This window comes from Colossoma macropomum, unplaced genomic scaffold, assembly GCF_904425465.1.
Source record: "Colossoma macropomum unplaced genomic scaffold, Colossoma_macropomum, whole genome shotgun sequence".
Lineage (NCBI taxonomy): Eukaryota > Metazoa > Chordata > Actinopteri > Characiformes > Serrasalmidae > Colossoma > Colossoma macropomum.
Genome location: NW_023494789.1, coordinates 24,144,585 through 24,288,763, shown reverse-complemented (window position 1 = coordinate 24,288,763; position 144,179 = coordinate 24,144,585). Strand labels below are relative to the sequence as shown.

Below are 144,179 nucleotides of genomic sequence, written 5' to 3'. Positions count from 1 at the left end.
GATAAAATGGTTAATATGCTTAGTGTTTTAGCTCCCCCCTGTGGTAGTTGAAGGGCTTTTTGCTTCCTTGCCTTTGTGCCTTATATTCTTATTGTTTCTTTTGCTAGGCATTATCTGAGAAGCTATTGACGCCAATTTATCATTCTGCTTTGTTCTAAATGATTTGTACACAGAAATACACACAGACTGAAGCTGATATCCGGTGTCCTGAGTTTTATTAGAATCCCATACACAACGCAGATGACGGGGGAGTAGCAGAAGGGGAACTCTGTACATGTGTAAAGGTGACTGCAAGGCTAGGGGCTTGAGTTTATACACCTGTAGCAATTGGGCTGAATTAAACATATAAATTAAATGATTAAGAGGTGTGTCCCAATACTTTTGTCCATATAGTGTAAATCCTGCAGGGTTATTTAGCAACAAATGGGACTGTGCAAACCATACATACAGTATATTAGGAAACTATGAAAGTAATTACAGAATTTATACGACTTTAAAGTGACGCAAAAATAGATTTTAGAATTTAGAGTTAGACATCTCTTTAACCGACACTGTGAGTTTACAGAAGTGTTGATATGTAGGTGAATATTTACATGTAATAAAACTTGTTATTGACCTTGATGTAAATCAGAATTAACTTGTGTGTATATACACTGATCAGCCATAGCATTCCAAGTCCACCTCCTTGTTTCTACACTCACTGTCCATTTTATCAGCTCCACTGACCATATAGGAGCATTTTGTAGTTCTGCAGTTACAGACTGTAGTCCATTTGTTTCTCTGCATACTTTGTTACTCTGTTCTTCAATGGTCAGGACCCCCACAGAGCAGGTATTATTTGGATGGTGGGTCATTCTTGGCACTGCAGTGACACTGAGCGTCCTGTGACCACTGATGAAGGACTAGAGGATGACCAACACAAACTGTGCAGCAGCAGATGAGCTATTGTCTCTGACTTTACATCTACAAGGTGGTCTGACAAGGTAGGAGTGATTAATAGAGTGGATAGCATGTATATAAATGGGTGGGATTAAAATAAGTGACAACAAAAGTGATGGACTTTTACGTCTGATTGTAACAGTTGTGTAAAGCACTCATCGCTCTGACTGTAGTGATATTACACCATACATCTCAAACTGCTGTTGTGCTGGACAGAGTGACCGTCTGTGGCTGCTGACCAGAACTCAGCGAGAGGCCTGTTTATGAGTCGTTATCACACTAACACAAACAAGCTTTATACTGAGCCTCTTCTCCCAAACTCCCCTCACTAAAGGGCCAATGTCCTACATTTTCCTTGCGTTTTATTTCCCTGTGAAGTCATTTAGTAATGTTTGTGTGTTTATGTAAAAAAACAGTTATTATTAATATCTACATCATTTTTCAAAGTCTCTTTATCCCTTACAATTAAACTGGCTGTTTTTGTTACTGATGTATGTAAATGAGCTCTGTTCTGATTGGCTGTACTATATTGTGCCCCCATTCGAAAAGCAGTGGGTGGGGCTAAACTGTTGTAGGCTGAACGGGCGGGGCTAAAGTGCTGTAGGCTGAATGGGTGGGGCTAAAATCCTGTAGGTTGAATGGGTGAGCTTAAATTAGATTTTGATAATAGTTCTTATTTTGATATTGATTGTGATTCTGATCTTGATTCAGATTCTAATTCTGAATCTGATTCTGTTTTCAATTCTGATCTTGAATCTGATTCTGGTGCTGGTTCTGATTTTGATTCAAATTATAATTCTGATTCTAACTTTTATTCTAATTGTAATTTTGATTGTAATTCTAAATCTGATCTTGATTCTGTTCCTAATTCTGATCTTGATTATGATTGCGATCGTGATTCTGATTATTAGGATGAGTATGAACAAGAGCAGAGATTCAGATTCCTCCACTTTAGATTAAACAGCAGAGACTCAGTTGAGCACATTGAGAGAGAGAGAGTGAGAGATAAGGACAGAATTAGAGAGTGACTGCATGAGGTAGAGAATGAGAAGGACAGGATGAGTTAGAGTGAATGAATAAATGAAAGAATGAGAGTAGTGGTGATGTGTTAGTGCTGGAGTGAACTACAGACAGGAGTGAAGATACTCACACTAACGCTGTTGTGTCTGTTGGAGTGGAGTGTGTGTGTGTGTGTGACCTACATTCCTGCAGTGTGTTATGTAACTCATGTTACACTGCTGCGAGGTCACATGTCACTGCTGCAGCATCTGCAGACCTAAAACTACAGCACTGCAACTTACACAGTGTGCATTTTAACCTGAACAGATTAAAGTTTAAATCACATTGTGTGTGTTTCCCTCATAATCTCCAGCACTGTTGCATGTTCAAAACGTTCAGCATGTTAGTTTTTCGAGTGTTAGTTCTACAGCATATTCACTGTGTTATTCTACAAGGACTCTTATTTTGAAAGCAGGGCTAATGTGTTTTCATACCTGAAAGTCTGAACTGAGGATCATGTTTTTGTTACACTGTACATTTGATTCGGTTAGTTCTGGTTCCTTGTTGCAGTTTATCGAGCAAACTAAAGAACTCTGCATGACAACTGCATCGTGTTGTCCTCACCTGCATGGGCTGTGTCTCCCGGTAGTGGTTTGTAGAGGAGCGTCTAACGTCAGTGTATGGTCAGTTCAGGGGGCAGCCTTTGCATCCCCCCCATCCCCTCAGAGAATCAGGGACGTTACGGCATTTTTATGCTTTTTTTAGGTTGACTTTTGGCTTTGTTGGACCAAATTAAATATCCAAGTTAAATATCTTGTCTCCTCCCCATGAGGTATCCTTCTTCTGATGTTTAATAGGTGACAAAATCCTGCCTCAACTTCCTGTAATCGGTTTGAAAGTCTGAACTATCTGAAGGCAATTTTGATCCTTCGTACCGAGGCACATTTCACACCTGCTGTTTTGGTTTAGACCAAACTGAAAAGCCTGACGGTCCAGACCAAACAAGGCAGGTGTGAAAGCACCCTGAGAGTACTGGTACTGGTCAGTCTAAGGGCAGAAACAGACTCAAGTACGCAAATTCAAATGACCGCGCTCGGGCAACGCGCTGCAAATGCTCTGTCCTTATGTACAAACTCACGGTGTGCTTGTGCGTTACTGTGGCTGTTAAAACACTCAGTACTTAAGGGGGCGTTAGAGGACAAACCAGAGAGGATCTACTGTTATTACAACAGCCACAACAACTAAACGTGTACAGTAGAAGGGGGTGGGCTGCTCTGCTGGAATGGAAATACCATAACGGATCATGTTCATGTAAGCCGTCTTTGCGTGAGACTCAACTGCTTGTCTGCTATGGCAGTTGAGAAACACGCTGGCGGTACGAGACCCTATGGCCTGCCGTTATAGCGCCCCCTATTGTAACGCTCAGAATGCAGCTCACGCTTGTGTTGCATTATGAAATGTGTCGTGACACATTTTTGATTGTAACTACACACAAAACCCAGTCTGCATGAAATATGTTTTGGGCCTAACACTGATAGCAGAGGAAGCACGACGTAGCAAGTCTTCTTCTTCAGGAGCTTTATTATAGAAACTTCCTCTCTTTTAGTCGTAAGTTAAGATCAAGATAGATTTGTTACAAATTCATATTACAGAAGCAAATCTGGTCTTAATTTAGGAATTTTATATGATCTTACAACATCTTATCTTCAGTTAGGAAATCTTAACCTACTTGATCAAAGTCGAGAATCAGCTGTCTGTTTCCTAGCAACTGACCATACATACACAGCTGAAATGTGAACACGTAATAAAAATAATCAAGTTGTGTAATCAGACAGTTACTGTTACTGATGTATAAAAGGTCAAAAAAATTTTAAATATTAGCAAATGAACCTTTAACCTGACAGAAGTGAGTGTTGTAAGTATTGATACTCTGTGAAAATGCAGTTATGATTTGATATCTTGTTTATCTGAAATACATTATGTGTGAGTGTCTTACTGCATATGTACATGGTTAATGTGAAGTACAATGCAGATCAGAGAAGTCAGTACCGTTTAGCTACATCTGTAACCTTTATTACAACTACACACAACTGTAAACACATAATAACTAACACAAATAAATGCATTTTAAATATATGGCCATTTGGCTATTTTCATACATTGCAAAAATATATTAGATAAATACATTTAGACAATATTTTTTCCATATGGGCCAGTCTCTTTAGTTCTGAGGTCATGTAATCACTCTGTTCTTCTCTCTGCTGACAGTCCCCCCCATCCCGAATTCCGAATTCCCCTCTTTCTTCATCCCTCTCTCCTCTCCTCCCTCTGACCTACTTTTCTCCTGACCCGCTTTCCTCGGGTTCCGCAGGCTCTGAGCGGATATAAAAAAGGGAAAAGATCTGAAGTGGACGAGGGTGAGCAGCGCAGCACTGCGGCTGTGGGCAAATGTCACCTTGCTTTTGTTCTCCTGCTGCCGTGGCAACCGTTCCCGCTCCTCGTCCGGGGAGAGTGTGTGACGGCATTAGAGGCGTGTGTGATATTTGCTTTTCTGTTTGACATTCAGACCTGCAGGAACCTGAGGAACTTCAGAAAAGAGAGGAAGAACAGAACAAAGCGTATATTTAAAGGGGAACTCCACCAGTCTGTCAAAATATCTGCATAATTAAGTGGTTAATACGTAAACGGAGTTGTTCAGAGTGGTGTGGTGTGAAATGCTCTGTTCTAGAGAAACTTACCGAGTCAGAATTGTTAACAGTGGTGGCGATAGGAACCAGACGTCCATCTCTAAAAGCTCCCTCACAGAAAATTATTACGTGAAATGGTTATGAATACACTGCCTGATGTCTGAGACAGTGAGTGTGTTTACATGCACTGAATAATCTGCAGGAAATCAATAATTTGTTCAGTGTGTTTAAATCAGATCAGAAAATCAGATTGTGTCAGTAATTGGTATACTGGTTCAGATAATGGGAAACCCTGGGTCTACGTGAGTCAGGCAGTAATCGGATTTCTGCTTTACAACCAGCCAATAAAATCACAGAATAAGACATGACATAAATGTAACGTAAAACTCAAGCATCTTTTTTTTTTCAACATTGTCACTTTATCTGAAAATATGAACATCCATCATCTAGAAGATGAAGAATATTTAAATCCTTAATTTCGCCAAGCATGTGTTTGGTTTCACTGTTGCTCTGCGAAGAGCAGTGTTAAAGAAAAAGTTAAAAAAATAGTTTTTCCCATCTGCCTTGCCAAGATGCATTCTAAATGTATTCTGAATATGTTACTTTGTTATGTATTGTTGTGGAATACGTTGCTGTAGCGTCCTGCTACCGGCTTGTTCAGCCATGGACACGCAAGAGTATGGAGCTCCCTGGGAGAGCGCTGGACACAAAGTAAGAGAGGCATAAAACATGTTAATAGTTGTAGTTGTGACATAAAAGATATATGTGTGTGTTTGGGCTGTTCTGTGCTGGGTTATGGGGTCATTTGCGGTGTTAGTGCCTACCGTCCTGTTAAGGTGTGTGTTTATTAATGACCTGCCTGCTGGTGAAGTTCCTTAAAGGCGCTTTGGTTCCCACATCTCCATCTTTGCCAGGTCGTCATAATTTATTTAGGACAGTGTATTCAGTAATAATCTTAATAATAATAATAATAATAATTTGTATTATTATGGCTGAATGTATTCAGCATTCAGCCACTACTTTTTCAAAGTATTTTGTCCAACACTGCTGATTTGTCATCGCTTAAAGCATGAGTGCACTGTGTGTGTTTGGCCTCTCCCTGAGATATGTGTGTGTGTGTGTAGTTTTGAGGAGTGTTCTGTAACTAGGCCACAGTTACATCACAGCGGAAGATTCCGGAGCACTGAACACACTCAGCTCACATTACACACTCAGAGAGGGATTGTGAAAGAGTGTTCTATTCTAACTCACTACAACTGAAAGGGGAACTCTACTGATTGTTCAAAATTTCCTACTTAATTTAGTGTTTGAAATGTAAACAAGTGCCATCTGAGTTTAATATGGAATGTTGATGATGGTAAAATTGTGTTTTTTATAAATCAGTTTTCTTTGGGGACTATTTTGCCTTATAACACCCTGCATATTATGTATCCCTCCACCATGAATGGAGTTTAAGGCCAAAATCTTCTTAAAATTGTCATAAAACAGTGTTTCAGACATCAGGCAGTGTATTCATAACCATTTAAGGCAATAACTTGTGAGGGAGCTTTTAGAGGTGAACATTAGTTCCTATCACCACCACTGTGAACAATTCTGACTCTCTAAGTTTCTCTAGAACAGAGCGTTTCACACCAAACCACTCTGAGTGACTCTGTTCACATGTCAACCACATTATTATGCAGAAAACTAATGGAATTCGTCTTTAATAAAAGAAGCTCCGTCATCTTTAATGGGTTGCTTATGACATTTGAATGTGTTGTAATTTATTTTTGATCAATTTAACAGTCTGTTTTTGTTGCTGTGCCTTTAAGACTGACAAATGCAAATGTGTTCATGGTTCTGATGTCACAACTAAATCGAATTCAAAATGGGCAGCTTAGTGGTCCATATAGAAAGTTTTGTGACTTTAACAGTGTTTACAAAGTCCAAATCTTTTATTTCTAAAAAAAAGTGAGGACAAATTCACTTTTTTCCCTGGATATGAGCCCTTTAATAATAATATAGTATTAGTATTATTAATATTTATTAGCATTAAACAGTATTAATAGTTGAACGTCAATCATCAGTATATTGAAGAGACTTTGTGCAACGACAATAGTAACAACAACAGAAGAGGTTCAACATACTTTTATTTTATTTTTTTTGTCACTCGTCTGAACATGACCATCACTGCGAGTGCTGTAACGGCACTCCCACCGCAACACACACAATCTTCTTTTTCTTTTTGATTCTTAAAACTTGAGCAAACACCACATGGTACGTCTGGGGTACATCAGTGGGATATGAGACAGACGTCTACGACTACACAGTCACATTCAGGTAAACGGACAACAGAGACAGATATATAATAGGATGAAAATATAAAATAAAATACAATAATAATAATAGTTATTGTTATAGAATGCCAAAATAAACTCGATAAAAACTTTACATTACTCAAAAGAGAACTTTGTAAATTTTTTTACATTTATACACAATGTCCAGTGGCAGGCACCTGTTTTGCGAAACACTCAACACAGATACAAAAATCTGACGTTTCAGTGCAGGAGCAACATTGAGCTACTCGACGTGATAAAAACACGCAGGTTAACGGGGCAATGGGGGTCAATGCTGGTTTTTTTCCTTCCTGCTCTCGTCTGAGCCGACGAGCATGTTCGGTTTGTAGTGTAATGCAGCATTTTGTAGTGTTTTATTTACACAGCGACTGCTGGGTGAAGCTACAATGCATAATCTGAATAGAATTAGACGTTAACGCTCATAACACTATAACCAGTTTGTTTTAAATGAGGTAGTGCATGGAACATCTATGAAACCACGGGGAAAAAGAACGGTCTTAGTATGCCGATGAAATATCGTACAAATTTTACAATTCGCTAGTAGTAAAGCTAGATCAGCTGTAAAGGTGACGACACTGGCTTATCCGGCAGGCGAAGGTGCTTTACAGATTGATTGGTCACAGTGACCCTCACGGCAGGTCAGTCAGTCTTCTTTTCCTGTGTGGTTTTATCTTACAACATGAAGAGATGGAGACTTGTTCACATTAGCCTATTAGCGGCTGTAACACGACCATGGGAACATTCAGCTTTTCTTTTCTTTGATGCAACACACTCAAACCAAAAAACAAGATGTTTACCTCAACATTTAGATACGATACAATGATAAGAGGAATTCCAGGACTAAGAAATAGTGCTTTTTCCTCCGACCTTACTTTGTTTTTACGATTTTCACTGTTTTTTTCATAAAATATATTTAAATATGATATGTTAATTATATCACAGTATTTTACAATCCAAAAGTTTGAGTAACGCCATGTATGAAGGGACCACATTGGACAGTGAGAGTGGTAGATCAGGGTGCCCAATCTTATCCGCATAGGGCTGGTGTAACTGGTTATCCTGCCAAGCCAAGAGCATACCTGGCTCAAGTGATCTCAGTCTTCGAACAACTGGTCAGGCGTGCTCCAGCCTGGTTAGAATGAAAACCTGCAGGTACACCGGACCTTTGAGGAGAAGGCCAGAAATAACCTCAATGGAAGTAGGCAAGTGCAAATAACATCCCACCCTTGCATTGCAAATGCACAGCCATTCTGTACTAACTCACTGTGCATTCTTTCATTACTCTGGCGGTTAAAACACAAGGGGGCGACGGAGGACACATATAAGAGGAATCTACTTTTGATTCAACAGGCTTAACAGCTAAACATGGACAGTATTATATATGTTTATATAATCAAACCTCTTCTACATGAGACTCAACTGCACGTCTGCTATGTCAGTTGAGAAAGCACGCTGGTGGAAAGACAGCTTGGATTTTGTTTCAGTGTGCCTTGCTGAAACACTCAGAATGCAGCTTACATTTGCACTGAGTTAAACTGCATCGTGACATTTTTAAACACAACTTTGCACAAAAACGTCTGCATATCTTAAAGCGTCAGAGTTTGTGTTCTTGCATGTTTCTGGCCTAACACTGGGCACCCTTGTAGTAGATGTGTGGAGACAGTGGAATTCCTTTTCTTGTTCTTGCGTCTTTGGTTCCTGAACTAAACATGGAGCAGTTGGTAAACTTCGGGCAGGCGGACGCAATGCGACATTGAGAAGGTTTTGTTCTTTCGGGGCTTAAATTTAACTCAAAATTAGAAAAAGAACTCCACTAACCCCCTTTTCATTTACACTCCTTTTAAGTGCTTAATAAGTGCTTGAGTAGAGAAAAGGAGAGAACCTTTCATAAAGACAGACTCAAAACACCAAGTCCACCTTCTGGTTAGTGTTGGAACAACAATGTATGTTCATGCATTAGAGTCCTCATAGTGTTTTCGTTATATAACGGACAGTTAAAGGTATCTGTTATCGAAGGCCAAGTCAGTTCCCCTTAGTCACGTTTCTTATTTCTGCTGCCTCGTCCTCCTGACCCTTTCTTTCCACTTTCCTTCCTGGCACCCAGGCCTGCTCTGGATGGTGACTGCTGTGGGCTCAGTTCATCTGCTCCCTCGACCTCATCCTCTTTGCCCTGGTACTGGTTGACCTGTGTGACGGCTAGGTAGGGGTGTTGAGGCAGTGTTGAATTGGGAGAAGCAGCAGTGGTGGTTGCAACGCAGTTGGGTGCATCCTGGGTACCACTGTTGGACAGTGCTTTGTATTTCAGTCTCAGCTTGTGGGGCAGCGCCATAGTTTTCATTTCTGCTTGGCTGTCCCCGTTTTGGCAAGCACCACTGATGCCCATGGTTGGTGAGCAAGCAAACTGATGGCTTGCATGGTAGCCACCGGTTTCTGAGGAAGAGGATGATGGGGATTCGTCATCGGTGGAGGCCTCTTTGTCAGAGCTTCGAGGGTCTCCATCACTCGAGGAGGTGTCCTTGCTTGAAGAGGAGTGCTCTTGATAGAATCCGTCAGCTCTGGGATCGCCTTCGTAAGTCAGCACAGGTGGCTCTTCATCCATGGGGCTGAGGTAGGGGTTCTGGTGCTGGTACAAGTGAGCCTTGCCAGCCTCATTGAGCAAGTCTGGGGCAAAAGAGTTTGGACCAGACTCTTTAGGAGGGTCTTGTGCCTGAGTGTGGTGCTCTTGCTGGGGGGGAAATCGCTGCATTTCTCCTGCATCCAGCTTGCATTTGGGGTACTCGTAAGTTGGGGAATCCAAAGACCGCCTTGCAAGCTGTTGAGCAACCTCTGAGAGAGTCTCTAAACCATCTGCTCTTACTGGCATATTTTCTCCTGCTTGGGCCACATGAGCCACATGTCCATTTTGCTGTGATAGTAATCCCAGCTGCTGATCCACACCGTCAGCCCTGGGGTTCTCGACAGGATATGAATTGCTGCCGGAGCGGTAGAGGATGACACTCCTTTGGGCCGTGGCTGGTTGATTAGCAGAGTTGGTAACAGTTTCTTGGTGCTCAGTTTCTTGCAGATGGTGGGTCTGTATCTGGGCAAGTCCATGATGACCATTAAACATGCCATTGAGAACACTCGTCTCAAGTCTGGAAATGTCCATCCCTGAACTTTCTCTCTTGATATCATATGCCATTGGTTCAGGGCTGTCCCGAGAGGATCCGTCGGACATGTCAGACAGTGATCCACGAGGGGAATACTTGGGTAACGGTGTGTGACGTCCCCCCCGAGTTGACGTCTCGGCCTCTGAGGAGTCAGAGTTCATCATGACCTGAGAGGCACTGGAGTAACCGCTGCTCGAGAAATAGGGGTTTCCAGATGGTGTTCCTCCAGTGGCACCATTGCTTCCTGCAGCCTCATTCCCACTGCTGATCTGTTGGGTCTTCTCCATGTACGAGGCTGTGCTGATGAGCCCGAATCTTAGCTTCAGCTGCAGGAGCTCAGTCTTCAGGCGAATGTTCTCCTCATTCAGCGCTATCACCCTATTCTCCAGCACCATGTCGTTGAGTCTACGTTTCTCCCTAGACCTCTTGGCTGCTTCATTGTTCTTGCGCCGTTTTTCCCAATAGCATGCATCTTTCTTTTCTTCTGCAATGAATTCCCGCTTTCGACGGCAGTTGGCATTGGGCTTTGGTTTTATTAGCCTGCCTTGCCGAGAAGAATTGTTGATTTGAGGTGTTGGCAAACTCTCGCTGAAACTCGAAAATGTTTCTAATGACTCCAAGTTGCTGTCAGTGTTTTGGACAGGAAGATTCTGACTTTCCATTGTGCTCCTGAAGAGGCCAGTCTGTAGGACTGGCACTCGGTTGACATTGAAAATGGAGCTTCTGAAGCTATGAGGTAAGAGTTGATGTCAATGTGCTTGATGTTCCTGTATTCCTCCAAGGAGGAACCTTGTAGAATTCTCGTTTTCTTTTTCCCTCTTGTTCGTACTGCTTGGCGGAAATTTCAAGTGCCCAGATTGGCTAGGAAGATAAGGAAGAGGTGGAATTTGATGAAAAACTCCCTCATTGGACAGGTCTTGGTAAATGTTTGAAATTGGTCTACCAATAAGATAATGGGTGAAACAGTTCCTTCTTGAAGATTTAGGCTGGTTGGTTGATGTGTCTGTCCACGCTCCACCGGAACTCAGTCTCTGCTGAGGAGATCTGTATGAACAATGAAACGCAAACATTTATTTACTGCAAATTTCAACATCAAGACCGCTGCTGCATACAACTGTAATAACTAGCATGAAATGAGGCCTATTAATTTATTGCAGATATCAGAATTCATCTTTAGAGGGTCCTCTGAAGATTTTTAGAGGTTCATTTTCACATAAGTGACTTTATGAATCTACTTCTTATAAAGTCATATCCCATAGCTTAGCTTTGCAGTCAGTCAATTCTTCTAAAATATTACCAAACTGACAGTGAACTTCTTGTTCTTTGGATGGAGTTCTTTCCATATTTAAAATAATAATGACAACAGTCAGAAATATTGGCCTTCTACTTTTTAGACTTACCAAGACAGCTGAATAACTGGAATGCATCAGCAAGATGTTCCACAAATGAACAACTTTTAACAAGAAACACATTGTACTTAGTATGATATAATGACTGTTGTTCTAACTCCACACTTTGTACATTTCTACAAGAAAAAAATACATTTACAAAAACATTTGTTTTGGAGATGAATTCACAAATAGGCATTAGGACTAGGGGTGTAATGGTTCTGAAACCAAGACCGAAACTGCGATACAAACATCCACATTCTCCTCTTGTGGGTCCAGAAGATGCAGCCTGTTGAGCTCTCATTATGTTACCAATGTAAACTAATTTTTCATTTCACAATTAACACTGTAACACATGTAAATCACTATGTTATTATCTGTCTTTTCTAATTTCAAGTTAGGGTGAGCTGTATACCATATTCTTTAGTGTTTTTATCTTTAGTGTTCCAAATTGTTGGCGATTTATTAAATTCCAGAAAATGTTCCTATTTTTCATATTCACACACTCCTTCCCTCAAAAAAAAAATCAAAAACAAAACAAACAAAAAAACAAGGTAAAAACTGAACTGTGGCTCAAAAATGGTCTGAACCAAACTGTGAATTTGGAGACTCGTTACCCCTAATAGGCATCAATTTGTCTATTAATAGTTGCCTCAGAAATAACACTGCAACTTTTAAGCATGAGACTCTTAATGAATGTGTTTTCAAGAAAATTTCAAAACACAGTCAGGTGATTCCTCTGAATTTTTCGCTTCCTCTGAATTTTTAGTGTCGTACTAAACACTAAAAGCATCTAATCTACATTTTTGCGACTGCAGTTGACGTAATCAACTTTTTTAGACTCTTGTCTAAGTTTGGCGACGCCTTGCAGCCTTTGTGTTTTATCTGAGGAGCTTTCGAGAAATGTGGGTCAGGAGAGTGACTGAGTGTGGCGCGTAACAGCTCTGCAGCAAAGCTGCTTATTGTGTAAGACACTGCACTGTCACATAACCACACAGTGCTGCCAGCCAGGACTGCAGAGAGCTGCAGACACACTGCTGGAACACAGACCTGCTCAAATAGGACTGGCAGAGAACAGCAGCTATGAAATATGTTTCTTTCTCATAGATCCTTTGTTCTTTTGTTTCTAAGCCTGAAGACTGTTCCTGCATAACCACTTTACTCTGGAATGGTTCTCTGTAATTGCAATTTTTGGCAACAAACATGTACCCTATAAAGGCTGGTAATGCTGTATAATCAGTATGTATTAGAAAATGTAAACATATGATTGTGAACTTTTTTTTTTAATAGTTCTTCAAGGTTCTTTAATAAAGATGGTTCTACATAGAACCATGAACACTCAATATTGCATGATTAATGGGTTCTTAAGATTGATGGAGAATGTGTTTGAAAAGGGTTCTACATAGCACCAAAAAGGGTTCTTCTATTGTAACAAGCTTGATATCATAACAATAGCCGAACACTTTTTGTAGAACAACGTACATCTGTTCCATCTGTAGAAACTTTTCGCAATGCAAAGGGTTGATTGAGTGTTCATGGTTCTTTAAAGAACCACTGTATTGACTTAAGAACACTTGAAGAACCATATTTGAAGATGTTTAGCTATAGTTGAAACGTTTTGAATGCTGCGTTTGCATTTATATAAAAAATTGCACTTAAGTCCATTTAACAACTGTTCTTCAAGATTACTTGACAGTCATCTGATGCAACCAAATAATGTTAATAACAATTATATATAATTTTGATTTGATCATTAGTAATATAAGATATATATGTAGATATCTTGTTGTGTTTCTGGGTTTAAGCACTAATAGAACTCTTATCACATATAAATTTAGGAATACTATTGCAAACACTGTGTAATATGCAAATGAGCTATCAAACCAATCAATGATTTTGTTCTAATTTTGTGATATGATGCAATATACAGCAGCACAATCGCAAGACTAAACTCTTACACAATAATGCCAGAAAAGGAACTATTTTTGTAAATTAAATGTATGAGTGTGCAGAACCTTTTATGAAGAGCCTTTAAATTGGTAAATAACCATTTACATTATGTGAAGGTTCTTTACCTATGAATCTCTTCCAAAAGAACCAAAAGTGATTCTTCTATGCCATCGCTTTAAGAACTCTTTGTGGCACCTGTTTTTTGTTAGGACACTTTGTGGCATCATGTATGCAGTAAAGATTTGAGAGTATAAAGAACCTAAAGAAATCTTCACATAATGTAAAGTTTCTATAACAATTCAAGGCTTATTCCTAGAACCTTCACATTATGTAACGGTTCTTTGAAATTTAAAAAGGTTCTTTACTCCCACACATCTAATTTACAAAAATGGTTCTCCGAAGAACCATCCATTGAACAGTTTTATAGGGAACCAAAAGTGGTTCTCCCATGGCATCGCTCAAAGAACTCTTTGTGGCACCTTTTTTTTTTTAAACAGTGTAGAACTACTTTTTGGTACCCTAAGTACACCATGTCTGCAGTACAGTGCGTGAAGAACCTTAAAGAACCTTCACATAAAGTAAAATTTTAAGGTTCTTCCTAGAACCTTTACATTACGTGGAGGTTCTACAATCACCTGATTTACAAAAAGTTCTCTGACTTCTCTAAGAACCATGTCTGAAATATATATTTGTGATCTGTACCAATTTAAGGGTTCTAACAAGAACCTTCACATTATGTAAGGTTCTTCTTATTTGCATCTGATTTACAAAAGTGGTTCTCCCATCAATGTATTGTTTTTTGGCATCAGGTACAGAACTTTTTTGGGCACTTTTTGCGCTGCCCTAATGTGGAGGTTCTTTAATCAGACAAGTCTACTCAGCTGTAACTGATTAAAGATGATGTGTTTTTGCCTGTTCTGGCTCTGCAGAACATCGCCGGGGTCTAAGTGTGTGTTACGTAACCACAGCTAGTCTGCTGCAGCTCGATCCGGAACTCCGCTCGGCACACTCAGGGAAAACAGCTCCGACTCCCGAGCTTCGCTTTACCGATCCGTAACGGCAGCCTGTTCCACACAGAGCGCTCAGCCCAGTTCGGGAACATGAGGTTTTGGTCGGTGCGTGACGAATTCCATTAGACTTGAGATCAGGAGCACGAGGCACAGTGAGTGTCCCAGTGACCCAGAAACGGTCAGCTCCGTAAACACTGCGCGGGACTGACGCTGTGCCGGAAAATAGGTCAGTGGGACGGAAAGGGAGGGAGAGGGAGGGGCGAGTGAGCTGGGAGGAATTATAGTGTGGACTAAAAATAGCAGCGGAGTGCGAGGGAGCGGCGCAGGATTCCGATTGGCAGACGAGAGCGGAATTTAGCAGCACTGCGGCGCGGAAAAAAAAAAACAGCTAACGTCAGCACAGACCAGATCAGACTACACTCACACACACTGCGCATCACGCTAAAGCATCCCCTCACCCACAAAAGGTTCCTAAAGTCAGGGTTCTTCATGTGATGCCATAGAAGAACCACTTTTGGGCTCTTAAAGAACCTTTAATTGAACCATTTTTGTAGATGACACCTGTGAGTGTGCAGAAGCTCCTCCCTTTTAACCAGTATAGAACCTTTACATTATTACAAAGATTTAAAGAACCGTGCACTGAATGGTTCTTCAGGGAATCAGAAGTGGTTCTTCCATGGCATTGCTCAGAAAATCTGTTGTTAGTTCCACCTGTCACTTTTTTTTTTACATATAAGAACAGAAGCTTTACAGTATGTGAAGGTTCTTTAACCAAGTTCTTCATACTCATGATAAAAAATGACTGAACTAAATGAATAAAAAAAGTTATTGAAGCTCAAAGGTTCTTTAGTGGTTCTTCTATGGCATCAGCCCAAAAATCTTGGTTGGTTCCACCTGGCACCTGCACTATATATATATATATATATAGTGACATGCAAATGAGACCTCTAACCAAACACAAGGATTTTATTATATTATTGCAATCACTATGTACCCTCTTAAAAATAAAGGTGCCAAAAAGGGTTCTCTCATGCAATGCCACAGAAGAACCTCATGGTTCCCTGAAAAAAACTTTCAATACATGGTTCCTTCTTTGTAAACGAGATCTTTTTGGAGTGTATAGGGCCTCATATTGTAACAGTTACAGGACAAAAGGTTCTTTATGTTCACAAATCACTTTTTCAAACTTTAGGGAACCAAAAGAGGTTCTTCTGAGAGTGCAGCACTAGTAGTTGATCCGTATAATGCAGCCCTAATATGGAGGTTCTTCTATTTAAAGTTTTGTGTATTCTAGGTACAATAATAGTCTTTAAAAGAATTCATTCATGCAGGTTATTTAGGAAGCCAATTCTATGGTTCTATTTAAAACCTTTATTTTTGTTTTATTTTGAATTGGATTCATTACAAACAGCCTGAAATGAACAGAGCCCTCAGTTTTCTCTGTGCCCACGTCATCCGGTCCTCTAATATCAGAGTGTGTGTGAATGAGTTCAGAACAGTGGCCTTTTTTACGGCGCCGCTGACCTAGAACCAGGGCAGTTCACAGGCAGGCTCACCTGAACAGGGTTTATTATTATCAGCTTATTAGCATTTTATTACCTTATCCAAATGAAAGTGAAGCAGCGCTGGCCTCACAGAAACTCAACATTTTAATAGCAATGCATCTCAATATTTAATTTCATTAAATATAAGGTTTGTGGACAAAAAGCACCAACAAAACAGCCGAGACATTTTAAAAAGAATTTATCTTAATATCGATAATGATACAGCATGTCACAACACCCAGCCCTACCTTTTAGAGAACGAGTTATTAGCTCTTTTTAGTCTCTTAGACACTTGTGACTTCGTCTCACTCACGTCAACGAAATAATTATTATTCTTTTTTAATTATTCTTCTCTTTGTCAACAGTTGCCCATGCACTTTATATTTCTATGGCATTTTTCTATTTTTTTTAAAGCGGCCTGTTTGCAGGTAAACTGCGGGATGGTTCGAGTCGGCCAGGTCACTTATCATTGAGAAATTTTCTCTGCTATAATCACACGAGTTAACAGCAGTGGGCAGGGTCTGGTTACTGTTCTGAGGCTGTTTGGTGAGTCATTCAGAGCGTGTCTGAGAAAAGCTGCTGTATCCAGGTGTTCATGAATGAAGGAGAGTGGAAACGTAAGGCCTACAATGCATGTAGGTACATGGGCCTTCAAAGTGCACTCTTAAAAAGACGGTTCTTCAAGGGTTCTTTAGAAAAGACAGTGGTTCTACCATGAACACAAGTTTAAATGGTTCTCTGCATGTTGAAATTGTTCTTCAGATTGACGGAGAACATGTTGCTTCTACATAGCACCAAATGGGTTCTGCTATAGTTACAATGTCAAGCTTGTAACAACAGAAGAACCCATTCTGGTGCTATATAGAACCAACACATTCTTTTAAAAAAGATGGTTCTTCAAAGGTTTTGAGCAAAGAAATGATGCTATATAGAACGATGAACACTCAAAGAACCCTTGCATTGTGAAACGATTCTTCAGAGTGATGAAGAATGTGTTGTATATGGTTCTATATAGCACCAAAAATGGTTCTATTGTTACAAATGTGCATTGCATCTTTTTTTAGCACCTTTTTGGTGCTACACAGAACCATTTTTTTAACAAAATCTACATAGAACCATCTACAACACATTCTCCATCAATCTGGAGAACCATTGAAGCATGCAAAGAACCATTTAAGCATGCAAATAGTTCTTTGAGTGTTTACGGTTCTACATAGATCCACTGTCTTTATTAAAGAACCCTTGAAGAACCATATTTTTAAAGAGTGGAGTAGATGTTCCAATGGGTACATAACAGTTAAATCTCTACAAGCACAGGATTAACTTTATTTCACAAAGTACAAAACAAACTGATTGCAGCACTGCACGCAGCCCACGTGTGAGAACGTGAGTATTTGCACGCTGAGTTCTGCAGAACTGATGTGCTGTACACCTCTTTAAAAAGATGGTTCTTCAGTAAAGAGAATGGTTCTATATAGACCCATGATCACTCAAAGAACCATTTACATTCTAACAGAGTTCACTGCATGGTGAAATCGTTCTTCAGATTGATTGAGAATGTGTTGTATACGGTTCTACAGAGCACCAGAAAGGGTTCTGCTATTGTAAGAAAAAAAAAACCTTTTTGGTGCTACATAAGAACCATTTTCAAAAAGGGTCTATGTAGAACCATATAAAACACATTATCTCCATCAGTCTGAAGAACCATTTACGCATGCAATTTTTTTTATAGAACTAGAAACATTCCTTTTTACTAAAGAATACTTGAAGAACCATCTGTACTAAGCGTGTCCAGCTTGAGAGGCTCTAGTTATGAAATCCACGCTAGCTGGAACGGCATTGTCTGACAAACACGTGGACAGGAAAGAACAGCTCTTTTTATTTTAATTTAAGCCACTTTTCAACGTTTGTGCGCATTCTTTTTGCATTGTGGTCGCTTACTGACGTACATGTTTCTCCTTCGTGCTGCCAAAAATGCCCCTAAATTCAAAATAAAGGGGTACAAAACCGCCTCAAATCCGTGACATTGAGCACGAACAATGCAGCTGAGCGTTGTTCGTTTTCCACCCGTATTCCGGAAACGTCCCGCCCCACACGCAAGCTGATTGGCCGAGTAGGGAAAACCAACCAATCCTAGCGAATGACGCGCACGCTCACAGCCAATCGCATCGCAGGCGAGGCGGAACGCGTCTTAAAACAGGCGGGTAAAAAACAACCGATATTTACGAACAGCTTAGCATGTGTATTTCGTCATTTTATTATTTTATTTTAGATTTATCCACTTTAAACGCTTTGGACACGCTCTGAATCGTTTTGGTGATGATAATAATAATCATAAAAGAACCCAAAACGAGCAACTCGAACCCGTTAATGTACACGTTAACAAGGGTAAAAAATACGAAAATAATGAAATGTAGCATTGTTCCAGAAGCGTACTCACCAAAATGAAGGCTCGTGTGGTTCAGTGAGGAAGAAGAGTCCCATTATTTGGTGCAAATGCAACGCTTTTATTGTTCTCTCATCAGAAAGTGGTGCGTTCAATCGCTCCGTCTGTTCCTGTTTCTGTTCAGCCTCCAGATTTCAGTCCTGTCGCTAAATGTCCCTCGTGTTCGTCTCTAACTTCACCCGGAGTGCTTCCTCTGTGGACTGTGTGCTGCTGTCCGCTGTGAATCCCTCCCCGCTCGTGTCCTCATGTCGGATGCTTTGCTCCAGTTTCTCACACACTCACAGTCTCGCAATGTGTGTTAGTAGGTCAGCGGTTGCGTAACAGGAGCTCTGAGCGCCTGGTCACGTTTTCTGCCCTTTTTCTGCCCAAAACAGATCAATTAACACACGATTGGGAGTGATTTTATTATCCCAACCTGCATCTAATCCACTATTTGCGCCTTATCTGACCACAAAAGGAGGAGAAGAGAGGTGGTTACACAATACGTGCAGAATTACATCATCACCCTTTATCACAGAGGCACTGGGTCCTGGAAAGGGCAGGATGTTTCGTAAAAATAATAAATTGAGCCTGATTGGAGAGTTGGCTCTTTGTAGGCCTGCTTTGCTTTTTATAGTGTAGGCCAATTTTAGCCTCCAGAATGTAACTGTTGTACCATTTAAGGTTGAACAGCAAATTTGAGTACACTCTTAAAAAAAGGTTCTTCAAGGGTTCTTTAGTTAAGGCAATGGTTCTATACACAAGAAACATTTTCATGCTTAAATGGTTCTTTTTTACATGGTAAAATGGTTCTTCAGATTGATGGACAATGTGCATATGGTTCTATATAGCACCAGAAAGGGTTCTGCTATTGAGATGATGTCAATTTTGTAACAATAGCAGAACCCTTTTTGATGCTATATAGAACCATATGCACATTGTCCATCAATCTGAGGAACTTTCACCATGCAAAGAACCACTGAAGCATGAAATGGTTGTGTTCATGGTTCTGTACAAAGCCTCTGTCTTTGCTAAAGAACCCTTGAAGAAGCATCTTTGCAGAACAAGAATGTGGTGGAACAGCGAATTCGAATAGGCCAAATTCAGTTCGTGGTTTATTATTATCATTATTATTATTACTTTTGAAGTCTGATGTAGAGACTGTAGATTCTTTGATTTACTCATATATGAGATCAGAAGGACTAAAGCCACTCAGCCGTAAGGTTATACCACCTGCTTCAGGTCACATAGACAGATGGAGAGATGCTGTTTGTTGTTGTTGTCTGTCTGCCCATCTGTTTGTTTCTGAAGGTTCTTGCGTTCTGCTCACCTGCAGATATTCATTTCCTCTTTGCTGTTCTACTCTGTTTATTTACTTATTACTATATTCAATTGGAGCTGCAGCCACAACGAAGTTCATTATCAGTGAAATCTCACTGAATAGTTTTGATTTGGATTCTGATTTTAATGACTAATTTCACACCTGTTTGACAATCACTCATAAAAGGACAGCCCGATTTTACGTCACAGACACAAATGGACAGACAGAAAGACAGACGGATAGAGGAACAGACAGGTGGACCAAGAAACTGAAAAATATACAGTGAGAAAGGCAGACAGATAAACAGAGACAGGCAGATGGACAGAGAGACAAAAAGGCAGACCGATGGACAGAAAGACAGACAGATGAGTGGATGGACAGAGGCAAACAGAGGGAGACAGACAGGCAGATTAATGCACAGAGAGACAGACAAACTTAAGAATGGAGAAATACAGACAGAAAGACAGACAGATGAGTGGACTGACAGAAGGAGAAAGAGAGGGACAGACAGAGACAGACAGCTGGATAGACAGATAAGTTGACAGGCAGACAGATGAGTGGACAGACAGGGAAGTAGACTGATGGGTGGACAGAGACAGACGAATGGACACAGATAGAGACAGACAGAAAAGGGGCAGACAGGCAAATTAACAGAAAGACAGATGAGTAAACAGACAGACAGATGGACAGACAGAAAGGCAGACAGGCCGGTGGACAGACAGACAGGTTTGTCTTGTATGGTGATGTCAGGTCTCTGTAGTGTCTGACTGTCTGTTGAACTCTGTTACCTCACGGCCCCACTGTGTGATCGGTTTGGGGGAGGGGTGGTGGTGGTGGGGGAGGGTCGCTTTGTTCCAGTTAGATCCTAAACACCCCCCCCCAACAACCACTCTGTCTGAGTCTACAGCTGACTGGTTTTGAACTTGACCCCCTCCCCTCCCCCTCCTCGTCTCCTCCCCCCCTCTGTTCACCCCCATTTGCTCCCTCTGTGTCTGTTAGGGTTTCCTAGGCAACCGTTATGCTGCCTGCCTAGCAACCCTCCCACCCCCACCCCTGTCTCCGTACCGACTCAGTGGATTATGAAGCAGGAAGCAGTGGAGGCATGCAAACACCCTGTAGAGCCGCTATTGTCTGACCCCCATCCGCCCCCCTACCTACAGACTCACCCCCCCGACATACACACACACAGACTGCTGAAATCCCTCCATGTCTTCATTCACCTGTTTTATACATTTAAATATTTTTCAATGTAATTTATTTTTATGTTTTTAATTCTGTACAATGATTGTATAACACTTATTAGCTAAAATATATAATTATGTAATGTAACAATTATGCAGATAATTTATTTCAGTGGTAACATTTTTATGACTTTTTCTTTCATTTTTATTTCTGCTATATTTTTATTCTTTTTTGTTTGATTTGATTTAATACATTTTATGTATAATACATATTAATAAATTAAAAGTAACCATCAGGGCTTCAGTGAAGGCTTAATCATTTCTGGGACATAAAAAAGCATGTCTGCATTCTTTAGTTCATTTTTATTTAATGTAATCGTCTTTATTGTTGCATTTAAACTCTGTCAGTATTTTATTGTTTAATGTTGGTTGGCAACAAAAGGGTTACATTTTTAAAAAAAATCCAACAGGAAATGATCCGATCAGGAATGGTCTCTTGATTGGTATCTAGGTAGACACAGCTGAGCAAGCTTTCTCATTGGTTAGGACTTCAGGAGCTCGACTGTTAGGCTAGATTAACTACCAACATAATTAGGAAAAAATCACTCTTATGTTTACAGTTTCATCAGAAAAATGTCATTTCTGCAGGTTATGTCACTGACTGTGAATATGAGCCTATAGTCTAAACTGGTTCCGGTTAATTGATAGGAATGGAAAACAGCAGCAGCAGCTCTTCACTGAAAGTGTCACTGAATGTGTTTACATACACTTAATAATCTGATAACTGCAGAAAATCATATTGTGTCAGTAACTGGTTCAGTGCACTTACACTTAATAATCTGATAACTGCGGAAAATCAGATTGTGTCAGTAACTGGTTCAGTGCACTTACACTTAATAATCTGATAACTGCGGAAAATCATATTGTGTCAGGTACTGGCTCAGTGCGTTTACACTTAATAATCTGATGAGTGCAGAAAATCATATTGTGTCAGTAACTGGTTCAGTGCGTTTACACTTAATAATCTGATGAGTGCAGAAAAGCATATTGTGTCAGTATCTGGTTCAGTGTGTTTACACTTAATAAACTGATGAGTGCAGAAAATCATATTGTGTCAGTAACTGGTTCAGTGTGTTTACACTTAATAATCTGATGAGTGCAGAAAATCAGATCGTGTCAGTAACTGGTTCAGTGCGTTTACACTTAATAATCTGATGACTGCAGAAAATCATATTGTGTCAGTAACTGGTTCAGTGTGTTTACACTTAATAATCTTTTTGATGAACGATTTCCCACTGAAACCATGAACTGCCTATTACCTAAATATAATTTAAACCATTCTAAAACTGCGCCCGAGAGGCTGAACCAGTATTCAAGACGCTGGATTAAAATCTTGTGGTCAACAGTATCAAAAGCTGTGCTAAGATCTAATAAAACCAGAATAGAAGGATTTTGTGCATCAGCATTGATCCTGAGGTCAACTGGCCAATAAACTCACAGAATAAGACGTGAGGTAAATGTAACGTAGAACTCAAATGTCATAAGCAGCTTTTTTTAAAACATCGAGTCCCTTTAGCGGAAAATATGAACATACATCATTTAGAAGATGAAGAACATTTAAATCCTTCATTTGAGCAGGTAGTCAGTTTCAGCGTCGCTTCAAAAGTGCTGTGCTGCATCTCACAGGTGCTGTGTTAAACACTGCTTGCTGTTTTTGGGACAGCGCTCTGTTTTCACACATGTGTAGACTGAGAGAAACCAAAGAAATCAGAGTGAGGGGTTTACATCCACTGAAAAACCCCATTACTGATCTCAAATCCAGCCTCTTTATTAGATTTCTTAATCAGATTTATAGACCTTAATCTGATCTAAGAAATCAGAGTGTGTGTTTACATGGCCGCTTAATAATCAGATAACTGCAGAAATCTGATAATGTTCGGATTATTAACTACATGTAAACACGCTCATTGTAACACTGATACATACAAGCTCAAATATGTGTTAATGTGTTTTATAAGCTTCAAATGTCTGTGTTTAATTTAAAACAGCCAGAAATGTTCATGTGAATCACTGTAACATTAGAGCTAACATGCTACTAGAGTCCCATAAGTGTGCTAGCAGCAATTAGTATTATTGTAGAAGAGTTTATGGACTGAAGAATCACTATTACTTGCTGAAGCTGTTGTTTATAAAAATATCTTGGAGAACACAATGATCTTTTTGCAATAAAAGAGTTTGATGTTGTATGTAAACACTGCTAATATTTGAAAAGGTATCGTTCACTCCACAGTCCATACTGTTAATGTAAAGAAACTGAACTGCAAATATGCTCGTTTGAATTCACTGTTTCTGTGATAACAGCCAATCAGAACAGAGCTCATTTCATATATCAGTCTTAAAGTCTGATCATGTAGAATTAATTATGTTTTTCATATTACAAGCTTAAGTAATATTAAAAATAAATATATATCTTTTGCTGTGTTTCATTTGTTTTTGTTGTTTTGTTTGTTGTAATTGTCATTTTGTTTTGTTTGTTGTAATTGTTATTTTGTTTGTTCATGTTATTTTGCTGAAGTTGTTTTGTTTGTGGTTGTTTTATTTTGTGATAGTTGTTTTGGTTGTTTAAGTTGTTTTGTTTGTGAAAGTAGTTTTTGTTTGGGCTTGTTTGGGCTGTTTTGTTTGTTTATGTTTTGTTTGTTGTATTAGTTGTTTTGTGTGTTTATAATGTTTTGTCTTTTGAAGTTGCTTTGTTTATGTTGTTTTGTTTTTGGATGTTTTATTTGTTGAAGTTGCTTTATTTACTAAGGTTGTTTTGTTTGTGTATGATGTTTTGTCTGTGAAAGTAGTTGTTTTGTTCATTGAAGTTGCTTTGTTTATGGTTTTGTTTGGATTAAATAGCCATTTTATTTGCTATAGTGATTTGTTTTTATGAGTTTGTTTTTCGAAGTTGCGTTGTTTGTTTATGTTTTATGTTTTGTTTGTTGAAATTCTATGTTTGTATGTTATTTTGTTGAAGTGTTTTTGTTGAAGTTGTTTGTGAAAGTAGTTGTTTTGTTTGTTTATGATGTTTTGTTTGTGAAAGCATTTGTTTTGTTTGTTGCAGTGGTTGTTTTGTGTGTTTATAATGTTTTGTTTTTTAAAGTTGCCTTTTTTAATGCTGTTTTGTTTGTTGATGTTTTATGTGATGAAGTTGTTTTATTTTTTGAGGTTATTTTGTGTGTGTATGATGTTTTGTCTGTGAAAGTAGTTGTTTTGTTCATTGAAGTTGTTTTGTTTGTAGTGGTTTGTTTATGATTTTGTTTATGATTTTTTTTAGATAATGGATTGTTTTGTTTGCTGATGATGTTTTGTTTTTGGAAGTTGCTTTGTTTGTCTATGTTGTGTTTGTTGTAATTGTTTTGTTTGTTGAAGTTGTTATGTTTGCTGAAGTTGTTTTGTTTGTGACATTGTTTTGTTGAACTTTTTTCTGAGTTCTGTTTGTTGTAGTGATTGTGTTGTTTACTTGTTTTTTGTCAATAGTTTTGTTTATTGAGGTTGTTGACTTTTCCGTGAGTTCTTTTGTCTGTTGTGTTGAGTTGAATATTTTTCTCCTCTGTTGCCCTCTATTGATGAAAAATGAGAACTGCACTTTTTTCGAAGCCTGTTGTCACTTTATTATGAAGGCAGTTTATATAAATATGGAAATAAATGCAAAATGTACAAAAGGTGGTAAGATGTTATACAAATAACAAAAAACATCTACAAAAGTATGCAATAAACTTTTTTTCTTTCTTTTCCATAATTATATCTTTAATCCCATAAATAGTTACACATGTAGGCTGTATTTATTCACAATAACATTCAGGACATTCTTATTAAACTGAAACTGGGACAAAACAGAAATGCATTTTGAGAAGTTCACATTGAGTGTGTGTTGAGTCAGATGTTTGGGTCACTCTGTGGAATATTACAGCAATGGGGAAGATTTTATAACCTCTATTCCACCCGGCAGCCCACTGCAGTGTACAGAGTTCAGCGCTGAGTCTTTAGCTTTCAGCTGCCGTGTATTTCGGCTTGAGGGATGTGACGGTGTTGTGTTCTCTCTTTCTTTCTCTCTCTCTCTCTCTCTCTCTCTCTCTCTCTTTTTCATACCGTTTCCTCTGCCCTACAGCTCCCTCTGCTGCACCAACAAACTGGTGAGGAACTTCAGGAAAGTCCAGACGCTCTAATTTACAGCAGTTACTGTACTGGATGCAGTCAGTTGTGTTTTAAACTCAAAATAAGACCAAAACTATAGACTTTAGAGTCCTCTGAGGAAATGAATTAATGTTGCTAGATGTGCATTGTTTATTCTCTGTTATATACATGTCAGTTTTATCTGTGTGTGTGTGTGTGTATATAGTGTGTATGTAGACGTTTATTAGGTATATTATAGAAATAGTTTGGCCAAAATTCAAAATTACACAATATTCCACTGACTACAGATGTAGTCAATGAGCAGAAACACGTTTGCTGACCACATTTTGCTTCTTTAGTTTAGAACTGGAGCTACGAAGCTAATGCTGCCAACACTATAGGTCAATAGTCACCCAAATCTTTTGTGTAAATACATCCCCAAATGTTGTCTCAGCTTGCTCAAACCACATCCAGGTCTCCGTTAAGGTGGCGCAGACTTGTTTATGACTTACACATGAACTATAAATATGAACAAAACTTTACGGTATAGCTCTTTAGACACTTTACAACAGCAGGTGTTGTGCAGAATCCAACGCCCTTCATGTTCATGCACATCACACTAGATTACATTCACAATTTCTGTTGTGTGTATTTTTATAAATGCATATATTCAGTTAGGAAAATGAAGATTAAACAGTTATTTATAAAAAATCAGGAACGTAGTCTAGTGTCCATATGCCTATGTAAAGTGTGTGAACATGAAGGGGTCTCGGATTCTGCTAGGAGTCAGAAATCAGCACAACACCTGCTGTCTTAAGTCTCATACTGTGTCCTAAACTAAAATCTACAAGTCTGTGCTGTTTTATTGAAGACCAGGATGTGGGTTGAGTGGCTGAGAGATGTTTTGGGGATGTATTTACAGGAAAAGATTTTGGTGACTATTGACTTCTACTGTTTGTTAGCTGCGTTCGTGTTGTAGCGCTCAGTTTGGACTCCACACACGTCTTTGCTAATTTATTACATCTGTGAAAAGAGGAACATTGTGTAGCTTTTCTGACAAACTTTTTCTCCAACAGGGCTGGGACCACTTACATATGTATCGATTATTAATGTTAACGGCCATTAAATTGATAAGTTGATTAATTTTTTTTTGTTGTTTTTTTCTTTCTTTGGTCTGAAGCTCCAGTCTCTTATTGGTGGTGATAGGAGCCAGATGTCCACCTTTAAGAGCTCCCTCACAGAAAGTAATAGCATGAAATGGTTATGAATACACTGCCTTATGTCTGAGACATTGTTTTATGATAGTTTTGAGAACTTAAAATCCATTGATGGTGGAGGGATACATGCGCTGTGAGGCAAAATAGTCCCCAAAGAAAACTTATTATTTCAGATTTTCCACTATTTTCCCATCATCAACATTCCATATAAAACTCAGAAGACATGTGTAGGTTCATGTAGACATTTTGAATTATTGGATTTCCCTATTATATACCAGTGGTTTCAAATAATAAAAAATATAATTTATTGATTTTTCCCAGCCCTGGTAAAGTGTGGATGTGTTGTGTGTACGTTGTGCATGCGTTGTGTGTTTCTGTATCAGGCATGTCTCTTCATGTGCAGTGCGAGGTGGTCTGAGCGACTGAAGGCCCGCTGGCACAGAACACACTCATACGGCTTCAGGCCGGTGTGTTTACGGTAGTGACGCGTCAGTTCATCAGAGCGGGCGAACTTCCATCCACATCCATCCCAGCTACAGCTGTACGGCTTCTCACCTACACGCAGGCACAGAGAGTGAGAGTGAGAGTGAGAGTGAGAGGAGAGAGAGAGAGAGAGAGAGAGAGAGAGAGAGAGAGAGAGAGAAAGAGAAAGAGTTGTTATTATCACTTTTCATAGACTCTAAAATGTCCAACTCCATTTTCCTTTAAAGGGCCAACATCATGGAAAAACATTTCTTTACTTTTTTAAGAATTAAAGTGGTTAAAACTGGTTAAAGTTTAAACCAGTCCAGACATCCCACATGGAAAATAAAGCTTGTTTTTTTTTATTTAGCTTTTGTGATGTCACGCAAACCAAAACTTTTGCATATATCTACCTGTTTAGCCTGAAGCGCCCATTTACACTGATGTTATTGGAGCCAAAACAGAGCTCATTTACACATATCAGCCTTGATCAGAGCTTGTTTAATTCTAAGGTTAAAAGAGGTTGGAATATGATCATATAAAAAAGAAATAGAATTGTTTTGTATATAAAATCACACAAATGTTATAGCTGGACCTCAGGGGGAAAATAAATGCAAAATATAGAATATATGCCCTAAAATTTTCTTAAACTTTTAAAGGTTTGGCAATACAAATGTTAATTTTTTTCAATGTCAATAAAGTACCATGAATTAGCCTTTAATATCTGGTTATATGCTTGTCGGGTGATGTATCTTCCAGTAAAACAGAAGCTAACACAAAACTATGTTTCATGAGCTTCTTAAAAAATTTATTGAAGTTTACATTCTCAGATGTGATATAACAAGTTGGATGCTGCTCCTCCACAATGCTGTGAAAAGGTAGAAATTCTTCTACAAGAATTCTGTCTTAAGCTTTGAGGTTGATTTAACAAATACACTACAATGTTTACAGTAATTGAGGCTATGTTGAGCTATATGTTAATATTAGCTAGCTGTCGCAACACATAGAATAGCAATAGCAATAGCATCATTAACGACCGTTAGCTAACATTGGCTCTACCTGTCGTCAACAGGACAGAATGTTGTGTTTAGCCAGCTAATGTTAGCGCTAATAGCCAATGTCTGCTAGCTAGCATTGGCTCTCATCTTCAACAGGACAAAGCACAGTGTTCAGCTAGCTAATGTAAGTGTTAATAAGTAATATTAGCTAACCAATGTTGGCGAACTTTTCCGTTCTAACTTTGTTTGGTCACTCTAAAGAGGTTCTTGATTTGTGTGCTTCTCCAACAGACCTTAAACAGTTTCAGAAAACCTGATCAACCTCACAGACAACTCGATATGTAGATGAAGAGCTGGATCAGAAATTATGCCGAGGCGGAACATCATGTTTAGCTAATCCTGGCTCAAAAAAAAAAGGCTGAGGCTTACCTTTTTTGGTGATAGCATTGGTGTTACACAAAAAATTAGCAGTACGTTGCTATGAATACATTTGAAAATGTGTTTTCTGAGGAGCTGCTTTAGATGAGCTAACATGCTAACAGAGCTAACCAGTACAGCACAGGATGCTAATGAATACTCAACATCTTTCCTCCTATTTTATCCTCAGTGGACGATGTGCCAACCCTGCTGAAAAAAACAGCACAGTCTAGCATGTATTCCATGCTGGTCTAAGCTGATTTATGCAGGTCTTACGGAGCCCCGGAGGGGGCGGAGGTAAAAAAAAATAAATAATTCGAGCGAACGTTTTGTAGTTCGTACGCACGTTTTCTCTTATTCATGGTCACGATTTCTTAAATCGTTCCCTCGTTTTCTTTTAATCGTGCGCACGTTTTCTTTACTTCGTGGGTTCGTTTTTTTTATTATTTGTGATCACGATTTTCCAATTCGTTCTCTCGTTTTCTCTTAACCATGGTCATGTTTTATTTTTAATTGAACGCACGTTGTTTGTACTTTGATGACAGCTCCCTGAGACTGTCTGACGGGTTTTGACGTGTTAGATTGATGAGATAATGAACAGAGATGCTCATTATGAGGAAACTGCAGCTCCTCTTCACAGCGAACGGACCATGGTGTTTCTGCTCCCGCGTCAAGCTGCGGTGTTAGAGACCATCATACAATTACAGGAAGAAATGATCAGCGTTTCAACATCCTCACATTAATATATCTACATCTAATCCATAGATCTGTTAAACTCTCTCGCCATTTGACCTCATCCCACATGAATGTTTCTGTGTGTGTTTAATTTATTGATAATTTCTTCCTGTAATTGTGTGATGATCTCTAACACCGCAGCTTGTTGCGGGAGCAGAAACAGCGCTAAGTGTCTACATCTCTGTTAAATATGATCATTAGACAGTGCAGTTTAGTGAAGATTGTGGTTGTAGTTTGTTGTCTTCTTTCATTTCACCACCAAACTGCAGCTGCACTGATGAATCTGAGGGCCGTTTGCTGTGAAGACGAGCTGCAGTTTCCTCATAATGCCCCAAATCAAAATCAGACGGTGCTCCGTAAGGTCTAGTGCCGATCTTGTGCTGGTTTAGCTAGTTGACTTCTGGTTTAGCTTGTCACTCTGTATGTTTCATGCTGGTTGACCAGCATATCAGCATCTGAATCACAACATATGCTGGTTTTGTAGCCATACTAATCTATTCTGTTATTTATTCATATTTTATAAGCAGGGAACATATTAGTTTGTCAGAAAACTATAGTTTCGCTGTAGTTAGCCTAGTTAGCTATAAAGCCACGCTATCTCTGTCTAACTTAGTACAGCCCATTTTACAGTCCTTTTCAAACATAAGATTGGCGTCTAACAGAATTGTTAGTCACTATATTTCCTCTATCCACTCATAATTAAACAGAACGTACACTGTTAGTGATTTCAATAAAATACTGACTCCTCAGATGGCCGAGTACCTCAGTACACATACACATGTCTAGATATTGGTATGCTAAGTTTGAGTGGTGTCAGAAACTAGGAAGTACCAATTTTCCAACTTGTACATTGTGCTTCAACAGCGGACAAAGTCGTATTTACAACTGGTCAACTCTGGTTCTAGATGACGGAGATCATGGTATGTATTGTTTAACAGACTCTAAAGTTGTAATATTCAACAGTTTCATGTGTTTTTGTCATGACCCACACTCACCTGTGTGTGTGCGCAGGTGTGCTTTAAGGTGTGAGCTCTTGGTGTATGTTTTGGTGCAGCCGGGGTAACTGCAGCAGTGCATAGCTGCCCTCCTCCTGCCCGCTGTCCTGCGGCTGCGCTTTACCTCCACTGCTGCAGGGGGTGCTGTGGAGTCTGCGAAAACACTAGGGTTGTGCGTGTGGGAGGGAGGAAAGTGGGCATATCCGGTCTGGGGCAGGTAGGGCCTGGTGTGCGCATGGCTCTGGACGAAGTTGTACTGATAATGTGGGGGCGGGGCCAGCGGCTCCAGAGGCTCTGCCCCCTCAGAAAAGTGGGGCAGGTGGGGGTAGTGGTGCCCAAACTCCCATGACCTTACTTTGCAGTCACTTTGGTGATGGAAGCTGGGCACATGGGAAAGGGGGAGGTTCTGGACACCTTTCCCATGATGCTCTGTGCTGTAGGCAGCACCATAGAGGGATGTGGGCAGAGATGAGGTCATGCACTCATTGGACAGAAGATCCACCAGAGAGCTTGACTGATTGACCTGCTGGATGTCCAGCCTGGCTTGACCTCTCTGCCCGCCTCCGTCCTGCAGCAGAGGATGCTGGGAAGTGTAGTTCTGAGCACCGGTCTGGTCCGGAGACGTACTGCCCCACTCTGACAGCAAAAGCTCCATATCCCAGCATGCTTCAGTGTCCTGGCCATGGTGTTGGTGTCTCAGGTGCTGGGAGGCGTCTGTGTGGTCGGCACTCACAGACACGCTTCTCTCAGCTGGAGAGTGGAGGCTACTCATGGGGCAGTCCTCAAACTTCCACATCTTTTGGAGGGAAGGGAAAAACAAAAATACCGTTAACGTGAGAGTTTGGCCTAAAATCAGATTTACGCAATGTTCCCAACTTACCCCAAAATGTAGCCAAGGCTTATGTAGATAATAAGCTAAAATGTATTGTTTTTAGCTATGCTGATGTACTTTAGTCCATGTCTGTAGATGACAGTGAGACATACAGTATCAGAAACCACATAATCAAGTCTACTAGACATACTGAACAACTCCACACGCTTTGAAGTGAGCATGTGATGACTTAGATGCACTTAGCATAAATGATGTTAATACATAAGCTTCTATTACTTGTTAGCTACATTAGCCTCATAGCTCCAGCACTGAAACTGCTGCAGCAAACTTCAGGCATTAAACATGTCTTGGCTGATCGGCTACTCTTGGTGGAGTAAATTTGACTTATTTGGTCACTAGTATTCAATTACATTTAGCTTTGTGTCATTTTGTTTAGCCACGTAAATGAACTCTGAGGAAGAGTGATTAAAGAATAAATTAGAAGCTGTTCACTGTTGCTGACACTGAGCTGCAGCTCACTGTTAAAACAGGTATATTGAAATGTACAGAACTGAAATCTACAGGAATGAATATATATATATATATATATATATATATATGTGTGTGTGTGTGTGTGTGTGTGTGTGTATATATATATATATATATATATATATATATTATATATATATACTTACCATGGGTGGTCTACTAAAGACCAAAATCTAATGGGCTTCAATGTAGAGAATGTTTTTTCCAGATTTACAGCAGTTCAATATATATATCATTCAGTCTTCACTCAGAGCTCATAGTGCTAATATGTTTGTTGCATTTGCGCTGTAATTGTGCTATCTCATTATCTCATTACAGCACACACACCCCCCACCCCCCACTCTACACACACAGGTTTTTTCTGAATGGAGACTACATTACTAACTTGTTGGGCTCAAGACTTTATATCATTTTTCATTTTGATTAATTTGGTGCTTATGATTCTACAAGAAAATATTTCTGTGCATATTACTTAAAATATTATAATTATTATTTGTAATATTATTATTATAATAATATTACAAATAATATTATCATAATATTATAATATTATTATTATTAATAATATAATTATTATAATAATATTATAATATAATATTATTATTATAATAATAATAATAATAATAATAAGTAGCTGTAGTAGTAGTAATAATAGTAATTAGTAAGTCGTGAGTAGTAATAATAATTAGTAATAGTAGTATTAGCAATATATCTTTTGCTCAATTGCAGTTCCTTATTTTTAATTTTTTTTCTCTCATGTATTTTGTTATTCTGCAGAGCAGTTTAAGCTGCATTTTAATTAGGATTATTATTATCATTATTATTATTAAAAGCATTCTTACCGTCATGTTGTCTGTAGAATTGTTGAAGTTTGAGAATGAGCTGAATGAGGGCAGTACAGCCTGAGTTACAGCCATCCGCCAACACTGCCGAAAACACAGCCACTTTCAGGAGCCTTACAGAGTGAGGAGGTTTAGGGTTTGTTTGGTCCTTCAAAAAGTAACACCTGACACAGTAACGATACATCAACTTATTTACTAGTGTTTCTAAAATTACACACACAAACAGGTCGGTTCACACTTCACACCTCACAGTTGCTGTACAGTTACTCTCTCTCTCTCTCTCTCTCAGCTGTAGCGCTGACTCTAAGACCCTCTGCTTTCAGGCAGTTGTGTCCTAAAGGGCGGGGCTGCACTGTGTGAGTGGGATGACTGTTCAGACTTTGTGGACGTTAGATGTCTGAGAGCCAACAGTTTACAACCAACAGATAATTCACAAACTTCACCAATTGCTCCTCTAGTACATCACAACTTTATTTGGTGTCAAAAGTTTTCTTCTTTAGTTTTAGCACCAAAGCTTTGAGGCTAATTTAGCTAACAAGTGATGGAAGCAGCATTAGAGCCAATGGCAGGGTTAAGCTATAATGATAGAGCCAATGGTTGGGTCTAGAAACAGTGATATAGACTATGGTAGGGTCTAGAAACAGCATTTGAAGCAATGGTATGGTCAAGAAGCAGTGTTAGACCCAATAGTAAAATCAGTTAACAGTTTTAAATCAATCTATAGTTTTAAATCAATTTATCAAGCTATAGTGTTAGAGCCAATGCTAGGGTCAAGTAGCAGCATTAGAGTCAATGGTATGATCAAGAAGCACTGTTAGAGGCAAAGGTATGGTCAAGCCATAGTTTTAGAGCCAGTGGTTTGGTCTAGAGGCAGAATTCGAGCCAGTGGTAGGATCAAGAATCAGTGTTAGAGCCAATGGTATTGTCAAGGCACACTGTTAAAGCCAATGGTAGGGTCAAGAAATGACTTTAGACCCAATGGTATGGTCAAGAAACAGTGTTAGAGTCTATTTGTAAGTTTAAGAAGCAAAATTACAGTCAATGGTAAAGTGAACTCCAGCCCTGGAGGGACGGTGTCCAGCACAGTACGGTAGTGTTAGAACAAATAATAGTGTCAAGTAGCGCCAATGGTATTGTCAAGCCATAGTGTTAGAGCCAGAACAATGGTCCTTCAAGACTTCTTTAGTAGCGAAAAGGCTTCTATATAGAACCAAGAACACTCAAAGAACCATGATGCATGATTAAAGGGTTTTTTGCATCATTTTTGCATGACAGCGTTCTTCAGACTGACTGTATATTTTTAATAAGGGTTCTATATAGGACCAAAAAGGGTTCTGCTGTTGTTACAAGCTTAACATCTTCACAAATAGAAGAACCCTTTTTGGTGCTATAAAGAACATTTTCAAAAAGGTTCTATATAGAACCATATACAATACATTCTCTGTCAATATGAAGAACACTTTTACGATGCAAAGAACCCTTTGATCATGCAAAGGGTTCTTTGAGTGTTCATGGTTCCATATAGAACCATGTTCTTCACTACAGAACCCTTGAAGGACCATCATTTTTAAGAGTGTGGGGTCTAGAAGCAGCATTTGAGCCAATGAAATGGTCAAGAAGCCATGTTGAAGCCCATAGTAGGGTCAAGAAATAGTGTTAAGGTCATCCAACAGTGTTAGTGTCAGAGTTAGGGTTATGCCGTAGTGTTTCGCAGTATTCTGGAGGTCAGTTCTGAGAAGCTGTGTGCTGCGGAGGTGATTATGAGGGGGAGGTTATCAGCGCCGTTAGGCCGGTGTTTGACCTTCTGCCCTGACGCAGATAACACACACTGAGCGCTACACTCTCTCTGCCTCACAGATAAACACACACACACCACATACTGTTGAATAGTTAGTGTCCCTCTTAAACTACACTTTACAGTGCTGATGTGGGCACACAGGGCCAGGCCGACTGACCAGAACCTTTTTGAGGAGCTGGAGTTACAGTATTCCTCCACACTGCCTTTTCACTGGAAAAATGACATCTTGTGAAGTGAAATGATCTTAAATCTAGTCGATATATCTACTATTTCCCATTTTGAGATGGTTGTGCACTGATTATAAGATTATCTAGCTCATGTCTAGATATTATTTACTTGTTTTAGGTCATTTTATGAAGTCAAATGATGAAATTTTGCTGGTTTTAAGCAGATTTCTTAAAATAAGCACAATTATCTGCCAATATAGTGAGATAATTTTACATTTTAGATTTACGTGTTTACATTACTGAAAAGAAGTAAAAAATGTCTAGAAATAAAGTAAATAAGCTTAAATTAAGCTTACAGCAATCTCAACGTAATATTAGATTTATCGACCATTTAAGTTGATAAGTGTAAGATATTTAGGATTATTTTACTTGGCAAGACAGCATTTTTCTTCTATTTAGAACCATGAACACTCAAATAACCATTTGCATGCTTAAGTAGTTCTCTGCATGGCGAAGTGGTTCTGATAGAGAATGTGTTGGTTCTATATAGCACCAAAAGGGTTCTTCTACTGTGATGATGTCAAGCTTGTTGCAACAGGACACTAACATTGCTGCTATTGAGCGCTGATTGGTTAGCATTACTGCTACTGAGTGCTGATTGGTTAGCATTACTGCTAATGAGTGCTGGCTGGCCAACATTACTGCTAATGAGTGCTGATTGTTTAGCATTATTGCTACTGAGTGCTGATTGGTTAGCATTACTGCTACTGAATGCTGATTGGTTAGCATTACTACTACTGAGCGCTGATTGCTTAGCATTACTGCTACTGAGTGCTGAGTGGTTAGCATTATTGCTACCGAGTGCTGATTGTTTAGCATTACTGCTACTGAGCACTGATTGGTTAGCATTACAGTTACTGAGTGCTGTTTGGTTAACATTACTGCTACTGAGTGCTGATTGGTTAACATTACTGCTACTGAGTGCTGATTGGTTAGCATTACTGCTACTGAGTGCTGTTTGTTTAGTATTACTGCTACTGAGCGCAGATTGGTTAGCATTACTGTTACTGAGTGTTGTTTGGTTAACATTACTGCTACTGAGTGCTGATTGGTTGGCGAACTAACGTCTTGAAAACACGAGGCGCTGTTTTAAACTTCTATAACTCGAGTTTAAAAGCTCTTAAAAATATAATAGCAGTGTTAAAATGTTTTATGGTGCTCTGTGTTCAGGAAATAAATGTATTCTTTTGTAAGATATTAACTATTTTGTAAGATATTAACTATGTTTAAACATTTATGAACTAGGATTTTGCTCAAATGCTTAATATTAACCCATTCATTTTGGACTTGCCATCTTTGAGAACACTCTTTTGAGTGTTTGTGAAGCCTACAAGTTTTCTGGTAGTAATACATTATCATTGTTGTTGTTGTTGATATTAACAACAAGTGTGCAGTATTGTGTCTCTGTAGAGTATGTGTAACCTATTCTCACTTAGAAAACAAATATATGGAATTTGACCAGGGGTGTCCAAAGCTTTATAAGAGCTGTGTGTTTGTTTGTTTAGGGAAGTGTAGGCTTTCACGTGGCTGACATGGGTGTTTAATGAAGTGTAGCAGTGTGGAAAACAGGAAGGTGAAAACAGTCTGGTCATCTGATGCTGTAAGAATGAAAATATGTTTATTTTAACCCGCATGTTCAGCAGGACACTTTTCTGTCAGGGTGGTCAGTAGGGGGCAGTACAGCTCTGGACTAACTCAGACTCTCTGAGCTCTTAGAGATAATGAGCTCTCGAGGTTTGGGTTTCTAAATGTAGTTTTGAAATGAGTGTAACGTTTGAGAGGAGTTGATTTAAATATCAGAGTTACTTTGAAAAAAGAACCGAGGATTCCAGCATTTCATCATCTCCATCATCAGTTTCATCAGCGTCTTACACTCAGCTGAGTCTTTCTACTTTTTACTCTTTCTTTTTCTTCTTTCTGCTCATTTCATTAAATAATATAGCATAATATAATATGATGTAAAATAATATAATGCTGAACATGTTGTTTTAGTATTTTTATTATTATTTATTATGGTCAGTTTGTAATATTATATACAATATTACAGATAAAATAGATGGCTGGAAAAAAGGAAGCATGGATAGACTGATCAATGGATGGATGGATTGCTGGATGGATGGATTGTTGGATGGATGGATGAATGATTTGATTGTCAGATGGATGGATGGAGGATGGATGGCTGGACACTGAGCTGTATTGTTGGATGGATGGATGATGAATGGATGGATGGATGGATGGGGAGCTGTACAGTTGGATGGAAAGGTGTGCTGTTGGATGAAGAGGTGTACTGTTGGATGGAGAGGTGTATTGTTGGATGGAGAGGTAGATTGTTGGATGGAGAGGTGTATTGTTGGATAGAGGGGTGTACTGTTGGATGGAGAGGTATATTGTTGGAAAGGAGAGGTGTACTGTTTTATGGAGAGGTATACTGTTGGATGGAGAGGTGTACTGTTGGATAGAGGGGTGTATTGATGGATAGAGAGGTGTACTGTTGGATGGAGAGGTGTATTGCTGGATAGAGAGGTGTACTGTTGGATGGAGAGGTGTACTGTTGGATGGAGGGGTATAGTGTTGGATAGAGAGGTGTACTGTTGGATGGAGGGGTGTACTGATGGATAGAGTGGTGTACTGTTGGATGGACAGGTGTATTGCTGGATAGAGAGGTGTACTGTTGGATGGAGAGGTGCACTGTTGGATGGAGGGGTATAGTGTTGGATAGAGAGGTGTACTGTTGGATGGAGAGGTGTATTGTGTAGAGCAACAGGATGTTAATATGAGATGTTGTGATGGAAGGATGTGGATGAGGAAATCAGTGATGACATAGCAAGCGTGTGGTCATTGAGGAGAGGAAGTTTCCTCACAGAGGGCCGTGTGGTCTCAGAGGGAGGGCCTGAAGAACATCTCGCTGCCTTTGTTGGTGTCTTTGTTCACAATTTGCCTTTGATGTTCTCTCTCACTCACACACACACATCCTCTCTCACTCACACACTGCGCTGGTGTTGGAGTCTCAGCGAAGAACGTTACTGCTCCCCGTTCTGCTGTTTTTAAAGGATGCGTGGATTAGTCTTCACATTTCTACTCGTTTTCTCCACTCGTGTTCTGCTTATGTGTGGTGAGTGGTTTTTCAAAATGTTTTTAATACAAAAATATCATGCTTATTTAGAGGAAAACAATATCACACCTGTAAATATTTCTGCTAATCTTAGTGACAGTGCAGGTTTAATAAAGGCCACGCCCATTTTATCCCCCTGTTGTGATGTCAGCACTCAAAACTTTCAGGTGTTTAAACCAATTTAGGCCAGAAGCATCTCTAATTATCTCTGATGATCTCTGATTATCTGTTACTCTGATTATCATGAAACTGAGCATCAAAGATCAATGTAGCTGCTTTATCCCAGAATTTTACGTGATTCAATAATAAATACAGAGCCCCTAAGGTGACATGGTGATTATTTTTTAATAACGTGTAGCCGTGGATTCATATATTAAGGCCAACTTGGCCACAAGAAACCCAACTCATGGCCTCAATATTGTAATTTGTGAACTCAATATATTAATTTGTTGCCTCAATATAGTCATTTGTGGCCTCAGTATGGTAATTCGTAGCCTCAATATATTAATTGTTGGCTTCATTATATTAATTTGTGGCCTCAATATATTAATTCATAGCCTGAATATAGTACTTTGTGGCCTCAACATAGTAATTCACAGCCTCAATATATTAATTCATGGACTTAATAAAATAATTTGTAGCCTCAATATATTAGTTTGTGGCCACAATATAGTAATTCATGGCCTCAATATATTAATTAATGGCCTCAGCTTATACAAATGAATATATTGTGGCCTCCATATAGTAGTTTGTGGCCTTGCTAACTCGGGCTCAGTTTTACTACAGTATACAGGTTTTGGTCACCACAACGCTAACAGTTACTGCTACCGAGTGCTGGCTGGTTAACATTACTGCAACTGAGTGCTGATTGGCTCGCGTTACTGCTACTGATTGCTGATTGGTCTGGGTTACTGATTGCTGATTGGTTAGCATTACTGAGTGCTCATTGGTTAGCACTTCTGATACTGAGTGCTGATTGATTAGCACTACTGATACTGAGTACTGATTAGACCAGGCATGTCTGACCCACGTATATTCATACATATTCTATATCGGTATGTGTCCACTCGCAACTTTGCCTCGCCACATCTACATTGGGCAGTGCATAATGATTTGTGGTGCAGCCGCAAATCTGCCTCTCTGTGTGGCGAAAAAGTTCAGCAGATTTCAACTTGTAAATGAATGTAGCTGCCTCACTGCGTTTAGATAATCAGGCAACAGTAGCCCGGCCTTCATCACAAACGGCAAACATAATAAACATAAAAATGAAAATATCTGCTTTTATTCAAAACTTTGACTGGGAAGATTTGGAGGGAAGATGTTTGATAGGATAAAGTTTACACAGTTTGCGCTGGAAGACAAAATTTAAACCATTCAGAGCCAGAAGGTTAGCTAGCTAGCTTGCTCAGTCTCACTAGCTTGTGTGGACAGCTGCTGCATTCTGAAAATCATGAAAAGCACACGACTAAATTTTAGTCTCATTGGAAGCTTCTGTGACAGCAAACATGGTAACGGATCATTTACTGATCCAGGTGTGTTCAGTACGGTTCCCTCACTCTCAGATATAAAGGTAGTAAACTGTCTCTGGGGCAGTACCCCTCTTGTCATTGGGCTGGAACCCTCAAGGGTACATATCAGTGCCTTTAGTCAGTGAACATGATTGTACCATAATCGATTGAAATTATATTTTCTAAGTTGTATTGACTCCACACACCCCGTCTCGTCTCCAGGCTTTATATTTTGTTGTTCTGTTTTAAAACATTAGGTTATGAAAAGGTACAAATATGTACTTTTCACCTGGAAAAAGTTATTAAGTTTCACAATTGGACCTTAAAACCACTGTTGTACCTTTGATGGAACATTTACACTGTTTGTACCTTGATAAATGAAAAATATACCTGCACAGAACCTTAATTTCTAACAGTCTTCCATAACGAAATGCCCACCAGTGGCTAGTAGAAAGTTCTGGTGTGGAAGAGGACACGTACCGTAAAGTGTTATTGTGTTGTTGTCATCCAGCTGTTGGAGTGGACGATCACCCCAGCTCGCCCCCCTGCTCCCGAGCTGGTCCAGGTGCAGGTCAGCGGTCCGGTCGTGCTGCTGCAGTGCCGGGCCCCAGCAGGCCATGGCGGGCGGCTTTTCAAGCTGTACCGCGTGCAGGAGCAGGTGGACGTGGTGAGGTCAGAGACGAAGCAGACGCAGGCTGAGTTTAGGGTGCAGGGGGGCGCTGTGGAGGAGGAAAACCTCTACTGCTGCCAATATGACAACAGCATGTTCAGCAAATACTTCACCATCAGGGCCGCGCCACGTGAGTCCACTTTTTAAATTTATGTTTTATTTATTTGTGTGGTTGATTCGCTTATCCAGTGCTATTTACAAAATGTATAAACAGTGAGCGGAGCTGGTATAAAGTACCTGTAGAATCTGCAAGGATTCATCACCTAAAAGAAGTGTAAGATTTTGTTGCTAAACTGAAAGAAGTGTTATTACTGAGTGAAGAGAGTAAAAACAGGCCAAAATATAGTGAGTGTGTGCTGCTGCGAGTCGCTCTGTAAAGCCTCAAATTATCATATAAAAGTCAGAGGCGTCAAGCGTTTTCACACCACATTGTACGTCTTTATGTATTTACATCACACACAGACTCAAAAAGAAGGTCCGGCTCGACCTTTAGACCTCAAATTATCTAAAAATCAACATTATACTGATGAAGATATGATGACAATAGTAGATAATTCACTCAAATCTTCAGAAGTCGCGTCCTTCACCAAGTTTAGACTGAGTTCTCTTTGAATTCTCTTTCAATCAGCAGATTCATCCACTCAAGGAAGGGGGCCGAAGCACAGCCCATGCTTTCACATGTTGGGGGTGCAGTTACACGTTTTTGTTTTTTTTTTTGCTGTTGTTTTGATGAGCAAACATTAAAGACCAGCAACAACCGTCTGACACAAAGATGGTTCTTTGGTAAAGAAAATGGTTCTATATAGAACTCTTTTTTCAAATGGTTCTATATAGCATCAAAAAGGGTTCTTTTATTGTTACAGGCTTGACATTGTAACAATAGAATAACTCTTCTGGTGCTATGTAGAACCCTTCTCAAAAAGGTTCTATATAGAACTACCTACAGCACATTCTCCGTCAATCTGAAGAACGCTTGAACAATACAAAGAACCTTTAATCATGCAAAGGGTTCTTTGAGTGTTCATGGTTCTATATAGAATCATTTTCTTTATTAAAGAACCCTTGACGAACTATCTTTTTAAAGAGTGTGGTAACAATAGCAGAACCCTTTTGGTGCTATGTAGAACGCTTCTGGACAAGGTTCTATGAAGAACCATATATAGCACATCTTCCATCAGCGTGAAGAACCTTTTATCATAAAGATCCATTTTCTTTACTAAAGAACCCTTGAAGAACCATCTTTTTAAATAATAATTTATCGCGATAATGATATATATTGCCATATTGCCCAGACCTAATCCAGGTGTTCAGTGTTTTGAAAAAGAGAATCGTTATGAAAAAACACATGAAAAACACATCAATGTCACATATGAAAAAACACATGTTGTTCTCAGAAATCATGTGAAAAATCATGTGAAATAACTTGTGATCACATGAAAAAATCTGAAATGACCTGTGATCATGTCACATGCCATCACATATTATTCTCATCATGTTCCATGTGTTTTCTTGTGATCGTGTGGTTTTTAGACTCTTCAGTTGTGACTTTTCAAAGGGAGTGATAGTGTGGTCATATTGCGTGCGTGTGAACGTTCTTAAATGGAATTAGCTTCTGATGTTTCACCTTTATAGTCCAGGTGGAGACGGTCAGACCTAACAGGAAAACCACAGAGGGCCTCTTTAACTGCCTGCGTCTATATATATATATAACACGGCTCCGATCTGACATCAGCTCTAATCTGAAGGAGAGCTGAGGGTATTTCAGGGCTTCAGAGTTTTTAATGGTAGACAGAAAGAAGGTCATTATTACTGATCGAACAAATGTGTCCATTGCTCATATCATAGAAGATGGCTGATATCGCTCCTGGTCAGTACAGACTGATGTATGTCCATTTATTGCGCAAAAAAGTAGCGTGTGAACCATGAGGAATTCACCTGTGATAAATTTTTCTATGAAGAGAAGGAGCAAAGCGGATCTTTGTGGGCAGTGTTAGGGACAGGAAGTTTAACACTTCATCACACTAAATATTGTGTGAAACAGGATATAAAAAAAAAAAAACTAGTGCATACTGTGCTTATTTTTGAAAGTCCACCAAGTTTAATTCTGACTAATCAGCCCAACTAAACAGTAGCAATGTTAGCAACCACCTGGAACACCACAACTTGCACAGAGACCCAATGAATTTCTACATTACAGTAAACCACTCACGGAGCTGCAGTGGTGATCATCATCTGTTTCTCAAGGCTGTTAAGCTAACCAAAGTAGTAACAATGTACAGGATGATATACGCCAGTGAATTCATGTCTATCTTCTAGCTGAGCATTTTCCATCACAAATGTGAGCTAATCTGTCCTACTGTTCAGCACACATTCACTCTCCAGTTCAGGTTTACCCTCTTTCTTGATTGGTTACCTCATGAAAATTGACACCTGATAAGCAGAGCTTTTCAGCTGAAAGTGAATATTTTTAAACTTAATCCACCATCTGAACGCAACCTTAGCCTTGTTAATCCTGAAAAGTCATACCAAAAACTAGCTCATGCTAGCACAACACCTAATGTTACTCAAAACTGCACTGCATTAGCCAGCTAGCATGTCTTTGCTAGCTAGCAAGATGAAACAAGATAAAAGCTTTGTTTTGCTGCTGTTAGCAAATCCCTTAAATTACTGTAGCTAGCAATGCAGGCTATGACACTAACTTAGCTAGTTAGCAACTCTGCAACAGCTAAAACTGCCAAACTTGATGTATATCTCTGAACTGGCTCTAAATGTAGGTATTGTGATATAAACTGGGTCTGTTCTACAGTTTCTCATTAGGTTGAATGAATAACTGATTCTAAATGTAGGTATTGTGATATAAACTGAGTCTCTTCTACAGTTTCTCATTAGGTTGAATGAATAACTGACTCTAAATGTAGGTATAGTGAAATAAACTGAGTCTGTTCTACAGTTTCTTATTAGGTTGAATAAATAACTGGCTCTAATGTAGGTATTGTGATATAAACCTAGTCTGTTCTACAGTTTCGCAAGGAATTTCAGCTTGTTTCCGTTTCTTTGGTCAGTTCTGTAGCAGCTGAGGAAATGAGCAGATGGAAAGTATGAACAGGGTGGAGTATGAAGCTCTGTTGCTGTGAGTGAGAGAGAAACTCTGAGCAGATGGGAGTGCGTCTGTCTTGAGTAATCTCTGCAGTATTATCTGATTCAGCACCGTCTGTGTGCATGAATATCGCTTTATTTTGCATTTTCACTCCCCAAATTTACAAGAGGTCAAAATATGGAAATGAGCAGTGATTGTTTTTACAGTTTCCAAACATATTTGCCCCCCCCCCAATCCTTCCTATAAATAAGCAAGCAAATAAAAAAAGAAAATAAATGGATTAAACATTAGTGTTTGTGTATTTTGTTTTGGTTTTGAGAATAGAAAAAATTGGCTTCATTAATGTGCAACATTCTGTTGTGTCTCCATCATAAAAAATAGATGAGCTTCATAAGGCATAAGATTTATATGTCTAAATATAAACTTTAATCATTATATCTTCTCGTTTTCCTGTAAGTCATAATGTAGAAATAGAAGTAGTCCAACACGTACGGAAGGCTAAACGCTAACACCATCGCGCCCTGTCTAAAACATCCAAAAACAATAAAACACATCAGTTAATAATAATATAACAGATAACATTTTTTCGTTTAATTCATGTATTTAGTCATTTCTACAAATTCCATCAAATTGCATCAAATTCCATGTTTGTGTACATTTTAATACGCAATTATGTTTAAAATTTTGGAAAAAAATAATATATAAACAGAATTTTGCACAGGCTGACATTTATGTTTAAAAATTTTCCCTCAATATGTTCAATTCAGTAAATAAACAGTAACTGTGTATTAAAATGTGTTCTCTGTTCTCTGTACACTAACGGTGCTGAACTGTCAATTGGGCAGTCCCCCTCTTGTCACAGGGGTGGAAACCTCAAGGGTACATCTCAGTTCCTTTATTCAGGGAACATAATTGTACCATAATTCATTGAAATTATATTTCCTAAACTGCACTAACTCCACACACCCCGTCTCATCTCCATTTACATTGTATGTGCCTTGATGACCAATAAATGTACCTGCACAGAACATTTATGTCTAACAGTGCAGGAGGAGGAATTTGTGCCCAAATTAAAAAGTCACGTCAGTAAAAAGGTGATGTTAAAATAGTGTAATAGAGGGTTTGTTTTTCTTTCTAGCTCATATTCTGCATCTCACTGTGGAACAGTAATGTATGTGTGCACTGCATTTCACGTTTTTCCACTGTACTGACAGCTTTTCAATCTGGCACCAACTTCTCTCCATACTCTTTGTAGAGGACATGTTGACATATTCACACTTAAAAAATCAACACGCGTCCAGGGGCCAGATTCATGAAAGCATTCCTAAGAAAACCTTGCGAAAGATCTAAAGACTTAATGATTTCATAATAATGGTCCTCGTTCTGCAACATCTTCCTAAGTTTCTTCTTAAAGAACCACAAGGAACCAGCCTTGATTGAAAGCTTTCCCTGTTGTGGGATTATTAAGGGTAGGAGCTCTTTAGAAAAGTTCTTAAGAAAAAGTCTAAGTCAGATTTATGACATGTTCTTTAAGCGCAGAACTGTTCTCATCTTTGTGATCTTGAGTGTGTGTAGATTCTGTTCTTACCTAAGAACAAATTCTTAATAAGTGGGTTGTAAGAGGAAATTTCTTCTTAAAAACGGTTGGTGAATGAAGCCCAACGTTGTTAAATGCAGTTCTCATAAAAAGCTTAAGAAACACTCCAATATTTTCTTAAGAAAGTTTAATTTTTTTTCTCAAGAAAAAAAATAACTGTTCTTGTACATAATCTGTAGCTTATTTGTCATGTAATTTATCAATATCCTGTTACATTTTACAGATTACTAGAAATTATACCATATTTTTAGTTAAGTGGTTTAATCACAGGGACAGCAAAGTGAAGGTAAAGAAAATCAAACCTAACATTTATAAAGAATTAGCAAACAATGACTGTGTGATGGTGGATGATTTTGTGAAAATTATTAAAATCATTAGTAGATCTTGTTATTTCTTACAGTCTATGACAGTGTCGGTCGCAAGGTTAAGAACATATTAAAGAACTTTTTTTTTAAGAATATCACTTGTTCTTGCAACAGTTTTGAGAGAAAATTGAGAAAGAAATGAAGAAAATTCTTTAGAATTTTTTTTTGAAGAATAATAATTTATCTCAACTTTTTTCTTACGTATGGTTCTCTGCATGGTGAAATCGTTCCTCAGATTGATGGAGAATGTGTTGGTTCTATATAGCACTAAAAAGTGCTCTGTTATTGTGATGATGTCAAGCTTGTAACAATAGAAAAACCCTTTTTGGTGCTGCATAGAACTGTTTTCAAAAAGGTTCTATATAGAACCATCTACAGCACATTCTCCATCAATTTGAATAATGCGTTTACAATTCATGGTTCTGTTTTCAAAGAACCCTTGAAGAACCATCTTTTTTAAGCGTGTGTGTAGTTATGAAAAAGGCTCATTTTAAAAGATTTCTCTTCTAAAGACAATTTTGTAACTTCACTGATTTTCACCCATTGTGTTCATACGAATGTGTGTGAGTGTTTGAGGTCGTGGCAGTGTATTCAGAGCTGTTTAGCAGTTGACGGTTAAACTCATGACCACAAAAAGCATGTTTTAACATCCTGCCGAATGCTGAAACTTCAACCATTCAAACCAAAGAGACCTCCACACCCTCCTCACCACACACACACCCCTCTCACTACTCCTCCACATCTTCATTTCACTCTGAAATATATCATAACTGACATATAATCAATTCAAAAGCATGATGGACTGAAAAAAACAAAGTTAGTTCAAGTCAAATTCAAGTTGTTAATTTCTCAGGAGGTGTTTGTGAGGAGATTAGATGTAAGATAATCCAACTGCCAAAACTGCAGTTCAAAAACTGATTAAAAGCTACAGAGAAAATGTGACTCATAACAATCACCTGGAAGACCTGGTAGACACTAAAACTGCCCCCATCAGATAAACAGCACTTAAAGCTTACCTCTGTGAGAGAGAGGAGAAAATCAAGCTGCTTCAGATCTGAAAACATCCACAGGCGTTTCTGTCCATCCTTCCACTGTGAGAAGACAACTCAGCGCTATGGGTCTGAAAGGGTGTGTAGCTGTCAAGAAGCCTCACTGAGAAAAGGAGACAGACACATCAAACAAAGAAGCTGAACAATGGACTGACCACCCCAGAATCCAGACCTCAACATCACTGAATGTGTTTGATTAGTTCAGAAAATGATCAACCAACTTCTAAGACTGAACTTTGAAGGTGTGTCTGCAGATTCTTTGAGGAACTGAAAGTGAGTCTCCTGAAAAAAATGGAAGCTGGAATAAAAGGAAAGAGTGACTCACTATTTTGGTTAAATACTACATACATAAATGCAGAATCTTTAAAAACTAAAGATTCCCAAATCTGGATTTGGGTTTGTATTACAAATCCTTAAAATTCATGAGTAGGAAAAATGCCCTTAAACTGTGTTTGTATGTATGTAGAGTATGTATGTAAAGTAAAGCATTGTGTGGAACAAGGAAAAAAAATGCACATAAAAAATCAGATAAAACAATAAAACAAAATAAAACAAAAAAGAACAAAATAGACAAGTTACATTGGCAAAACAGAATAGATACTGAGTCCATAATCAGTAAAAAGACTCGAAAAGCATGAATAAATGTTTCCAGGTCCTTAAAAGATAGAATGCTTTTCATTTTTGCTATATTCCTGAGTGGAAAGAAGCTAGCTCTCACAACAGCATTTATTTGCTTCTCAAACTTAAGAACAGAATCAAAAATAATACCAAGATTTTTACATGGCTATGTACATAAGATGTTAAAGGCCCCAGAGCATTAGCTATAGCTCTGGCCTAATCAGGATTTCCAAAAATAATTTTTGTCAAAACCTTTTTTGCACCGCAAAAAAAAAAAAGATACTGAAACTTCAATTTTAGATTTAGTTGTTGAGGCTTATGTGTAATTTTTTTAATTACACATAATTTAAAAAAGTTTAATATGTGTATTCTGTTTTTTTCTGACTGTGGAAAATTAATAATATGTACTTAAAGGCTGTTTAGACAGGAAATTAAGTAAATAAACGGTCTCTTTTCAGTGCTGTACACTGATTTTCGTTCTCCTGTAGAAAAACACTTATATGAATTTTTATGTCAAAATAGTGCACTGTAATCTCTCTCTCTCATTCCTCACTGCAGGCCCCATCACACCTCCTCGCCTGTCAGTGACACCCCCTGCTGGCCATGTCTTACCTGGTAAGGTCCTGGACTTCCACTGCCAGGCTCCACCCCCCTCTCCAGGTAACCCTCCCCCAATCTTTCTCCTGATGAGGCGGCCGTGGGGGGCAGATTCAGATCAGGAGGTGGGCCGATCCTTTGACCCCCACTTGAGGGTGGGTCCAGTCAGCCAGGCGGACAGGGGCACCTACACCTGCATATACCAACTCACCCTGCCAGAGGGGGTCCAAAACTCTGCCCCCAGCTTACCTGTCTCCATCGAAATTACAGGTGAATCACAGATGCAGTTTTACTTCAGTACTGACTCAAACACTTTAGTCCAAATTCTATCACACTAACTACAGTACTGCAGTGACTCTACTGCCTGCTTGGTTCAGACAGAATTTTGTCAGCTTCACTCGGTTCAGACAGAATTTTGTTACCTTCAGATTCTGACAACTTTGTCAGGCATTAACATGTGAATGTGTTCGTTTCCACAGCTCATCTTCCAGATCCACTACTGTCTAACGATCATGAAGATGTGTTGCTGTGCACGGGTTCACCCTCATACCCCGGAGCTCGCTTCTCCCTCTACCACCAGGGGGCAGAATTACCTATAGCAACACAACAAGCACTGACGGTTGAGCACAGTGCCCGATTTGCTGTGAAGACAGAGGGTTGGTACCAGTGCCAGTACAGCGTGCTGCTGGGCACTGACTGGGCACACTCTGAACGCAGCTCCACCATAAAACTACCCTGCACTACAGGTGTGTCTGTGCGTATATGTATGTGTGCACTGCAGTTCACTATGAGAGGACCTTTACATTGAGTGTTTCCACACTCACAATCATCCTGACAAAGTTTTTTTTGTAAGTTAAACAACATTATGTTAAACCTGAATGGATTTAATTGGAAACAATTCCAGATTATGTAAATAAAATAGAGTATTTTGTTTTATTCTATATGTAGAAGATGTAAGATTAGATGTGTGTTATACATGTGCTGTGTTTTACCTGTCCTGTGTTTCAGGATCACCTTCCTGTAGTCCCAGCAATTACACCCCACCTCCCACAGGTAACATACCCTGTCACCCCCCCCACACACACACACAGATCCAGCTAGCACTCCCAACATTAAATCCTCCACTGTCTCCACTCACAATAGCATCACACAGCATCATTTAAAACAATGGCCTCTTTTCTACTCCAGGGTCAAACGGTTCTGAGCAAGGAGGGTAACCAGTCTAGTGGCATTTCCACACAGAACACTTAAAAACCAGGCTCAGTGCATTTTTTTCAGCATGGTAAGCTAATCATGTTCAGGGCCACAGAGCTGTTCTGTGGGATAACGTAACAACGTAGCCATTCACTGATCAGTTCCACATTCATGCTGATATTGTGCAACCGCATTCTGCTGCGTTATTTCAAATCTGAAAAAAATCTAATAAATTCTGTTTGCTCACGTGGATGGCAAAGAAATGAGAGCAATGCACGATTTTAAGTCCATTATTCATTAAAGGTAAAAAAAAGCTTTACCAATTTCTAAATGTTAAACAGTGTTGCTAACCAGGAGAGAGTAGCTGGTTAGCTTTAGCTTAGCTAGCATGCTGCCAGCTCAGCTCACCACAGAACATGTTTGATTCTGACTAACAAAAGTTTTACTGATACAAGTTTAGATTATAATGGCTCAAATCTATCTAATGACTCTAATGCTAGCTGGCTCCTCACTCCTAGCTAGCTTAGCTTAGATCCAAACAGCCCAGTACAGGGTTGATATGACTAACTGGTGCTCTACTATCACAAGTATAGACTGCGGGAGCAGAGTTGACTGACTTTGTATCCTGCTGGGAAATATGAATGCTAATGTAGTTAGCCAGCTTCAGGTTCTACCCACTGCAGTACAAGCTGAGTTTCAGTAGCTGATTTTTAAATAACACCCATTTAGAGGATAAAGAATCTAAGAGCACGCTGAGAGACTGGCACTGGAGTAACAGATGGAATCAAATATGTGTTGTGGTGGGTGCTGTGTGTATTAGCCAGATAGCCGTTATAGCCACTCTTTTGTGTAGTTTTCTTTAGTATTGTCCTGTTCTGATTAAGCAGCACAGCAGATGGAAAAAGAAACCATAACTGGTCTCACAATTCCTTACCAGTGCAGAACATCAGAGTACAGCCATGAGAACTATTTGGCTCTACAGTGAAAAAGAGGCCATTCTGAACTGTGTAGAACTTCACAGCACTGTGTGACATTTTGTAGCACCCTGTGGCACCACACAGAACCAAACAGAACTCACCAGCAAGTGGCACCATATAGAACCACACAGCACCACACAGCACCCTAGGTTGAATCGCAGCATTACAGGTAAATCACAGATGCAGGTTTACTTCAATACTGACTCAAACGCTTTAGTCCAAATTCTATCACACTAACACTAACTACAGTACTGCAGTGACTCTACTGCCTGCTTGGTTCAGACAGAATTTTGTCAGCTTCACTCGGTTCAGACAGAATTTTGTCAGTTACCTTCAGATTCTGACAACTTTGTCAGGCATGAACATGTGAATGTGTTCGTTTCCACAGCTCATCTTCCAGATCCACTACTGTCTAACGATCATGAAGATGTGTTACTGTGCACGGGTTCACCCTCATACCCCGGAGCTCGCTTCTCCCTCTACCACCAGGGGGCAGAATTACCTATAGCAACACAACAAGCACTGACGGTTGAGCACAGTGCCCGATTTGCTGTGAAGACAGAGGGTTGGTACCAGTGCCAGTACAGCGTGCTGCTGGGCACTGACTGGGCACACTCTGAACGCAGCTCCACCATAAAACTACCCTGCACTACAGGTGTGTCTGTGCGTATATGTATGTGTGCACTGCAGTTCACTATGAGAGGACCTTTACATTGAGTGTTTCCACACTCACAATCATCCTGACAAAGTTTTTTTTGTAAGTTAAACAACATTATGTTAAACCTGAAAGATTTAATTGGAAACAATTCCAGATTATGTAAATAAAATAGAGTATTTTGTTTTATTCTATATGTAGAAGATGTAAGATTAGATGTGTGTTATACATGTGCTGTGTTTTACCTGTCCTGTGTTTCAGGATCACCTTCCTGTAGTCCCAGCAATTACACCCCACCTCCCACAGGTAACATACCCTGTCACCGCCCCCCCCCACACACACACAGATCCAGCTAGCACTCCCAACATTAAATCCTCCACTGTCTCCACTCACAATAGCATCACACAGCATCATTTAAAACAATGGCCTCTTTTCTACTCCAGGGTCAAACGGTTCTGAGCAAGGAGGGTAACCAGTCTAGTGGCATTTCCACACAGAACACTTAAAAACCAGGCTCAGTGCATTTTTTTCAGCATGGTAAGCTAATCATGTTCAGGGCCACAGAGCTGTTCTGTGGGATAACGTAACAACGTAGCCATTCACTGATCAGTTCCACATTCATGCTGATATTGTGCAACCGCATTCTGCTGCGTTATTTCAAATCTGAAAAAAATCTAATAAATTCTGTTTGCTCACGTGGATGGCAAAGAAATGAGAGCAATGCACGATTTTAAGTCCATTATTCATTAAATGTCAAAAAAAACTTTACCAATTTCTAAATGTTAAACAGTGTTGCTAACCAGGAGAGAGTAGCTGGTTAGCTTTAGCTTAGCTAGCATGCTGCCAGCTCAGCTCACCACAGAACATGTTTGATTCTGACTAACAAAAGTTTTACTGATACAAGTTTAGATTATAATGGCTCAAATCTATCTAATGACTAATGCTAGCTGGCTCCTCACTCCTAGCTAGCTTAGCTTAGATCCAAACAGCCCAGTACAGGGTTGATATGACTAACTGGTGCTCTACTATCACAAGTATAGACTGCGGGAGCAGAGTTGACTGACTTTGTATCCTGCTGGGAAATATGAATGCTAATGTAGTTAGCCAGCTTCAGGTTCTACCCACTGCAGTACAAGCTGAGTTTCAGTAGCTGATTTTTAAATAACACCCATTTAGAGGATAAAGAATCTAAGAGCACGCTGAGAGACTGGCACGGGAGTAACAGATGGAATCAAATATGTGTTGTGGTGGGTGCTGTGTGTATTAGCCAGATAGCCGTTATAGCCACTCTTTTGTGTAGTTTTCTTTAGTATTGTCCTGTTCTGATTAAGCAGCACAGCAGATGGAAAAAGAAACCATAACTGGTCTCACAATTCCTTACCAGTGCAGAACGTCAGAGTACAGCCATGAGAACTATTTGGCTCTACAGTGAAAAAGAGGCCATTCTGAACTGTGTAGAACTTCACAGCACTGGGTGACATTTTGTAGCACCCTGTGGCACCACACAGAACCAAACAGAACTCACCAGCAAGTGGCACCATATAGAACCACACAGCACCACACAGCACCCTAGGTTGAATTGCAGCACCGTGTAGTATCACACAACACCATATAGCATAAACAAAATGTAATTTAGCCAGTGGCATCAAAATCTTTGCAGACAACTGTTGCACTACATAGCAGTACCACAAAACACCACACAGACCCACATAGCATGACATAGCACCACATAGTACCACCCAGTGCCACGTAGATCCCCAAATAGCACCACATAGACCCACATAGTAATACACAGCACCACATTTTATCACAACACCCTTTAGCACCCCACAGCACCATATAGTACAACATAACACCATAGAGTACCAAAAAGCACCACTTAGTACCACATATCACCACATAGATTCACGTAATATCACACAGCACCACATAGCACCGCTTAGTACCACATAGCACCACGCAGTACCACATGGCACCACATAGATTCCCAAATAGCACCACATAGACCGACGTAGTAACACACAGCACCGCACAGTGCCACATAGCACCACATAGCACCATTTAGTACCACATAGTACCACATGGCACCACATAGATTTACATAGTATCTCATAACACCACATAGCACCACTTAGTACCACATAGCAGCACACAGTACCACATAAATTCACATAGTATCACACAGCACCACACAGTTTCACATAGTACCACTTAGTATCACGTAGCACCATATAGTACCACATGGCACCATATAGTACCACATGGCACCATGCAGTACCACATAGATTCACATAGTGTCTCATAACACCCCATAGCACCACACAGTACCACATAGCACCACATAGTGCCACATAACACCCCATTGCACCCCATAGCACCACATAGTACCACATATACTCAGCACCATGTAGCATTGTTTTTCTGACTGGCCCGTGGGGGCGCTGTTCTCTTCAGCAGGAAGTAAGGTGGACCTGGCTCTGATAATCGGTTCCGTCTCGGCCGCGCTGCTGTTCCTGCTGGTGCTGATCATTCTGGGCTTTGCTGTACACAAACACGGTGTGTTCACACTCACATTCAGAGGGTTCTGGAGTCTCTCCGGCTCTGCAGCTGCCTCAGTAATTTTGTTTCTCTCCTCTTTTCTATAGCTAAGGCAGCAGCAGTGAAAAGGAGACAGAGGTGAGTACAGCATGATCTGCAATCAGTACAATTTATATGAAAGTGTTTTTAAAAAACAGATTCATTAAGAACAAACATTTATGATCAGAAGTTTATTGATGAAAGCGCTGAGGCTATATCAACACAGGCTGCTTTTGGAAATGCTCCAAAATAGAGTTCCTGGACCTGATAACTGATAATTAACACCTTATTGTGGCCAATGCAATATCATAAACCGGTAATTTATTTTAGTTTAATTGATTATTTTAATATTTTACATCACTTTAGTTGATATATTACATCATTTAATAGATATTAGTTGTAATTATCTGCCCTAATCTCAATTTGCATTAATAATAGTTATGTTTTTCCATTTATTGGCAAATAATATCAGCCACCAATATATTGTGCATACCTAGCCTACTTTCCTTTTATTGTCTTCCACTGTGACTAGTAGTGTCAAAAGAAGCGGTCAGCTTTAAAGTGTCCTGCGTGTCTTCCTGTCCTGTGAACTTCATTGCTTTGTGTAATCAGTTGAACGTTTCTCTGCACAGAGAGCAAGACACGTTCTGGCAGCAGTTTTACTTCAAAGACCACATCGTAGGTCAGTGTGTGATGGATTCTTATATATTCTCCCCTCTGTGGCCTTTTCGATCAGCTTCGCTGACTCATAGATGTTACATGTAACGTGTTCCATATTTTTTTTAAACATATTTTGTTTTGCAGATCTCACACTACAGAGAATCAACACCAGCCCAGCGGTAATGTTCAACACCAACTCTGAAACAAACTCTAAAATACAGTTCAGTAAAGTTCAGTACAATGCAGTTTAGTACAGATCAGTACAATACAGTACATTACAGTATAGTACAGTTTAGTACAGTTCAGTACAGTACAATTTAATACAGTTTAGTACAGTTCAGTATATTATAGTACATTATAGTACAGTTCACTGCAGTTCAGTATAGTACAGTTCAGTACAGTATGCATGTTTACTGGATGAGAAGGTATTGTTTATTATTCATTAACAATCAATAATAATTATTAATATTAATTTGAACTCTGAGGGTTCACACTTCAATTCTTCATTGAATTATACTAAATCATTCATAGTAGTTGGTCAATAACTTATAGCAGATACTGAAAAAGTTTAAGAGGTTAATTAATTTTTTATATAATTTAGATTAATTCAGCTAATTATGTGTGGTTAATTTTGTAATTACAGGAGTTTTCTGGAGCAGAAAATGGACGTATTTCAGTTTCAGAGCCCATCTACGACTGTCCATTCAGTACATTCAACGGTCCTTTAGATAAATGAGTCAGTGTGTCTCTCTGTGAGAATGGCGAGGTGTGTTTATGGGACAGATCCACCTGACCCGCCTGCACTGAATACCATTACAGGTGTGCAGCTTACCTGAGTGCAACAGTGGGCGGGGCATGCAGATGGTGTGGCTGATCAGAGACATGAAAGTATTTGGTTTGCACTGAACTCTGCCAGGTCGTCACTTTAGTTTCAGTTCTACTGGCGGCTAAACTCGCTTTTCTTATATAATACTGAACCGCATTCACACCCTCATTGAAGAATCCCACGCTGTATCAGCAGAATCCAGACTTACTCAGATCAGTTACACCTTTATTTTTATTATACAAATACAGTCAAATTAAAATGCTTATAAGAAAATGCTAATTCAATATTTGCAATTGCATTTCAGAATAATTCACTTAAATAATTCACTTGCAAAGTCATATGCTTACATTTTTGTGTGTAATGTAGGAAAATGTAAACTGTGGATTACAGATGTTTAAAAGAAGTGGCTGATGTTTGAGTATTAATATTATAGTATTATATTTAATATGTGTTTTATGGTATTTGCTCACTTTCTGTTTAAATTTGAGCTCATGCATTATTGTATTGTACTGTGTTTATAAAAGCCAAAAAAGTTATTTTTACATAAATAATGTAAAGTAATGCTCTTCTAAATTAAATTAAGAATGTTTAAGCAGTGGAGACATTTCATTCACACCACAGACAAAAACTCTTTCCACATCAGCTTAAAGACAGAGGGAAAAGTGCTAAGTAATAAAACTGATTTGTAACGTCCGCTATTACATAATCGCTGTATGTAGTTCTCTTTTTGTTTTTATGGCTTTTTAAGGGTTTGATTGTCGCCACATTGAGGGTTTTTCTGAAGCACGAACTTTAAAAGCACTGAAACCAGAAACATGTTCAGCAGTGATCTTGCTTAAAACTCTTTAGTGCAGTAATGATGTACAGCTCACTCTCTCTGAGTAACAGTCGTGCTGAAGTGTGCGTTTTATGGTGAGACTGAAGCTGCTGGCCGTTTCTCTCAGTTTCAGTTTTAGTGTGATTTTACCAAGATTACACTTTGTTTAACTGAGTCGCTCAACTGATTTGTCAGCATGTCTGTCCTTTTTGAGAGATGCACTGTTCTATAGACGTTTTGGCTGTGAAGCATGTTTTAGCTTTAGCTAGCTGTGGCATACTAATATCACAGGATAGCTGATATTTATTTCTGTCACGTAATTCTGTCACTTTTACCTATAAGACCACATTAAAGGGTTATAGTTTAAATGTTTTATTTTATTTTGCTTAAATGTACTTAAGTGATATAGCTACTTAGCTTGTGGTTACTTTGTCAGTGATTCATTAGCTTCATATGTCTGTGATTAGTTAGTACACTGTGTCTGTAGCTAGCTCTTTCTATGACTAGCTTCATTACTCTGTCTGTAGTCAGCTTACTCTGTAGTTAAACTGTAGTTAGCTTACTCTTTCTGTGGGTAGTTATAGCTTCCTCAGCCTAAAGTTAGCTTTATTTCATCTGTGTCTAGTTAGCTTACACTGTCTGCAGTTAGTTACACTATCTGTGACTAGTTATCTTACTCTGTCTATAGTTAGCTCACTCGGTCTATAGTTAGCTTACTTTTTCTGTGGCTAGTTAACCCACTATGTCTGTAGCTTACTCTGTCTGTGGTTAGCTTGCTCTGGCTGGTTAGCTTACTCTAGTTTACTGTCTCTGGTTAGCTTACTCTGACTAGTTAGCTTACTCTGTCTCTGGTTAGCTTACTCTGGCCATAGATATACATACCTAGGTGCCTGTTGTTCTTTATCTGAAGTGATACGTCTGTGCATCCGCCATGTTGGAACAAATTCACTTGTATTGAAAGATGATGAGTTCTCAGGATTAAATCGGCCACAATTTCCTTATTACTCAACCTATTTTCACCAAATTTATTTTGTTATAATCCTCAGACATAGATTAATCTTGCATGGACTGGTTTTATTTCTTTAATAACTGATCATGCTAATTAGCTGTCCAGTCAGTCTGCACCTGACGTTAAAAGCAGAGTTTAGTTCGAGCTCCGGTAGAAACATAATCTCACACACCAGCAAATCCATCAATGTGTGAATCACTTCTAATCTTAATACACATAAAAATAAATGAAACCCCCCAAAACACAGTAAGAAGGACAAAGCTGAAGTTCTGGCTATTCGCCGGCTTCTTGTTCGAATTTTCCTGTTCCACCTTAAATGGTGCAGCAGTCACTTATTGGTGCCAGAAGCTGCACCATTGAAGGTGTAACGGAAAAAAATCGAACAAGAAGCTGGGAAATAAGAATCTGACTTCAGGTTTGTGTAAGAAGGTGCTAACGTTAATCTGTTATAAATATCTACACGGATTAAGGAATGCTATAGTTCACCCAGCTACAAAGCATTAACCATCATTGTAAATAAATAACTACTACATAAAGTTAAGATCCCCTGAATAGACTACTAAATGAAAGAAGCTTAATATAAAACCAGAGGAAAAACAATCACATCAACAGGTTCTTTGTGCATCACCCACCACACAACCATATCTGCACATAAACATCACACAAGCACTATGTATCACACAAACATGAGCATGGATTGTGTGTTCCCTCCCTTTCTGAGTGTAATATTCTTGAAATAGTATATTTTTGCATAGTATCTTCCTTAAACTGCGGCTCTGTAATGGTACTAAATGCAGTCCAGCAGCGATGTTGACTGCCCCAAAATGGCGACGCTGTTGACGTGCCTGACTGGACCCAACACGACATCTAGGTATGTATATCTATGACTCTGGCTAGTTAGCTTACTCTGGCTCATTAGCTCTCTCAATCTGCAGTTAGCTTACCCTGTCTGTAGTTAACGTACTCTGTTTGTAGTTACCCTGTCTGTAGTTAGCATACTTTGTCTGTAGTTAGCTTACTGTTTATGGTTATCTTTCTCTATCTTGAAAAAAACAGAGCAGAATAAGGTCTATTCTGCTGTAACAAAATAATGTAAGATTATAGTAAAATTAATAAAATTCTTTAAAATCATAAAAAACACTTCAGATATGTCATTAATCCTTTTTATGTTTAGAATGTATATTTACTGACTACATAATTTCTAATAATGAACATGATGAAAACAAATTAAACAAGCAAGATTCAACAAATGGGTCATGATGGCTGAATGACCCCCCAAGGCTGGGCCTGGACATTTCTCCTTGTTTTTCCCAGCTATTTCTCTAGCTAATCAGACGTAATCATCTGGACTGAAACTGTTGGTGATAAGAACGCTGGGCAATAAAGCAGTTTACGGCTCGGGCAGGGCAGACAGAGATGAGGCAGAGATGAGTCTGGCCAGCTGGAGTGTTTGGCTGTAAATTTAGCTCAGGATGGTACAGTTTGTTCAGGGTTTGGGGCGGATAAAAGAGCCTTACAGCTCGCCCTGCATCATACAGCTGATTTGAACCCAATGCAAATGATTCTGCTGCCACTATCAGCTCTGAAGTCCTTTTACTTTTAATCTGCTGCAGGCTGCGGCCTCTGTCCTGACTATTTTACTCTCTAAACTGCTTTTTATGAGAGCTCCATGTTTTATTTTCTAAAACTGAATGAGCAAAACTATTTTTGGTTCCTGAGTTTACAATTGCGGTTAACTTTGGTATTAGACTAAGAAAACTACTACATATAGACACATAAATACAGTACATATGGGACATGTTATTACATATACTTACATATCATTGCTGTTGGAACAAAATCTCATATCACCAAAAGGGTAACTTTACAGGAGAAGGAAAAACATTCTTGTGGAACTTCATGGACTTTTTTCCAAGTAATTTTGGACCATTTCTGTTAGTCCGTTCATCATAAAATTTTAACACAATATGAAGGAGTTATCAAATTATGCCAAAAAGTAAAAAATGACAAAAATGGAGGTTCAATACATACATATAGGAAATTACATTTTTGCAAATAGATATATATTTGTATGTATGTATGTATTTAACTGCCAGTTCTGACCAATTATGAACACGTGTGTTTGGTGGGGTTGATAAGGTGCTGCTGGCTCATTTGCGATTCCCTGCTCCTATGCTGCCTGTGATGACTCCTTAAGACCATAGCTGATGAATAATTAACAGTAGATTGGAGGGCTGTATAAGCCAGTCTTGCTGGATTGCGTCACCGAAGATGTTTTTCCTGGGAGCTTCCCAACTCCACCCATCGTCTCCATAGAGACCCATTCAAAAGCTCACCGGTGTGCAGCTGAGTCAGGAGAGCTGCTGCCGTGGAGATGATTCAGTTGAATACAAGTCATTAAAACCCCAATGTTTCCCTGTGATTTAAGTACAGTGATGTTTTATCCATCTCTCTCATCACATTCTTTAAAAAGCTGTTTAACACGAATAGATTTTTATAAAAGAGAAAATATTTAGTAATCTCATATGTTAATGGCTTCAGTGGGTTGATAAAGAAAATATTAGCTACCCTGTCTGTAGTTAGCTGACCATGGCCGTGTCTGAAACAGTCCCCTAACCCTTACATTAGAAAATCTCTGTAAAGAACACTATTCATCGAGTCTTTTGAGGTAAATGTATTGCTGCCTTGTCCCATTTTATTAGTTGGCCTTCACCAGAGTTTATTACAGTACAACAGTTATCATGGTCAAAATACAGGAAACGGGAACTGCCCCTCCTTTTCGTGCCATAGATTAAAAACATTGGATATTTTAATGATATCTTGACCGTCAAACAGAAAATGTCCCCAGTTTTCATTTCAGAAACCTTATCATTACTGTGACATAAACATCCTGCCGTGCATTATGGGTATCACCTATCCGCTAGGGCACATCAGTTGTACACTACTTATCGCGGTGCATTGTGGGACTGTTTGAATGCAGTTAGCTCTAGGCTAGTTACTTTGGTCTGTCTGTGGCTAGTTAGCTTACTGTGGTTAGTTGGCTTCCCCTGTCTGTGGCTAGGTAGCTTACTCTGTGGCTGGTAAGCGGCTAGTGTAAGACTCTGTCTTGCTTACCGAAAAAGGACTTGAGTAAATAGTTTAAATTCCAGTTGATCTGCTTACAGAAAGATAAAAGCTAACAGTTTCAAAGCTAACCCATTAGTTTTGAATCTTAGCTTACATTAGTGAATTAGCTAACAGGCACAACGCAAGAAATTATAAGCTACAGCTTTATATTTAATAACAATGTAGAGCATATTACAGGGTTGAGATAAAAACAAAATACTAAAAGAAAACAATAGTTGGCAAAGATTAGCATAGTTAGCCAGCTGCTTCCTCCATTTGTAAGTTGTTTTTTACTCTGTAACTGTTATGAAATGTTCAGACTTATTATTATTTAGTATGTACACAGAAAACAATGCTAATTCAAGTTATAGGGTGAGGAATGGACGTCTGGACCCAGCATAAAAAATACAATAATTAATACTTTAATAGAAAAAAAAGGGAAAAATGTACTCAGGATGTAATCTGATATTTGATTGCTCTCATGGTGCTGAGTCAGACGGGTAGTCATGACTAAAGCACATGTTTTAGTAGAAAAAAACTCTATTATGCCACAGAGGAATTATGAAATCGAGCTGGAATGCTGTGAGGAGGACTCTATTGTGTTTTCTGTTTTAAACCTGCTCAGGTAAAACAAAGACCTGAATACGTACCATTCCCTGACCTCAGAACACCATCCTTCAGCAATGTCCACTGACAATAGGGCTGTTTGGTGTTGGTGTGTGGGTGTTGTCTCTCTTATGACTCACCGATGACTCCAACTCACCTATTTAAATTACTTTTTATGGTGGCATTCAAATCAAAAAGGCAGGTTCACAAGCAGATCATTAAAAAGACTGTCTTTATTTCCATGGCATTTGTTCACTCAGCTGTTCTACTGAGCAATGCTACATTCATCTGATTTTTTGCTGATTATTCTATGTAAATATGCATCGATTTTGGCCTGATTGAATCGATTATACTTAATTATAATAATATACAATGGAGTACATGTTCATTTTTTTGGGCCAAAGTGAAATTCTTTAAAAAATATTAATAATAAGTTTATATTTATATATAATATATATCTATATTTATTATATTTATATTATTGTCTATATTCAACTACTTCGTGGTTCAGTGTAGTTTTAAATAATTCGCAACTGTACCAAAATAATCAAATCATACTGAAATTTGACATTTCTTGATGCACTGAATCATTACTGAAAGAACAGTAATTGAATCGATTTTATAATCGATGAGAAGTTAATAATATCATTGACTTGTCAGAGAGTGTTTGAGGTTAATTAGCATAATAAATTTACATTCTACCTATAATACATACCACTGAGATTGTGCGTCGTTTAATAGTTGACAACATGCCTAAAGGAAGCCGCTACTGCCTATAGAAAAATAAATAGCAATTTTACGCACAATGTGTTCAACTATTGATTTCCAAAGCCAATTTATTTTTCCCTGTGTACATTTTGCAAACCAAATTGGTGCCAAAAGAGGCTCAGATAAAAAATAATTCCGCAGAATTGCAGTCTGTTAGTTTTGGACTCAATGTGAAAGATAGCATTAATGTACATATGTTTGTTTTCTTGATAGTCCTTTATGATGTCAGTTCAATGCCCAGGGGTGCTAACTTACATTTAGCAAAGTTCCTTTTTTACTACTTAATGACCTCGTAACTTTGACATTAGAGCGAAAATGTACACAGAAAAAAAACATATCAGCATTGAAAGACTGTTGTTTACCACAAAGTGTAGAAATTTCATAAAGCAAATAAGCTCACACCCAGCGCTCATCCAGACACTAATGGCTAACTAAAGAATAATGGCATGTTTATCAAGCATTAATTCAATTCTTCCAGCTCTGTCTGCTCTCCTCCTGCAGCTGCTGGTCAGTTCAGTGTCCACAGTCCTCTCTCTGTCAGAGTCCAGTGTGTTTACACTTGTTCTTAAGCTCCAGTATTCCAGCATATCAGCTAACATTAGCATATTAGCTTCCAGTGTGTTTCCTTATCTAAACATGCAGCCAATAGGCTTTAAGCTGCGGCAGCTGTTGGAGGCATTTTCTCCCATTGCAGTGGTTTTCCGAGTTGTGCGGTGGTCATTCCTGCTGGTCTCCATGTCCGTTGACCAGGCCATTCTCCCAGCGCTGTAGCAACACATTCTTCTGCCGCTTTGGACTTTTTTGAACCTGCGATCCCAAAAACAACAGCAAAATTTACTCGAAATGTAGTCAAACAGACGTGTTTGGTGTGTGAAGTTTGATTTCTTTAGTTTTAGCACTGGAGCTACAAGGCTAATGTAGCTGGATGTATTAGCAATTAGCAATTGTTGCTAACTTACTGCTAACTGCATGCCTAAATCATCACACACATGTCTCAAAGCATGTGGAGTTGGTAATCTCATAAAAGAGGAACTAATAATAATAATAATAATAATAATAATAAATGACCAGGTTACTAACATTTAACAGTAAAAAGCATCGAATCATTTGCGAGTGAGCACTGAGCAGAGCAGTGAGGCGTCCTCTTTCAGCAGGAAGAGCGGTTCCTGAGAAGATGAGCTTACAGAAAACCACTGATAAAGGCAGATTATAGAGCCAGGTACACAGTGTATTACATGGCTTTTCTGGTTTGACGACAAATAAACAAATAATACAGTGTTGTGTCATTTTCTGTCTTTTGCAAAACAAGCTGTATTTTACACTTTAATACATGTTTTAGGTTATTTTATGACACGTCTAGCCAAACAAGGAGTTTAAATGCAGGCCTGGGATGAATGTTTTTATTTTATAGTGCCAGTTACAGCAGCTAAGGGTGAGCAATAATATGGAAAAATATAACATCACGATACTTTTCATGAGACATGATATGGATCACAATAGACAAAATGCACCAAAACTCTTAATACAATTTTTTTATTCAAAATTTGTTGTGCTACATTCAGGTAAGGATCAGCAGTGCTGGCTGGGCATGTAGAGATCCGGAGCTCAGCCCAGTCCAGCTGTTTTAGGAAACTGTCCCCAGAATTTTTTATTAACCTGTAAAATGAGCAGCTGCTACTTTTTATTCAACATGGTCAGCAAGTCGACAACGGAAACTTATGGAAATTTCTGGCACTCAAACATTTTCTGTCTTACACTCTAATCACACTCCCACTTTTCTTTCTCTCTTTCTCCACCGTGCTGTGCCCTCTTTCTTTCTCTCTTCCACTTTCGCTCTCTATCTCTATCATGCCACACTTTCTTTCTTTCTTACGTTCTTTCTTTCTTTTTTCTTACGTTGTTTCTTTCTCTCTTTTTTCTTTCTTTCTTTCTTTTTCCACTGCACTGTGCTCTTTCTTTCATTCTTTCTCTCTCCCACTCTCCCTCTCTCTCTCTTGCGCCACACCTTCTTCCTTTCTTTCTTTCTTTCTTTCTTTCGTTCTTTCTTTCTTTCTTTTTTCCTTCTTTCCCCACCGCACTGCAATCCCTTTCTTTCATTCTTTCTCTTTCTTTCTGTCTCCCACTCTCCTTCACTGTCTCTCTATCGTGCCACACATTCTTTCTTTTTTTCCATTTTTCTTTTTTCTTTCTTTCTTTCTTTTTATGTTCTTTCTCTCTTTCTTTCTTTCTTTCTCCATCGTGCTATGCTCTCTTTCTTTCATTCTTTCTCTTTCTTTCTCCCTCCCACTCTCCCTGTCTCTCTCTATTGCGCCACACCTTCTTTTGTTCTTTCTTTCTTGCCCCAACTTCAGAGGAGGGCTGAGGGTGCCCCTGTGTACAGTTTTGATGTTCTGTGCTGGTTCTAGAATATTCGGGTCTCAGTCCAGACTGTTTATGCTCTTTATACTCAAACATGCACTCGATCGGGGTTTATTAAGTACACTCAGACAAACATTATGTTTATTATGATAACAACATCAATCACAATAATGAGAAAATATTGTCATATGGCTGTAGTCAGCTCTCTGAAAAAAACCCACAGTGTAGAGTCCAAACTCCTGTCCTCAGAGAATCGTCCACTCAGATGCGCCCAAATAACCTGATTATGCGGTTCTGACGCTGTTTAACACACTGTTATCTATAAACACGGATGCAGTTACAGCCCAGACACACTTCAGTCCATGTTTATAGGTAACAGAATGTCAAACAGTGTCAGAAACTGCATTATCAGCTCTATTATAGAATACTTCAAGAGCCCATATCACTATCACCGTACCTTTCACTCCCCACTGTACACAGTCCAGATATGGAAAGTAAGCTGAATTCAGTCACCTATCCCTTCATCCTACAGCACGTTAGCTCTGGCCATTCACAATGAAGTTATAAGGAGTGTTTCAGCCTGGACTGCTTTTTAAACGAGGGCAGCCAGTTAGAACAGAGCTGATTTACATATATCAGTCTTAAAGGTACAGTAACAAAAAACAAGGAATTAGGTGAGGTTCAAAAATCATGCAGAAGTGAATTATGACAGGTTTTTGTTCTGCACTATTATTATTATAAGTGGAGCTCATGAGAAAAAAAAGAGTGATATGTGGGTTACGGGCCCTTTAAAAACTCAACACAGTTTGAGGCAAATGCTATGCTAATTATGCAAATTGCTGCTGTCAGAACAAAACCTCCTATCTCCATTTTTGTTGTTTTTTTTAGTTTTTGGCATAATCTGAAAATACCTATTACCCTTTACACTGTGTGTAAATTTCATGCTAAATGGACCAAAAGAAATGTCCCAAAATGACAAAAAAAAAGTCTGAAAAAGTCTGGTTCCATTATTTTCCTTCTCCTGTAAAGTTACCATTTTGGAGATACGAGGCACCATATAGCACCAAAAAGGGATCTTCTACTGTAACAAGCTTGACATAATAATTCTAGAGGAATCCTTTTCTGGTGCTGTATAGAACCTTTTTCAAAAAAAGAAAATACACAACATAGAATTCTACTGAATTAACTTTGTTTGCACTGATTCATCAGACTTTTCTAGCAGGTGTTAAACTGACCCTCTGTCTGTTACAGTGAACCCACCCATGGGCTAAACTGGAACACTGCACTTCCCCTCATTTTGGGTGGAACTGTACTGAACGGTAAAAGCTAGAAACAAAGTTTGTAGCAAAGTGTTTGTTTGTAGCAGAGATGTTTATGTTGTTTGTATAAAAACACATAAATGTTGTAAATGTGTTTTGTAAGCGTTGTAGGCGTTGTTAGCGTTGTGTACCTCAGACTGTGCTGTGTGTTCTTCCTGTGGCGGAGGAGGCCACGTCACATCCAGCTTACCAAGAGACTGACGCACTGAAAAGGACAGATGGACAGACAGATGAACAGACAGACAGGTGAGAAAACACATCATACCACACCACATTTAATACAGTTTTCAGACTGTGTAGCAAACAGTATATATATATGTGTGTGTGTGTATATATATATATATATATATATATATATATATATATATATACTTACCATGGGTGGTCTACTAAAGACCAAAATCTGATGGGCTTCAATGTAGAGAATGTTTTTTCCAGATTTACAGCAGTTCATACAATGGCAAACATACATCTTCTTTGTTTGGGTGGATAAACTTATCAAACCTAATGATTAATCCCTCATACCATCAATAGTTTAAAAGTAATGAATTTTGCCCCAATTTTAAGGCCACAGCCACTTTTAAAAGCCTCTATACCTCAGAAACACAATTAAGCACAATTACATAATTCCCTGAAACTATTAAAGTGGGAACTCCACCAGTTTTACAAATTATCTGCATAATTCATTCGTTAGAGTCATTCAGAGCTGTTTGGTGTGAAACGCGCTGTTCTACAGAAACCCAGCCCGAATTGTTTATAGTGTTGGTGATAGGAACCAGACGTCCACCTCTAAAAGCTCCCTCACAGAAAGTTATTACATGAAATGGTTATGAATACACTGTCTGATATCTGTAACATTGTTTTATGATAGTTTTAAGAAGATTTTGGTCTTAAAATCCATTCATGGTGGAGGAATACATAATTTGCAGGGCGCTATGAGGCAAAATAATCCCCAAAGAAAACTTATTTCAGATTTTCCACTATTTTCCCCATCATCAACATTCCATATAAACTCAGAAGACACATGTCGGTTCACTGGTGGTTTTGGATAGTAAATAAAATGTCTATATTTGTGTTGTGGTCATGGCGCGCCCTGGTTCCTATCACTACCACTGTAAAGAAATCTGAACCATTTCGCACCAAACCACACAGAGTCACTCTGATTACATCTCACACACTGAATTATGGGGGAATTTTGGAAAGTCAGTGGAATACCTCTTTAGGCCAAGAAGCTTTTTCTGAGATCTTTTTAAACTCTATGTCCTGTGTACAAGCGCTGCTTATCTCTGCTCCAAAGTCCTGCTACTTCTGGGCTGGACGCTTCCATCGAGCAGACGCAGTAAAACTATAAACTCTGTCATGTTTAAAATGTAAACTTTGACCATAGGATCTATTCTTAGTGCTCAAACCGATTCACAAGCATCATCAAGGCCATGAATTTTACATGAACGTTTAATATTTACTTTGTTTTAAATACATAGGTGAATGACAGACGTTCTGTTATTAAATGGGTTTCAAAAAATACATTCTAGGCCAAAATCTTCTCAAAACTATCAGAAAACAATGTCTCAGACATCAGGCAATGTATTCATAACCATTTAATGCAATAACTTTCTGTAAGGGGGCTTCTAGAGATGTTAAACTCCACTGAACCACTGAATAGCTAACCATTAAAATACGAAAAATCTGCAGAGCTCCTCTTTAATTCTGAGTCACTATGGTCAGTATACTTCTAGGTATACATCAGGCTTCTAAGAAAGCAGAAATGAAAAATATCATTGTTTTGCTTTGTTTCCGTATTCCTAGAAGATCTAGATGCAGAGAGTTCAGAGTAAACAGAAGCTGATTTTACAGTAAAACTATCGAAGGAGTTCAGTCTGAAGAGCTGACTCACACAGGCAAAACAGATGGAGATAAATATCACTGTATAAAATTTTAGGGGTTTTAACTGTAAAAAGTAAGTGTCTGGGCTGCTTTTAAATTTTGAGTTATTTGAACTTCCAATAATAAGTTGAAAGAGCATAAAACACAGATTTTTGTTCCTATTTGAAATTCAATTTTCTCTAAATTTTAAGGCAGCTGAACACTAACTTTATAAGTTAAAACAAGAATTTTTATTGTGTAGCCAAGAAATAACACTGTAAAAAATGTAGCTTTTAAACCTATACATGTAAGGGACCAATTTTAATTTTTGAGTTGATTGAACTAATATTAAGTTAATAAAAGAATAATTTCTGTTTTAAATGGGTAACTTATTATAAGTTAAATGAACTAACAAATCAAGTTAACCTGGTTACTTACATTTTAAAGTTTATAAGCTGCATTTTTTACAGTGAATAGACAAAAATCTAATTCCCCTGGTGTCCCCGCGTACACCAAATGCAGTTGAGTAGTAAATCAGCCAAGACATGTCTGCAGTTTACTTCTTTAGTTTAGCACTGGAGCTATGAGGCTAATGTAGCTAACACACTAGCTTACACACTAACAGCATTCCTAAATGATCTCACACTCACCCCAAACTGTGCAGAGTTGTTCAGTAATCTCCAATGGACTAAAGAGCTACTGTGTTATTTTACAGTCTGAAGCACTACAGCTGTTTATTAAACCTGGAGTGGCTGCTGTTTCATAGCTATCTAGCTAGCTAACGGAAGGTATTGTGCTAGCTGGGTAGCATGGAGTAAAAATTTTGCATTGGAACGTCTTTCTGTGAGGAAAATATGAATTTACTCAAAGTAATTACTTCATACGTTTTCCAATTATCAACTTATTCACTCTTTCTAAAGTTATTTTCTTTATTTACACGTGTTTTGAAGTGAGTTAGCACTACAGCAGCAGCTCTTTTATCTGCATTTTCACTGTTCTCATCAGCTCACTGCTAGCATCAGCGCAGTGTTTCTGCATTGTGAGTTGTTCAGTAATCTCTAAGGCTTTGTTCACACAGCAGGTAAAAGTGGCCCAGATCTGATTTCTCTTTATATGTGACACAGATGTGTGTCAGTGTGAACAACAAAAACACACTAAATCTGCAACTTTGAGCTCCGATTTGGGATATTTTATATATTTTTCATATGTATATTTCATATACTCTGTATGAACAGTCAGATCAGAATTAATGCAACGTTTACGTCAATCCAACTTGACATTAATCACAATCCTGAAAAACACAGCACAGACCAGCATGAATTCCATATGGGCTAAACTGGTTTATGCTGGTCTAGTGCTGGTTTAGTTGATCTTCCAGCATGCCCATACCGGTTTCCTAGCATACCAGCATATGCTGGTCTATGCTAGTTTTTCTAGCAGGGAATGTCATGCTGCCGAGAAGGAAAGATGGACGACTGCAGTGAGGGAGGACTATGGTGGGATAGTGAGGTAACAGACCTCAAACATTTGCGGTGATGCTTCTGTACAAACAGAATTAGAAGGCACTTATTGCAACCCAGTGTGCAAAATACTCCCTGGTATTTGGAGGGTCTCATGTTGACTAACTCAGCAGCGCTTATGCTAGCTCCAATGGCAACAAAATGTTTATTTTATCAGTTCTTCTTCTGTGAATGCTCTGTTCTATTACGGTGATGCGCTCTTCCTCACATTAACTGAGATCTTACTCATCTCCTCTTCAGTCTTCAGTGTGAGAAATGAGGAACAGTCACTCTTTACACCAAACTCTTGGGAAAGTGGGCAAGTTTTCAGATTTACAGTTATGCTGCAGCACATTGTAGTGTTTTTCAGAGGTATAAGTTTTTTCAGAGAATAGTTACAGTTGCTAAGCTATGAAGACCAACTGGGTTAACCACTCTGCTACAGCGGCACACTGAGGCAGATTAGTGGTGCAATTGTAGTTAGCTAAGAATATTAAACAGAGAGTTCCCCATTCATGGTTCTCAGAGCCCCCCCAGAATTTTGATTTTGAGATATTCAGGGAGTCCAAGAGGTTAATTAGGGGCTTCTGGACCCGCCAGGACCCCCTGTATTTTGCAACTTGCCGCACCTGCTTCATGTTCAAAGAGGTTTGGAAAGAAATGGCCAAATGAGGCCAGAGGAGAACGAGACTACAGTGTCAAAGAAAAGTTAAAAGTCTGAAATCCGGGAGTCGCTGATATTGTTGATTCCATTTTGATTGTTTACCTCTGGATGAGCGCTCCATTCATCTTCATCACTTTTACTTATATAGGCTTTTCCATGCTCAAGGGTGCTTTACAGCCAGAAGTATTGTTCTTTTGTGAATGTGGGTCAGTTTAGGAATGCGATCTGTTCAGACTAAAGTTGGATATTGATCACAATAAAAAGATACTGTAAACAGCCTAACAAAAAACAGATGAGAGTGAGAGAGATTTGGGCCACTTTCAACTTCAGCCTAACAGACTTGATTATGTAGTTTCTGACACTGTATGACTCACTGTTATCTATAAACACTGACCAAGCTACTGCTTTTAGCTATGTTACATACTTTTGTCCAGTAGTGCTAATTGGTGGGGTAGGCTTGCGCTACTTAGCAATTAGCTTCGTAGCTCAAGTGATAAAATTAAAAAAGGAAATTTCAACACTAAATATGTCTTAAATGGACGACTGCATTTGGGAAAAGGAGGAGTTAACTAAGCTAATGCTTATAGAGGGGTGTTCATGTTTGTGAGTGTTCTCTGAATGAAAGTCAGCTAGCTTAGCTAACACTGTAAGAGGAACCACATTGTTTGGCTAATTGTTTATTTTTTGATAAGTTTGTTTGTTGTGTTTCTAGATTGCATAACTTGCATTACTTAGCTATTACCCTTGTAGCTTGGGCACTAATGAACACCCAGTGTGTGTATATTTATCTGTATGTAGCCTCCTGTAATGTGTAGTTTTGGCTGTTTTCTGTCCTAAAAGTTTGGGGTCATGGCGCTGGACATATTGTTGCATAATGGGCTGAATCAAAGCATAATAAAAGAATATTTTTCTCTGGTTTATGATTAATCCTAATCTAGACTCCTTTAAAGCCGATTCTCTGTTTGGAAATCCTGGAGTTCCTGGGCCAAACCTGTGCTGCCGTGTTGTTTATTTTTCCCTCAGTAATTATGGTCTGTGCTGTAATGACCTCAGTGTCCTGACGGCTAAAACCTGTATTTACAGTCACCTGATCTGCAGATTGAGCTGGACACAAACACGTGCAGCGCTGCCTCGGCATTGACACAGCGAGGAGTTTGAACCTTTTACAAAACATGGATGCGTCATTTTAGAACCCCACAGTCTTAAAAAAGTTCTTCAAGGGTTCTTTAGTAAACGCAATGCTTCTATATAGAACTATAAACACTCGAAATAGTTCTTTGCATGGTGAAATGGTTCTTCAGATTGATGGAGAATGTGTTGGTTCTATATAGCCCCAAAAAGGGTTCTGCTATTGTAATGATGTCAAGCTTGTAACAACAGAAGAACTCATTTTTGAGGCTATACAGAACCAACACATTCTTCATTAATCTGAAGAACCATTTTGCCATGCAAATGAGTGTTACTGGCTCTATATAGAACCATTGTCTTTACTAAAGAACACTTGAAGAATCATTTTTTTAAGAGAGTAGTAATTTTTGTTTGTATTAATTTCTTTAGGTTCTAGATAGTGTTAAGTGACTTCTGGATGTTTTTATTTAAGACCTAAAAGGAATTTAATAAGTCAGTAATACTTAAAGAGGTGTTCTAGATGTTGTAAAGCCCTAAATCAGACCTTAAAGCCGGTCTGCATTACAGATTCAGCATCTATTCGTATTTTTTGGTTGCTAAAAGATTTAATAGTTTACTGATATGTCATCACATGTTCCACCCAAGAGTTCAGAGGCTAAAACTGCACTTTGGAACATGCAGCACATCTTGTAACTTATTAAACTTATTTTTAACTCTTACGTAACTGCAATAAAGCAATTCACTAGATTCCACCTAGAACCTGTTAGAATCAATGCTGTCAAATATGAATACTTTGTAAATTTAGGTGATTAATTTATGTGCAATAATTTGCACAACAAGGTCTTAAAGTCATTAGAGTGAATCAATACTGTTGATTAGTGATTTTTAAATAATAGACCTTCAAGTTCATAAGTCATTTATGAGTCTAATTCAGCCTTCACTGAACATAGAACAACAATAATAAACTGTCCTTAAAATTAATATGATTATTATAATTATTCTAAAGGGAGAAATGTTTATCTTACACCCTCCCTAACATACCTCACACTCACTGTTAACTCTTAGGTAACTGCAATGCAGCAGTACACTCGAGACTATCTAGAACCTATAGGAATTAAATGCTGCCAATGTATACATTGTGAATTTAGGTGATTAATGTATGCTCAATATTTTGAATGATATGGTCTTAAGGTGATTATAGTGCATTAATACAACTGATATTGCACTTATTAATGATTTTTAAATAATAGACCTTCAGTAATGAGTAAAGCTTAATGAAGAGTGAATAAACCTTTTATAAGAGTCTAATTCAGGCTTCACTGAACAAAGAACAGCATTAATAACCCCCCGGGATGTGTTCCTAAAATATGTATTATAATTATTCCAATGGGAAAAATGTTTATGTTACACCTCCCCATACACACCCCCAACACACCTGACACTCACTGTTGACTCTTAGGTAACTGCAATAAACTTGAGACTATCTAGAACCTTTTCAAATCAAGTCCTGCCAATTTGTACTAATACATTGTGAATTTTGGTGATTAATTTAAGCTCAATAATTTGCATAACAAGGTCTTAACATGGTTATAGTGCATTAACCCAGCTGACAATGCAATTATTAATAATTTTCACATAACACACTTTCAGTAATAAATAAAATGTAATGCAGAGTTAATGCAAGTCTAATTTAGGCTTCACTGGACAAAGAATAATAATAAACCTCCTTAAAATTAACATTATTATTATAATTATTCTGAAGGGAGAAGTGTTTATCTTACACCCTCCCTAACACACCTGATGCACTCATTTACCTGCACAAACATGCCTAGTCAAAAGTTTGGGGACAGCTCACCTAGTTTTGAAATTTTCTAAGTAATGTTTGATTATCACTGTTACTTTTCAGTGAACTGAATAATAATAAACTCTCTATGAAGGTTTAGTTTATCATGAATCAGTTATGTATATTTATCTTAATGATCATCAAAGTATCTTCCTGGTATGAAGAGCAGGTTTTAAATAATGATTTGACAGTTTTCTTTTCCATACTGTCAATAAAAACTAATATTGAATCTCTTTGGATCCATAGGTGGTTTAAAAACCTAAATGTTTAAGATATAGGGGATAACATGGAAGAGGCCAATGTAGCACTGGCTCAGGTATTTACACGTGATATAATTAAACCTGATTAGGCTTCATTGTGGTCAGTTATTGCTATTTGACTAAGAAAATGTGATAATTTGTATTAAAAAACATTTCAGAAAGTTATCTTCTGACATTACCTGATGTAGTTGTAATTGTGATCGATGTTTTCGCTGGCTGCTCTGCTGCGGTCAGGTTTCTGTGTGTCGACGGGGGATTTGTAGGGGATCTGGCACCCTCGACCTCTGACCCCCGGCCATAAATGCTGGTCCTTTGCTTTCGAAGTTCCTTTTCTCTCTCTCTGGCCTCCCGGATGTCTTGCTGCACTTCCGGCCGCAGAGACAGCGACGATCGCAGCTTAAAGAAAGGGTTTTCATTCAGGGCAGCCGACCGTTCGTCATTATCACTACCTTCATCGCCGTCATCCTGGTTTTGGACTCGTCCGACACAGTAAGGCTTCACGGAGAAAGACCTTCCTGGCCCGTCCACCACAGTCACAGACCTGTTGGTTGGCTTTTCCACCTGGCCAGATGTGTGAGCGACAGGTGAAGGAGTGTTTTCTAGGATGATCACCTGACCTTTGGTACCCTCAGTGAGTCCAGGACCATGGGGTCCGCTGGAGGTCAGGGTCAACCCGCCAACTGTTGAATGGTTACCATTTGGATCCTGAAGAAGATGATCCAAGCTCCATGTGCGTTTCTTGAGGAATCCAGACATCTCATCGACCTGAGTTCCACCATTAGAAATCTCACAGGAGTTAACAGAGGACGGCCTCTTGATCTGGATTTCAGGAGCCTCTTTGGGTTCCTGGAAGGCTTCGAACAGAAGCTTCTTCTCCCGAAGTTGCCTCACAGTACCTTTGTCATAAAATCCAGGCAACCTACCCAGCTGGACAAGAACCTTCTCCCTTTCTGCCTCGGCCCTGATTTCTCTCTGCATTTTGTTCCCAGCAAACTGACGGTCCTTGCCTTCGTTCTTCACAGACTTGAGCGGCAGATCCTGGGAAAGGATCAACTTCCTCATAGGAATTTCCACAAACTCCTTCGCCTTGTCTTCCTTGGGTTTTAGGCCACGGGACCGGCGCAAGCTTTGCTCCCGTTTGATGGCCAAGCGGATCTCCCTCTCAATTGGGGTTTCATTGGGATCTGGAGAGGAAGAGGCTACAGAAGTGGATGAGACATCCGTGGTGCTGTTTGGGGAGAAATCCGCAGAAACCCCACTATCACTCTGACTGTCTTCGAACTGATCCACATCCATTCTGTTAGACCTCTTCGCTTCCTGAGCATCCGTAGGCGTCAACTTCTTTGTTTCTTTCCCAAACTCTTCGTGCCCCACTCTCTCTTCTCGTGTTCACTGTGCTTGAACCTGAAACCGTCTGCTTTCTCTCTCTGTCTGTTTGCTCACTTTCCCTGCCTCCCTCCCTCCACCCTCCTGCTGCCTCTATCAAAGGCTCTTTCACCACAATAGCACCGCAGGTTGGGCTTCCAGGATCCAGATTGGCTCTTTGTTCACTGGCAACCGTCTCTAGGGGTGGAGCAGGTTTGCACACCTGTTGCACTTCCTGTTTCTCAGTGTTTGGAACAGGAATGTGTGCATCTGGCTCCCTCTGGTGCTCTTCAGTGATGAGGCCTCTGGAAGAGCTTCTGGAGAAGGCTGGAGTCAGAGGTTTGGAGCTACTGCTGTCCCTCCTTACCCATTGCTCTCTTGTAGAAGAAAAATCCAGAGGTTTGCAGTCTATCCCTTGCTCTTCGCTATCTTCTGACAGAAACACAATGGAATCTGAGCCCTCAGGAGATTCAGAGTGTTTGTCCACTGGTTTATCTGCTTGAGCTGGCACTGGAGGCCAGTCCTCATCTCTGGATTCATTGTCCATGCCAGTTAGGCTGTTGGGAGGAGGTGGAGGTGGAAAACATTCAGTCCTAGCTTCTGAGAGACTTTCTGCACCTGTCTGCTGTTGTTGAAGAGAAACAGAGTGTGAATCCTCCTCTTGGGCTTGAGGAGCTCTTCCTCTTTCATCTGAGGAGTCAGGCTCTGCATCCATCCACAGCCCGCTCCCCCATTCATCCTGAGACTCCGAGCCCAGTGGACTCCGAAAAGAGTCTGTGTCCATGGTCGTGATAAAACTTCAGGTCTGCCTGAAATATAAAACAAGAGGCAGTTCAGGATCTGTTTTAGAACAGTAGACTTAAAGGGTACCCTGACTGCACATCCTCTATCAATCTTAGCCATATGGCATTTTTGTAACCCACTCATTAAATCCTCATTTATTCATCCTAAATTCCTCATTAATTCCTCATTATTTCATCATTAATTCATCATTAATTTATCAGTGAGCTCAATATACATCCATCATTAACTGTAATGGTATTTAAATGGTCAAACAGTAAACTAAGAAACTAAGCATATTTTATTTATGAAAGAAAAAATGCCTCTGTCAAAAATAAGATGGTACAAAGATGCCAATACAGATACCGCTCTCTTTCTCTCGCTTTATTGACATGACAAATTTACATTTGTATTGTCAAAGCACTACAAAAATGATCTATGTATTAAAAGTTAATAATAAAAAAACAAAAAACAAAACAAAAAGAAATAAAATACAAAACCAAGATTAATCTATAATCGATAATGCATAATGCAACAATTAAGAAGAGAAAGTGTTAAAAATCAATTAATAATATAAAAGTATATGTAATAATAAAACAAAACCTATTGAATATGTGTATGTAGTTTATAACAGGAAAGAGAAGAAAAAAACATTAATTATGAAATATATTTATATGAGTAACAAGGGAAAAAGAGAAGGAAAAAAAGACATCTATATTACATATATACATACATCTCTCTCTCTTTCTCTTTCTCTCTCCCTGTATCTCTCTTTCTCTGTCTTCCTTTTTTCACTCTCTTTCTCTCTCTCTCTGTATCTCTTTCTCTGTCCCTCTCTCTCTGTATCTCTCTTTCTCTCTTTCTTTCTGTGTACCTCTCTCTCTCTCTCTCTCTCTCTCTCCTGTTCAGGTGTGAGTCAGATCCTAAAGTGAGCGCTATAATCTGCTTAGTTCCATCCAAGCCGTGAAGTGCAGGAGGGTCAGAGTGAGCAGGTCCTTAACAGCAGATGGTCTGGAGTGACCTCCCAGTTCACCCAGTTCACCCAGTTTTCCCGGCTCATCCTGCCTCCTCCTGCAGGTTCCCTCCGCTTCCCTATTCTACTGTAACTCCCCTCTGTCTGCTTTAACACACTGCTGTGCTCTGGCTTGGCCTCCTTACAAGAATCGGGAATTCCACCAATTTTTTTACATTTTCCACATGATTAAACAGTTAAGATGTATAAAGAGTCATTCGGAGTGGTTTGGTGTGAAACGTTCTGTTCCAGAGAAACTTACCAATCAGAATTGTTCACAGTGGTAGTGATAGGAACCAGATGTCCATCTCTAAAAGCTCCCTCACAGAAAGTTATTACATGAAATGGATATGAATACCCTGCCTGATGTCTGAGACATTGTTTTGCGATAGTTTTGAGAACTTAAAATCTATTCATGGTGGAGGGATACATGCAGGGTGCTGTGTCCTCAAAGAAAACTTATTATTTTCCACTATTTTCCCATCATCAACATTCCATATGAAAACTCAGAAGACTCGTGTAGATTCACTGGTGGTTTTGGATAGTAAACAAAATGTCCATATTTGTGTTGTAGTCATGGCGACCCCTGGTTCCTATCACCACCACTGTAAAGAAATCTGAGTCAGTCAACTATTTCATACCTTTGTTTACAACTAATGAATTATGGGGGGATTATAACAATCACTGGACTTACTGACCAACTGAAGAGTTTTCCCAGTCATATAATGGCTTCAAACCTGTGTTGAGAATGCAAGGTGTCCTCATACTTTCCACAATTGAGTACAATTAGTGTTTATTTATTTGGACTGTTTTGAGTTCTTCTCTCTTTTCTCTCTGTTTACTTCTTCTCCCTCATTTCTGGCTGACCTGCTAATCACTCAGTGGGCCATGCATTGAGGTCTCAATGCTGGAATCCAAACGGCAGAGCAATTAACCCTAACGCTGTAAAACCAGACCAGCTATATAATAATAGTAATAATAATAATAATAATAATAATAATAATACATGTCATGGTGTTGTTTGCTTAAACAGCACTAGAATGAAAAATAAGATCGAATAAAGATAAATCTGCTAACTCCCTTGGGATTCTGGGTAACTTTACCCATTACTGTGCTCTTGCTCATCTTTTTGAGTTACACTTACATTTTCAATTAGATGGATTAGACAAACAGCCTGAGTCTAGATTGAATGATAGCAACTAATTGCAAGCAAGTTATTAATTATAACTATTAACTATTAATTATTTAAATACAAATAATGTCAGGGCTTTCAGTGTAGAGTCTAGAGTTATTACCACTTTGCTATATATTAAATTTATATTGTACGATTATTTAAATTTATTAATTGTGTACCTCATTGTACAGTCATGAAGTGTGAAAAAATGATAAAACATGACAAAAATGGAAATAAAAAATGGAAAGCTGTGAGGAGGGCTAATGAAGGAACGTGGGGAGAACAAGGTCATTCACCGTTCCCCACATTACCCTCACACCACAGACAAGCACAGAGATGGCTCGTGTCCAGGGCCTGGGACAGTGTCCTAATGTCCTAAATACTCATTTCTCATGCGATCAGACTCCCTAGTTTTCTGGACAAAGCTGGACAAATGAGCATTCAGTACTGAGGATCATCATTAAAGCCGTAATGAGGAGCTGCTTCTAACTGGCAGGAATGTTTCACAAAGCTACAATCCTGCAATCACTAATACTTTTTTGTATGAGTGTATATTTAGTATAACTATAATAACTATGTATTTAGTGCTGTTGTTACACTCAGCTCATGTCAGCTAATAAAAATCAGCCCTAAACATGTAAAAAACACAGCAAATAAAGGTAAAAATGGACAGAGGTTGGCGAAAACTAGCACAGGATTAGCTGACTAGCATTATTAGTTAATAAAATATAAATAAACATTAATGTATTTCACTTTTGTAGGACTGTCACCTTCGTATGGAGGGTAAAAGATATCCTTCTTGTGCTGTGTGGTTAGGAACGTTAAGCTCGAACCTGAAAGTTGTATTTATCTAAAATTCTAAAGTTAGCAGCTAGCTTAATTAGCTTAACCCAACTGTTCCTGTTGTGATGCTGTGGTTTTGCTTCATTTATTAATTTTCTATCTGACAAAAATCTGCCCTAAACATTCCAAAAATATAGCGATAAATGAATACATTAGCATGATGAGTAGCATTAGCTCACTAATATCTCATAAAATGCAAAGAAACATTAAAATGTGTCACTCAGAGGAACTTCACCTTCCCACAAACAACTCATATGTGTTTAAAAAGATAAAGCTAATAGTTAGCCTAGCTTAACTGTTTGTGTTGAGATGTTTCAGTTACTAAAATCTATATCTGCCCTAAACATTCTAAAAAATAGAGCAAAACCACACAAATACATTAAAACAAAATTAGCATGATTTATCTGCCCTCACAGAAGTCACATTTTTTTTTACATATGAGTAAACACATGTGGTCACATGTAAAAAGGTGTGATCACATGTTAAAACGTACAAGACATGTGATTACTTGTAAATACATTTTGTTTTTGTACTCTTCACATGTGAAATATGACTTTTCATATGACAATTATGATGTTCTAAAAAACAGCAAAAACAGACAAGTACATTAAACCAACATTTTCTGTAAATATAGGATTAATTGCTAAAGTTAGCAGTTAACACAACTGTTCCTCTTCAAAAAAGTGCTCAAAAAAAGAAAATAAAATCTGTATCCCTGGAAAGAACGTCTCCTAATTCTTGTTCTGTTAGCACGGTTAGAAACATTTAACCTGAACCTGAAAGAGCCACATTTATTTAAAAACCTAAAGCTAACGGTTTGCTTAACCTAGCTGTCCATGTTGAGATGCTTCAGAGTCACCTCAGTTTATAAGTTCATGTCTACCAAAAGTAAAAATACAGCAAAAAAAAAAAAGAGCATTAAAATGCAAATGCAAATGCATTAAACCAAAACTAGCATAAAGGATCTAGCATTAGCTGACTAGCATTGATTCAGCTCATTATTTGGAGGCAAAATAAATTGTGTGTTGCTCAGAAAAACTTCACCTTCAGGCCAAAAGATCAGTTCTTCATCTGTTGCTCATGAAAGCCTTCACCTGAGCCTGAAACAGCCCTATTTATCTAAAAAGCTAACGCTAACGTTAGTCCAGCTGTTTGTGTTAAGATACTAAAGCAACTTCAGTTGCTTACCTGCCATAAATCTGCCCTAAACATTTTAAACATAACAAAAAGGGACGAATGCTTTAAGCCAAAAGTATGATTGATGTAGGATTAGCTGACTAGCATTAACTAAATTCAGCTCACAAAACTGAAAAAAGACGTTTCACTGAACATCACCTTCGTTCTTCTGCATGGTGAGAAAAAGATTTTTTCTTCTATTGCACAGTTAGAAACATTTAAGCTGAACCTGGAAGAACCATATTTATTTAAGAAGCTAAAGCTACAGGTTAGCTTAACCTAGCTGTTCCTGTTGAGATGCTGCAGAGTCACTTCAGTTGTTAAGTTCATGTCTATGAGAAGCACTAACGTTAAACAATCTAAAAATACAACAAAAAGGCACAAATGTTTTAAGACAAAATCATGATAGATGTAGGATTAGCTGACTAAATTCAACTCACAATACTGAAAAAAGATGTTTTCACTGGGAGGAACATCACCTTCATACAAAAAGTAAGATTTATTTTACTGCTAGCGTGGTTAGAAGCATTTAACCTCAATTTCAAAGACATTTATTTAAAAGGCTAAAGTTAAAATGGTTAGCGTAGCCTAGCCGTTGGTTTGGAGATGCTGTAGCTGCAGACGGGTTGATGCTGATTGGATTGGGACACTGTTAATGCTTTGGACTCTGGACCTGCTATATTTACCTGCTAAGCTCAGAGCAGCAGCGCTGTTTGCAGGTGTTTTATGGCATAATGCTAATTACATAAGGAGCGGATTAGAGCCGTTTAATCAGCTTAGTGCCTGACCGCCATTGTCAGTGTGAGCAGGATCTGTTTTCCCATTGAGGAATTACACCGGAATTACTGTGTTCTTCTGCGAGGAGCAGCGTATGACCTCAATGCACGATTATTCAAACACTAAGGAATATCTACAGGCACAAATTAGCACCATGTAATATTAACAAAATATTAATATAGCGTTTACAGTACCATTCAAACACTTGGACTCTCTTCTCATGCTCATAACTGTTATTCAACACAGTGTAGACTGAAATGTAATAAACTGCACTCATACAAAAGATGGTTCTCTTTAGAACCTTTATACTTAAATGGTTTCTTTGCACTGTGAAATGTTTTTCAGACAGATGAATGATGTGTTATATGTTGTTCTATTTCGAACCTTTTTAAAAATGGTTCTATGTAGCACCAAAAAGGTTTCTGCTATTGTTTTGATGGTTCTACATGGTTCTATTTAGCACCAGAAAGGGTTCTTCTATTGTTACGATGGTTCTATATGGTTCAATATAGCACCAAAAAGCATTCTTCTATTGTTATGATGGTTCTTTATGGTTCTATATAGTGCCAAAAAGTGTTTTACTGTTTTTTGTGATGGTTCTATATGGTTATATAGGGCCAAAAAGTGTTTGCTATTATTATGATGGTACTAAACAGTTCTATATAGCTTCAGAAAGTGTTCTTCTATTGTGAAGTTGGTACTACACGGTTCTATATAGCACCAAAAAGCATTCTTCTATTGTTAAAATGGCTCTGTATGGTTCTATATGGTTCTATATAGCACCAAAAAGCATTCTTCTATTGTTATGATGATTCTATATGCTTCTATATAGGATCAAAAAGCGTTCTTCTATTGTTATGAAAGTTCTATATGGTTTGTTATAGCACCAAAAAGCGTTCTTCTATTGTTATGATAGTTCTGTATGGTTCTATTTAGCACCAAAAAGGGTTCTTCCATTGTTATGATGGTTCTGTATGGTTCTATGTTGCACCTATTATGCCTCAGAATGGAGAATCATTAGTGTGAGATTAAATTCTGAATTATTTTAACCAAATAATTATATTTTATTGGATAAAATGAATATCCTGATTGATCAATAAGTTTGTGAAATAACCTGCACTGAATAGGCTTTATTACACACACACATTATGTTACTAAGCCGCTTATTGTCCTGGGTCGCGGGGGGTGCTGTGAATAGATTTAAAAATAGTAATAATGCAGTACTGAATAGTACAGTACTGAATAATGCAGTACTGAATACTGAATATATTTTAAAAACAATAATAGTACAGTTCTTAATACAAACCTCTGTTGTTTCTAAAAGCACTACTGAGTTCTAGCACACACTAATACACACTAATACACGCTGAATACACACTGAAACACACTGAAGCAGTGCTGAGCTGCGCTGACGTGTTTAACGTGTGCATCACATCAACACAAAGTAAGCAAACCTTTAGTAACGGTGCTGATTTATTATATTAATGTGATGATAAGTGATAAATTTATTCCTGTAAATTCAGAGCACCACTGTTCCTCTGTTAGACTGTAACATAGAAAATAAAGCCCACCTGCTGTCGGGGTCCGGCTCGTCAGGCGAGAGAGTGAGCGAGCGAGAGAGAAAGAGTGAAAGAGCTGAAGACCAGTAGAGGATAATCACATACACAGAGGACAGCCCACTGACCTAACTCTCTCTCTTTCTCCCTGTACTCTCTCTCGCTCCTTCTCTCTCTCCCTCTCTTTCCCTGTATCCTTTCTTTCTCCCTGTACTCTCTCTCTCGTTCTCTCTCTCGCTCTCTCTCTCTCCCTCTTTCCCTGTACTTTCTCTTTCTCTCTCTCTCTCTCTCTCTCTCTCTCTCTCTCCCTCTCTTTCCCTGAGTCTGCACAAGTCTGCACATTTATGTTTTCCTATATATTAAACTCAGCAAATAAAATGAAAAACGCCATATTTAGAAGTTAGAAAATCAACAAAACATGCAGTTTGACCCGGAGAATTTTTGGTTGAAGGGGGGGAGGGGTCATGTATATTCATTCTGTAATATTTTGGTTCAGGTGTGTCAGCAGCATCACAGCCTCACCTTATTTACTACATTAACCTGCAGCACAGATGAAAATATCAATATAATAAACAGGAGGATTTCTGACTTCCCATTCCACCAAATTTTAGTGCAATTACTATTTATTTGCTGTGACATATTTTATATAAAATATGTTTAATTCAGTAATTTACACTTACAAATAAAATAATTGCACTTATAAAATCAACAAAAATATATGTAATGCAATTTGACTAGGGGCGCTCAAACTTTTGCATACGGCTATATATATATATTAACTACAAACACACACACACACACACACACACACAAATACAGATACAATGTAAATAGAAAGATGGGACACTTTATTATTTTAACATTTTATACTTTTCAATCAAGCTAATTTCAATACAGTAAAACAACAACAGCTCTGGCCACTAGAGGCCGCCATAAACAGCCCATCTGTGACTGTACAGGTCAGATTACAGGCCTAAACATTTAAAATCTCAAAGTACAGAGTTCACTGACAGACAGACAGACGAACAGACTGACAGGGTGCTGAAAGAGTCGAATAGCTGATGACTTTTTACAATCATTCAGAATTTATTGATTAAATGTGCAGTTTTCAGATCTATGAATCACAATCTCATAATAACAGCAATAAACCATATTCATAGCCAAAGCCTCTTCAAAGGTTCTTTAGTAAAGGGAATGTTCTGTTTAGGACCAAGAGTTCTGTATAGAACCATTCGCATGCTTAAATGGTTCTGTGCATGGTGGAAAGGCTCTTTAGATTGATGGAGAATGTGTTGTTTTATAGCACCAAAAAGGGTTCTGCTATTGTGACATTGTCACGCTTCTAACAATAGCAGAATGCTTTTCGGTGCTATACAGAACCATTTTCAAAAAGTTCCGCATACAACACATCATCCATGCAAAGAACGATTTATGCATGCAAATTGTTCTATAAATAGCCATTTGATGCTTGTTAAAGGTTCTATAAAGAACCAAATACATCATGTTCTCCATCAACATGAAGAACCATTTCACCATGCAAAGAACCACTTACACATATAAATGGTTTTATATAGAACTCATGGTTCTAAACAGAACTGTTGTCTTTACTAAAGAACCCTTGAAGCACCAGTGCAACCACTGTAACATTCATAAACCTGTAACATTGAAATACAAAAGCACAGAGACACAAACAGGCACAGAGTCAGTTATAACCACTTCACCGTTCAGCATGATCAATCAGTCTATTAGAATGATAACGAAGGCACGCGGCTGCTGCGGGACAGACAAAGCTTTTATGGAAGGTAGTGTTGATTCGTGATTCCAGTGTTGACATCATGGCAACTGGAAAACCAGAAACACTGCAGATGTGCTCCAGTGTGTCGCCTCAATGAGTCACTGTAGGTCAGAAACTCGACTGAAATCAGAGGAGATTAGAAAGTTCAGTCACAGATCAGCTCCAGTGTGGAAGTGGGTTCTCATCTGGAGATCTGGGTTCTCGGAAAAATAAACTTCTACAGCAGGAGAAGGAATTCACACGCAGAGCCCTGAAATTATGGAACAATTTACTAATTCATATTAAAGGGCCCATATCATTCATTTTTTTCTGTTTTTCTGCTTTTCCACACTTTTAAAAAAGTGTATATGGTTCTATACAGCACCAAAAAGGGTTCTGCTATTGTTACAAGCTTGACATTGTCACAACAGCAGAACCTTTTTTGGTGCTACGTAGAACCATATACAACACATTCTCCATCAATCTGAAGATTTCACTATGCAGAGAAACACTCAAACACGCAAATGGTTCTATATAGAACCATTCCTTTTACTAAAGATCCTTTGGTGGGGCTAAACTGCTGTTGGCTGAATGGGCGGGGCTTTCCTTGGTTTTCCATGATATGGGCCCTTTAAAATGCAGATACTACTTTAAATCCAGTGTAAAATATGTGTTTTAGTGCAACTTGTAATTAACATACAATCATGTTTTATCGTGTTTATGTAATTTTATTACATTTTTTAGTCTTAATTTTTATATTTCTTCCTTTTTGTTATTTATGGGTCACTCCACGCAATCTCACCCAGCGCCTGTGTGGTCACATCGTGGACTTGATGTAAAAATTCAAGCATATCTGTAACTTCTTTAGATTTTATATTTTCCTTATAGGCTTAAAGGAATCATTGATGAAATTATGGTCAAAAAGGGCTGTAAGACATGTTTTTGAGCTCATTCTGTAGCTTTAAATACTCCATTAAATCAGAATAATAATTCTTGAGATATGACAGAAATGTAGAAAGTTAACACAAAACCTAAATTTTATAAAATAATTTTGAAAACTCATTTACATTTTGAAAATGAGAGATTTCACATTCTGTCATAAGAAACACAACCTTTAATGCATGAATGTGTTGTGTGAATGTGAAATACGTAAATATATGTGAATATTAGTGTGTTGTTGCATTTATACTTTCAGTTCAGATCATTTTTGCATATTTCAAGAATTAATATTTAAAATAAGTAAAATTAACCAGATAAAATTAATTAAAACTAGTACAAAATGTATAGAAACAGGTTAAACAGTCTGGCAACAATCACATAATGAGAAATATTAAATGTACTGACTAGATTTAAGATGTTTTTACTTGCTTATATATCATTTATTTTGCAATGTAGAATTATGAATTAAAGAAATAATAACTGAAATACTAAATGAAGCACAGATTTGAAATGCATTTGTGTGAGTTAAATTAAATGAAGATTCAATTAAATAAACAAGTTTCTTTACTTTTTTTCTTGGCGAGACCAGACAGGCCCTAAGAAAGTTGATATGGAAAAGCCCAAAAATAACCCAAATATATTTTCATTGTACACATATTAATCTGTTGAAATTAGATTTTTGATTATTGTGTAATAATATGATACTTTTTAAGCACAAAAAGCCTCAACGTAAACAGAGTGTACAGTAACGCGGTGATCATCTCAGTGAGTTACACATTCTGCCTCATCTGTCACTGTCTTTGTTTACGTTTCCTCATTAGAATTGACACCGTATATACGATAATCATTCTAAAGTGGGCTAAAGGGGAAATCCACAGATTTTCCAAAAAATCCTGCATAATTAAGTGGTTAAGATGTAAACAGAGTCATTCAGAGTGGTTTGGTGTGAAACGCTCTGTTCTAGAGAAACTTACTGAGTCAGAATTGTTCACGGTGGTGGTGATAGGAACCAGAAGTCCACCTATAAAAGGTCCTTCACAGAAGGATATTACATGAAATGGCTATAAATACACTACCTGATGTCTGAGACATTGTTTATGATAGTTTTGAGAAGACTTTGGTCTTAAACTCCATTCATGGTGGAGGGATACATAATATGCAGGGCGCTATGAGACAAAATAATCCCCAAAGAAAACTTATTATTTCAGATTTTTTCGCTATTTTCCCATCATCAACATTCCATATAAACTCAGAAGACACGTGTAGGTTCACTGGTGGTTTTGGATAGTAAATAAAATGTCTATATTTGTGTTGTAGTCATGGCAACCCCTGGTTCCTATCAGCACCACTGTAAAGAAATTTGAACCATTTCACATCAAACTACTCTGAATCACTCTGTTTACATCTCAGAAATTTTAAAAAACATCAGTGGAGTTCCCCAACTAGAACTCAGTAGATCAGAACTAGAACTCAGTAGATCAGCAGTAGGGGGGTCAGAAGAAGATGAGACAGTGACTCAGGAGGCAAAAATCACATGACTGACATCACATGAGTGAGCAGCACTGGCAGGTTTTCCTCTTCGGGGCGACAGCGTCCTCGGCCCGGTTTGGACTGGCCGCGTCAGTCAGCGGTGAGGCTTTAGAGGCCAGCAGCGGCTGCTCCTCCACCAGCTGACCGTCGGCCAGCTGCTTCCGGCTGGACTCCTCTGCTGCTCCATCCAGGGGAACGTCCTGGAACTGACCCGGTGAGGACGGAGCGGGGGTTTCGGAGTTTGAGAAGGACACTGCTGGGTTTAGCACCTCCTGCTGGATGGTTTCAGTGTTTGGAGCTGCGCTGGACTGTGCTGGAGCCTCTACAGTGCCCTCTACTGTTTCTCTGTGGAGCTGTGGCTCAGAGGACGTCGGCTCCTCCAGAACTTCCTGCTCTACGACTCCTTCTGCTGCACTTTCCTCCACTAGAGGGGTTGTGATCTCAGCACTGGTATCTGCACAGGAATCTGTCAGAGGTAGAAATAAAGGAATTATAACTAATCTCATTACAGTTAATGGTACTTTTATTGAACATAATTAAAGACTAATTCTATTCATTTCTAATAACTGTATTCAACTTAGCTTTTTGAATTTTAGAACTTAGTCAGCAGCTAGCTGGCTAGCTAATCTTAGCTAAATACCTATGATATTATTTCACTATTTCCTTTTTATCTTATTTTGTAATAACAAGCAGAGCAGCTCTTTATTAAACTTCAACCTGTCTAGACAATTTAGTTAGTGAATAAACAGCTAAAATTCAAGGCGTAGGCTTTGTTAGTGTAGATAGCTAACAAAGTGAAAACTTTCTGTGAGGAAATCAACTCAAAGTTAATTACTTCAGTAGTTTTTAGATATATTGTCACATTTTCCCGGCTTGGGACTTTTTCCCACAAGAGCCTACATTTTTAATATATTTTATTTTCTCTCTGAGGTTCACTTGAGCTGTTTGCAAGGTTTTATTAAAACAAAAAATGTCATAATTCATTTCTACATGATCATTTTCCAACCTCTCGCCATCCCTCACAAACAGGCATTTTTTGTTACTGTGCCTTTAAGACTGATATATGTAAATGAGCTCTTGGTGGAGCTAAACTGCTGTAGTCTGAATGGGTGGGTATAAACCGCTATAAGCTGAATGGGTGGGGCTTAACTGCTGTAAGCAGAATGGGTGGGGCTTAACTGCTGTATGTAGTATGGGAAAAGCTAAACTGCTGTAGGCTGAATGGCCAGACAATTTACAATTACTGTTATTCCCACTGAGGAATATTTGGTTTTCCATCATATGGGCCCTTTAATGTTTTTAGTTGTACTGAAGTGAATGATCACTACAGTAGCAGTGCTCTTACCTAAGTGGGGGTTTTCAGTGCTCTTTTCACTTGTGGTATCTGCACTGGTATCTCCATTGATATCTGTGTTGCTCACTGCAATAGCTTCTTCGCTGCTATCAGCGTTAGCATCTGCCTTGATATCCCCATAAGCATCTGTACTGGTATCCCCATTAGCATTTGCGCTGGTATCCCTGTTAGCATCTGCCCTGGTATCCCCATTAGCATCTGCACTGGTATCCCCATTAGCGTTTGCGCTGGTATCCCCATTAGCATCTGCACTGGTATCCCCCTTAGCGTCTGCACTGGTATCCCCATTAGCATCTGAGGTGGTTTCTTCGTTAGCGTCTGTGTTGTTTTCTGTTGTTTTTTCTTCTCCCTCTGTAACAGCAGCGTGTGCAGTGTGATCATCGTCTTCAGCAGAACCTTCTAGATGATTCTCAACTCCTTGTGTTTCTGCCTCCTCCTCTGCCGGTTCTACGTTCTCTCCTGGTTCCTTGGCTGGTGTCTCCTCCTCCGTGGAAGCTTCCGGAATCACCTCTCCCTCATCGGTGATGATCACTCTCTCCGCTCGGATGATTGTGCTGTCGTCGTCACTCACGCCCTGTCCAGGCTCCGCCTCTGAGAAACCCAGGAAGGTCAGAGTGACTGGGCCCTCGGTTAGCCCGTTAGCGTGCACTAAGCCATCCTGCACAGGGGCACTGTGGGGCTTCTCCTCCTCCATGGTGCCGTTGGTGAGAGATGGAGCGTTTGGAGTGACTGCAGTTTCCTCTGGAATGTCGTTGACCACCGAGTGACCTACAGACAAATTATACACAGATCAGGAGTCACATGATTCTTTAGTGTTCGATAAAATTCACTACAATTTTTAAAGCAGTAGTTTGGCCACAAGTTTCCCCATCTTACTCCAAATATAGTCAGTCAGCCAAGACATGTTTGGTGTCTGAAGTTTGCTTTTTTAGTTTTACCACTGGAGCTACGAGGCTAATGTAGCTAAAATGAAATGGAGGTTTATGTATTAGCATAATCAGCATGGTGCTAGCTGCATGCCTATTAATCATCTTAAACTCTGTCGAGTTGTTAAATCTATAATAGACAAAAACTATTTCCTTTTACTTTTTAATTTTATATAGTCATTTTTAGAATAATAAACACTGCAGCTATTTATTAAACGAATCCGGTGGTTAACAAATTTAGCTATTATAAGTCCAAGCTAATGGGTTCCTGGAGAAAGTTCTATATACATACAATGGTATTTATTTGTTTGTTTGTTTTTAAATCAGACACTGCAAGAAATGGTGTCTTGGCAATTTAAATGATCTGAAAACCAGTCTATTCATCTAATACTTCTCATTTTGAGATTGTTGTAAGCTTATCATAAGATTATTTAACTTATTTCTAGACATTTTAACTTGCTTTTAGTGATTCTAGTGAGTCAGATTATCTCACTATGCTGCCAGATCACTTAAGGCAAATAAGTTAAATAATCTTATAATAAGCTTACAACAATCTCAAAATGAGAAATATTAGATGTATAGACTAGATCAAAGACCATTTCACTTGCTAAGAGACTATATTTTGCAGTGCAGCTGGTGTTTGTGTGTTTTAGCTGACGAGGTGGTGAGTGAACTCTTACCGAATGAAGGAGTGATAAAGAAGGAGCTGCAGGAGAAACACAGGCAGCAGAAAAGACAGAGGAGAGAACATGAGAGAACATGAGTAAAGGAGAAGGAAGATAAGAGGAGAGCGGTAGATGGAAATAACACAACAATCTCAGTGAAAATCTCCCTAGTTTTTACTGAAGCACCTCTTAGACCTGGCTTGTAACTCACTCACTCATATTTAAAACATTCTCCAGCAGGGGGCACTATTTGCACTCTAGTACCTTTTGATACTTCATTAGTGCTTTGCATCCATGACAGTGCATGGACTTGTTTTAAAGGGGCCATATTTCACATTTTTCTTGTATTTTATCTTTTTTTTTACAGACACAGGGACCCTAAATCTGCTCTTTTCTCTAATAAGGTTAATCTTGTTCTTGCAGGTAAACATGTACTAAGTTCACCCTTTAAGTAATGTTCCAGTGACCAATAAATGACCGATATATTTCACCATATTTTTCTCTGGGCGGAGAAGCTTAGTGAGCTAAAGCTAACTGAGCACAACCAAAGCTAGGGAGCTAGCCCACCTGTCTGTAGGTACCTGTCGCCCGTTCACTCGATTATCCAACACTTATCCAACATTATCCAACAATTGTTCACTGATCTGTTCCTTCATTCGTTGCTTCGTCTGTCCATCCAGTTAGCATCACATAAAAGCTGGATAATGAAGTTAGTTCTGTATGGGGGTGAAGCAGGCTAGGAGTGTTGGACAGACATCTGTTAATCAAACTGCTCATTAGCCACAGTTCTCAGATAGAGCTGATGAGCGATTTTTTATGTTCTATCATATGTACCATACTTATATATAATATTTTTCATTCAAGCTTTCACTCTGTTCACTTTTCTTCATCTCTCATAAATAAACAGGCAGTTTTCCATGATTTTAAACCAGTATATATCTGCAGTGTCTATAGTAATGTCACTGTAATGTAATAGCAAAACCAGGGAATAGAAAACACCTCCATTTATTTTATATATACTTACATATATATACAATAATTGTCTGATTGTGCACTTTCATTTGAAACTGCCAATGATATTCACCCCTGATGTCACCCCTCACTAAAATGTGATGTAGAGTCTCCTCCCTCCGGTGTTACCTTTTTTGTTTTGTTTTGTTTTTTGGCCACACAACATGTTGTTATTATTATTTGGAAGTGTGGTAACTGTCCAGGCCCGGATCATCAAGTTATGGGCCCCTGGGCACAAATGTTTGGTGGGCCCTGATCTGGCTACCTTTTTTGGGTGATAGCTGCTTTATACAGAGCTGCCCAGCTGTGGTTTGGGGTATGTATTTAACCCTCTCTCGATTTGTTAAAATCTTCTTAAACTCCCCTTTCAAGGCTCTTCATATAAGTTGATACTCACATGTTTCATATCAAAATGCTCCGTTATCTTCATCACTACTTTCCAAAACCGCTGCAGCAACTTCAGCAGCTGTAAACTCTCTGCACCATTTCTCATGTGTCTCTGATGTGAACTGAATGAATTATGTGGGGTTTCCAGTTTAATGGGTCAGTCCTTAGTGATTTCCTGATTGTCCATTGGTCAGTTTCACACAGAATGTAGACGGACACACAAATCCACCAGTTCTACATGGTGAGAGGCAGATGATGTGTATCTCAGCCCCTCTTCATAGCATCATAACTCCAGATGTGAGTCACATACGATTTTGTGATAAGATGGAATGTAAAGGGCGACTACAGATTCAGGAAATGTTTGAACTGTATTTCTGTGCTGGATTATCACAAAGATACAGAAACATTGAATCTGGCGCACGGGCGAGTTCATGGACTCCAGAGGGTTAATAAAGTTTGTAACGGGTTACATTTCATCCCCACATTTAACATCAGTAGTCTTAATAACATCCCTTTCTTCTCCACTTCATAGAAGACTTTCTTTTCATCCCATCCCAAGTGGAATTGCAGAGCGATGCAACACATCAAAAACAGAAACAGGGCGTCTGTCAAAACCGGCACGGCGCATTACACTCTGTTGCTCACAGCTATTATGACTATATAGACATGCACTCAATAATCCGATCATAAGTTATCTGATTATCCTGATGGTCATGTATACAGCACACTCTGATTTCTTAGATCGGAGTAAGGTCTAGAAATCTGATTAAGAAATCCAATAAAGAGAGCTGGATTTTAGCTCAGTAATCAGATTTCTTAGTGCATTTAAACTCTTATTCTGATTTCTTTGAATTTCTCAGTCTTCACATGTGTGAGAACAGAGGGTGGCACCAGAAATAAGCAAGCAGCGAAACACTTTTTGAGCGATGCTGAAACCGACTACATGCTTCACAAAATGAAGGATTTAAATATTATTCATCTTCTAGATGATGTATGTTCATATTTTCAGGTTAAGTGGCGCAATGTTTAAAAAATAAAGCCACATCCTGAGTTTCATGTTACGAATTTCATGTTATGTCTGACTCATGTAGACCCGTAGTTTCTTCATTATTTGATTACCCAAGAGCATGTAAACATGTTGATCAGATTACTGACAAAGTCTGATTTTCTGCAATTATTGGATTATTAAGTGTATGTTAACGCACTCAGTGATTATAATGGAAGTGTTTTGGTTTTGTTGTTTGCATTGCTTGCTGTTAGGACATGATGTCCATTCATTTTTACCGCTTTGCTTTTTTCACTTGTAAAGTTACCACCACAGATGAAGAACGAGAGCAGACGGCAGGTGAGACAGAGGGCAGGTGAGTGAACAGGTGTGCCACACTTACCTGCTGTCGCTGCAGTGTCTCCCTGTGGGACAGAGAGAGAGAGAGAGAGAGACGGTCAGCAGGTGGTCACAAACAGGGACGTTCTCCCTCTTTGATTAGCTGATTAAAACCAACTATACTAGAGTTCACTGCAGGAGTACACACTTAAAGAAGCCAATCAGATTTTGGAATTTTAATGGTTTATTGATTAATTTTTTTATTTTTAAATTTACTATGATTCTTATTACTTTTTAGCATTTGTTATGTTTTTAATATTTAACCTCTCAATCCCTGATCTCTGTATTGGCTCGGCTACATTGTAAACGAGGGTCTACCTCAGTGTACAGTGTACAGTGTACAGTGAGTTTAAATCAAGGTTGATTGACTTATCAAACTGGAATTCCAATTTTATAACAGAAGATTAAGTAAATACTAGTTAGTAGGTTAGTTGATTATAGAAATAGCTGCAGCTCTGACAGATGTAGCATGAATAGCCTACAATAGTGTAGACGTGTTCTAATAGTTCACACCCATTCACAGTTTCCTCAGTCTCGCGCACACACACACATTGTAACAGCCTTTCACTACCGTTCTGCTCTCTTATCACACTTGTTTTGTTAGTGATAAGATCAGTAACAGTCTTTCTCTAACATTTCCTCAGAGCTCCAGCCGGTTCTCTGAGTTAAGTTCAGAAAAACACTCACTGATCTCCCATTGATCAAAGATACAGACTGGTAATCAATCCCAAGTCCTTGTTGAGACAGTGTTTAAAGTGGTGATAATCCACCTGGGGGAGCCAGGGAGTCAGCACTGACATTTCACTGTGAGACATACAGTTAAACATTTAGACTGTCTGCAGACTGAGAGATTTACGACATACAGTAGATACAGCAGTTTGTTTCTTTATACTGCCACATGACTGGCACTCTGTCCCTAATGCCCGTATAAGTGTCACTGTGGGTCTGATGCCCGTATAGGTGGCATTTTTGGGCCTGATGCCCATATGAGTTGCACTCTGTCCCTGGTGCCCATATAAGTGGCAATCTGTCCCTGGAGCCCATATAAGTGGCATTGTGGGCCTGATGCCCATTTGAGTTGCACTCTGTCCCTGGTGCCCATATAAGTGGTGTTGTGGGCCTGATGCCCATTTGAGTTGCACTCTGTCCCTGGTGCCCATATAAGTAGCATTGTGCGCCTGATACCCATATAAGTGGGATTGTGGGCATGATGACCATATGAGTGAGTGGCACTATGGGTCTGATGCCCACACAAGTGGCATTGTGTCGGTGATGCCTATATGACTGGCACAGTGTACCTGATGCCCACAGAAGTGGTACTGTGAGCCTGAAACATGTATGAGCGGCATCATATGAATATCAAGTCAAGTCAAGTCAAGTCAAGTCAGCTTTACTGTCAATACTACAATATGTACAGGACATACAAAGTAGGGAGAGAGTTCAGCATCCTGATAGCCTGGTGGATGAAGCTGTCCCCCAGTCTGCTGGTCCTGGCCCGGAGACTCCGCAGTCTCCTCCCTGATGGCAGCAGGCTGAAGAAGCTGTGTAGTGGGTGAGTGGGATCACCTGCCATGCAGAGGGCTTTTTGGGTGAGACGGGAGCTGTGTATCTCTTGGAGGGAGGGGAGGGACCAACGATCTTCTCAGCTGCTCTCACGATGTGCTGGAGTGTCTTGCGGCAGGACACGGTGCAGGCACCATACCACACGGTGATGCAGCTGGTCAGGATGCTCTCGATGGTACCTCTGTAGAAGGTGCACATGATGGGGGCTGGGGCTCTGGCTCTTCTCAGTTTGCGGAGAAAGTAGAGTCACCGTGTGCCCGATGCCCATATGAGTGGCACTATGTAAATGATGCCCATATAAATAGCAGTATGATTCTAACATTCATATGAGCTGTACCTGATGCCCATGTAAGTGGCACTGAGGCTGATGCCCATATGACTGGCACAGTGTACTCGATGCCCATACAAGTGGCGCTGTATAAATGCTACTGTATGCCTGATGCTCATATGAGTGGACTGAGAGTCAGATGCCCAAATAGGTGGCACTGTGTAGGTGATGCCCTTTCAAGTGGCACTGTGTACCTGATTCCCATGCAGTTGACACTATGAGTGTGATGTCCATGAGTGGCACTGTGTATGCTGCCCATATGATTGGTATTGTGTGCCTTATGCCCAAGTGACACTAGATGAATGATGCCATGTACCTGATGCCTATTTTAATGCCACTATGTGCTTGATGCCCATATGAGGGGCACAGTGTGCCTGATGCTCACAGCAAGTCTGATGCCCACATGAGTGGCACAATAAGACTGCCATGGTGTGTCTGACACTCATATGAATTCCACCACAAACTTGATGCCCGTATGATTGGCACTGAGTACCTAGTGTGTCTAACGTCTTTGAGACCGGAGTAACAGAGCCTGAGTAAACAGCATCTCCTAAACCTGTTTGTGCTGAATTGTCAGCGCAGAATAAATGTTTATCTATGATTTGCATTCTGAGCTACTGCTTCCTGTGGCTGACTGTCAGCAGAGAGAGTCTTTAAGTGCGTGTATGATTGAGGCGGCCTTGGCTGCGGGCGCTGTACAGGGTTACTGTGAACAGATAAGTCGCCTCCGCAACATTCCCTCTCCTTCCCAGAGCTCGCAGCGCAGCGCCAGTGAACCCACAGGGGGATTAGAGGACAGAGCGAGGAGGGGAAGCAGGGAATTTAACATGAAAAACAGAAAGCAAAACAAGAGTAGCCTGTTTTATTTACCATAAACATTTCTACTCATCATCATACCCAATAGGCACATAATATCATCTGTATCGTTATCATGATATTGCCCTATACTAAAGGTTGGCAACCCAAATGTTAAGAAGAGCCATTTTGTCCTTTCATTTTATTAAAGTAACGTTTTACCATCTTGGCTGTAAATATGTCTCAGTATGTGCTAATGTCCTAGTATAGACTAAAAAATATAATATAAATGAAAACACAGACTCATTCACCAGCTTCTTATACATATTTTCCCGTTCCACCTTAAATGGTGCCTGAGGTGCCAGAATGTAACTGCTGCACCATTTAAGGCGGAACGGAACAATTCAAACGAGAAGCTGGCAAATGAGACTTGTTAGTGTTTGACAGTTTCTCATCGCAGATTAAACGTATCAGGGAACCAGCTGGAGTGATTATAAACACAAATAAATCTATTCACCTCCAAATTATTGATGTTCATCTTAAATCTTTCTCTTTGCCTTTTTGTTAGCTACTATCTACATATGACTGTTGTCTGTGTTGCTATGGTCCAGCAGTTTGCGCTGATCTTCAGAGTTAAAGGGTGAATTAGCAGTTATACATTAACTCCAGTGTTTAAGACCATTTATTGTTAAAACTGTGTTAGAATGATCAGCAGAGCTTTATTTTACAGCAAAGGATGATTATTTATTATTGCCTAAAGATCTAATTCTGGTATGTTCATCTTTAAGTACACTGTGCAGAGTGTCACCATCACAGTGTAGCAATCAATTCCGTCTGTATTGTGCAGCCCTAAAACTCAGTATTTTAGTTGTGTTGTTATAGGTACAGATGACTGCACTCATGCATATGCAAATGAATACTTCAGAAAAATTCTGCTTGTACATATTTGCATATGCAAAGGGAATAACTGATTTATTTTGTTTGTGTGTTTAATTAAAAACACTTACTCTGTGATATGAGTGCATATTTTAACAGTGCGTGTCTCACCTCTGTGTTGCTGTGGTGACCGGCATGAGACTGTGTTGAATCTGAACTGTTCTCAATCTGGTCCTGTAGCCTCTCCACCGCCTCGCCCAGCCGCTCCGTCTCACTCTGCAACCTGAACACATCGGACATCAGGAGTGAACAGGTCTTAATGCGATAAATCAATTTTGTGCAACTCCTTTAGCACTCAGAGCCCAGCTGGGTAACAGAGAATTATGGGTAGTGGGTAGTGAGCCCGTAGAGACACACTCCAACAGAGGTAATTAAAAACACCCTAGCATCCATCTGGGACACCCTAGCAGCCACTTTGGATGCCATAGCAACTGCCTAGCAATCACTTGGCATAACATAGCAACCACCTATTAACATCTGTGAGAAAATGGATGTGTGGGATGTTAAACAGTGAATCAAACTTATTTTAAAGTGATATTTAAGTTTTATTTATTACTCTCAGTACACAACAGTTCAGCCGGTGCTATCACGAGAAATATCAGTTTTTATCCTTTTATTTGGGTGATGATGGTGGGGAAATTGTGTAAATGTAATGAACTATTCCTTTAAGATGGAATATCTGCATTTTGATTATTTATTTCTTCTGTTCTGGACACTGATGGGGTCAGTTCTTTGGCGGTGTTAAAATCTCTGTTGGAAAAATTTACATCAAACACGTTTTTCTGTGGAATGTGTGACCGCTGCCAGGAAGACCGGAGTTTTCCTTTAAAGCCGTGTGTCTGTGCCCTCTGAAGCTTATTAACTCAGCATCGCTATCAGCCCCTAATTACAGCTTCAAACAGCATATTAGAGTACCAGCACCACTGCCAACTGTTCACAGTAATGACATTGTACTTGAGTCAGGCAGAGAGCCACACACTCTCTGAGTTCACTGAGTTTAGGGTCTGAGTTTAGGCTAGGTGTAGGGTGTAGGGCTTAGGGAGTAGGAAGTAGGAATTGAGTTTAGAGTCATTGTGTAGGGTTTAGGGGTCAGGGCCTAGGGATAGTGTGTAGGGTTAAAGATCAGGGTACAGAGTGCAGGAATTGGGTTTAGGGTTTAGAATTAGTGGGTAGGGTTTAAGGAACAGTGTGTACAATGCAAGATTTAGTGTGGTGGGTTTAAGAATTAGGCTTTAGAGATTTACAGAGAGTGTAAAGGGTATAACACTACTGTGTAGGGCTTAGATATAGTATGTAGGATGCAGGGTTTAGTGTGTAGGGTTTAGAGATTATGTGTAGGATGCAGGGTTTAGTGTGTAAGGTTTAGAGATTATGTGTAGGATGTAGGGTTTAGGGATAGTATACAGTATGTGTGGTTTAGTGTGTAAGATGTATGGTTTATTATGTAAGGCTTAGGGTTAGTGTGTAGGATGTAGGGTTCAGTGTGTAGGGTTTAGGTTTAAGTGTGTAGGATGTATGGTTTAGTGTATGTTTTAGGGTTCGTGTGTAGGATGTATGGTTTAGTGTGTATGGTTTAGCATTAGTGTGTAGGATGCATAGTTTAGTGTATAAGGTTTAGGGTTAATGTGTAGGACGTATAGTTTAGTGTGTAGGTTTTAGGGTTAGTGTGTAGGATGTAGGGTTTAATGTGTAAGGTTTAGGGCTAGTGTGCAGAATGTAGGGTTTAGTGTGTAGGTTTTAGAGTTAGTGTGCAGGATGTATGGTGTAGGGTCTAGGGTTAGTGTGTAGGATGTATGGTTTCGTGTGTATGTTTTAGGGTTAGTGTGTAGGATGTATAGTTTAGGGTGTAGGTTTTAGGATTAATGTGTAGGATTTAGGGTTAGTGTGTAGGATGTATAGTTTAGGGTGTAACGTTTAGGGTTAGTGTGTAGGATGTAGGGTTTAGTGTGTAGGATTTAGGGTTTGGAGTTAGTGTGTAATATTTAAGTTGTAGGGTTTTGAGAGTCAGGTTTAGGATCTAGAGTTTAAAGAGAGAGGGAGAGAGAGAGAGAGAGAGAGAGAGAGAGAGTGAGAGGTAAAGACTTACTTCTCTATGTGTGCTTCTATCTGCTGGGCCTTTGACCCCCAGAGAGGTGATCGGGGTCCTGCGGAGTCTGGAGAGGTGGGGGGACCTTCCATCAGCCACTGATCCCTTAGGGACTTTCTCTGAGAGAGAAAGAGAGAGAGAGAGTGAGAGAGTAATAAGTGTCATGAGTCATTTTTAGATGTGAAGCACTAGACTTAATCAACTCAGGCTCCAAGACTGTCCACAAGGGGGAGCTGTGTCCAGTATTTTTAGTGTGTTAGTGTTTAATCATAGAAAGGAAGGAAACCCACAACAGCAGGGGCTCGGTAATGCATATATGTTTTCCCTCATAAATGATGTATAAAGTAAAACATTTTGTGTAAGACTGTTTTTGCTAATGTGTTTAATGTCTCCGGACTTTTATCACCGCAATCTTATGCATATTTAGAGCTGCCATGTCTTTGGCCCTGCACAGTGTGAAGATCCACTGCAGCTGCTAATCTGCTAATCAGAGTAAAACGACCATGAATTGGAAAGTTTACAATGAAAACAAGCTCTCCCAGTACTGCAGAAAGTGAAAAGTCAACAAAGTTTCACCGCAGATGAGAACGTTTAATACAAACAGCTCCTTTTCCTGCAGATATGAACAAAAACAAACAGATAACTCCCCGAGACCGACTGACTATGACCCCTTCAAGGCAAAAAATTAAATTCTTCCAGGTTTATACTTACCTTAAATGTGCATGTTTGGTGTCTGAAGTTTGTTTCTTTAGTTTTAGCACTGGAGCTACAAGGCTAATGCAGCTAACATAGTAATAGAATTGTATGCCCCACCAATTAGGGTATAGTGTGTATGGTTTAGGGTTAGTGTGTATGATGCATAATTTAATGTGCATGTGTATAGTGGATTAGGGATTGGTTTAGAGATTGTGTGTAGGATGTATGATTTAGTGTGTATGGTTTAGGGTTAGTGTGTAGGATGTATGGTTTAGTGTGCAGGGTTTAGAGATTGTGAGTAGGATGTAGGGTTTAGTGTGCAGTTTAGCCAGCTTGTTATCAGTGCACAGTTCAAAAGCCAGTATTCATGATGGTATAGGGGGGCATTAGTGCACATGGCATGGATGACGTGCACATCTATGAAGGCACCATTAATGCTGAACGATATATACATGTTTTGGCAACATATGCTGCCATCCAGACAATGTCTTTTTCAGGGAAGGCCTTGCTTATTTCAGCAAGACAATGTAAAACCGCATTCTGTATGTATTACAACAGCATGGCTCCATATTAAAAGAGTCCAGGTGATAAAGTGGCCTGCCTGCAATGCAGACCTGGCACATTATGAAATGAAAAATATGCCAGAAGAGACCCCGAACTGTTGAGCAGCTAAAATCCTGTATTAAATAAGAATGAGAAAACATTTGACTTTCAAAACTACAGCAATTGGTCTCCTCAGTTCCCAAACACTTACAGAGTGCTGTTTGAAGAAGAGGTTTGGAATATGTTTTTGGCATTAAGTACAAAATTTTCATATGTATTTCAAAAAACAATAATATTGCTGAGCTTCAACATTTGATATGTTGCCTTTATAGTATTTTCCTTTAAAAATATTGTTTACATTATTTGGATATCATTGCATCCTATTTTTATTTACATTCTGCACAGCATCCCAAATTTTTGGAAATGGGATTGTATAAAATATATAATGAAAGTTGTTGTCCCCAGGAGTCGTGTCACTGGTGTTACTGCGTAACAAAAAAACTCTTATTTTGAAATAATAATCACACTGATGACATCACTTGACTTCCTTTTACCTATTTTCTGAAGATATATGAAGAAAAGCACATGGTAAGTCCACTGTGTCTTTTCGGTTATCAGAATCTTCTCATTTAGCTCATGATTTCCTTATTCTTAGGTAATTGTGAAAAAATAGAATACAAATGTATTAAATTACGTTTTAGTGGATATTCCATGATTGACAACATGTGGTTTGATGCTCTGTAGCAGCCATTCTGTACAATGCATTTTTCATGAAAAATGTCATTGGTGTTACTGTCTCTGTTATATGTAACACCAGTGACGATCAGTAACACCAGTACTGAAGTGTACGGAATACTGAAGTGTACAGAATACTGTGCTCTTACATTGAACATGTACTTGTACAGGAGTGCAGTAGCACTAGCGTAGAGGGGGTTTCTTGTGTTTTGATATTTATGTCCTAAACTGAAGGCCAAGCTCTGATAGTCAGAGTTCAGCACCAAAACACACACCCACAGAACAGTTTGTAGCCGCAGGAACCATCAGGAAGTGAAATAAAGGAACGGCAGTGTGGAGGAGAAACAATGGAGAGAGAGAGAGAGAGAGAGAGAGAGAGAGAGAGAGAGAGAGAGAGAGAGAGAGAGAGAGAGTCATTGTTTGAGGAGAGAAACTGATCCTGAACATCAGCTCCACAGCCTCAGGAAGGGTGTGTGTGTGTGGTGTTAAATCTCAGGAATGCAACAGTAAAACTGAAAGTAACTCTGACTCAGTGGAGAAAAATACAAAATTATTTTACTGTATTGTTTTTCTAAGCATTTTATCATCATCGCCAGCACTTAATAAAATTCATAGCAGCTATCAAAGGCAATTTCCATCTGTTTGGGGGTTGAATTCAGCATTTGTCAGACATGAAAACTCATAAACAGTGACAAGTTCAGAAACTGATCCCCTGTAGTGGCAGAAAAAAGAACATTGGAACCTAAAAAAAGAATGTTAAAACCTGATTACTTAGCTTTCTAATTGGAATTAGCTTAATTGTTAACATTAGAGAGCACTAGTTTCCTATACACTCTTACAAAAGACAGTTCTTTGAGGGTTCTTTAGTAAAGACAGTGGTTCTATATAGAACCATGAACACTCCTTGCGTGCTTAAATTGTTCACTGCATAGTAAAATGGTTCTTCAGATTGATGGAGAATGTGTTGGTTCTATCTAGCACCAAAAAGGGTTCTGCTATTGTGACGATGTTAAGCTTGTAACGATGTTGGAGCTGATAAAGTGGACGGTGAGTGTAAAGTGCTCAGTTTGTGTGTTTCTGAGTGTGGTGTGGTGTTTTTGTGATATGAATGTGTATGTTACCTTTTGCTGCTGTAGTCGTATTTTTTCGTCCTCCAGCGCTCGTTTGGCTCGGTCCTGCTCCTCCTGCAGCCGCCGCTTCTCCTGCACATACACACTATCAGCACTGCTGTATTCATCCGTACGTAGCAGCCAGTGTTGCAATAGTTATCCAAAATTGTACACGACTAATTATGGCTCACAAAGAGCTGTAATTAGTCGTGGCTCTATAAAATTTACTGCTGTAAACAGCAATCTCACTACTCATTACTCTACTTATGAGCTCTCCTCTAGAACACAAACACATCTGTACCAGCTATACAAACCCAACAGACCTTTCAGTGCTTGATTAGAAAGAATCAAATCAATATCTAATATCAATATGAGTGACACAAGTAATGTAACTCTTACTACTGTAATAGTGACTGTTAACTGTGATATATGCAGGAAAAAGTCATTCAAATTCTTGAATTTAATAAATGGATGAATGATCAGACTAATGAACAAATGGACAAACCGATGGACAGATGCACAGATAGTTCAGTTGTGCTGGCTAGCTACGCTTGCACTTGGTGGTAAGCTTTCTTGCAGTATGTTTCTCTGAAGCTATGTGGGCAGGGCAAATCACATCAGCCTTGTAATTGTTGAGGATACAGCTTACCTATGCATGACCCAAAATTAGAATGTATGCGGGGTTCCGCAAGGGACTGTCCTTGGCCCGATTTCATTTTCATTTTACACGCTCCGCCTGGAAAATGTGTCGTTTTAATGTATCTAAATGTCACTGCTCGTGTCTTAACAAGGACTAAAATATGGGATTGAATTACAACAGCACTGGCACCTGGATTGGATCTGGATATGCATTGGGTGCCTATAACTTTTAGGGTAAATTTTAAAAGTTTTGGTCTTAACATAGCAGGCAATGCACAAAGAAGAACCGGAATATGTTTCTGACTTATTCGTATTCAAATGCTAGACCTCTGAGGTCCTCGAGCCAGGGGTTCTTAAGGCTTATTTATACTTAACATTAAATGCGGTTACAGATACAGCGGAGCTTCTGTCTGTACTCCGCATCCATTTCGTCGTCCATATTTTTGAAGTTCTTTGAAAGCTTATGGATATGGAAACAGAGCAGTACCACCAGAAGCCATGAGGTGGCAGTGCGGCCAATAGTTCACGTGAAACATGATGCCAGTTTCCCTTATTGGTAATATTAGTGTAAAGAATTCTCCGTCCACACATCACAAAGTATTCACTGACCTTACTGACACCACAGTCTACAGCGCTGCCTCTTTCGTCTCTTTCATTGGTACAGTATTACGACCTCCTCCACCGCCGCCATGGTTGTAGCTGTCAAAAACTTTTGACTCTGAACTGCCCTTTAGTGGACATACTGCTAAACATCCACGCCAACGTAAAGGACGCATGAAAGTTTTTTAAGCACTTTTCTTTACCATGATATTTTAAAAAGACCGATTGGAGATTGTGAAACAGTAATATCACTCCGTCTGAGTGCGTCGAGCCCAGCAGTGTGTGTGGCTGTGCTGCTGGGGGTGTTTGATTACTGAGGGCGTGGAGGCTCTGGCTTCACCACACTGTACACACACTCAATTATTCAAACACCACAGACTGCACGCTCACAGCACATGCCACCCCAATGGCTTTGAACATTTTCAGTACAGAAATGTCCAGAAAACTGCAGGTCTGACCTACAGGAGCCACAAAATACCACTTATGAAGTGCTTTTACAAAACCATTTCTGAGGCTAAGATTAAGGTTAGGATTAGAAAGTTATCATCATATATTACTTACAAGCAGTACTGTGCAACATCAGAGACCTGGTCAAAAACACCATTAAGGACAAATAATTGCATCAAGAAAAAAGCAGACAACACATTTTTAGCAGAAAATTACTCAACAAGTAAATATAAATTCAGATGTTTCAGTGTCCACTCTTTACCTTTATTGCACACCAAAACATGGTAACATGTGAAATCATCTTAAATTTACTCAATATATCTAATATTTCTCAATTTGAGATCTTGGCGCGATGCTAGCCAGCGCAGGCATCTGTTTGCTGACGTAACAGAACTGGCAGTTAGCATTCTCCTCTGAGCACGTTCAGCCATCCAATGATGCTGGCAGTTTAAAAAGATGCGGTGGAGCTTCATAGGACTCGGAGGAAGACTGTGTTTGCCTCTTCTTCTTCTTATCATTATTATTATTATGAATACACTCTTAAAATGATCGTTCTTCAAGGGTTCTTTAATCAAGAAAAAGGTTCTATATAGAACCATGAACACCCAAAGAACCTTTTCATGATTAAAGGGTTCTTTGCATCATGAACAGTTATTCAGACTGATGGAGAATGTGCTATAGATGGTTCTATATACAACTTTTTTGAAAATTCTATTTAGCTTCAAAAAGGGTTCTTCTATTGTCAAATGCTTGACATAGTCATAATAGCAGAACCCTTTTTGGTGCTGTACAAAAACGTTTCTCAAAAAGGTTTTGGTATAGCAAAAAAGGAATCATTTCCTTTACTAAAGAACCTTTGAAGAGCCATCTTTTTTAAGAGTGTAGGTACTTACTCAACTAGATAATGTAGTTGAGACACACTATTACCTGTTAAAATGGAAAAATTCAGGGTGCTAATGTTTTTAATAGGAATACACTAATACTGGAATTCTGGACTGATGCTGATATCCGATATTTTTCATGTACACATCTGTCAAATGTAGAAACTGGGACTAAATCCAACTCTATCAACATTACAGACGAATATAGCCTCGATTTCTGTAGGGTTTCAAATGCAGTAACTCAGTGTCACCTAAACACTGAGCTACACAAATCATCACACCTAATCTCACAAATAAAAAAAAAGTTGCACTTAACAGCTGTTTAAACTGAGAAATAAATAAATAAAGGGAAAAGAATGGAAGCAATACATGAAAATAAATAAAAAAAAACAAATAATGTAATAAAGGTTTTTGTTAAATGTATGTTTTCTGCTTTTTTCCTGACAATACAAGATGAATGACTCATATTTAATGGCCATTTTTACTAGAAAGTAAATAAATGAAGGGTGGTCTCTCACACATGACTGTATATAACACATACGGGACATATTATTATTACGTATAGGCACATATGTGTATATAGTACATACCGCTATAGCCTGCAGCCTCTGCTGGTACTTCTCCGCTTCATCCATCCTGAATCTGTGGGTGAAAAAGCAGGTCAGTGTGAGGACACTCTGATCGGACTGTTAATGAAGAATTATTGCAGCTACATCATTACACTGCTGCACTCTCATTTCACGCCATGTTCAATCTTTATAAATCTGCTGCACATTAGCATTTCGTTTAGCCCCGGTCAGCCCGGCTCGCGCAGCAGATCACTGTCACAGCGATGTGATGAATTAAGGAAGAGCGTTCAGCCCAAAACCAGAAAATATTTTTCATGTACATAAATGCAGAAACTAGTTTTTAGCTATGCTAGCGTACTTTAGTTTATAGATAACATTGAGTCACACAGTGTCACAAACCACATAATCAAGTCTATTAGAGATACTGAACATCTCCACATGCTTTGACACAAGTGTGATGCTCATTGGTGGGCTATTAGCTTCCATTACTTCTTAACTACATTAGCCTCGTAGCTCCAGCGCTAAAACTACAGAAGACACCAAACACATTTTGGCTGATCAACTGCATTTAAATAAAGGCAGGTGGAGTTTGGGTCAAACTATCATTTTAACATGAAGAGGGTGAAGCATCACGCCCACAGAAGTCCTATTCACTCCTGTTTCTCTCTCTCCAGTAGAGCTGATGCTTTCTGGAACGCCGTCACAGCCAGAAATCTCCCACAGCGGTGTAAACACCACCCACACAAACTCTACAGCTCCATTCAGACCGAGCAGCGGACACAGCAGGACCCGCTCTATATATACCACAGTACACTGACAATGTACACTGCTGACTGCAAGCCAAGGTGAGCAGATTTTTAAAATGAAAACAGGGGACAAGTCCAGTTCTGTGGTCAATATATCATCAAGATTTCCAATGTTTTTATTTATGATAATGAAACAGGGGGACAGTTCCAGTTTCCTGTATTTTGAAATTGATTTAAGTTGTCTCTTCTTATGGCGCTTGGGGTAAAGCAGCGAGTTTTGCTATTAAAGGTGCAGTGTTTAAGATTTAGTGGCATCTAGTACCCCTCACCCTTCCCTTTCTAAGCGTGTAGTAGAACCGACAGTAGCCATCAGGTTTTCTGACATCGTCTGTCCCAATTTCGTTTTGCTCCTTCATGTTTACGGTGAGGATTTACCCTCCTTGCTTTTTCTTGTGCTAAATAATACGTTTGATCCTCCATTTGTCAGAATTTGGGTTCTCAAACTTCTCACAACACAACATGGTGCCGCCAGCACCGGCAGCATCCATTGATTCTTCTTCTTTCTACATCTTCCAACTGGAGCTACAGCGCCACCAAATTCAAACTGCTGCTTCAATGTAAAAACATGAAAGGCGTGTCCATTCTGGGCTACTGTAGAAACATGGAGGCACAACATGGCGGCCTCTGTTGGAAGAGGAGCCGCTGCCTATGTAAACATGAAGGGCTCATTTTAAGATATCGAAAACATAACAATTCAGAGCTACTGGTCAAAATTATACACTAATGAACACATGCTTTTGTTACTATATTCCATTTCATAATAGATCCCCCAAAATCTTACACACTGCACCTTTAAGGTTTGAAAGATCAGAGGAAAGATCAAGCTGATGAATTTGATTTGGTGGAAAAACTTGCAGGGGTGCGAGGAAGACACCTTGAGAGGAACCAAGACTTAACAGAGGAACACATCCTCCTCTGGTCGACATCAGGTTGTAAAGACTGTGCTAAACACGGAGGGGTGCTAGATATGATACATAAATATATATATATATATATATATATATATATATATATATATATATATATATATAGAGAGAGAGAGAGAGAGAGAGAGAGAGAGAGAGGTGAGAGTCGGTTATTCTATAGCTCCATTAGTAGGGCTGAATGATTTAACTCAGTATAACAGAGCCTGAACTGCCTGGAGACGAGTTAGACCAAACACAACCAACCCATTTTCGGCGGCGTCACAAACACAACTAACTGACAGTCTGGCAAACCATGTTCAGTGTTCAACCCTCAAGCCAAAAAACTGGATATCCTGAAGTTTCAAAAACTCTGCAGTCCATAACGAAAATTAAGCTGCAGAAACAGCCTGTTTCGAATTCATTGTTTTTGTTACGTTACAGAAACCAACATATTTACAACACATTTACATATCTGCCTATTCCACCTACAGCAGTTTAGCCCTGCCCACTCACACTGAAAGTATAAGGATTGTTTCAGCCTGGAATGCTTTGTGAATGAGGCACAGCCAACCAGAAAAGAGCTCATTTACATATATCGGTCTTAAGTCACAGTAACAAAAATTGTCTGTTTAATTCTAAGAGATAAAGAGAGTAAAAGACAATTGTTTTTGATACATAAACAAACACAGACATAAGAGGACTTTGGTGGAACTGCAAAAAAACTACACTCCTGGAAAAGAAAATTGCCCAAAACGGCAAAACATTAATCTTTTAATGGTCTTAACAACAAATTACTAAACAAACAGCTGCAGTAAGTCAGTGTGGGAGAGCTGTTCACTTTGATTTCTTTAAATGTTGAAGTTTTGTGTGTAAATTTGCAGACAGTCTTTTACAGAAAGAAGAGACAGTATTGATCCACTCAGCGTTGATGACTTCAAACAGCTAAAAAACAGTCTGGACTCTGTCTGGACTCTGACCAGACAAACCATCAGTAACAACCATTATATTTTGGGCTTGGCCAATTTTTTCCCCCAGGAGTGTAAAATATGGGCCGTTTAATGAAGAAAACCAGTACAGACAGTATGCTGCTGTCTGAAGAAAAACAAGTATCTCCAAAATGTTCCTTACTTGTGATGTAAGTTAATGCAAAGAGATTTTATTCCAAGCAAGTTTGGAGCATTTCTATTGGTCTTTTCATCATGAAAAATAGAAATACTTCTTTGATGTTGTTTTTTTTTTTTGGGCAGCGACAATCCAAAAGTACATAACCAAAGAAATGCAGAGGTCATAACTTGTTAAACAGAACCCTGTAGGCTGGACAGCAATCAGAAATAATACAGTCAACAGATCAAAAACACTGCAGAAGAACATCAGACACTAACAGAGTTTGGACCCTCCAGCTAGAAGAGAGGAGCAGTTAGTAGTACACACTTAAAAAGATGGTCTTCAAGTGTTCAAGAAAATGGTTCTATATAGAACCATGAACACTCATAGAACCCTTTACATGATTACAGGGTTCTATGCATTTTGAAATGGTTCTTCACACACCAAAAAGGGTTCTTTAATAAAGAAAATGGTTCTATGTAGAACCATGAACACTCATAGAACCCTTTGCATGAAGGTTCTGTGCATCTTGAAATGGTTCATTACATTAATGGCAAATGTGCTGTAGATGGTTCTATGTAGAACCTTTTTGAAAGCATTTCTATATAGCACCAAAAATAGTTCTTTGTGACACTGTAACAATAGCAGAACCCTTTTTGGTGCTATATAGAACCATGTACAACACATTCTCCAACAACCTGAAGAACGCTTTCACCATGCATAGAACCCTTTGATCATGCAAAGGGTTCTTAAAGTGTTGATGTACAACACTGAACACACTCTTCCCCCTACAGTAGCTGCTGTGCGCTGTGTGAGGGCGTGCCGAGCTCATCGGTAGGTGAGCCGTAAGGACTGTGTTACAAGATGATATCATCTTGTAACAAAGGAAAAGGGCTGGAATTCCAACGAGGCGTTTCAGGCAGCTGGGAAAAGTGGTTTCTGTGGAAGAGAGTTTTTCTCCCTGGAGGGAACGCTGAGCTTTGGGACTTCGCAGACCATTCACATGCACAAAAACATACATAATCATAATCATAGCATAATAGCCCCCATTTTAAGTTCTCTAATATTCTGACCACAATATTCATTGGTGTGGTGACTTCGAGTGGCTGGTGAAAGTTTTTGTATGTGTCTACTCCCACTCGTGACTAACGGGAAACCTCCAAACGAACTTTCAGGAGATACAAACACACACAAACACACTGCTGAGGAGGACACAGAGGAGTAAACAACACAACTCGCCTTTGATCAGCTCCACTGCGGAGCTCCCAGCACAACAGCACAAGCCTGTATGATAATTACACCAAAATACACAGAGTCCCTGCAGAGAGCGCAGAGAGAGGAGGGGGAGAGGGAGAGAGACAAACAGGGAAACAGGGAGAGAGAGAAAAAAGCATCACTCTCCCAATGCAGCTCGCACGCCCCTTTAGGCGCTAGGGCTGTGTTTTTCAAAGCAGGGGTGCCCAAACTTTTATCTCGGGGGGCCAGAGTGTAGAGTTTACGGTGGCCAAGGGCCAAATAGACACAACAGTATACAAATGAAAAGTTTTTAAAAATGGATTTTAAAACATTACTAGTGCATTATTAACATGTTAATGCAATAAATTATTAATTGATTCAATCAACAAGCCGAGTGAACAAAAGTGAGAGGCTATGATCACAGAGGAGCTGAATACATGATATTTATACTCACTGACTGTATATATGACATATGATATATACGCTCATTGACTATATATGTGATTTACATGCACTCTTTGTATATATATGATATATACACTCACTGACTGTATATGCGATATACATGCACTCGTTGACTATATATGATTTATGATATATACATACACTCATTGACCATATATGATATATATGATATATGCACTCATTGACTGTATATGATATATATGATATACATATGCATGCGCTGACTGTATATGATATATACAATATATACACTCATCAACTGTATATATGATTTATATGATATAGACACTCATTGACTGTACATGATATATATGATATATACACTCGTCAACTGGACATGATATATATGATATATACACTCGTTGACTGTATATATAACATATATGATATATAAGTTATATGTGATATGCATTTAAAGCTGTGGAATTGAACCAGAATTGTTTTCAGCTTTACTCTCTTCAGCCTGACATCCAGTGCTCAGTATCTGCTCAACAACATCAGCTCTCATCAAGAGCCAGAGAAATGATCAGATCTGTTAAAGCTTATGTGTTGCGGAAGCTTTAGTGGTCGTTGGTGAGGGCTGCGAGTTGCAAACGACTAGGAACAACTGGCAATTGCTCTTGGCAAAAAGGATTTTTGGCTTGTAACAATAGTGGAACGCTTTTGGTGCTATATAGAACCCTTTTCAAAAAGGTTCCATATGGAACCATCTATAGCACATTCTCCACCCATCTGATGAACTTTTTCACCATGCAAAGAACACTTAAATCAAGTAAAGGATTCCTTGAGTGTTCATGGTTCTGTAAAGATATATTTTCTTGACTAAAGAACCCTTGAAGAACCATCGTTTTAAGAGTGTAGACTAAAAAGTAACTCCACTGACACTCCAAGATCAGGCTTAATCAATGTCTGTGAAACTGTACTAAAAGGGTTCCAAATACTGTAGCACTGCACCCATCCCTGTTCTGCAGTAGCTGTTAACCATGATTTAATGTGAATGGTAATCTTTAGAGGGCAAATCCTGGACTGGCGTTGAGTCTCGACACGTTCAAACCAGCCATAGAAATTTACCCTACAGAGCATGAGTCACAGATTAAAGAGATAAGTTAAAAATCACATTTACGTTACTTTATCCCTGAATACAGACGCTCAGCTGAGACAGGTTTGGTGCCTGAAGTTTGCTTCTTTAGCTTTAACATTGGAGCTACAAAGCCAATGTAGCTAACAAATAATAGAAACTTATACCCCACCAATTAGCATGATGCTAATCATTCATAGTAATCGTTCAGAGTAACCTGTAATAGACTTGATTACATTTTCTGACACTGTACAGAATGCAACAACCAGACATGTTAGAGTAAATATGTATATTACCAATTAATTTACACTGATAATCATTGATAACACAGTGTACAGCAGTATGTGTACATGATCAGTCATTTCCACAGTGGCACTGCAGCTGTGGCCTTAAATGCCCTGATGTCAGAGTAAAGGAGGCCAGAACAGTACAAGATCAGACGTGCACACTGCTATTGTACTGTACTAGCCATCGCCATGGATACCTGTATCCTTTTGATGTGAACACAAGGCCACAAATAAAAGCTTATTATTGAAAGAGAGCATGATCAATCACAACATCTGACTCATGATCAGAGTGAACTCAGTGTCTACAGGCTAGCACAAGCTAATAAATTGGGTCAATTCACATAGTAAGCGAACAGTGTTTTTATCCCCAAATAAAGAAAAGCTTTTAGTAAAGATACAGCAGTTAAAGAGCCCTTATCATGGAAACACACATTTTCTTCATTTTTAATGTAGTTTCTAAACTTTTTAAAAATTTGAAAATTTTTAAATGCACTAGTTTTGTGATGTCATGAAAACCAATGCATTCACATGCAGCAATATAGCACCGTCCATTCAGCCTACAGCAGTTTAGCCCACCCATTCAGCCTACAGCTGTTTAGCTCCACCCATTCAGTCTACAGCAGTTTAGCCCCACCCATTCAACATATAGCTGTTTAGCCCCACCCATTCAGCCTACAGCAGTTTAGCCCCACCCTTTCAGCATGCAGCTGTTTAGCCCACCCATTCAGCCTACAGCAGTTTAGCCCCACCCATTCAGCATACAGCTGTTTAGCCCCACCCTTCAGCAGCTGTTTAGCCCCCCCATTCAGCCTGCAGCAGTTTAACCCAGCCCATTCAGCCCACAGCAGTTTAGCCCCAACCTTTCAGCCTACAGCAGTTTAGCCTCACCCATTCAACATACAGCAGTTTAGCACCACCCATTCAGCCTACAGCAGTTTAGCCCCACCCTTTCAGCATGCAGCTGTTTAGCCCACCCATTCAGCCTACAGCAGTTTAGCCCCACCCATTCAGCATACAGCTGTTTAGCCCCACCCTTCAGCCTACAGCAGCTGTTTAGCCCCCCCATTCAGCCTGCAGCAGTTTAGCCTCACCCATTCAACATACAGCAGTTTAGCACCACCCATTCAGCCTACAGCAGTTTAGCCCTGCCCATTCAGTCTACAGCAGTTTAGCCCCACCCATTCAACATACAGCTGTTTAGCCCCACCCATTCAGTCTACAGCAGTTTAGCCCCACCCTTTCAGCATGCAGCTGTTTAGCCCCACCCATTCAGCCTACAGCAGTTTAGCCCCACCCATTCAGCATACAGCTGTTTAGCCCCACCCCTTCAGCCTACAGCAGTTTAGCCCCACCCATTCAACATACAGCAGGTTAGCCCCGCCCATTCGGCCTATAGCAGTTTAGCCCCACCCATTCAGCATACAGCTGTTTAGGCCCACCCCTTCAGCCTACAGCAGTTTAGCCCCACCCATTCAACATACAGCAGGTTATCCCCGCCCATTCAGCCTATAGCAGTTTAGCCCCACCCATTCAGCCTCAAGTTACATGGAGTGTTTCAGCCCTGCTTTTTGAATGAGACACAATACAGGACAGCCATCAGAACAGAGCTTCTATACATATATTGGTCTTAAAGGCACATATATTGGTCTTAAATAGCAAGTTCAATTCTAAGGAATAATGAACATGTAAACATGAATTATGACTGTTTTAGGTACTTAGCCATCAGTGGACATTAAAATAGTAACTGTAACTAGATACTGCTAATTTGCTAAATGATGGTTTACGTTGGCTAGCTGTTGTTATAGCATGGCAATCATAGCTTCTGGTTTATTGTCACATCTTAATATTCTCATAATTTTATAGTATTGATAAGACGCCTGCTAAACCACTTTATGCTGAATTAAAATTATTGAGGTCATCAACACATAGGCTAACACATAGTAAGGGGAATTTCACTGAATTTTCAAAATGTTCCTTATAGTTAAAGATGGTTATGATGTAAACTTATGGTTAAGATGTAAACAGAGTTGTTCAGAGTGGTTTGGTGTCAGAATAGTCAGAATTGTTCACAATGGTGGTGACAGGAACCAGACCTCTAAAAGCTCCTCACAGAAAGTTATACTTGCACTAATACAGTAGCAAACTAAACTAGCATTCCTGCACTAATACAGTAGCAAACTAAACTAGCATTCCTGCACTAATAGAGTAGCAAACTAAACTAGCATACACTAATACTGTAGCTAATTAATAACATCCTGGCACTAATACAGTATCAAACTAAACTAGCATTCCTGCACTAATAGAGTAGCAAACTAAACTAGCATACACTAATACTGTAGCTAATTAATAACATCCTGGCACTAATACAGTGTCAAACTAAACTAGCATTCCTGCACTAATACAGTAGCAAACTAAACTAGCATAGCTACTCTAATACAGAAGCAAATTAAATTAGCGTACCTGCACTAACACAGTAGCAAACTAAACTAGCATTCCTGCACTAATACAGTAGCAAACTAAACTAGCATTCCTGCACTAATACAAACTAAACTAGCATACACTAATACTGTAGCTAATTAATAACATCCTGGCACTAATAAGGTAGCAAACTAAACTAGCATTCCTGCACTAATACAGTAGCAAACTAAACTAGCATAGCTACTCTAATACAGAAGCAAATTAAATTAGCGTACCTGCACTAACACAGTAGCAAACTAAACTAGCATTCCTGCACTAATACAGTAGCAAACTAAACTAGCATTCCTGCACTAATACAGTAGCAAACTAAACTAGCATACCTGCACTAACACAGTAGCAAACTAAACTAGCATTCCTGCACTAATACAGTAGCAAACTAAACTAGCATACCTGCCCTAATACAGTAGCAAACTACATTTACATTTACATTTACATCATTTAGCAGACGCTCTTATCCAGAGCGACTTACAAAAAGTGCTTTGTCTATCCAGAGAAAGAATCTTCGCTAGCTACCGATAGGTTAGAGAGAAAGTCAGTCCTAAGCTCAGATACTGGTAGAATCAGAAGGTCATTGACACCTAGTGAAAAAGGGACAGAGTTAAACACAGAACAGTGCAATACGATAAAATACATAAGTGCTGTACAATACATTACAATCAATACTTAATTTAGTGCTCATTTAAGTGCTGAATAAACAGGTGTGTCTTCAGTCTGCGTTTGAAGACAGCGAGAGACTCTGCTGTACGGACAGCCAGTGGGAGTTCGTTCCACCACCTGGGTGCCAGCACAGAGAACAGTCTTGATGCTTGCCTTCCGCGCGCCTTGAAGGATGGCGGGTCAAGCCGAGCTGTACTCGAAGCTCGAAGGGCTCGTGGTACAGTTCGAGATTTGACCATTGCCATCAAGTAGGGAGGGGCTGGTCCATTTTTGGCCTTGTAGGCAAGCATAAGGGTTTTAAATCTGATGCGTGCAGCTACAGGAAGCCAGTGAAGGGAGCGCAGCAGTGGGGTGACGTGGCTGAACTTTGGGAGATTGAAGATGAGTCTTGCTGCTGCATTCTGGATGAGTTGCAGAGGCCTGATGGCCTGCATCGGAAGACCAGCCAAGAGCGAGTTGCAGTAGTCAAGCCTTGAGATGACAAAAGACTGCACTAGCACCTGAGTGGCCTCTCTCGAGAGAAAGGGTCGGATCCTCCGGATGTTGAACAGCAGAAATCTGCATGACCGAGTTAGGTTCACAATGTGAGTCGAGAACGATAACTGGCCATCCAAAACCACACCAAGACTTCTTGCCTCTGCTGACGGGACAATCAGAGAGTTCTCAAATGAGATGGCAAGATCTTGATGGGGACCTAAACTAAACTAAACTAGCAAACCTGCACTAATAGAGTAGCAAACTAAACTAGCATATCTGCACTAACACAGTAGCAAACTAAACTAGCATACCTGCACTAATACAGTAGCAAACTAAACTAGCATTCCTGCACTAATAGAGTAGCAAACTAAACTATAATACACTAATACCGTAGCTAATTAATAACATCCTGGCACTAATACAGTCTCAAACTAAACTAGCGTACCTGCACTAATAAGGTAGCAAACTAAACTAGCATTCCTGCACTAATACAGTAGCAAACTAAACTAGCGTTCCTGCACTAATAGAGTAGCAAACTAAACTAGCATTCCTGCACTAATACAGTAGCAAACTAAACTAGCGTTCCTGCACTAATAGAGTAGCAAACTAAACTAGCATTCCTGCACTAATAAGGTAGCAAACTAAACTAGCATTCCTGCACTAATACAGTAGCAAACTAAACTAGCGTTCCTGCACTAATAGAGTAGCAAACTAAACTAGCATTCCTGCACTAATACAGTAGCAAACTAAACTAGCAAACCTGCACTAATACAGTAGCAAACTAAACTAGCATTCCTGCACTAATAGGGTAGCAAACTAAACTAGCATACACTAATACTGTAGCTAATTAATAACATCTTGGCACTAATACAGTATCAAACTAAACTAGCATACCTGCACTAATAAGGTAGCAAACTAAACTAGCATTCTTGCACTAATACAGTATCAAACTAAACTAGCATACCTGCACTAATAAGGTAGCAAACTAAACTAGCATTCCTGCACTAATACAGTAGCAAACTAAACTAGCATTCCTGCACTAATAGAGTAGCAAACTAAACTAGCATATACTAATACTGTAGCTAATTAATAACATCCTGGCACTAATACAGTGTCAAACTAAACTAGCATACCTGCACTAATAAGGTAGCAAACTAAACTAGCATTCCTGCACTAATAAAGTAGCAAACTAAACTAACATACTGACACTAATACTGTAGCTAACTAATCTAGCAACCTGCACTAATACAGTAGCCATTTCACATCAAACCATTCTGAATGACTCAATCACTCAATTATGCATGAATTTATAAAAAATGGTGATTTTGCTCTTTATTGGTCTTGAATTGTTAATGAGTAATTTAAGGCCTGTTTGATAAATGACACAGACAGACTGCAGTACATCTGCAGTAAATAAGTGCAGAACCGTTAGTCTGTCTTCTCCAAGCTCAGTGGACAGACTGGAGGTCACTCTGCACACTGATGTTTACACAGTGGAAATAAAGAGTGAGTGTGTGTGGAGACGGATGGAGGCAGCAGAGCTCTGACGCTTCATTCAAGGCTGCCAACAGCATTTACAGCTCACTGGTAAAAAAAATAACCTAAGTAGAAATACAAAAGCAGCAGCTCGAAAACACGACTGAAGCACTGAGTGACTTACAGAGCTGCAGTGGAACCTCATCCAGCATCTATCAGCACAGGAGCTACGAGGCTGAGATTGGCTTCCTGAGGCACCGGAACGTAACAGCTGCACCATTTAAGGTGGAAGCCATATAAGAGACTGAACATTGTACAGCTCTATTCCTCTCTTTTTCAGTGTACACTTTTAATAAATGTCTAAAAATGCATCTCTTTAAATTAACATTTAATTAAAACGTCTCTTTGGCGTTTGTTTATTTTGATCTGTGTTATCGTCTTATATGATTTTAAATCAATGCTCATATTTTCTTGTTACTGTTAAGCTTTATCAGCTGTTTGCAAAGCTGCCACCAGTATGGAAAATGCAACACTCTTTAAACAGATGGTGCTTCAAGGGTCTTTAGTAAAGAAAAATTAGTAAAGAGAGCCATGAACACTCAAAGATCCCTTTGCATGACTAAAGTGTTATTTGCATCATGAAAGTGTTCTCCAGACGTTTTGGAGAATGTGCTGTAGATGGTTCTACATAGTATCTTTTTGAAAAGGGTTCTACATAGCACCCAAAAGGGTTCTTCTACTGTTACAAGCTTGACACCTTAACAGTAGAAGAACCCTTTTGGGTGCTGTATAGAACCATTACAAATACAACTACTGTTTCTAATTCAGACCAGACCAAATAAAGGCCATGAAAGGGTTAATCTGTTTCAGCGTTAGTGTGAAAGCAGGCCAGCGTTGGGGCGTAGCTCAGATATGTAGCATTAACAATCATAAAAGATACATTATTTACTCTCCAACAAAGGCTTAACCAACAAAGAAAACCACACCAACCACATCACCTCAACACACACACACAGCACAAGCTAACAGATGCTAAAACACAGTACCTGACCCAATACAGCAGCACAACAAACTAAATAAACTAAACTAATAGACTAGCATTCCTGCCCCAACACACAGACTAGCATTCCTGCCCCAACACATAGACTAGCATTCCTGCCCCAACACACAGACTAGCATTCCTGCCCCAACACATAGACTAGCATTCCTGCCCCAACACACAGACAAGCATTCCTGACCCAACACATAGACTAGCATTCTTCCCTCAACACATAGGCTAGCATTCCTGCCCCAACACATAGACTAGCATTCCTGCCCCAGCACACAGACTAGCATTCCTGACCCAACACACAGACTAGCATTCCTGCCTCAACACATAGACTAGCATTCCTGACCCAACACATAGACTAGCATTACTGACCCAACACATAGACTAGCATTCCTGTCTCAACACATAGACTAGCATTCCTGTCTCAATACATAGACTAGGATTCCTGTCTAATCACATAGACTAGCATTTCTGTCTCAACACATAGACTAGCATTTCTGTCTCAACACATAGGCTAGCATTCCTGCCCCAACACATAGACTAGCATTCCTGTCTCAACACATAGACTAGGATTCCTGTCTAATCACATAGACTAGCATTTCTGTCTCAACACATAGACTAGCATTTCTGTCTCAACACATAGGCTAGCATTCCTGCCCCAACACATAGACTAGCATTCCTGCCACAACACATAGACTAGCGTTCCTGCCCTAACACACAGACTAGCATTCCTGACCCAACACACAGGCTAGCATTTCTGTCTCAACACATAGACTAGCATTCCTGCCCCAACACATAGAATAGCATTCCTGCCCCAACACACAGACTAGCATTCCTGACCCAACACACAGACTAGCATTTCTGACCTAACACATAGACTAGCATTCCTGTCTCAACACATAGACTAGCATTCCTGCCCCAACACATAGACTAGCATTCCTGCCCCAACACACAGACTAGCATTCCTGACCCAACACACAGACTAGCATTTCTGACCTAACACATAGACTAGCATTCCTGTCTCAACACATAGACTAGCATTCCTGCCCCAACACATACACTAGCATTCCTACCTCAACACTTAGACTAGCGTTCCTGTCCCAACACATAGACTAGCATTCCTGCCTCAACACATAGACTAGCATTCTGCCTCAACACATAGACTAGCATTCCTGCCTCAGCACATAGACTAGCATTCTTGTACCAACACATAGACTAGAAATCCTGCCTCAGCACATCATAGACTAGCATTCCTGTACCAACACATAGATTCCTGCCCCGACACATAGACTAGCATTCCTGTCTCAACACATAGATTAGCATTCCTGTACCAACACATAGACTAGCATTCCTGTACTAACACATAGACTAGCATTCCTGTACTAACACATAGACTAGCATTCCTGCCCCAATACATTGACTAGCATTTCTGCCTCAGCACATAGACTAGCATTCCTGACATATGGAATTGTGAAGTCAATCTACCATTCAGATGGAATTCTTGTGTGTGAACACAAACCATCATCACTGAGGTTTCCCCCAGATGAGCTCAGAATCAGCCCTGGGTGTGGACTCGAGTATTTGAGACAAGTGTGAAAACTCCCTTAGAATTAAAAACTGTTTTGAACATATAGTGTATCAGTTCTGTCTGTATTTACTGCTGCTGTGTGTCTACATGTGTGTCTGGGCATGTGTGAGTGTGTGTGTGTGTGTGTGTGAGGGGAGGAATGAAAAGAATTTAAACCATTTAGCGAGTCTGTTGTGACGGTGCTGAAAGGTCAACATGAATGACAAGACGCACAAGGAGCAAACACAGCATTCCAACATAATTCTGTGAAAGAAAGAGTCACAAACAGCAACATGTCCATCATAACACCTCAGAGAAACATCTCAGCAGTGTGACTGATCTCTCACTCTGTCCATCACTCCATTCCACACTCTCTAAAGCCTGACCCACACTGTGGGATAACCCAGCTGATTTTGGAGCTAACTCACCCCTACTGACAGTTTTAAGAAGATTTTAGCTCTAAAACATATTTTTGAACTCCATTCATGGTGGAGGGATATGTGCAGGGTGCTGTGAGGCAAAATGGTCCCCAAAGAAAACTTATTATTTCAGATTTTCCACAATTTTACCATCATCAACATTTTAAGAACTGAGCTTTACATTTCTTGATCAATGGACAAATAGGACATGGCCTAAACACACATTACATAACTTACATTAAAAGTTCATAGCTCAGAAAAACTGTGTGGATCATATGAACATATAGAGCGCTTTTTAAATTAAACAATAGAAGCCATTTCACCCCCTAAACTTCCTGTAGTGTATTACAGTCTGTCAGAATGACTGTGTGGATCATATGGGAGTACAGGAATTACAAAAACTCATAAAATACAATTTACAAACAAAATGGGAAATGGAACCAAATCTTAACCTCAAAAAAATATAAAATAGTTTTTGAACACATACTGACTGGCCACTTCATTAATAGCACCTCCTTGTATACATTGTTCACTTTATCAGCTCCACTGACCATTTAGTTTCATTTTGAAGTTCTACAGTTACAGACTGTAGTCCAACTGTTTCTCTGCATACTTTGTTACCCTGTTCTTCGATGATCAGGACCCCCACAGGATCCCCACAGAGCAGGTACTATTTTGGGTGGTGGATCATTCTCAGCACTGCGGTGACACTGACATGGTGGTGGTGTGTTAGTGTGTGTTGCACTGGTGCGAGTGGATCAGACACAGCAGCGCTGCTGGAGTTTTTAAACATCTCAGTGTTGATGCTGGACTGAGAACCAAAAACATCCAGCCAACAGCGTCCTGTGACCACTGATGAAGGACTGGAAGATGACCAACACAAACACAACACAAGCAGCAGATGAGCTGTCGTCTCTTACTTTTCATCTACAAGGTGGACCAACAAGGTAGGAGTGTCTAATAGAGTGGACAGTGAGTGGACACAGTATTTAAAAACTCAAGCAGCACTGCTGTGTCTGATCAACTCGCACCATCGCAACACACACTAACACACCAATTCAGTGTCACTACAGTGCTGAGAATGATCATGATTAGGCCTTGTTCACACTTCAAATGTGTATAAGTGTGTTATAATAGAGGGTGTGACATTCAGTTATATAACAGTTTTTCAATGCTTTGTTACACCCTTCAGAAATCTGTCAGTGCAGTGGGTGAGGGTCAGTCCTGAGGAAGAGGAGGAGGGAGGAAAGATTAAAGGTGAGAAAGCAGAACGGTGTTCCTGGATCCTTTGTGGACAGACAGTTTGTCCACTTTGCCCCAGTTAGCACCAAGCGGCTCTACAGACTTAACTCTACAAGATCAGCTGGGCTTAAAGCGATAGTTCCTGCATCACCCATGTGCTTCTCTCTAATTAAAGGGGAAATTCCACTCGTTTTTAAAACAACTGCATAATTAAATAATGCAAACAAGCCGTTCGGAGTGGTTTGGTGTGAAATACTCTGTTATAGAGAAACTTGTCGAGTCAGAATTACTCACAGTGGTGGTGATAGGAACCAGATGTCCACCTCTAAAAGCTCCCTCACAGAAAGTTATTACATGAAATGGTTATGAATACACTGCCCGATGTCTGAGACATTGTTTTATGATAAGTTTGAGGAGACTTTGGTCTTTAAGTCCGTTCATGGTGGAGGGATACATGCAGGGCGCTGTGAGGCAAAATAGTCCCCGAAGAAAACTTTTGTAATTCTAATCTAATCATCTTGAATTCTGGGTAGGCCTTTCACTGGGAAACCATTCATTAAAAACATTTAACATTTCTTGTGGAGTCCCATGGGGTTCTGTTTCAGGGCCTTTGCTTTCTCTTGGTAATGTCAGTTCTAGGTGATGTCATTAAGACAAAATAATACTAATTTTTTATAGCTATGCTCATGACACGCAATTATACATTTCCATTAATTCTGATGATCAAAACTCTGTCGACAGGCTGACCAGCTGTGTGTCAGATAGTACACCAATAAAATAAGGAAAAAACTGAAATATTGATCCTCCATACTAAAAGTCAGAGAAAAATACTTTATGAGATGTACAGTTCTTTAGCATAGCAAGGGTTCCCCCTATTCAGTGTGTATAAAATAAAGTCATGGGAAAAGCAAAGGTGGTTTTCTGTGATGATCTGCGCTGCTGTTGTCTCTGGTAACTATGCAAGCAGAGACGCATCTTCAGAAAAAAGTGGAGAAATCGACCCGTGTCTTCAAAACTGTGCTCTGAAGCAATAATGATGTTATCTGCTGTAAGCAAAACTTTATTCCAGCACACAACAACATCAAATTAATTCATTTACACCTCACATTTTAGCAGCCACATCAGACTGGTGTTTTTACTGCACACTTTTACCCCAGTTGCGGTAGTTGTCCCTGCTGCGGGGCTGCTCTCTAATCTTTGTTCTGTAGGTGTGAATTTGTTTTTATTTTAAGGAATTCTTCAGTTTTTATAACACAGTCTCCATCTGCTGTATCTGTGGTCAGGGATGCAGCCAAGGGGTTGTCAGTGCCAGCCTCCTGGGAAGCATAGCTTCGGTTCTACATACAAGATGTGAGTGGTCTAATGAACCTATTGGACCCTCCGAATGTCTCAAAAAAAAAGAGACTCAAATACACATTCAGTGAAGCTCATTGTTTATCTGCTTCACCCACAATCAGCTTCTATCTTTGGTGTTCTTGATTAACTAGAGCTGCAGCACTGCTCTGCCTCAGGCTGTAGCAGAGTGGTTCACCAGTCGGTCCTTCATAGTCTAGAAACTGTAACTCTACAAAACTTTACAAACTTTACAATGTGCTGCAGCAGATCTGTAAATCTGAAAACTCGTCCAGTTTCCCAAGAGTTTGGTGTAAAGAGAGACTGTTCCTCATTTCTCAGACTGAAGACAGAAGAGGAGAAGAGTAAGATCTCAGTTAATGTGAGGAAGATCACCAAACTAGAATAGAGCTTTTACAGAAAAAAAACTGATAAACTAAACATTTTGCTGCCATTGAAGTATCAGCACTGCTATAGTGAGTGAGTTAGCAGCCAGCCAACATGGGACCCCCGAATACCAGGGTGGATTTCACATACTGACTATATAGAACACATTCTCCATCAGAGAATCTGAGAACAATCTCACCATGCAGAGGACCACTCAAGCATGCAAGTGTTCATGGTTATATACAGAATCACTGTCTTTACTAAAGAACCCTTGAAGAACCATCTTTTTTAGAGTGTACATGGTTACAGTAACATTACTGTGACTGGAGTTGAGAAAACAGGACAAAAATCACTGCCAGTGTTTCTAGAGTGAAACTGTATTTAAAATATGATTAAGCAGTTCATAACATTTATTATTTTGTCTTCATAGAACTTTCTGACCATATTAATAATTTGCCCAGTGCACTTCAGCAGTGCTGCCCTGTGAGCTACATTATATGAAGCAGGATATAAGATAAGATGAGATTACTATCAAAAACGAGTAACTATTAACACTTACTATTGTGTCGTAGTATCTGTCGTTTATCATGTAATCTAAATTCAGCTTCATGCGGGTGTTTAATAATGCAGACTAGATTTCATCAGAAGTGGATCCAGTGCCGAGTCTGAGTTCCTGCTAATGCTACAGTAAACTAGTTTGTTGCCTGACCAAATATCACTCTCACACGAGGGACGTGGGTGTGTTTGGGGGGGGTGTTGGTGTTAAGGGGGCTGCAGCACCCTCTGATTTCAGGACTGCCGCTGTTAAAATAATAATAATAAAACATCCTGAACATTACAATAATTTGAGCAAAGATTTGTGTGAGCTTGTTTTAAAGTGGATTTAATATTTTTACATTTTCAAAGTCTGCAGTAGCTGCTCTGTTTAAGTGAACACTGTATTTTTATCACTGCATCTTGTCAAGTGAAATGATCTTAAATCTAGTCTGTATATCTAATATTTCCCATTTTGAGAAGGTTGTGCACTTATTATAAGATTATCCAGTTTATTCCTAGACACTTTTCACTTGTTTTAAGTGATTTTTATCAAGTAAAATTTTCTCACTATACTGGCAGATAATGTTGCTGGTTTCAAGCAGATTTCTTAAAACAAGCTAAATTATCTGCCAATATAGTGAGATAATTTAACTTAATAAAATTACCTAAAACAAGTAAATAATGTCTAGAAATAAAGTAAATAATCCTAAATTAAGATTACAACAATCTCAACAGGAGAAATACTAGATTTATTGACTATATTTTTAATAATTTTACCTGACAAGATACCATTTTTTGCAGTGATTACAGTGAGATGAAAAATAGCTGTTTTGGGGGCGTCACTCAAACATACTGTCTGTGCAGAGTTCTAGGCCAATTTTGAGCCCCAAATCAGCCTCATATTATTTTTCAACCCCTTAAATGGCCAGAGAAGGCCCGAGGTTTCATTACACACTTCTATAATCTAAGAATAGCTCAGCTAGTTTGCATTGGAGTCCCTGTAGTTACTGAATAATAAGCCTTAGTGTGTAATAAGACTTAGATTTTAAGAAGTAAAATTAAAAAAATAATCTAAGATAATAACATTTTATCTACTGCTGTATCTTCCACTCTGTGTGCGTTCCAGTGGTAAATGCCAGTGTGTGACTGTGGGTGACCCAATCGGTCACCGCACCACATATCAACAATCTGATCGGTGGCCACTCAGCTCATTTGCATAAAGTTGGTCCAGGGAACAGTGGTCTGATGTTTCAGTTAGATGTATATACTGTCTCTCCCACCTCATTACAGAACTGTATGACAGGTTCTGTTTGATGTGAATTAGTAAAAAAAAGGCAAATCATTTTGAATGATGTCATCAGTCACGCCACATTTACGCTGTTTAAAATTTCCCCAACTTAAAACACCTTCCCGCATCTCTGTCTCTCACAGTGTTGCCTCACACCTTTTTCCCCTGACAGTTTAACACCCCAATAAAACTGCAGGGTCTAACCCGCCACCCTGCTGAAAAGGTTCTAGATACTAGTGTTGTAGTCAAGACCACTAGAGGCGAGCCCGAGTCAAGACCGAGACCAAGACATGTCGAGTCTGAGTCAAGACTAAGACTTTTAGTAGTCGAGTCCGAGTCAAGGCTGAGACTTGTAGTAGACGAGTCTTAGTCAAGACCAAGACTTTTAGTAGTTGAGTCAGAGTCAAGACCAAGACTTGTAGTAGCCGAGTCTGAGTCAAGACTGAGACTTTTAGTAGTTGAGTCTGAATCAAGACCGGGACTTTTAGTAGCGGAGTCAAGACCAATAATTTTAGTAGACGCTCCAACTCAAGACCAACACTTTTATTAGTCGAGTCCAAGTCTAGACCAAGACTTTTAGAGGTTGAGTCTGAGTCAAGACCAAGACCAGATTAAGATTTTTTTCAGATTAAAAATTAATGAACAAATTGCATTTGTTTGTAGTTAGTTACACATACATTATCATGACTTTATATATGTTATATATAATAATACTAATAATAATATTACATTTCATAATATATTTTGTAAAATATAACATCAAATAATAAACAGCCTAAAACATTATTAATTATTATTATATTACAGTCTTAGTCACACTTTGTACTGTAACTGGATGCAGTTGTGAGGTTCTTTCTTTCTATTTCTTTTTTCTGTAAATTATTCAGAATCTCCACATGAACATAAACTACATCCACTTTTATTATTAAATGACAACAATAATATTCCATAACTATGACTGTTGTAGGAAGAAGCTAATAATATTACACAACCACATAAAATAATGAAAATGGCTAAAAATACAGCAGAAAATAGCCAAAGATTAATTACAATTAATGATGTTCTACCAATGGATTTGTAAACAATGTAATGAGCAGTGAATTTTAAGCTACTAACATACCTACAGTTTTATGTGGAGTTCTGCCTGTAAATATATGCTACAGTCAGACATTTTGACAAAGCTGAAGGATCAGAACATTGTTAATGCGACTTTTACACAGCTGAGTGATGAGCTAAACTGTATAAATAACTTTTGTTACTAAGTTATAACACAGTAATAAATACATACAACTGAAATAAATGATTACTTACATTGTTGTATACACACAGCAGGTGACAGAACAAAGAAAGAACAAAGTCTTTGTTATTACTTGTTTGTCTTGCTGCTTCTGTCAGTTTCAACACAGCTGAAGAACAGCGAGAATTCTGGTTTTGTTGATATTCAATAATAATTCAGCTTGCGGTTCCCTCAGACTGAGGCATCAGACTCGGCTAGTCTCGACAACAATTTCCAAGTCCACTTTAAACCGAGACCGAGGCTGCTCATTTATGGTCTTGAGACCAAGGCCAGACTTGAGTACTTCAACACTACTAGCCACACCCCTGTCTGTATTGTATGCTCACAGATAGTGACTGACTCTAAACTCACTCATATTAGAAGTCAGTGGGCAGGTGCTTTAGTGGACAGATAGAGATACAGTAAATAGACATTATACTGTAAAATGCTGGAGTATTCCAATAACTAGATCCGGCTATGATATGATATTCCTTGAAGATTCTCCTGAAATGTGGTATCACTTTGGCTTAGCAAACTGCTTGTATATCTTGCATGTTTGCAAAATGCTCAAACAAAAAGATAAATGCTGTGAACAGCCAGTTCCTCCTTTCCATGTAAAAATGTTCCGCCTTTTGAAAACCGATCTTTACATTGTGTAAACATTTCATTACCAATGAACAAATGGAGTAAACTCACATTACATTTACCCACATTAAAAGCTCAAAATGACTGTGTGGATTATATGAACATTACAAAGCGCTTTTTAAATGCAACAATAGAAGCCATATCCCCCCCTACACTTCCTTTAGTGTATTACAATCTGTCAGAATGACTGTGTGGATCATATGAACATTATAGAACGCTTTTTAAATGAAACAATAGAAGCCATATCGCCCCCTACACTTCTTGTAGTGTATTACAGTCTGTCAGAATGACTGTGTGGATCATCTGAACATTATAGAGCACACCTCAAACACAGCTCTGCTAACTGTGGGTTTAAAAGCTCTCATTCATGAAAACTTTTGACTTAAATCACTTTCTTAAAGGTTGACAGCACTTCAGAAAAAGAGTTGAGAAAGAGTTCTTCCAAACCTCTTTTCTTTTTTTTCAGTTCCTCTCTGAAGCAGTTCTCTGAACCCACTCTCGCACACTTTCCGCAGATGAAAGCAGACAGGAAGTGCTCTTTCCTGCAGTAATTTCCTCTTTATGAAATGCCACCTTCAACCTGTATTAAACCTCAGGGCTGCACTGTGAATACATACAATAGTGTATGTGAGTAGAAGAGGAGACATTTTATTATTATTTGAGATTGATCAAGTTATTGTTGTGTGTTCAGTCTTGTTAATAAAAAAATATATATGATTTGAGTTGATTTGCTTGAACTTCTGATACTGTTTGTGTTTAAAGGGGATCTGTTATGCTTATTTCAATGTTCATAATTTTAGTTTTGGTCTACTAGAACAGATTTACAGCTTCAATGTTACAAAAACACATTATTTTCCTCATACTGTACATCTCTATTCACCCTCTGTCTGAAACGTTCTGTTAGAGCTCCTGTGTCTTTAAGCCCCACCTCCCAATGAGCCCAGTGTGCACTGATTGGTCAGCTCTCACACTCTGTTATGATTAGTCAGCGCCAGAGATGTTCTGCCCCTACATGTTCGGCCCCTGTCTTACAGTCTGCAGATGATGTTAAGCTTGTAACAACTGAAGAACGCTTTTTGGTGTTATATAGAACCATATACAACACATTCTCCATCAATGTGAAGAACCTTTAAGCCTGCAAATGGTTCTTTGAGTGTTCATGGCTCCATATAGAACCATTGTTCTTACTAAAAAAGCAAGTTTATATTTCTAAAGCGTGTATATATTTCTAAAGCTCTGTTGGAGTTGGATTAGTTTTATTTGGGGAGGTGCTGTGCTGTAATTTGTAAGAGATTTGACTGGACGATTGTGTGGTGTAATATTTTAACACTTAAAATTTTGACAAACAGTGGTGTTAAAATTGGCGTGGGGTTATATTTTAACACAAAATGGTGTTAAATTGGTGTGGTGTAACATTTTAACACTTAATGTGGTGTTGCAATTGGTGTCGTATAACATTTTACCACTTAAATTCATGTTACAATTTGTGTGGTGTAACATTTTGACACTTAAAGTGGTGTTAAAATTGGTGTGGTGTAACATTTTAATACAAAGTAGTGTTACAATTGGTATGGTCTAAATTTTTAACATTTAAGGTGGTGTTTTTTAACACTCACAGTGTAGATTTAACACTGGCAGATTCACTGTGTGATTACACTCCCCTGTAATACTACACTCCGGGTTTTAGCAATATTTTTTAAATCTGTGTTGTGCACAGATCTCATCTGTAATCATTCAAACTGCAGCACCTCCTCAAATAAACTAATCCAGCTCCAACAGGCATTGAGCCTCAATATCACTGTCAGCAGCGTGTGAGAGAGTGAAGATGTGCAGTATTTAATGTGTCTGTGCAGCTGAACTGGAGCAGAACGCTGAGTAATCCTGAACGCAGACAGAACAGAGACTGAAACGAGCTCAGGAAGGTGAAGAGTGAAGATAAAGACACAAAAGCAGGCCGGATTCACTCTCCTGTTCACACACGCCCTGATGATGAGGGTGGGAGTGTTTGGGGGGCGTATCTGGGCTATAAGCTTCAACACGTCATTCAGAAGATAAAAACACCCGACATTCTTCAGACACCTCACCTCAAACACACAAAACACAGCAACAAACTGCCCTCATAACACAGCAGCAGGGTCAAAGGTCACCAGGTATGGACTGCACTGATTTTAAAACTATAGTTAAATAAATAAATACATTGATAAATAAAATTCCCCCAATCCCTAGCCCTTCACCCAAATGTTTGACATGTTTGGTATCTGCAGTTTACTTCTTTAGTTTAAGTGCTGGAGCTACAAGCCTAATGTAGGTAATAAATAATGGAGGCTTATGCATTAGCATAATTAGCATGGTGCTAATGGCATGCTACAAGCGTATGGAGGTGTTCAGTATCTCTAATAGACTTTATTATGTGGTTTCTGACTCTGTATTGACTCCCTGTTATCTATAGACATGGACAAAACACGTTAGCATAGCTAAAAACAATAGCAGTCACCTGGAAAACTGAATTTCTCAGAATTTTGTATATTTTTATACGTAACAGTGTGTCATACAGGCCCCGATTACACCGGCTCATTTCATGTGAGATTTTAAACACATGCATTTGTACTTGGTTATCAAACATCTCTGGTTTATTTTGTTCATTTTTTTCTGTTCTGTTCAAAAGATTAAAAAATTACAGTTTTGAATATTGTTTTACTTACAAATGTCTGAAGTTTTTTGCCTCATGCATGAGATTAGGGCTGGGCAGTACGACAGTATGTATCATTGTTGTGATAAATTTAGTCACAAATCAATAGAATATGCTTTTCTGAGTGTATCGTGTACATCGTCAGTACTTACAGACACTGACCAACTGCATGTTTCATTATGAAGAGAGCAAAATTAGTCCCGTTTAACTGGATTTAGTCCCAAATGTTGAAAAAAAATCACTATGTTCACAGTTTTTGATAGTATTTTTTAAAATGTAGCACTGCTGGCTCTTTCTTCTTTGTTCCAAAAATTGAATATTGTGACATTTCGTATATCGCAATTTTGTATTTTCACTGTATCGCCCACCACTATGTGAGATGCTGCTGGAATTTGGTAAATATTACATCCATTCACACTTTCAGTATTAGCTGAAGACCAAGTACAGAGACCACGGCATCACCTAAAGCAGGTTTGTCTCCATGCTAGACTAATGGCTAGCAGCTAATGACTAACCCCAAGAGAACGGCTTTTGCTTCCGCTCTCTTTTCCTCTTTAACTCATTAACTCATTGCTGTCCATTGTTGTTTCTTTAACAAAAATTAGACTAACTTACCTCAGACTGCAGTTCCCTGTGCAGGAGATGTTTTGCATGTATGTATGTTGCATTATTTGTCACAGTATAACAATAATGACAATAAAATATGCTAGTTTGGCCAGTGAAATCATTTTATATCTAGTGAATATGTCTAATTTTTCCCATTTTGAGTTTGCTGTAAGATTATTTAACATTTTTACTTGTTTTAAGCAATTTTATTAAGTGAAATTATCTCACTGTACTGCCAGATAATTATGCTTATTTGTAACATATTTATCATATAGTGAAATCATTTTACTTAAAATTACTTAACCCCTTAAAAGTTTTATTACACACTTCTATAATCTAAGAACAGCTCAGCAATTTTGCATTGAAGTCCCTGTAGTTACTGAATAATAAGCCTTCGTATGTAATAACACTGAGATTTTAAGGAGTTAAAACTGGTAAAAATGGTTACAAATAAATTAGTTAATTTTAGAATATACTTACAGCAATGGTAATGAGATATTTTTACATTCCTTAGCTATAGGATGATTTTACCTGCCAAAATATATGTTTTGCTGTGAAAACTCAGCACCTTACACAGAATTTGAACCGCTATACCGGATTAACCTGTATATCACCCACTATTACTCAGAGGGCTTGTAAAGGAGAAGATCAAAAGGCAGAAAGACAGACATCAAAGGGTTAACTGTCCTGGTCAGACAGCCAGACAGACGTCTGTAAGCGCTCAATGGTGACTTTTTAAAAGTGCTACAGCTGCATTCCTCCAGAACCCGTTTGAGCTTTAGCGCTGCACCACGTCTGCAAGCCTCTGCATGCACAGCGCCCGTTACGACACAGTTCTGGTGGAAATAAAAGTCTAGAAAGTTCCACCACAATGCTTTATTTATGGCGGGATAGGAAGTCTGTGTGGCTGTAAAGTTCCCCTCTTCAGAACGAGGTGCTGAATCACTGAAGGTGGCTCGGCACTTAAATTAATTTAGCTCACAGAAATGACACAAGGCAGGCGGCTTGTAGAGATGATGTTCAGCGTGCTAAATTAGTGAAGCTTCATCTCAGCAGACGCTGATTAAACCCTCTGAGCATACAGTCATTATCTGGTGGAGCTCAGAGAGGTGTCGCTTTAATTAGCTATTACAGAGTCCTCGCTGTGATATCTTGCACTTAAGCAGGTAATTTACTGCACGCTTTATTACACGATTAATCCGAAAGCTTGCGAAAGATCCTGAGGAGGATGTTCTGCTTGCTGCTGCATTTCAGAAATGACATCAGAAAGAGGAACATATTCATACTAGCTCAGCTGTAATACAGTCAGACATTAATATCAGTGCTGGTTCAGTTAGAGGAGAACCTTATTTACAGAAGTTAAACTGTAGAAATGGACACAATTAAAGCTTCATTGTGGCTGCTATTGTTTTTAGCTAGGCTAATGTGCTTATAGCCCATGTGCTTATAGCATGTGATTATAGATAACAGTGAGTCAAACAGTGTCAGAAACCACATACTTAAGTCTGTTACAGAGACTGATCAGCCCCACACAGTTTGAAGCAAGCGAAGCATGCAGTTAGCACCATGCTAACTGCTAAATGGTGTTAGCTTTCATCATTAGCTAGTCTCATAGCTCCTGCACTAAAACTAAAGAAGCAAACTCAGACTGAAGATCAATTACATTTGGGGAGAAAGTGGGAAACTGTACGTTTCAGTTACAGGAGCTAAACTGTGATCATTCTTGACAACTTTTCTTATTAACAATACAACACAACAGCATTAGCATGGACTAACAGAAGCCAGCAAGGACCATCTTGGAATTCAAGCTAGTCTCAGCTAATTCTTTTCAGCGGGGAATTGTTTTCTACATAGAAAACAATGTAGTATATTCTTTAATAAGCAATGGACATTGTAATATGCCCTCCTTAAGTATTGTGATATAATGTTTTTGCCATATTGCCCACACCTACACACATTACAGCTTTTGCTGTGTCAGTGTTAGCACGTGGTGGCTGCCTCTGTTCTGTTTTGGGCCGAATGAGTTTCATGCTGTACATCATATGAACAGATATAGAAACAGAGACTGTTTTCATTTTCATTTCCGCTGCAGTCTCCTTACATGTTTGCCATGTGTTGTAATGGTGCTACGCAGGCTTGCAGAGGCTTGCAGCTGTGGCATTGTGGTGCTAAAGCTAAACTCAAACAGGTTCTGGAGGAATGCAATGCAGGTGTAATCCTTTAAGAGCTCCACTTACACATGAGCTCGGAATACGCACACAGTTTTATTTAAAGAGTTTGATGCAGTATATACACACATTGCTGATGCTTCAAAATGTACCTTTTAAAAACTACAACAAGGGCCTGTTTTGAATTTTGTCATGTCACAAAAACAACTCCTTTATATACACAGGCTTATTAAGACTACAGTAGTTTAGCCCCACCCATTACCAATTAAATTATAAGGAGTGTAAGTGTAAAGAGGCTAATACTTAAACACTACAATTAAGGATAAATCAGAAGACAGCTTATTTACATATTTACAAAGGCACAGTAGCACTGCAAAAAATGACATGAGCAAGTGAAATCATCTTATATCTAGTAATTACACAAATATTCTACTTATTTCAGTTTTTATTAATTGAAATGATCTCACTAATTTGCAGATAATTGTTCCTTTTGCATATTTCCTAAAATAAGCCAAACTGTCTCACTATATAGGCAGATTCTACATAATAAAATCACTTAAAACAAATAAAAATAAGCGAAAGACTCTCATACTAAGGGTACAACCATCTCAACATAAGAAATATCAGATACTAGATTAAAGATAATTCAAAATAATCACTTGATCATATATCATAAACAGCCTGTTTGAGATAAAAAGAGGTTGTAAAAATGAATTATGTACTTTTGGTACATAAAAACACTCAAATGCCCTCTAAAAAATAAAATATAAGAAAAATGAAGATATACACACTTCTGCACGGTTACGGTACTTTATGTTCTAGCATTATTGCACTATTCATATTTGTACAGTCTGTTACTGCACTATTCATATTGGCACAGACAGTTACTGTACATGTTTTTGCTCTGCATACTTATCATTTTACATATTGACGCTGTTGGAAGAAAACCTCGTATCTCCATTTTTGTCATTTTTCAGTTTTTGACATAATTTGAAAATCCATGTTGCCCTTTGTATTGTCTGTAAATTTCATGATGAATGGACCAAAAAAAATGGCCCAAAAGGACTTGGAAAAAATTCTGGTTCCATAGACTTGCATTGAAAGTAAAGTAGGTTCTTCCTTCTCCTGTAAAGTTACCATTTTGGAGAGACAAGGTTTTCCTCCTGACAACAGCGATATGCTGCTCTGACAGTACATACAACCTACATTTGCATTCTCTCCACTTACTCTATATTATATATATATATTACTATATTTATATTGCAACATCTGGATTTTTCTCTCCTGTCTTTATCTGTACATATCATAACTGTCAATTTGCAGTTACTTCCTTGCACTTTATATATAAATAATACTGTATTTTGAACTTCTGGTTAGATGCTAACTGCATTTCATTGGCTTTGTACCTGTACTCTGCATAATGACAATAAAGTTGAATCTTATCTAATCTAAAAGAAAAAGGCATTAATAATGCAGTTTTTAAATTCTGCTAGCATTATTTCAGCATCTTTAAATGAACAATAAGCTTAATAGAAAATTACAGTATGAAATGCCAGCATTATTTTTCTCCTGTCCTCCTGAGGCGGTGCTGACAGGTGTCGTGTAGTTTGCACGGCTTGTACGGCAGCCCAGACATTGTTTCGTGCTAATTTCTTCCTGTTCTGTTCGCAGTGAGAACAGATGTAAATTACACAGAGAAATGAATGTGGGGAAAAAAAACAGGAAATTAAAAGCTGAAAGCATTACCCCCCCCCCCACACACACACACACATAGACCCCTAAAACTTCTTAAAGGCAAAAAAAGGAAAAACATGTTAATATTACTTTACTTCTCTGCATAATTCTTTTCCCTCCTGAAATAAACTTTTAAAACATGTTTCCAAACCGTGTGTGTAAACTTTCAGAGTCTGTCAGAGTCTAAATCTAGAACTTTTCATCTTTTCACCCCTCCGGCCTCAGACGCGGTTGAGTCACTGCTGGTGTTGACGCCGCTGGGTCTGAGAGCAAAACACGCTCTGACAACCACTAATCGCCGCTATCGCTGTACGCTAACGCTAACCGTGTCGGTTGTTGATCTCAGGCCAGTTTTTGCCCTTCAAATGTTTAAACAGATACTATCACTACTAAATGTAGTCAGTCAGCTGAGACATGTTCAAACTTAAGTTTGTTCTTTAGGTCTGCTGAAGAGCTACGAGGCTAATTGTGCTAAAATTGGATAACAGTGGACAAAACTCAGGCTTAAAGTCAACGTGAACAGGAAATCAGAACAGATTTTTCTTCCTAAACGTGATGTATTTCCAAGGCTACTCAGGTAGCTTATACCTCAGGATTTGATTGGATAGTGATAGGTGTGCTTTCCAGAAACTGTGATGGTCAGCAGGATCTGTATGGTTTGAGAAACCAAAGAAAAACAATGCATAGTTAGCACACTAGCCTGTTAGAGTCCGTGCTGCTTTTCTTACACTTTTACTGCAGCCTCTCAGAAATCTACAGAAAACAGCGTAAAAGCTGCCACATATCTGAACTGCCTTACTCCTGTTAACATGGACACAGGTTTTCAAAGTAAACAAGTTGAAATAAGTCATAAGAGATTATTTTAAAACCTTACAAACTCCAAAAGTGAGAGAGTTAACATGCTAAGATATTGGTAAGTATAACTGTTCCTGCTGGACACTTTGAAGAAAGACTACAGAGAAACAAGAAATTTGTATTTTGAATAATATTACAACAATGGATTTTGCTTATGTGACAAAGGACATGAACTAAGGTAAAAAGTGGCCAATTTCATTTTTAAGGATTTTAAAGGTGGCTGTTGCTCTTGTTTTAGCTATGCTGATGTACTTTAGTCCTTATTTACAGATACAAAGCACACAATCCAGTCTATTAGAGATGAATAACATGGTTTGGGGCTAGTGTGATGATTTAGGCCTGCAGTTAGTGCTAACTGGTGTAGATACATTTTCATTCTTAGCTACATTAGCCTCGTAGCTCCAGTGCTAAAACTACAGAAGCAGAATTCAGACACCAAACATGTCTTCACTAGTCATCTACATTTTGTCTTGGGCAAAACGTTGATTTGTTAACCTTTTAGTCAAACTATCCCAGTTAGCATAATTTGTCTGGCACATTTGTGGGCCTCATCCTTGTTTTTGTTGTGGCCCAGTATACAGCTGGGTCCTTGGCCCAGATCTGGCCCACACACTTTAAAGTGAGTAGAACTAATAGATTGAAATCTGGCCCAACTACATTGTTGGTCCACAACATTCACACCAGAATTGGTCCACAATTACAGACATGAGGCAAAACTATATGAAGTTCTATATGAAGAACTGCTGGGTAGACAAACAACACTTGCATATGAAAGCAAATGAAATCAGCCCAGAACTGTCTTCCATCATTTGTACAGTTGTTGTTTAAAGCTCCAGTTGTAGAGCGCGGACCTTAGCAGACTCACACAGGAGCTGTGTTTAAACAAGAGGTTTCCGCTGAACGTTAGCTCAGGATTAGAGGTGGATTAGACTAAATACATGTCACATAAAAGATTTTAATGTCACAAAACTGACACAAGTCACTCCGGATCTCACTAAAGCAAACATCACGCCTGACTGACAGCTTAAGTTGGTAATTACAGCAACTCGAGGACGTTTTTCTCTCAAACAGACTTTACTGAGTAACATGAAATCACAGGAACTTTACTTTGACTTGATTTTTGTGTCCTATAAATGACTAAACGTAGCTATTTTGATTGCTAATAAATGTTACTGAGTAAAAATCTCTCTTCGCTACCTTTGTGTATCGACAACAAGTGCAAGTGCTCTTTATTAAACCTCAATCTTACACATTCAGGTGCAATGTAGCTAATTTAGCTAATGTAAGCTAACGTTCAACCTAAAGGCTTAGCTCTGTGCTTCTGTAAGACATATTTAAAGTCCCAGGGAATGTAGTAAAATATTAAAGATGTTAGTATGATAATAAACTTGAGCTTAACAAACTCTGATCAGACCTATCTGAGAACTGTGTGGGCGTAGCTAATGAGCAGCTTGATTGACAGCTCTCTGTCCAACACTCCTAGCCTGCTCCACCCCTCATACAGAACTAACATCATTATCCAGCTTTCACATGATGCTAACTGGACAAAAAAAGTCACAAACGTGTAGATGACGGACAAAGCAAAAACAAGCAAGCAGGCAACAGGCAGCTACAGACAAGTGGTCTAGCTTGCTAGCTTTTGGTTTGCTGAGTTTAGCTCGCTACAAAGTTTCTCTGACTCTGAAACTGTTCTGTGTGGACGGGGCAAGAGACGCAGCCTTGTGATTGGTTAGGGAAATGATTATGGAAGCATTACTTAAGATTACCATCGCCCAGTTTACATTGACAGGAGAGAAATATGGTGAAATATATCGGTCATTTATTGATCATGGGAACATTATTCAAAGGGTAAACTTAGTACATGTTTACCTGCAAGAACAACATTCACCTTATTAGAAACAGAATTCGGTTCCCTGCTTTTCTGTTAGTTTTGCTTGCATTCAAAGTGAAATTCACCCACAGCAGGATTTTTTAGCAGCACTCCAGACTGACAGCACTAAATAGTCCAGCTTAGCGGCTAACGCCGTGCCACAGTGTGATTGACAGGAGAATGTGGGTTGTTTCTTGTATGCTGCTGTCTAAACCCACATGAAAAAGGTCAAATATGAAACCCCCTGATGCTACTATCAGCACACCGAGGTCAGCTATGAGTCAGAACTACCACCGAGATCGCACAGAGAGTCAGTAAATGGTAGCTGTGGCAATAAATATTTAATGACCTGTTAGAAAAGATCACAGCCCAGTAAGTATTCCCTCGTAGCTCTGCACATACTGCACTTACTGTGATAGTCAAGGGGACAAATGCACCAACACAATACACAAATACACAAAGGCCTTCAGAGCAGTGCATTAGCGAAAACCAGCCCGTGTGGCTTTTCCTCTTCCTGCTGTTTTGGGTTTACAGAAACACAGAGCGTGTACTTTACTCCACGTGTTTTTATGCTCCAGTGCGTATGTTAGTCTGCACCCGGTAGGTTAACACAGCAACAGGAATCAGCGGTTTAACCTCAGAGTAAACGTCTGATAGAAGCATAGCCACAGACTGGATCGCCAGTGTGTTAAAAACCCCTCCTTTTGCTACTTTCATTGGCCATGTTATTAGAAACACTTCCAGTGTAGGTGCAGTTCATAGGTGTACAGTAACAGACTGTAGCCCACCTGTTACTGCACAGTCTATAAGCAAAGCTCGAACTGTGGCAGAGGTCAGAAAAAACACATGAATTTCATGTGTGAATAAACACAGGGTTTTTGCACATTTCAGATGTGAAACAAATACGTAATCACATGTGGAAAAAGCGTGTGATCACTTGTAAAGGATACAGTACATGATGTACCAGATAAAAGGGCCACTGAGTATTTCATGTGGTGTTTGTTGTTTTTTACACCCAAGTACTTATTATGTAACGATACTGTATTGTGTCAATTATATATACCAGCAATTATAGCTACCAGCTTCTTCTGAACATGTATGCTGCCTCTGAGGGAAATCTGTGCACCAGCTCTGCTCAGCAAGGCCTCTGTGTTTTCAGATGTTAAGAGAAGGCAAGAGAAGAGCAGCCTGAACGTCCTTCAGCGATTATCAGCCACCTCCGCGTACACTCACACAATAACACACAATAACACTCGCCACAGAACAGATACACAAGCCTGACCAGACCAGCTAAACAAACCTCATCAGATTTATCACCTCTGTGGAGCTGGAGTGAGACGCAGCCCAGACTGAGCCACTGCTTCATCCTTCATCCCAGGGCTGCATGTTATGGCCAAAATATTATATCATGATACTTAGAGAGATTTTCACTATATACATTGGATTATTTTCCACACTTGTTAGCTTTCATTTCAATTTTCTTCACAGTGGTGGTGATAGGAACCAGGGGTCACCATGACTACAACACAAATATAGGCATTTTATTTACTATCCAAAACCACCAGTGAATCTACACGTGTCTTCTAAGTTTTATATGGAATGTTGATGATGGGAAAACAGTGGAAAATCTGAAATAATAAGTTTACTATTCAACACCCTGCACATATCCCTCCAAAAAAAGACTCAAAATCTTCTTAAAACTATCGTAAAAGACAATGTCTCAAAGTTTTCTGTGCATTTTTCCTGTATGAAAACACATTTTTTGAGACTTGAAACAAGAGTGACAGTGGTTCTAATGTCTGACTGGTGCTATAACACCTTCAGAGGGCAGCAGTGAGTACTGTTTATTTACTTGAGCCAACCAAAGTGTTGTTTGCTATTATTTATGCGGCTATCAATCGTTAAAATGCTAAAATGCTATGATTGTGACAGGCCTAGGTAAAAGGTTACTCTCCTGACCATATGTGATCCAGATGATTTAGCATTGTGCTGCAGTGTTAGCTGCATAGCGCTAAATCATTTGGACACAGCACGGTCAGGAGAGTAAATTCTGTTCTGCCAATAAAGTGAGGTAAGAAAACAAACAGGCACTATGCTATTTGGTTAGCTACAAGCTGCCATTAATTGTGTGCTATATTAGCCTCGTAGCTCCAGTGCTAAAACTAAAGCAAACATTGATTATTTCATTATTGTACTATCGCTTTAAACCTTACACATCTCAGGCCTGCATGTAAACCACATGAACAGATATAGAAACAGAGAGTATCTTCACTCTCCTTCTTCTTCTGCTTATCTAACCTGCAGAGTGTGGATGTTTACACCTAATTTCACAGCTGTGGTGCAGCCTTTAGCATTTATATCTAGCACACAGCTGTGCCCTACTAGAAAAAACAGCATTATGTTGTGCTTCAATGCTAGTATGCTGGTCAACCAGTATGATCATGCTGGGGTGACCAGCTAAACCAGAACCAGACCAGCATAAACCAGGATAGACCAGCATGAAATGCTACCTGTTCTGTGCTGTTCTTTTCAGCAGGGTGCAGTTTACATCCACTCACTTCTCATTGATTCAGCGGCTCAGCGCGGTGTGTCTGGTGGCCGTGTGGGTGTACAGAGCAGATTTTATTATAGATTTCTGTTAAATGATTATATAACGTCTGTGTGGGGAGAATTTAATCTGTTGGAGTGAGCAGAGAGTTTCAGATGGATCAGAAAAACGAACAGGAATAAATTAGCAGCTCTCGGAGGTCAAATCAGCACACGCTGCTGGAGTATGTTTTAAAGCATATGGAAAGTAAAAGGATCTTTAAAAAAAAGGTTTCACACTTGCTAAACAACTCAAAATGAATTATTACAGGAAATATATTATTGCATAAAATATGTTATATAAAATTTTGCATAAGCAGCTGTCAAACGGTCTAAGTCTTTACATCTAAAAGCAGGTTTTGTGTGTGTGTGTGTGTGTGTGTGTGTGTGTGTGTGTGTGCATTAGAGGCAAAGGTTCACCAACGTTAAAGTGAATACCGGTGTAACGAAAATAGTTGACGCTGTCAAAAGCTGACACCAGGTTCCTGCAAGGAGAACTCCTCACAGGTAGAACTGTAGATGTTACGCAGTTCATCGTGGGGAGATGAAGCTAACAGTGAATAATGTGAGAGCACACTGGCCAGGGTTGGAACTGTACCGGAAGTCTTCAGGGGTCCCCTGGTGGAAAATCTGACTATAAGCGTGGTCAGTAGTCACTGTATTAGGTATATCTCCTCGTTTCTACACTCACTGTCCATTTTATCAGCTCCTCTGACCATATAGGAGAACTTAATTCTACAGTTACAGACTGTAGTCCATCTGTTTCTCTGCATACTTTGTTATCCTGTTCTTCAATGGTCAGGACCCCCGCAGGACCCCCACAGAGCAGGTATTATTCAGGTGATGGGTCATTCTCAGCACTGCAGTAACACTGACGTGGTGGTGGTGTGTTAGTGTGTGTTGTGCTGGTGTGAGTGGATCAGACACAGCAGTGCAGCTGGAGTTTTCAAACACCTCAGTGTCGCTGCTGGACTGAGAACTAAAAACACCCAGCTAACAGCGTCCTGTGACCACTGATGAAGGACTAGAGGATGAGCAACACAAACTGTGCAGCAGCAGATGAGCTATCGTCTCTGACTTTACATCTGCAAGAACCATTTAGGCATGCTGGTTCTTTGTGTGTTCATGGTTCTATATAGAACCACTGTCTGTACTGAAGAACCCTTGAAGAGCCATCTTCCCCAAACTTTTAACAGTGTATAACGTAGTTCTGTTTCTGTCATCAGATGTGTATGCATACACTCTTAAAAAATATGGTTCTTCAGGCGTTCTTTAGTAAAGAAAAATGTTCTAAATTGAATCATGAACACTCAAAGAACCCTCTGCATGATTAAGGGGTTCTATGCATTATGAAAGGTTTCTTCAGATTGATGGAGAATGTGTTGTATATAGCCCCAAAAAAGGGTTCTGCTATTGTTATGATACAAGCTTGAAACAACAGAAGAACCTTTTTGGTGCTATATAAAAGCATTTTCTTTACTGAAGAACCCTCGAAGAACCATCTTTTTTAAGAGTGTAGTGTCCCCAAACATTTAACAGACCATGTATAATCCAGTTATGTTTCCGTTATCAGATGTGTACGCACATACCGTGTGTGTGTGTGTGTGATTAGTGAAGGTTAAAATGCTCCAGTGCGTTCTGCTGTAGCTGACTCAGCTCTCTGCGTGCAGGAACACTCACTGTGTAACTGGAACACCCCCCACGCCCTGCTCTCCCCCGCGCCTGATTGGCTGTTTATCAGCCGTAATGAGGCAGGAAGTGTGTTTACCCTTGTTTGTTTTCTCACCTCGCTCTGTCAACAGAGCATGCTACCGCTACAGTGGAGCGCTAACTCAGCTGACACCTTACGGTCAGGAGAAACGCTGTCCACACCAAAATCAATGCTAGTGCTCAGCACCTCACATTTCAAGCGATAGTTTGGTGAAGATTTCCCCCCCTTTTTCCAAGCGTAGCCCATCAGCTGAAACGTGTTTGGAGTGTGAAGTTTACTTCTTTAGTTTTAACACTGGATCTACGAGGTAGCCAACAAGTAATGGAAGCTAATGTATTAGCATAATTAGCAGCTAGCTGTATGCCTGAATCATCACACACTCATCTCAAACTGGGTGGACTTGTTCAGTATTGCTAATAGACATCATTATATGTGATTACGTGTCATCTATAAACATCGATTAGCAAAGCTAAAAACAGTGGCAGCCTGAATTGTGTCCATTAGTGCTACTTAGATCCAGAGCTCTGTGCGTGTCAGTGGTGAATTTACATCTAGTAGCACTAGGCCTTCATTTTAGGTCATATTGTCAAAATTTGGGCAAAAAAGAGAAAAATACACCTCTATAATAATGCTAATTTCTGCTAGCAACCCTTAAGGAATTTCAAATAGTGTGTTAGCACTAGGGGCAGTCATGGGCTGGAGGTTAGGGAACCAGCCTTGTGACCGGAAGGTCACCAGTTTGATCCCTTGAGCCAACAGTATGTGACTGAGGTGCCCTTGAGGAAGACACCTAACCCCCAACTGCTCCCCGGGCACTGTGGATACGGCTGCCCACCGCTCCGGTCAAGTGTGCTCACTGCCCCCTAGTGTGTGTGCTCACTAGTGTGTATGTGGTGTTTCACTGCACGGATGGGTTAAATGCGGAGGTGAAATTTCCCTGTTGTGGGACTAATAAGGGTCACTTAAACTCAAATCTTAATCTAAGCACTAAGATAATGCTGGTGCACATGAACTTTTAATGCCATTCTAGATTAAACATAGATATTTGAAGCTTTTAAAAGTATGGTTACACCTCTAGTCATTATCATATACCTGAGCTTGTATGTATCAGTGTTACAGTGACTCTTTCAGTAAAGAGTCCTACATAGAGCTCCCGCCGCTGTTTTACACTCCTAACAACTAACCGGAACTGCTTAGACGTCAGCTCACACTCACAGTCAGTGATGTATCTAGAACTTCCAGAAGTGACGTTTTTTGGTCCCACCGACTGTTAATCAAAGCATGACTAGTTCACTTTCTAATTATGTTGAGTGTTTTGGTGCTCATTGGATAGTTGTATATACCAGATGGTTAACTAGTAAGTAACTAGTAACTAGTTTTTCACTTGTGTAAAAGGTTAAAGATTGTTATACATTACATCTTGTTAACTATATGATCTATAATCTAGTTTTTACCAGTTATAGATATGACTTTGTCAGCTGTGTGAGCACAATTTACAAGTGGGAAAACTGTTATTTCCCAGTTTTTTTTCCAACACTACTCGAACACATCATAAATCTAATGTGTAAGGCTTTATTTGGGTAATCCACTATAGATGCATTCAACTAAATATCTACTAAATTGATCATAATTTTCTTGAACTCTAAACCTGGCTCTAATCCTAACCCTAACCTTAACCTCAACCCACAACCAAAACCCAACCCTCACCCTGCTCCTAGCCCTAACCCTGGTCCAAATCCTACCACCACTGTTTAGAATCAGCTGAGGTTCAACAGATAGTTTGCTAACAATTTGTACATCTGTAGATAATCTATAGAGGACTATAGGGGACTATCCAAATAAAGTGAGATGAGGCCTTCAGTCCAGCTCCAGAAGTCCTACCAATGGGAAAGCTTGCTCAGCTGTATCTGTCTAGATACCTCAGACAGAACAATCCTGATTTCATCATTTTCTGTTGGACTTTAGATTTTAACCTCTTTGGCTCTAAACCAAAACCAAACAATGAAATGAGAATATTTTAGTTCCCAGAAATAAATTAGGCCTTCTAGAGTTCCCACTGGTGTGTTTCTAAGACAACAATAAATAATAAAGGAAACAATTCAGCAACAGCAGACACAAAACAAGAGGACTTCAGAATCAACCACGTTATAAACAATGACATAATCGACTTTACATCTGATAAAAAACTTTTATACTACATGTAAATATTCACTGGTATTCTGTTATAATCTGTAATAATCTCTCTAGATTCTGTGAGCTTTATAGCTTTTCTTAATATACACTTAAAAAAAATGGTTCTTTAAGGGTTCTCTAGTAAAGGGACACTTAAAGAAGCCATTGCATGATTAAATGGTTCTTTGCATAGTGAAATGGTTCTTTAGCTTGATGGAGAATGTGCTGTAGATGGTTCAGCATAGAACCTTTTTGAAAAGGATTCACCAAAAAGAGTTCTTGACATCGTAACAATAGCAGAACCCTTTTTGGTGCTACATAGATTATACAACACATTCTCTATCAATTTGAAGAACCATTTCATAATGCAAAAAACCCTTTAATCAAGCAAAGGGTTCTTTGAGTGTGTTCTACAAAGGACCATTTTCTTTACTTTCTTTACTACGTTGCATCAAAAGGGTTCTTCTATTGTTACAATGGTTCTGTATGGCTCAATTTAGCACCAAAAAGTGCTCTTCTGTTGTTATGATGGATCTATATGGTTCTATTCAGCACCACAAAGGGTTCTTCTACTGTTACAATACTCTATATGGTTCTATACAGCACCAACAAGGGTTCTGCTATTGTTGCATTCTTGAGTTATGATAACAATAGAACAGCCCTTTTTGGTGCTATATAGAACCCTTTAAAAAAAGGTTCTATGTAGACCCATATACAGCACATTCGCCATTAATCTAAAGAACCATAGAAATGGTTCTATATAGAACTCATGGCTCTAAATAGAACCATTTCCTTTACTAAAGAACCCTTGAAGAACCATCTTTTTTGAGTGTATGGTACTGTGCAAAAGTCAAGAAAATTATCTGTTGGGTTGTTTATCTGTACAGTAAGCACTTATTTACTAAATAAACAATTTATTGTTTTACAGTTTTATACAATTACAGTCCAATACCTGCTCTATCTAATCAACACTTCATTAAATTAAATCAGGTTCTGCTGATGGAACTGGACAGATCCATGTGATGGCTGGAGTTCAGCTAGAGGTCAGGAGCCAAACCCGTGTTCTTCTACCCTCAAGAAGGGTGAAAAGGGTACAGAACCAAAAAAAAGATTCTATGAGAACCCAATTGCAGAACCTTTTTTTGGTGCTATATAGAACTATTTTGAAAAGGTTGTTCAGAGAATTATATACACAACAGGTTTTCCTTCATAGAGAAGAACCATTTAACCAGGCAAAGAGCCATCTAAGCATTCACATGGTTCTTTGAGTTGTCAAAATTCTATATAGAACTATTGCCTCTACTAAAGAACCCATGAAGAACCATTTTTTGGCCCAAACAGAAGACGGGATATTGTGGAGGATCATTGTCCACACACTCTTAGCAAAAATGGTTCTGCAAAGGTTCTTCAGCTTGTAACAATAGTGGAACTATTTTTGGTGCTATATATATGAAAAAGGTTTTTTAAAGAACCTTTTACAACAGGCTTTTCCAAGCAAAGAACCATTAATGTATTCAGATGGTTCACAGTTCTATGTAGAACTATTGCTTTTTCCTAAAGAACCCTTGACAATCTATTTTTAAGGCCCAAACAGGAGAGATGATATTGTGGAGAAACCACATAGACTCTTGGCAAAAATGGTTCTACATCATCACAAAGGTTCTTTAAAGAACTATTTGGAACAGGTTTTCCATCATTGAAAAGAACAATTCAGCCACGTAACATCAAGCATGGTTAAGTGTTCATGGTTCTATCCATTATTGCCTTTACTAAAGAACCTTGAAAAACCCTTTCTTTTTAGGGTGTATGGTAACCAGGAGTTAGAGTTGAGTTGACAGCGCTTAATAATAACAATAATAATAATAACCAACATATCAAAAACTACTGAAAACAATAACTTTTTATATCTTTTTTTCTGTATTTATGTTTATTTTTGTTTACTCATGTTATAAATTGTTTTGACTGCCCAGATAAGCAGTAATAAACAGTTATCCTGATTAAAAGCTGTGTGTGGGTGTGATTTAGCTATCTAGAAGAGTCTAGAACTCTAACAGACTGTGTAAATAATGCAAATATATCAGTTTAGTATGAATATGCAAAGTGTCTCAGTTTGATGCAGTACTGTTTACATTCGCACTGAAACAAAAACAACACACACACACACGCGCGCGCGCGCACACACACATATAAACACAAACACAGGCCCAGCTGCGCGCGAGGCGCCCCGTAACGAGGCGAGCGAGCCGACAGACGAGCAGTGAGGCTAGCGCGAGCTCCTCTGCGCGTTAATGAATGATTAATGAGTGATTTAAATCGCTCACCTGGCTGTAATGTCCTCGTGAGCTGCGCCTGAGACTCCACGCGGAAGTTTTGTGCAGTTTGCTCGCGCGCTCCGGCAGATTAGACCACTTTAAACTCGCACTGAAGCCCCTCAGAGTGAGCTGAGCGCTGCTGCGGGGAAGTGAAGCTCTGAGCTCTGAGCTCTGAGTCTGCACTCCTCTCTACTCCTTCCTCCTCTCTCTCTCTCTCTCTCTCTCTCTCTCTTTCTCTCTCTCTTTCTCTCCGCCTCTTCTGGCCGCGCTGAGCGCGCGCTCCGGTTACCTGCCGCAGACAGGTGGGGTGTGTGCGCGTGCGTGTGTGCGTGCGTGCATGCGTGTGTGAGATCAGTGAAGTTCAGCTGTTGTGTTTATGGAGGAGAGTAGAAACTTTACCAGCTACACTGGTAAAGGTTCTTCAAGGGTTCTTTAGCAAAAACAAAGGTTCTATATGGAACCATGAACATTCAGAGAACCATTTTCATGATGAAATGGTTCAACAGATTGCTGGAGAATGTATTGTTATACAGCACTAAAAAGGGTTTTGCTGTTGTTGTGATGTCAAGCTTGATACAACAGAAGAACCCTTTTTAGGTGCTGTATAGAACCATATACAACACATTCTCCAGAACCATTTCACCATACTCTTAAAACGATGGTTCTTCAAGGGTTCTTTGGTAAAGACAATGGGTCTATGCAGAACTACAGACACTCAAAGAACCACTTGCATGCTTAAATGGTTCTCTGCATGGTGAAATGGTTCTTCAGATTGATGAAGAATGTCTTGTTTTTGAAAATGGTTCTATATAGCACCAAAAAAGTTCTGCTATGTTATGATGTAAATCTTGTAACAATAAAAGAACCTTGTTTGGTGCTATATAGAACAATATACAACACATTCTGCATCAGTCGGAAGAATCATTTCACCACACTCTTTAAAAAGATGTTTTTTTAAGGGTTCTTTAGTAAAGAAAATGATTCTGTATAGAACCATGAACACTGAAAGAGCCATTTGCATGCTTAATTGGGCCTCTGCATGGTGAAATGGTTCAGATTTATGAAGAATGGCTTGTATATAGTTGTATATACAACCTTTTTAGAAAATGGTTCTATATAGCACCAGAAAGGATTCTGTTATTGTTACAATGTCAAGCTTGTAACAGTAAAATATCCCCTTTTGGTGCTATATAGAACCATATGCAATACATTCTCCATCAACCTGAAGAACCATTTCATCATGCATCCTGCATCCTGCACCTTATGCACAGTCTTTACTAAAGAACCCTTGAAGAACCATTTTTGTAAAAGTGCATATATGTAACTGAACCTGCAGTGGATAATAATACCTGTATAAAAGATGAATAAGTCTAATAATACCTGATTAAGGCTCATGATTACCTCAGTAGGTAATAAAACCTGATAATTCCTGCATATGTGTTATATCACCTGTATGGGTGTTATAAGACCTGTATAAATGTTATGGCTAGCACTTATAATATGTGTATATGTTATATAATACTGGCATAGATCTTACTATATTGTACTATAGTGTGTTTAGGTCTTAGCATGACTGTAAAGATGGTATGTTACCTGTACGGGTCTTATAATATTTATACAGGTATTACGATGCATACACAGGTTTTATACCTGCAACAGGCCTTATGATACCTGTAAAGGCCTTATCTATATGAGCATTATAATAGCTGTTTAGGTCTTATGATACCTGTAGAAGTGTTTTAATACATGTAAAGGTCCTATAATACCTCTTTACATATATTTATTGTACAAATATACTTACAGTACAATATCTATGTAGGTTTTCTAGTAGGGCTTTGGAAGCTAGAGTACTAATACAAGTCTTATGATACCTGTACAGGTCTTATAATGCCTGTGTAAGTGTTATAATAGCTTTTTAGGTCTTATGACACCTATATAGATCTTTTAAAGTCACAGGAAGCACAGGGTAAAATATTAAAAATGTTTATATGATACTAAACTTGAATGTTCTATTAAACATCCACAAAGCTTGAGTGAAAAATATAAGATATAACTATGATACAACCCACTGATCAGGTTTATCTGTCAACTGTGTGGGCGTGGCTAATGAGCAGCTTGATTGACAGCTCTCTGTCCAGCACTTTTAGCCTGCTCTGCCCACATACAGAACTAACATCATTATCCAGCTTTTATGTGACGCTAACTAGATGAAAAAAGTCACAAATGAACAGAAGACAGACAGGTGGTCTAGCTTGCTAGCTTTAGTTTGCTAAAGCCGCTTTTCTGCCCCATGGTACCAGCTCGGCTCTACTCGCCTTTTTGGGTTCTCCACTAGGCAAACCTTGTACCTGGTACTATTTTTGGTGTCACCTCCACTGAGGTTTCAAGTAAGCTGAGCTGATACCAAAAGATGATGTAAAAATGCTTCAGACTACTGATTGGTTATCACTAAATCACTAAATATATATGTTAACCTTAGCTACTAGGTTTGCATACCCTCTTGCATCAACTTTGAGCAACAAAATAGTCTCGTCGTCTGAACTCTGATGTAGTTTTTCCCAAACTCTCCAGTCTTTTGTCTCACTGCCGTCAGCCTCTCTTTCATGTCCCAGCAGTTTCATGTGGTGTTGCTATGATGACCAGCTACGTTGAGGGGGCGCTATATCTGCAGTGGAGAACGAAGTAGCTGGTACTAAAAGTGAGTCAAGTTGAGACGGTACCATGCAATGGAAAAGCATCATTCATTTCTCAGATTCTGAAACTGTTTTGTGTGACATCTGTCTTTTGATTGGTTAGGAAATGAGGGAGCGCTACCCACTATTAGGACCACCCAGTTTACATTAAAAGGGAGAATGCTGGTGAAATAAAGCAGACATTTGTCAGACTTTGGGAAGGTTTTCATAAGACATGCTTTGTACATGTATATTTTGGGCCCAGAGGATCAAGATTAACTTAATTAGAAGGAAAACACAGATTTAGGTTTCGTGGAGCTTTAATACCTGTAAAGATTGTATGATACCTGTATAAGTCTTATGATGCCTGTTCAGGTTTTATAATACCTGTTTTTGTCTTATAATACTTGTATAGGTATTATCATAGCTACACAGGCTTTTATGATACATATATATGCCTCTTGATTCCTGTAAGTCTTATAATACCTGTAGAGGTTTTATTATACCTGTATAGGTCTTATGACACCTGTATAGACCATATGACTGTAAGACCTTTATATAGACCTTGCAGTACCTGTATAAGCCTTACGATACCTGTACAGGCCTTATAATATTTCTATAAGTGCTGTAATACCTGT

At 39.1% G+C, this 144,179-nt stretch overlaps 5 protein-coding genes across 6 annotated transcripts; 1 reads left to right on the top strand and 4 right to left on the bottom strand.

Moving 5' to 3' along the window:
- Positions 1-6,737: 6,737 nt before the first annotated feature.
- Positions 6,738-19,004, bottom strand: nfil3-5 (nuclear factor, interleukin 3 regulated, member 5). Its single transcript, XM_036570627.1, has 2 exons — positions 18,443-19,004; positions 6,738-11,154 (listed from the first exon to the last, which is right to left on the bottom strand). Exon 2 carries the CDS (start codon positions 10,770-10,772, stop codon positions 8,994-8,996), a length of 1,779 nt encoding a protein of 592 aa, XP_036426520.1. The 5' UTR covers positions 10,773-11,154; positions 18,443-19,004; the 3' UTR covers positions 6,738-8,993.
- Positions 19,005-24,557: 5,553 nt separating this feature from the next.
- Positions 24,558-32,445, bottom strand: klf1 (Kruppel-like factor 1 (erythroid)). Its single transcript, XM_036570626.1, has 3 exons — positions 32,111-32,445; positions 29,909-30,704; positions 24,558-26,856 (listed from the first exon to the last, which is right to left on the bottom strand). The coding sequence occupies exons 1-3, from the start codon at positions 32,183-32,185 to the stop codon at positions 26,681-26,683; spliced, it is 1,047 nt and encodes a 348-aa protein (XP_036426519.1). The 5' UTR covers positions 32,186-32,445; the 3' UTR covers positions 24,558-26,680.
- A 6,983-nt stretch (positions 32,446-39,428) lies between these two features.
- LOC118807540 lies at positions 39,429-54,069 on the top strand. Its single transcript, XM_036569564.1, has 11 exons — positions 39,429-39,555; positions 46,710-47,018; positions 47,228-47,494; positions 47,757-47,801; positions 49,308-49,574; positions 49,836-49,880; positions 52,029-52,130; positions 52,220-52,250; positions 52,784-52,833; positions 52,956-52,990; positions 53,455-54,069. The coding sequence occupies exons 1-11, from the start codon at positions 39,519-39,521 to the stop codon at positions 53,545-53,547; spliced, it is 1,281 nt and encodes a 426-aa protein (XP_036425457.1). The 5' UTR covers positions 39,429-39,518; the 3' UTR covers positions 53,548-54,069.
- Positions 54,070-59,389: 5,320 nt separating this feature from the next.
- Positions 59,390-72,368, bottom strand: si:ch211-207j7.2 (mitotic interactor and substrate of PLK1). The gene is made up of 3 exons (XM_036570625.1): positions 71,056-72,368; positions 63,751-63,824; positions 59,390-60,749 (listed from the first exon to the last, which is right to left on the bottom strand). Exons 1-3 carry the CDS (start codon positions 72,170-72,172, stop codon positions 60,660-60,662), a joined length of 1,281 nt encoding a protein of 426 aa, XP_036426518.1. The 5' UTR covers positions 72,173-72,368; the 3' UTR covers positions 59,390-60,659.
- Positions 72,369-83,626: 11,258 nt separating this feature from the next.
- palm3 (paralemmin 3) lies at positions 83,627-141,111 on the bottom strand. Of its 2 annotated transcripts, none has more exons than XM_036570623.1 (8): positions 140,879-141,111; positions 101,478-101,529; positions 98,333-98,413; positions 95,238-95,356; positions 93,263-93,374; positions 89,534-89,555; positions 85,148-85,924; positions 83,627-84,268 (listed from the first exon to the last, which is right to left on the bottom strand). In XM_036570623.1, exons 2-8 carry the CDS (start codon positions 101,520-101,522, stop codon positions 83,817-83,819), a joined length of 1,608 nt encoding a protein of 535 aa, XP_036426516.1. In that variant the 5' UTR covers positions 101,523-101,529; positions 140,879-141,111; the 3' UTR covers positions 83,627-83,816. The 2 variants fall into 2 exon arrangements, with proteins under 2 accessions (XP_036426516.1, XP_036426517.1); XM_036570624.1 differs by lacking the exon at positions 140,879-141,111 and adding an exon at positions 121,557-121,769.
- Between the last annotated feature and the right edge of the window lie 3,068 nt (positions 141,112-144,179).

Bases quoted from the DNA above. Each gene is read 5' to 3' on its own strand.
- nfil3-5 (XM_036570627.1), bottom strand. From the start codon at position 10,772: ATGGAAAGTCAGAATCTTCCTGTCCAAAACACTGACAGCAACTTGGAG.
- klf1 (XM_036570626.1), bottom strand. From the start codon at position 32,185: ATGGCTGTAACTCAGGCTGTACTGCCCTCATTCAGCTCATTCTCAAAC. The intron at 30,705-32,110 runs GTAAGAATGCTT...TCCCTCCAAAAG, and splicing joins ATTCTACAGACAACATGACG to ATGTGGAAGTTTGAGGACTG. The intron at 26,857-29,908 runs GTGAGTGTGGGT...GCCTGCGTGTAG, and splicing joins ACACCTGCGCACACACACAG to GTGAGAAGCCGTACAGCTGT.
- LOC118807540 (XM_036569564.1), top strand. From the start codon at position 39,519: ATGTTCAGCAAATACTTCACCATCAGGGCCGCGCCAC. The intron at 39,556-46,709 runs GTGAGTCCACTT...TCCTCACTGCAG, and splicing joins CACCATCAGGGCCGCGCCAC to GCCCCATCACACCTCCTCGC. The intron at 47,802-49,307 runs GTAACATACCCT...TCGTTTCCACAG, and splicing joins TTACACCCCACCTCCCACAG to CTCATCTTCCAGATCCACTA.
- si:ch211-207j7.2 (XM_036570625.1), bottom strand. From the start codon at position 72,172: ATGGATGTGGATCAGTTCGAAGACAGTCAGAGTGATAGTGGGGTTTCT. The intron at 63,825-71,055 runs GTAATGTCAGAA...TGTCCTTTTCAG, and splicing joins CACAATTACAACTACATCAG to TGCGTCAGTCTCTTGGTAAG. The intron at 60,750-63,750 runs GTACACAACGCT...TTGGGATCGCAG, and splicing joins AACACACAGCACAGTCTGAG to GTTCAAAAAAGTCCAAAGCG.
- palm3 (XM_036570623.1), bottom strand. From the start codon at position 101,522: ATGGATGAAGCGGAGAAGTACCAGCAGAGGCTGCAGGCTATAGCG. The intron at 93,375-95,237 runs GTAAGTCTTTAC...CGATGTGTTCAG, and splicing joins ATAGAAGCACACATAGAGAA to GTTGCAGAGTGAGACGGAGC. The intron at 89,556-93,262 runs GTGAGACACGCA...TCTGTCCCACAG, and splicing joins GTCACCACAGCAACACAGAG to GGAGACACTGCAGCGACAGC.